General features: G+C 38.5%; 1 protein-coding gene and 1 pseudogene across 2 annotated transcripts; one reads left to right on the top strand and one right to left on the bottom strand.

Moving 5' to 3' along the window:
• Nucleotides 1–44,169: 44,169 nt before the first annotated feature.
• LOC119539563 (zinc finger protein 596-like) lies at nucleotides 44,170–107,928 on the bottom strand. 2 transcript variants are annotated; one of them, XM_037843263.1, is made up of 5 exons: nucleotides 107,797–107,928; nucleotides 51,075–51,160; nucleotides 49,330–49,456; nucleotides 48,722–48,813; nucleotides 44,170–48,273 (listed from the first exon to the last, which is right to left on the bottom strand). In XM_037843263.1, exons 2-5 carry the CDS (start codon nucleotides 51,084–51,086, stop codon nucleotides 46,996–46,998), a joined length of 1,509 nt encoding a protein of 502 aa, XP_037699191.1. In that variant the 5' UTR covers nucleotides 51,087–51,160; nucleotides 107,797–107,928; the 3' UTR covers nucleotides 44,170–46,995. The 2 variants fall into 2 exon arrangements, with proteins under 2 accessions (XP_037699191.1, XP_037699190.1); XM_037843262.1 differs by having other exon boundaries at nucleotides 44,170–48,276.
• Nucleotides 90,186–93,049, top strand: LOC119539567 (annotated as a pseudogene).
• Nucleotides 107,929–144,179: the final 36,251 nt, after the last annotated feature.

Below are 144,179 nucleotides of genomic sequence, written 5' to 3' on the forward strand. Positions count from 1 at the left end.
ATGTATATTTATTTTTAAGTTTCAAGGGTACTAGAATAGCTAGAAGGAAATAACTGATGTGGTGGAACTGTAACATAACATGCTATAGCTACTTGTTAAATTATACTTTGAAAGTTATCACATTTCTGTATATATATTATATTTCACAGTAGGGAAATAACTGAAATTCTGGAACTGTAACCGATAACATTGTTTGAAATTTACTCTATATCATACTTCAGAAGTTATCACTTTTCTGTATATATGTTATACTTCACAAGAAGGAAGTAACTGAAATGGTGAAACTGCAACCCACTACATTCTTTAAAATTTGCTCTCTACTTGTTCAATCACACTTTGAAAGTTATCACTTTTCTGTATATATATTTCACAATAAAGAAATGTAAAAAAAAAAAAATAAAACTCAACCATTTTATTCCTTGGAGTTGGGTTCTAATCTCTCCTACCACGGAAGCTATGAATAAAGTCATGCATACCTGTTTCACACTCCCCAATTCAGAAAGCGTATTTAGAGCTTCAGTTTTTTCATTAGCAATGTTTACAGGAATATATGTACCCCCTGCTTTTCTATACTGCAATCAAAGCCCTCCCTGCATATGCAATGTTTTTCTACATATTTATCTGAAGCTATCTCTTGTTCTTCAGCCTCTTAACAACAAAATTCCAACTTAGAGAACAACCCACTGCCTGATTCTGAGTTCTGGAAAATTATCTTGCCCAGGGACCCATAATACTGCAAGACCGACACCACTGTTTTTCTTTTAAAATTAGATTTTTAATTTCTTCTAAATTATCACAGCAATATAAAATGACATTTTAAAGCATAATGTATACACCATCCACCTTTATTTAAATGCTTGCCTTTGTCTACATTAGCATTCATCCTTGCCGTGAACATGTACAATTTAACACTAATAGTTGGCACCTCATTTTGTGCTCTATAGCTTTTGGTTAACATTCAAAGTTATTATCTGATTAACTCAAGCTTTTGTAATCATGTTTAGAGCTGCATTAAGAAAATAGAACCTGACTGATCAACAATAATGTTCAAGCCCATCACTGAGGATGCTAAACCTCACCGTTTATACAAAAGTATTTATAAGGATTTTGAAGTCTGTACTGAGAATCAGACATGATCTTCAAGTCGAGAAGGCTACAGAGGAGGAACAAGGTGAGCATTTAAGTTCAACCAGGTAAGAGCACCTTGAAAATGAAAACATTGACAGTCCTTCACCAGAATAGGAAGAACGTGGTGAAATAGAGCCCAAGACAGTGAAGGCCTCTTTCTGCAAATGCGTACAATAAAGCTCCAAAACAGTGTGAAAGATCCTTGGTATTGTCAACCAGGGAGTACTTACATGATCTCCCAGTGGCGTGAACCTGCACTAGATTATTCTGACTTCTATATAGAAAGGGATAATATCTGTTATGTTTAGAACTGTGATCTCAAATCACAGGACCATATCTATAGTAGGAGTCAGTAAATATTTAATCCATTTATTCATTCATTAAACTAGTATTCATTGAGCTCCTATACAGTACTAGGTTTTGGATATTAAATAGTAAGAAAGATATAAAACTGATCAGGAAATCTACAGACTTGTGGAGTGAAAAAATAAATGTAAGTGAATAAATAAATTGTCTGGTAGTTGTAAGTGCTACGAAACAGGTCAGTGATATGGGGAAAATATTTGGATGCTCACTGAGCAAATAAGTAAATGTTCACTGACTTGCCCACACAGACCAGATGATTAATGTTCTCCAGCTTCACATGTCTATACAGCTTTCTCTGAGATATGTGCAGCAGAGCAGTCTTTCTGGGTGAAGTCCACAGCTAAGTCCTTGAAAACCCTGATCCGTAAATTACTGTGAATCTCCTGTTCAGGTAGGGCCACCTGTAACAATGACCATCAAAGGATGATCAAGGATGATAGCACTGAAGAAGGATGTTTTGTATATAGAAATTTCAAACTGTTTCTAGTCAGGTAATTCTTAGTACTGACCTGTAACTTGAATTTCAAATGTGTCTTAGTTTTCCATAGTTGCTGTGCCAGTTTGGAACTGTTACGGAACCCAGGAGAGCCATGATCTTTTAACCCATTCTTGTTGGGTGGAAATGTTTGATTGAATGTTTCCATGGAGATGTGACCCACTCAACTGTGGGGGAGAACTATGACTAAATTATTTCCATGGAAGTTTTGCCCTGTCTATTCAGGGTGGGTCTTGATTAGTTCACTGAAGTACTAAAGAGAAGCTAAGAGCTGACACAGATGCCAATGCCTGAAGATGCTTGGAGATGGGGACAGAAAGATATTTGGAGATGCTAAGCTAAGAGATGAAGCCCAGACTTTGCCCTGGAGAAGCTACGAGAGGACCTGAAGATGCTTAGAGGAAAATGCCCTTGGAGAAAGAGGCAAGGATGCACAGGAGCTGAGAGAAAGGAGCAAAGACAGAAGCCCAGAGACATTTTGGAGAAACCCATTTTGAAACACAACCCAGGACCAGCAGATGCCAGCCACATGCCTTCCCAGCTGACAGAAGTATTCCAGACCCCATCAGCCTTCCTTCAGTGAAGGTATCCTCTTGTTGATGCCTTAGTTTGGAAACTTCTATGGCCTTAGAACTGTAAATTTGTAACCTAATAAATCCCCTTTATAAAAACCAATCCATTTCTGGTATTTTGCATAATGGCAGCATTAGCAAACCAGAACAATTGCTATAATAAATACCGTAGACTGATTTAAGAACAGTATTTTATCATCTCACAGTTTTGAAAGCTACAAGTCAAAAATCAAGGATTCAGAAGGATCATAATTTCTCTGAAGTTATGTGTTCTGGTGTGGATTGCCAACATCCATAACTCAATCTCTGCCCCATTACATAGCCCTGTGTCTCACCATCTGTCTCCTACTGACTGTGTCCACATTTCCTCCACTTACAAGTACTCTAGTCATATTGGATTAAGGCCTACTCTGATTCAATTTGGCCTTACTTAAATTAATAACATCTTCAGTGATGCTACTTGTATGTGGGTTCCCATCCACAGGACTGGAAATTAGGACTTGAGCATGTCTTTGTGGGGGTACGATTCAATCCATAACAAACTTTGTTCAGCAATATGGACACTGTGTCATGATAACTCCATCAAAAAGTTATGTCATATATGGTGTGGTGTGAAATAAAGTGGTGATTTACCAATTAACTGTTAATTCTCACTTTTAGGCTGGTAATTTTAATTTCTGAACTTGAGGATATATTACTACACACTACTGCCCACCAATTTCAAGTTAATCAACACACTCGTCATACCAAGGTAAACGATAGCCATGATTTGTGACAAATCAAGTATGACTATTCACACACTGATATTCATAGCAACATTATGCACATTTGCCAAAAGACAGAAGGAACCCAAATGCCATCAACCAATGAATGAATAAATAAAATGAGGTATATATACTAAATGGAGTATTATTCAGCTGTAAATAGGAATGAAGTCCTAAAAATACAACATAGATGAATCTTGAAAATATCTTGTTGAGTGAAATAAGCCAGACAGAAAAGGACAAAGATTGCATGACTTCACTGATATGAAATAATTAGGATAAGCAAACTCAGAGTCAGAATCTAGAATATAGTTTACCAGAGAATGAGGAGTTAATCCTTGAATTGTATAGTGTTTCCATTTGGGTTGATTGTAAAGTTTTGATAATGGATAGTGATGATGGTAGCACAACATTGTGAATTTAGTTAACAGCACTGAATTATATATGTAATTGTGGTTAAAAGGGGAAATTTTATATTACTAGAATAAAAATTAAAAAAACATAGGACTAAAAACAACATAGGACTGTAGAACAAACAGTAAACCTTATTGCAAATAATGTTTCATAGTTAATATTAGAGTTATAAAAATGTTCTCTCTTGATTTGTAATAAATGTAACCACACTAATGCAGGGTGTTAATAATAGGGTGATATATGGAAATGCTGTATTTTATACATTCTTTTTCTGTATATCTATAATTTCTTTAACAAAAAAATTAATCCTCAGCCTCCCTACTGGACTGTGAATTTCTGCTCTTACTCATCTCTATCACCCTGTTCACCACAACCCTAAGCCTGTTAAAGCCAATAACATGATTAATGAGTGAGCTATTTCCCTAATGAGAAGAGAGAAAAATCTTACATCTCTTCCATAAGTAAACAGCCTTTATGGAGGCTAGAACACATTAGTGTCAGTACTGGGAAAGAGATTATTTCTTGAGCAATCCTTGAACCACTTAGTTGTCCATGAGCACTGGGGAAACTTAACTGGAGTTTAGATCCTTGAACATCTCCTGACTGCACTTAGAACACCCAAGGCAATAGGAGAAACCAGCTGTTGAAAACAAAGGTGTTATTTTACTGCAAAGAGTAATTACCTACTCACTTGTGGTTGCATTGTCCATAGCTCAGCCATCATTTGTCTTTCCCTGGGTTTTCACTCACAGATGGGTAAGCATCAAGCAGGTAAAGTTGAGGATGGAGAAAGAGGCCATGAAACTCCAGTCTTGTCTAAAATTCACAGACCCGCTGTCACAAAGGCCCAAATCTTCATCTGGGAATAACCCTCAGTCCAACAAATAGGACCTTGCAATTTGCTTCCAGAGTAACAGGGAGAGGACTCTCCTCTCCCAGGATCAAAAGTAAGGTTTCAGCTACTCAGAAGATATGATACTTTCATTTTACAAATAAGAACATGAAAATCATTGAGTTATATATGTTAATAGCCCACTGTGTTCAGTGTTTCTTTTCTACCCTTGATTGCAAAACAGAAGAATCCCTGATTCATGTCACTTGTTGATTTTGGCCTCCACTTCCAGGGAAACCACTCAAGAACTTCTCAGACTTCACTTTTTTTGTGTTATGCACTAAGAGCTGTTCTACAGCATCCATTTCAGCCCTCTTGAGACCCCTCCATTCCCCCTCTTCTCTTCTCCTCCGGATACATTGCCCTCTGTCACCTTGACTTTTTAATAGAGTTTCTAGTAATATCAATCCCCCAACCCTTAGTTCTACATCTGATCACCATGGACTTGTTTATCAACCGAAAAACTTAACAATTCTATGATGCAGTTGATCAACTTAAGGACTTATATTCTTTGGAGACATAAATGCCATACATGTTGCAAATCTAGCCCAGAAAATCTCCTGTCCCAGAAAGAAGCAGGAATATAAGGGTCATAATGTTACTTTAATGTTCCAAAATCTCCAAAGGGAAAGGAGTTTCACAAAATAGAGAATTAAGTAATTTGGGAAGAAATCTTGTTGTTCCATCTAATATTTTAGTAATCAATGAAGTCCTACCCTATATTAATCATCATCAGATGCAATACCCCTGCATTTCACAATTCATATATGTGAAAGCATTTACAAACTGAAACTATCCCCTGAAATATTGTTAATAATTAAACATATTTCATGAGTAAATGATGACAATAAGTCAAAAGAAATAGTATTGACTGGATCCTTCATATGTGAGGCCCAGCAAAAAATAAAAGCAAAAGAATAAAAGTGATAAAAGTTACATTAAATGTGACTCTGTTCTTGGAGGTTTACAAACATTCTCTTATTTAATCCACATAATAACTCTGATGTTATGGTTTACTTATTCATTTAACAAATGACCTTAACAGAGGTTCAGGATCTTTAGTAATTTAACAAAATTACATTGGTAAAAAATGACACAGCTAGAATTTGAATTTTGTTCTACCTGTCTCCCAAGCTCACATTTCTTGTGTTTTACCTGAAATATCACTTCTCATATCACTAATTAGAGACACCACCCTGTGATCAAAACCTCTTTCCTTCTACCCTTTTCACAAAATGAATCCTCATACTCAGGTTCTCTTACATTGAGATTTCCAATGCATTGACCTTTCTTTCCAAACATTATCCCTCACTTATCTTCATTTTTACTGCCCACTTTATTGTCCTTACTATGTAAGATCGAGGAACCTTTTTTGGGGTGCTGCTTGGGCATGCTTTCACGAGAAGGGTAGTCTCATCAAGCAAGAGACTTTCCAGAGAGTGGTGTGACATGACCACTCAGAAGGGGGAAAGGCAAAGTGAATTTTCAGAGAAAAAGTGGTACTTTGGAGAGGGGTCTTATCTGTGTAGGTGATATTGCTCAGCTGCAAGGTAGAGAGTCAAGGAAACAAAGAAGTAGGAAAGGCAGCAGCAGTTTATGGTTTTAATAGCTACAGAGTTTGCCTTTTCTATGGTTAGCAGTTGGGTGCAATTTCATGGAGTATGCAAAGTACACAGGCTCTAAATGGCTATAATTATGCTCATTTTGGGCTAAATTTAAAACAACTGAGTAAATAAGTATTTGAATTTCGTGATGGATGGCTTTGGGCTAATGGTCTCAGCCTGCTGTGAAAAAGTAAAAATTATAGGCACCAACATATAGATGCCATCTTTTGGCCCATTTATAAAATACCCTACTTACTCATTTCAACATATAGTTACCAAGACCAACATTTCTTGTGTCCCTCTGACTATTCACCACATCTGCAATTCAAGACACCAATAAGAGGTGACTCCAGTACCTGCATTTTTCTATGCCTGCATCTGGCAGAACATATGATCAGAATATTGTTCCTGGTTGCAATATGAATTCACAACTAGCATATTTTGAAAATATCTGGCAATCCATCCTACTATATCTTGCTAATTCAATATTTCTTCCATTCTTCATAAATATTTCAAACCATCTCCATATCTTTTGAATCTCACATTCCACATCTCCCCTCTCTTTTTTATTGTGAACTTTAACATGCATATATAACAGTGATAACTTCAAAGCACAATTTAACAAGCAGTTAGCAATTTTCAAAGAATATCATAGGTCAGTTCCACAACTTCAGCTATTTCCATTATTGTAAAATATAACATGCATCAAGAAAGGTGTTAACTCTTGATGTAGAGCTCAACAAGCAGTTATATAGGTAAATTTCAAAAATTGTTATGGGTTACAGTTCCACAGTTTCAGTTCTTTCCATATTATGAAATATAGTGTATATACAGAAATGTGAAGACTTTCAACGTAAAATTCAATGAATAAATATAGAGCAAATTTCAAAGGATGGTGTAGGTTACAGTTCCACCATGTCATTTACCTCTTTTCAGCTATTCCAATATCCCAGAATCTAAAATATACATAAATATTTATATAAAGTTTCAGGATTCATAGACCTTTGTAAAATCTTATCTTATTTGTTGCTACCTCTTCCTCTCACTTAGTTTCTTTCTCCAAATTCAGGGGTGCATTGGCAGTGAGCACCCTAACTTGTTCATATTGAAAGGAGGTGTCCACAGTATGGGGAAGGGGGCTGCATCTGACTGTTGTTCTTAAAGAAGCTGTTGCCTCTGGGTTTCAGGACTTGTCTGGCATAGGAACACTGGTGGATTTAAGCTTCTGAGAGATAAAACTTAGTAAGTGAAGCTTTTATAGACTCTCAGATAGGGCCTTAGGTCTTTGGGGACTAATTTTGGTAAGGGCATGGCATACTGTGGCCATTTGGGATGTCTAGCTGAAGCTTGCTTAAGAGAAACCTCCATATACCCTCTCAACTCTATTTGGGATCTCTCAGCCACTGTGACCTCAGCTTGTTACCTTTCATTCCACCCCACTTTTCTTCAAGTAGGCATTTCAATCCCTCACTGCCAGGGCCCAGCTCATTCCTAGGCATCATATCCCACATCACCAGGGAGATTTATTCCCCTGGAAGTCATGTCCATCATGGGGGGGAAGGTAAATGAACTTATAATTTCAACAAATTATAGGTGAAACAAATTATTTCATTTTCAATAGATGGGATTCCTGCCAAAGAAACAGATGAATTATATACTTTGACAAATTACCTCACATTAGTGCCATAATCACTATAAATATTCATGCATCCATAGCTTTGGGTTACTCCTTTCCTATTAAATTGAAGAGTCATCTTATCTCTGGCTAGGTCCAACATCTCCAATTGAATCTCTTTCTCTCCTGTTTCATCAGGAACTTTATATTATTAATTAGAAATTAAATTTCCTTTATCAGCAACCTCCCTCTTTCTTCAAAGTTCACCCCCTCATATTACAATTCATTATATTTCTATTATCTTGAAACAAAAATCTACTCTTAACTTATTATTTCTCTAGTTTCTGCCCTCCTGTTCCCATTTCACAAAATGAAAGCTGAAACTGCAGTTACAACTTTCTCACATCCCCCTTATCCTTTGACTTACTAAAAACAGTCTTCTTCATAATTTTGCTAGCATCACCAATTGTATCTCCTTAAATAAATTCAGTGAATGTGTCTCATTCTTTTACATTGGACCAAAGAATTAGATCATAACCAATTGGGAGAACAACAACAACAACAAACAACTACTCTGGCATTTCAGTCTCCTCAGTCTTCATACTTCATATGATATATGGAATTCCTAGGGCCTTCAACAAGAAACTTGTACAGAAACGATCAGAAGGACCCTATGCTTTGGCCTGGAGCTAGTCTCCAAGCTCATTTTATGATAAACACTGATGGGGAACACTTGCATATGCCAATCTGCAAAGACTGGTAAAGATGTTTTCTTTTTCTCCTTCTTAGTTTTCTATCTTTTTGTTTGTTAGATTCTGGCATTCAAGGAAACTCTGTCATAACAATAGCTGGAAACAAACTTAAGGAACAGAAACTTCAGACTCTAAACACTAGTGATAACATGCTAAAATATCAAAATGTCTAGGTTTCAATAAAAGATTGCAAACATAAAAAGAAACAGGAAGAGAAGGCACAGGCAAAGGGAAATTTAAGACAGAAACCATCAAATGAGAAAGATCAGAATTGGGACATTTCAGAAAAAGACCTTTAAAAAATGCTCCTAAATATCTTCAAAGTGGTAATGGGAAACATGGACAAAGAAATAAGAGGAATCAGGAAAAAAATAGATTAACAAAAAAATACTTTCCATAGAGAGATGGGAGTTATGGACAGGTAACAAACAGAGCTGAGGACCACAGTAAAAGAAATTAAAAAAACTCCCTTGGGGAGTTAAAAAGCATATTGGAACAACAAGGTACTATGAACAACAATATTCTAATAAACTGGACAACTTACATGAAATGGACAACTTCCTAGAAAAGCATAAACAACCAACATTGACCCAAGAAAAAATACACAATCTCAAACAAATCACAAGTAAAGAGATTGAGTCGCTCATAAAAAAGCTCCCCCAAAAGAAAAGCCCAGGACCACACGGCTTCACATGTGAATTTTACCAAGCATTCAAGAAAGAATTCACATCAATTCCTGATCAAATTCTTCAAAAATTTGAAGAGAAGGGAAAACCACCTAACTCACTCTATGAAGCCATCACACTAATACCAAAATCAAAGATACTACTACTACTACTACTACAAAAAAAGAAAATTATAGACCAATCTCTTTAATGAATATAGATGCAAAAAAATCCTCAAAAAAATACTTGCAAATTGAATCCAGTAGCACATTAAAAGAATTATACACTATGACCAAGTGGGGTTAATTCTAGGTATGCAAGGCTGGTTCAACACAAGAAAATCAATTAATGTAATACACCACATCAATAAATCAAAGCAAAAAAACCACATGATCATCTCAATTGATGCAGAAAAGGCATTTGACAAAATTCAACATAATTTCTTGATGAAAACACTTCAAAGGTTAGGAATAGAAGAGAATTTTCTCAATATGATAAAGGCAATATATGAAAAACCCACAACTAACATCATACTCAATGGGGAGAGACTGAAATCTTCCCTTGAAGATCAGGATCAAAACAGGGATGCCCACTGTCACCATTGCTCCTCAACATTGTGCTAGCAGTTCTAGCTAGAGCAACTAGGCAAGAAAAAGAAATAAAAGGCATCCAAATTGGAGAGGAAGAAATTAAACTTTCACTGTTTACAGATGACATGATTCTATAAATAGAAAATCCAGAAAAATCTACCACAAAACTATTAGAGCAAAGTGGCAGGCTACAAGATCAACATGCAAAAATCTGTAGTGTTCTTATACATAAGTAATGCACAAAAAGAGGAAGAAATAAAAAAAATTCCATTTACAAGAGCAACCAAAAGAATCAAGTATTTAGGAATAAACTCAATGAAGGCCATAAAAGACCTATTTAAAGAAAACTCCAAGAAACTGCTAAAAAAAAATCAAACAGAACCTAAAAAAATGGAAGAACCTACCATGTTCATGGATTGGAAGACTAAATATAATTAAGATGTCAACTCTACATAAACTGATTATAGATTCAAAGCAATACAATTAAAATCCCAGCAACTTACTTTGCAGAAATGGCGAAACCAATAACCAAATTTATTTGTAAGGCAAGATGCCCCAAATAGCCAAAAATATCTTGAGAAAGAGGAAGGAAGTGGGAGGTCTCACACTACCTGACTTGAAGCATATTACAAAGCTACAGTGCTCAAAACAGCATGGTACTGGCATAAGGGCAGAGATACCAACCAATGGAATCAAACTGAGTCTTCAGAAATAGACTCTTGCATCTACAGACAATTCATCTTTGATAAGGCAGTCAAGCTAAAGCAACTAAGACAGAGCAGCTTCTTCAATAAATGGTGTTTGGAGAACTGCATATCCATTTCCAAAAGAATGAAAGAGGGCTCTTATCTCACACTTTATACAAAAATTAACTCCAATTGGATCAAAGACCTAAACATAAGTGCTAAGACCATAAGACTCATAGAAGAAAGTGTAGGGTAATATCTTAAAGATCTTGTGATAGGAGGTGGTTTCCTAGACCTTACATTCAAAGCATGAGCAACCACAGAACAAGCAGACAAATGGGATCTCCTCAAAACTAAACACTTTTGTACATCAAAGGACTTTGTTAGAAAAGTAAAAAGGTAGCCTATGCAATGGGAGACAATATTTGGAAACCACGTGTCAGATAAGGGTTTAATACACCAAATATATAAAGCAATCCCACAACTCAACAACAGAAGGACAAACGACCCAATTAAAAAAATGGCCAAAAGACATGGACAGACATTTTTCTGAAGAGGAAACACAAATGGCTCAAAAACATGTGAAAAAATGCTCAACTTCACTGGCTATTAGGGAAATGCAAATCAAAATCACAATGAGATATCATCTCACACCTACCAGAATAGCCATTATCCAAAAAACAGAAAATTACAATTGCTGGAGAGGATGTGGAGAAAGAGCCATGCTTAATCATTGTTGGTGAGGATATACAATGGTGCAAACATTCTGGGAGACAGTGTGGAGGTTCCTAAGGAAGCTAAGTATAGATTTGCCTTATGACCCAGCTATTCCATTGCTAGATATATACTCAAAGGAACTGAAAGTTAGGACATAAATTGACATTTGTAAACTGATGTTTATTGTGGCATTATTCATGATTGCCAAGAGATGGAAGCAGCCCAAATATCCATCAATGGATGAATGGATAAACAAACTGTGGTACACACATGATGGAATATTATGCAGCTGCAAGAGAGAACAAAGACATGGAACATATACTAACATGGATGAACCTTGGAGACATTATGTTGAGTGAAGTTAGCCAGAAACAAAAGGGCAAATAATGTATGGTCTCACTAATAAGAAGTAATGATAATAAGCAAACTTTGAGAGTTAAAAGCTTATAACACAGGCTACCAGTAGATAGAAAGAGGGTAGAGATCAGGCATCAGATGCTGAAGGACTACAGAAAGTTCAGCAGAATTCATTGTATAGACCCAGAAATAGATAGCATAAAACTGTGTGATGGTACCACAATATTGTAAGTACACTGAACAAAGATGTATGTGAGTAAAGCTGAAAGAGGTGGGATGGGGAATGTATGACACTAGAGGTAAAGATTGATGACAAAGACTGGAACTGTATAACTTGGCAAAAACTGGAGTGGCCAATGACTGTTGCTAAATTTACAAATATAAAAATATTTTTACATGTGAGAGAAAAAATAAACATCAACCATGCAGAGTGTTGAAAAAGGGATGGTATTTGAGAAAAAGCATAATCAAAGCAAATGAGTCTATGGTCAACAGTAATGTTGTAATATGCTTCCATTAAATGTAACAAAGGCAATATACCAAAGTTAAATGTGTATGCAAGGGGGATATAAGGGAGGGATATGGGATTCTTGGTAGTGGTGTTGTTTTCTGTCCTTGCTATTATGTTGTATGGCATTTTATTTTTCTTTTTATTACCTTTTTTATTATTCACCAAAAACACAATTTTTCATAGTAATCAATATGTTCAATTGTGACTGTGGTGATAAATGTACAACTATATGATGATCCCATGAACAACAGACTACAGTGTGGATAATTATATGGTATGTTAACATATATCTATAAAATTGTAGGAAAAATATCAATACAGGTAAAAGTGCTGGATAAAATTTGGAGAAAGGGATGTACCCATTTACTGTTGATGAACAGTATGGTTTAGCCTTTCTGGAGGTTGGTGTGGTGGTTCCATAAGAAGCTAAGTATGTGCAGTCTAAGTATGTCCTGCAACCTCATTATGGAGTGTGTACTTGGAAGAACTGAGAGTAGAGACATGAATGGACATTTGCACACTGGTGTTTATGGAGGCAGTATTCATGATTTGCAATGGGCAGAGGTGGCTTAAGGGTACCTCAACTGAGGAACAGAACGGTGACCTGTGGTGTATGCATACAATGGAATATTGAGCAACTACAAGGAGTGAAGCTCTGAGACATGCCACGAGGTGAATGGATCCTGTAGACAGCATTTTAAGTGAAGTACACCAGAAACCAAGGCAAACACTATAATGCCTCACCAATATGGACTAACTACAATGTGTAAACTCAGAATTGAGTCTTAGAGCACAGCCTAACATGGAAATGATTACTGCAATGGTTCCTAGATTGTAAGCTCTTACAGCAGTCAAACCTATTCCTGAATTGTAATGGCTATCCCCAAACTCTGCAATGCAGATCCCTTTGCGTATAACCTGATTGGTCTCTGGAACGTTGGGTACCTGTGTGACACCTGAAACTCAGAGCTAGAGCTCAGCAGATATGAATATCCATATTAAAGCATATAGCAACTGTTTAAAAAAAGCTGAAAAAGTGTCCAGACATCAATTAGAGATATGATTGAAGCAGACCTGGTTAAGACTAAGGCAAATCAGGCCAAAGGGTAAAGCTTGAAACTGTGTGTTAAAACTTCAACTTCCATGTGAGACCAAGGGAAGAGATATTTATTTGGTGTAGGATCTATATTTTCTAAACAATATAACTTCTACACTGTTCAAACACCACAATTACATGGAACTTTGAATAGGAAGTGAGATATGGTAGGTTTGTATAGGTTAGAGTGAAAGAGCAACACATCCCAAAGTAATTTGGGCAGAGAATAAAAATATATATGCAGAGCCCCCTTGAGAAGCTGGGGAAAATGTGGAAGTGTTGGGTTTCCTCACCTGGATTACTGCTGATGTTCTCACAACATTGAGGACTGATGGCTTGGTATGCCAAGCCCTCGGTCTTGGGGCTTGCCCTTACGAAGCTTGTTATTGCAAAGGAGAGGCTAAACCTGATTATAATTGTGCCTAAGGGTGTCCCCCTGAGTATTTCTTTGTTGCTCAGATGTGGACCCCTCTCTCTCTAACTAAGCCACCTCCACAGGTGATCCCACTGCCCTCCCCCCTATGTGGGTCATAACTCCCAAGGGTGTAAATCTCCCTGGCAATGTGGGATATGACTCCCAGGGATGAATCTGGATCCAGCATCACGGGATTGAGAACATCTTCTTGACCAAAAGTGGGGTGCAAAATGAAATGAAATAAAGCTTCAGTGGCTGAGAGATTTCAAATGGGGTCGAGAGGTCACTCTGGTGGACACTCTTATGCACTATATAGATAACACTTTTTACATGTTAATGTATTGGAATAGCTAAAAGTAAATATCTGAAATTATCAAACTCCAACCCAGTAGTCTTGACTCTTGAAGATGATTGTATAACAGTGTAGCTTACAAGGGGTGACAGTGTGATTGTGAAAACCTTGTGGATCACACTCCCTTTATCCAGTGTATGGATGGATGAGTAGAAGAATGGGGACAAAGACTGAATGAAAAATATGGTGGGATGATTTGGGTGTTCTTTTAAACTTTGATTTCTTATTCTTATTCTGATTCTTTCTGGTGTAAGGAAAGTGGTCAAAAATAGGGGTAATGAAGACATAACTATATGATGGTATTGTGAACAGTTGATTGTACACCATAGATGAATGTATGGTGTGTGAATATATCTCAATAAAACTGAATTTAATTAAAAAAAAGCATATTGGAGCTGTCTGAAGAAAGAATCAGTGAATTTGAAGACAAGATGATTGAAGTCATCCAATTTGGGGAGCAGAGGAAAGAATAAAGGAGTCAACCAAGTCCAAGGAACCTGTAGTATGTCATCAAACATGCAAATATATTGTGGGAGTTCTAGAAGGAGAAGGAGTGAAAGTGGTAGAAAGAATACTCAAAGGAATAATAGATGGAAACTTCCAAAATTTAACAGAAGACATGAATATACAATCCAAGGTGCTTAATGAATTCCAAAGAGGATAAACAGAATCACATTGCACCAGGTTATAATCAAACTATCAAATGCCAAAGATAAGTAAAGAATTCTGAAAGCTGCAAGAGAGAAGCAACATGTCTCATACAAGGGAATCTCAAAAAGATTAAGTGCCTATTTCTCAGAAACCAGGGAGGAAAAAGGCAGTGAGAAGACAGAAGTACTGAAAGCAACAAAATGTCAACCATGAATTTTGTAACTGGCAAAACTGTCTTTCAATAATGAAGCAGGGAGGATGCAGGGCAAGATAGTGGTGTATGGAGGTATGGATTTTAGATTGTCCTGTAGGGAAGCTAGTAAATAGCCAAGAACTGTCCAGAACAACTGCTTTTGGGACTTCTATGACAAGACACACATCGTACACAGTCTGGAAGAGATGGAATGGCCAAGATTGCAGCACAGAACTGTAAGTAAGTCTCCCATGCTTGGAGGCTGGTGCCCTTTCCCCACTGGCATGGCAGGCTGTTTTGGAGTCACTTCCCCAGGGAAAAAGAAGCAGTCTCTACTAAGAGTAAGGGAACTAGAGCTTGAGTAACCTCCAACTGTGGATTTAATTAACACATTTGAACTGCTGAATACAAACTACAGATACAGATAAACCCAGAGCAAGCAAAAAAGGAACCCAGAAGTAGCTCCTCTGCAGAGAGAAGGTGAGGCTGACAGAAAAAAAAGAAAAAACAGGTGCTTTTGGAGTAGAATGAATTCAGAATACTGGAAAAGGGCTGTGCCACAAGAAAAGAGGCACATAGTGCAGGGTACCAACTCCAGTTCTTGACTGGTGAACCCTGGGGCTGTGGACTGGGTCTGAAGAGAAATATTTTTTAACTTTTAAGCATAAGAAAAGAAGCAGGATTTTTCAGTAGTTGGGTTAAAGAGATACTTCCCTGAAGGGCATATCTAATCCAAGCAAGGGGGTGAGACAGGGCCCAGCATAAGTGGTGCCTTCATGCAAAGAAGGGGCTTGAAGACAGAAACAGATTAAGACTGCCCTCTACCTCAGTCTCTGTCTCAACCACACCCCAGCAGGAACAGGACCTGCTGATAATTAAAGGCACCACATCATTACATACCAGTTGAGAGCTGTGGGCTGACAAGCATCACCTGCTGGGCAGGATAAGAAAAGCATAGTATCAAGAGGTCTCACAGGAAAGACTGGCATCCTGCAGGGTCTCTTCCCCAGCAAAGCTTGATACTAATTACACCCTCTTTCTGAGTCCTGGGACTGTATTGTCTCAGAAAATCTGACTGAGATTGGGTAGATCTTATCTGGGGAGACCCTCCTCAAATAAAAAACCTCCATATAGGCAGGGCAAGAACCAGAAAAGCAAGAGATAAGAAATTCTGATCAGTTAAACAGAAGCTGTGCTAGAGGTCTACAATAAGTTGAACTGAATGTGAAAGAACAGATAGAGAAGAAAGTCAACCAACAAGAAAATCCTAGGTAAAAGAGAGAAAATGACCTCCAGAATAAACTAATCAAGGAAACCAGATGCCTAGACTCCAGCAAAAAAAATATCACAACTCATACCAGGAAGCATGAAGGTATGGCCCAGTCAAAGGAACAAAGTAACACTTCAAATGAGATAAAGAAGTTGAAACAACTAATTAAAGGTTTTCAAACAAATCATCTAAATCAATTCAATGAGTTGAAGAAATATGGCAAAAGAGATGCAAGATATAAAGAAGACACTGGGTGTCCATACAGAAGAATGCAAAAGATTGGAAAAAAAGGAAGAACTTATGGGAATGAAAGGCACAATAGAAGAGATGAATAACACAATGGAGGAATACAACAGTAGATTTGAAGAGTCAGAAGAAAGGATCAGTGACCTAGAAGACAGAGCATCTGAAAACCTACACATAAAGGAACAGATAGGGAATATAATGGAAGAATATAAGCAGGGTCTCAAGAGCAGAATAACAACAAGAAATGCCTGGATATATGAGTTATAGGTGTCAAAGAAGGAGAAAAGAAGGGAAAGGGGGAGAAAGAATTATGGAGGAAATAGTAACTGGAAATTTCCCAACTCTTATGAAAGACAAAATTACAGAACCAAGGAGCACAGCATACTCCAAACAGAATAGATACAAATAGACCTACACCTAGACATTTGTTAATCAGATTGACAATGTCAAAGACAAAGAGAGAATTCTGAAAACAGCAAGAGAAAAGCAATCCATTAGATGCAAGGGAAGCTAAATGAGACTATGTGGCACTTTGTCAGCAGAAACCATGGAGGTCAGAAGGCAGTGGTATGATATATTTAAGACACTGAAAGAGAAAAACTGCCAACAAAGAATTCTATATCCAGCAAAAGTGTCCTTCAAAATGAGGGAGAGCTTAAAATATTTTCAGAGAAACAGACACTGAGAGAGTTTGTGTACAAGATACGTGCTCTACAAGAAATATAAAAGGGAACCCTGCAAGTTGAAAGGAAAAGACAGGAGAGAGATTTGGAGAAGAGTGTAGAAGTGAAGACTATCAGCAAGGGTAAAAACAGAAAAATAAGATGTGACATATAAAATCCAAAAGACAAAAATGGCAGAGTAAAGTACTGCCTTTAAATGCAATAACATTAAATGTTAATGGATTAAACTCCCCAATCAAAAGACACAGACTGGGAGAATGGATTAAAAAACAGGACCTATCTATATGCTGTCTACAATAGACTTACTTTAGACCCAAAGAACAAAATAGGTTGAAGGTGAAAGCTTGGAAAAAGATATTTCACACAAACAACAACCAGAAAAGAGCAGGGGAAGCTATACTAATATCAGACAAATAAGACTTCAAATGTTAAAGAATTAAAAGACAAAAAAGGACACTATGTATTAATAAAAGTGACAATGTATAAGAGGACATAACAATCATAAATATTTATGCACCAGGCCAGAGTGCCCCCAAAATACATGAAGCAAACACTGACAACATTAAAGGGAGAAATAGACACCTCTACAATAATAGTGGAGACTTCAATACAATACTCTCATCAATGAATAGAACATCTAGACAGAGGATCAATAAGGAAACAGAGATTTTGAATAGCATGACAAATGAACTGGACTTAACAGACACTGACAGAACATTGCACCCCACAACAGAAGGATACACATTTTTCTCAAGTGCTTATGGATCATTCTCCAGGATAGATCACATGTTGGGTCACAAAGCAAGTTTCAATAAATTTAAAAAGTTCAAAATTACACAAAATACTTTCTCCATTCATAATGGAATTAAGTTGGAAATCAATAACAGGCAGAAGGCAGGAAACTTCACAAATACATGGAGGCTAAACAACACACTCTTAACCAGTAGATCAAGGAAAAAATTACAAGAGAAATCAGTACGTATCTTGAGACAAATAAAAATGAGACCACAACACATCAAAATCTGTCGAATGCAGCTAAGGCGGTGCTAAGAGGGAAATTTATTGCCCTAAATGCCTATATTAAAAAAGAATAAAGAGGAAAAATTGAGGAATTAACTGCTCACCTGGATGAAACAGAGAAATAACAGCAAATAAACCCAAAGCAAATGGAAAGTAATAACAAACGTTAGAGCAGAAATAAATGAAATTGAGAACATGAAAAAAGTGAGCATTAAGAAAATCAGAATTTGGTTCTTTGAGAAAATCAATAAAATAGATGGACCCTTAGCTATGCTGACAATTAAAAAGAGAATGGATGCAAATAAAACCAGAAATGGGAGGGAGGACAAAACTACTGACCCAAAGAAATACAGGAGATAATGAGAGGATACTATGAGCAACTATGCACTAACAAACTAGACAACTTAGATAAAATGGAAAACTTCCTAGAAGAGCATGAACAACCAACACTGACTAGAGAAGAAATAGATCTCAACAAAGCAATCACAAGTAAAGAGATTGAATCAGTCATCAAAAAACATCCCCCAAAAGAAAAGTCCATCACCAGATGGCTTCACATGTGAATCCTACCATGCATTCAAGAATTAGAACCAATCCTGCTCAAACTCTTCAAAAAAAATCAAAGAGCAGGGAAAGTTACCTAACTAATTTTATGAAGCCAACATCACCCTAATACTAAAACCAGACAAATACCAAAACCAGACAAGAAAAGAAAATTACAGACCAATCTCTTTAATGAATATAGATGCAAAAATCCTCAACAAAATACTTTTGAATCAATTCCAGCTGCCCATTAAAAGAATTATAAACTATGACCAAATGGGTTTTATCCCAGGTATTCAAAGGTGGTTCAAAACAAGAAAATCAAATAATGTAATACATATCAATAAATCAAATGGGAAAAACCACATGATCATCTCAATTGATGAAGAAAAGGCATTTGACATAATTCAATATCCTTTCTTGATGAAAGCACTTCAAAGGGTAGGAATAGAAGGAAACTTCCACAACACGATAAAAGGGAATATATGAAAAAAACACAGCTAATATCTACTCAATGGGGAAAAACTGAAAGCTTTCCCTCTAAGATTAGGAACAACACAAGGATGCCCACTGTCACCCCTGTTACTCTACATTGTGCTGGAAGTTCTAGTTAGAGCATTTAGGCAAGAAAAATAAATAATAGCATTCAAATTGGAAAGGAAGAAGTAAAATTTTCAGTGTTGGCAGATGACTTGATCTTATAAGTAGAAAATCCAGAGAAATCCACAGAAAAGCTAATGGAGCTTATAAATGAGAAAAATAATGTGGTAGGATACAAGATCAACAAGCAAAAATCAGTAGTGTTCCTACAAAATAGTAAAGAGCAATCTGAGAAGGAAATCAAGAACAAAATTCCATTTATAATATCAACCAAAAGAACAAATATTTAGGATAAATTTAACCAAAGACATAAAAGAACCTAAACACAGAAAACTACAAAAATTGCTAAAAGAAATCAAAGAAGACCTAAATAAATGGAAGGGCATTCCATATTCATGGATTGGAAGACTAAATTCAGATAAGGTATCATTCCTACCCAAAAATGATTTATAGATTTGATGCAATACCAATTCAAATCCCAACAACTCACTTTGAAGAAATAGAAAACCTAACAATCAAATATATTTGGAAGGTCAGGGTGCCTGGAACAGCTAAAAATATTTTGAGAAACAGAAATGAAGTGGGAGTTATCATACTACATGACTTTAAAGGATATTACAAAGTGACGGTGGTGAAAACAGCACAGTACAGGGATAAAGATAGATATACTGATCAATGGAATTGAATTTAGTTTTCAGAAATAGACCCTCTCATCTATGGACAATTGATCTTTGATAAGGTGGTAAAGTCGACTCAACTGTGACAGAGCAGCATCTTCAACAAATGGTGCTTGAAGAACTGGATATCCATAATCAAAAGAATGAAAGAGGACCCTATCTCACACCTTATACAAAAATTAACTCAAAGTGGTTCAAAGACCTAAACATCAGAGCTAAGAACATAAAACTATTAGAAGAAAACTTAGGGAAATATCCTAAAGTTTGTGATAGCATGTGATTTCTTAGACCTTAAACTCAAAGTGAGAGCAATGAAAGAAGAATTAGACAAATGGGATCTCCTCCAAACTGAAGACTTTTGCACATCAGAAGACTTTGTCAGGAAAGTAAAAAGGCAACCTACACAATGGGAGAAAATATTTGGAAACCATATATCATGTAAGGGTTTAATATCCAGAATATATAAAAAATCATAACTCAACATCAAAATGACAACGTAATTAAAAATGGGCAAAACACATAGATAGACACTTTTTTGAAGAGGAAATACAAATGGCTCAAAAACATATGAAAAGGTGCTCAACTTGCAATAGGGACATTCAAATCAAAATTAAAATACCATCTTATACCTACTAGAATGGCCATTATAAAAAAAGCAGAAAACTAAAAGTGCTGGAGAGGACATGGAGAAAGAGGTATACTTACTCACTGTTGGTGGGAATGTAGAATAGTGCAACTGCTCTGGAAGGCAGTTTGGTGGTTCCTCAGGAAACTAAGTATAGAAATGCTGTATGATCCAGCAATCCAATTACTAGGTATATACTCAGACGAACTGAAGGCAGGGACATGAATGGACATCTGTACACTGATGTTTATAGTGACATTATTCATGATTGCTAAGAGATGGAAACTGCCCAATGTCTATCAACAGAAAAATGAATAAAAAAATTGTGTTACATACATAACAATGGAATATCAAACAGCTGTAAGATGGAATGAAATCATGACACATATAACAACATGAATTAATGTTGAGGACATCATGTTGAGCAAAATTAGCCAGAAATAAAAGACAAATATTGTGTGGTCTCACTAATATGAACTAAACTATAATGAGCAAACTCTGAGAGATAAAGTTAAGAACCCAGGCTATCAGGAAGTAGAAAGAGGGTAGAGACTGGGCATTTGATGTTGATGGAGTACAGAATTTTAAACAGGATTGATTGTAAAGATCCAGAAATGGATAGCATACTACTATCTGATGGTAGAATACTGTAAGCTGAATTTCAGTATATTTGAAAGAGGAAGGCTAGGGACATGAATGACACCAGAAGAACAGAGGATAAACACTGGGACTGTATAACGAAGCAAAACCTGGAGTGGACAATGATGGTGATTAAATGTACAAATACAAGAAAGTTTTTACATGAGGGAGAAAAAGTGAATGTCAACATTGCAATGTGTTGAAAATGGGATGGTATATGGAAAAATACAATCAATGCAAATGGGTCTATAGTTAACAGTAACAGTTAAATATGCTTCCATTAATTTTTTAAATTAAATTCAGTTTTATTGAAATATATTCACATACCATACAATCATCCATGGTGTACAATCAACTGTTCACAGTACCATCATATAGTTATGCATTCATCACCCCAATCTATTTTTGAACATTTTCCTTATATCAGAAAGAATCAGAATCAGAATCAGAATAAAAAATAAAAGTGAAAAAGAATACCCAAATCATTCCCCCGCCCCAGGTTATCCAATAAGGGATCAGCATGTCAAAGTCTGGAGATAGCCATTACAATTGAGGAAAAGATTTGACTGCTATAAGAACTTACAATCTGGGGACCACTAAAATAATCATTCCCCTCTTAGGCTGTGTACTAAGATTTAATTCTGAGTTTACATATTGTAGTTAGTCCATATTGGTGAGGCATTATAGTGCTTGCTTTTGTTTCTGGCGTACTTCACTCAAAATGCTGTGTACAGGAACCATTCACCTCATTGCGTGTCTCAGTTTCACTCCTTCTCATAGTTGCTCAGTATTCCATTGTATGCACACACTACAGTTCACCAGTCTGTTCCTCAGTCTGTGTACCCTTAGGCCACCTCCACCCATTGCAAATCATGAATACTGCTTCCATAAACACCAGTGTGCAAATGTCCATTCATGTTTCTGCTCTCAGATCTTCCAATTACATACCACATAATGAGGTTGCAGGACCTTATGGCCTCCACATACTTAGCTTTTTGTAGAACCACCACACTGACCTCCAGAAACGCCACACCATTCTGCCTGCTCATCAACAGTAGATAGGTACTCCATGTTTTCTCCAACATTTTTACTTCTATTTATATTGTTTCCTACAATTTTATAGTTATATTCACATACCATACATTTATCCACAGTGTACAGTCAAGTTTTTCATGGTATCATCATAAAGTTGTACATTTTTCACCACAACCAGCACTTGAACATATTGATTACTACAAAAAAGTTTCTTTTAGCCAATAATAAAAATTGATAAAAGAGAAATAACAAGTCATACAATATAATAGTAAGGACAGAAAACAACACCACTACCAAGAATCCCATATCCTTCCTTTATATCCCCCTCTCATACACATTTAGGTCTGGTATATTGCCTTTGTTATGTTTAATGGAAGACTCCAGTTTGCTTTGATTATGTTTTTTCCCAAATACTATCCTTTTTTTCAACACTCTGCATGGTTGACATTCATTTGTTCTCCCACATGTAAAAACATTTTATTATTTGTACATTTAGTAACAGTCATTGGCCACTCGTTTTTGACAAGTTATACAGTCCCAGTCTTTATCATCTATCTTTACCTCTGGTGCTATACATTCCCCTATCTCACCTCTTTCAGCTTTACTCACATACATCTTTGTTCAGTGTACTTACAATATTGTGCTACCATCACACAGTATTATGCTACATATTTCTGGGTCTATACAATCAATCCTGCTGAACCTTCTGTAGTCCATCAAATGCCCAGTCTCTATCCTCTTTCTATCTTGTTAGCCTGTGTTGTCAGTTTTTAACCCTCCAAGTTTGTTCATTAATGTTTGTTCATATTAGTGAGACCATACAGTATCTGTCCTTTTGTTTCTGACTAACTTCACTCAACATAATGTCTTCAAGGTTCATCCACCTTATTATATATTCCATGTCTTTGTTCTGTCTTACAGCTGCATAATATTCTATCATGTGTATATACAGTTTGTTTAACCACTCATCCATTGATGGACATTTGGGCTGTCTCCATCTATAGGCAATTGTGAATAATGCTGCAATAAACATTGGTTTACAAATGCCCATGGTATTGTTCTTCCATTTTTTCAGGTCCTATTCACTTTCTTTTAGCAGTTTCTTATAGTTTTCTGTGTAAGGGTCTTTTGTGTCCTTGGTTAAGTTCATTCCTAAATACTTGATTCTTTTGGTTGCTAATGTAAATGGATTTTTTTCTTGCTTTCCTTCTCTTGTTCCACATCCCTTGTGTATAGGAACACTAGATTTTTGCATGTTGATGTTGTAACCTGCCAGTTTGCTGTATTCATTTACTAGTTCTAGTAGCTTTGCTGTAGATTTTTCTGGACTTTCTACATACAGAATCATGTCATCTGCAAATGGTGAAAGTTTTACTTCTTCCTCTCCAATTTGGAAGACTTTTATTTCTTTTTCTTGCCTAATTACTCTAGCTAGCACTTCCAGCACAATGTTGAATAACAATGGTGACAGTGGGCATCCGTATCTTGTTCCTGATTTCAGAGGGAAAGCTTTCAGTCTCTCCCCATTGAGTATGTTAGCTGTGGGTTTTTCATATATTGCCTTTATCATATTGAGAAAATTCCCTTCTATTCCTATCCTTTGAATTGTTTTCATTAAGAAAGGATGTTGAATTTTGTCAAATGCCTTTTCTGCATCAATCAAGATGATCATGTGGTTCTTCTGCTTTGATTTATTGATGTGGTGTATTACATTAATTGATTTTTTTGGTTTGAACCAGTCTTGCTTACCTGGAATAAATCCCACCTTTCATGGTGTATAGTTCTCTTAATGTGCTGCTGGATTTGATTTGCAAGTTTTTTGTTGAGGATTTTTTGCATCTATATTCATTAAAGAGATTGGTCTATAATTTTCTTTTTTTTGTAGTATATTTGTCTGATTTTTGGTATTAGGGTGATGTTGGCTTCGTAGAATGAGTTAGGTAGCTTTTCCTCTTATTCAATTTTTTTGAAGATTTTTGAGGATTGGTACTAATTCTTTCTTGAATGCTTGGTAGAATTCACATGTGAAGCCATTTGGTCCTGGGCTTTTCCTTTTTGGGAGCTTTTTGATGACTGATTTGATCTCTTTACTTGTGATTGGTTTGTTGAGGTCATCTATTTCTTCTTGAGTCAAGGTTGGTTATTTATGCTTTTCTAGGAAGTCGTCCATTTTGTCTAACTTGTATAGTTTATTAGCATATAGTTGCTCAAAGTATCTTCTCATTATTTCCTTAATTTCTGCAGGGCCAGTAGTTATGTCTCCTTTCCCATTTCTGATTGCATTTATTTGCATCTGCTCTCTCTCTCTGTTAGCCTACTAATGGTCCATTAATTTTATTGATTTTCTCAAAGAACCACCTTCTGGTTTCATTGATTCTCTCTATTGTCTTCCTGTTCTCAGATTCATTTATTTCTGCTCTAATCTTTTTTATTTTCTGTTCTGTTTGGTTTGGGGTTAGTTTGCTATTCTTTCTCTAATTCCTCCAGGTGAACAGCTGTTCAATTTTTTGAACAGTTGTTCAATTCATTGAACAGTTGCTCAATGTTCAACAGTTTTTCAATTTTTGTTCTCTCTTCTCTTTTAATATAGGCATTTAGGGCAATAAATTTCCCTCTCAGCACTGCCTTTGCTGCATCCCATAAGTTTTGATATGTTGTGTTTTCATTGTCATTTGCCTTGAGGTATTTACTAATTTCACTTTTAATTTCTTCCTTTACCCCTGGTTTTCTAAGAGGGTGTTGTTTAGCCTCCATATATTTGTGAATTTTATGACATTCTGCCTGTTATTTCCAACCTCATTCCACTGTGGTCCGAGAAAGTGTTTTGTATATCAATATTTTTAAATTTGTGGAAACTTGCTTTGTGACCCAACAAGTGGTCTATCCTAGAGAATGTTCCATGAGCAATTGAGAAACAAGTGTATCCTGCTATTGTTGGACGTAGTGTTCTATAAGTGTGTCAAATCTAGTTCATTTTCATACAATTCAAGATCTCCATTTCTTTATTGATTATCTGTCTAGATGTTCTATCCATTAATGAGAGTGGTGTATCAAAGCCTCCAACTATTATTGTAGAGGTGTCTACGTCTCCTCTCTGTGAGCTCAGTGTTTCCCTCATGAATTTTGGGGCATTCTGGCTTGGTGCATAAATATGATTTATGTTTTCTTGATGAATTGACCCTTTTATTAATATATATAGTATCCTTCTTTGTCTCCGTTAATTGTTTTAATTTTGAAGCCTAATTTGATATTAATATAGCTACTCCTGCTTTTTTCTGGTTGTTTTTTGCATGAAATGTCTTTTTCCAAGTGTTCACTTTCAGTCTATTTTTGTCCTTGTGTCTAAAGTGAGTCTTTTGTAGACAGCATATAGATGTGTCCTGTTTTTTAATCCATTCTGCCAGTCTATGTCTTTTTATTGGGGAGTTTAATCCATTAACATGTAGGGTTATTACCATATGGGCAGTACTTTCTTCTACCACTTTGCCTTTGGATTTTATACATCATATATTATTTTTTCCTCTCCCTCCTTTCACCTTTCCTGATAATCTTCAATTCTGCACTCTTCTCCAACTCGCTCTCCTGTCTTTCCCTATAAGCCTGTAGCACTCCCTTTAGTATCACTGGCCTCTTTTTCACAAACTCTCTCAGTGTCTTTTTGTCTGTAAAATTTTAAATCTCTCCCTCATTTTTGAAGGACAGTTTTGCCAGATATAGAATTCTTGATTGGCAGATTTTGTCTTTTGGTATCTTAAAAATATCATGCCACTGTCTTCTTGCCTCCAGGGTTTCTGCAGAGAAATCTGCACATAGTCTTATGAAGCTTCCCTTGCATGTGATAGATTGCTTTTCTCTTGCTGCTTTCAGAATTCTCTTTACTTTGACATCAATCTGATTAGTAAGTGTCTTGGAGTAGTCTATTGGGATCTATTCTGTTTGGGTATGCTGTACTTCTTGAATCTCTGATTTTCCATCTTTCATAAGAGTTGAGAAATTTTCAGTGAATATTTCTTCCATTATTCTTTCTGCCCCTTTCCCCCTCTCTTCTCCTTCTGGGATACCCATAACACATATATTCATGCATTTCATATTGTCACTCAGCTTCCTAAGACCCTGCTCATATTTTTCACCATCTGTTCTTTTGTGTGTATGAATTCAAATGTCTTGTCTTCCAGTTCGCTGATCCTTTCTTCTGCCTGTTCAAATCTACTGTTGTGTCCCTCCATTGTTTTTCATCTTCTCCATTTTGGCCTTCATTCCCATAAGTTCTGCCATTTGTTTTTTCAAGTTTACAAATTCTTCTTTACAGTCATCCAGTGTCTCCTTTATATCCTAATCTCTTTTGCCATATCTCCCTTCAGTTCATTGAATTGATTTAGCATTAGTTGCCTCAACTCTTTATCTTGGTTAAGCTAATAGTTTATTCCTTTGGCTGATCCATATTTCCATGTTTCTAGTATGGCTTGTTTTCTTAAGTTGTTCTAGGCATACGATTTTCTTGATTAGTTTATTCTGGAGCTTGTTTTCACTCTTTAACCTAGTGGTTTCTTGTTGATTGGCTTTGTTCTCTGACCTCTGTTGTTCAGTTCAACTTATTCTATACCTCTTAGGTTCTATTTACTTGATCAGAATTTTTCACCTCTTGTTTTCCTGTTTCTTGCCCTGCCTCTATGTAGCCTTTTTGTGAGAGGGTCTCCTCAGATATTCTCAACCCCAGTCAGATTTTCCCAGTCTAGTAAGGCCCAAGTCTCATGAAGAGGATATGGAGTTTCTCTGAGAATGAGATCCTCCTGTGATGCCTCTAGAATCAGTGCTTTTCCTCTCCTGTCTGGCAGGTGGTGCTTGCCATCCTGCAGCTCCCCCACCAGTGTAAGGAGGTATGGAGCCTTCACTTCTGGAGACTCTGACCCTGTCAAGGGCATGGCTGACCGAAGGTGGAATCCAAATTCCAGCCCCTGGGGTCTGAGTTCCCAGAGGGAGGCTGCCAGTTGAGCTGGACATCCCTCCACTCTCCCAATCTTAGGAAATCCAGTTGTCTCCCAGGGGCATTATTCCCTTCTCCCCTCTCCTCTTTGGGGCAACTCCAGCTTAATTCCTTGGTCAGCCTGAGTTGCCAATTAAAATGGGGGTGGAGACCTTCTTCAGAAGTGAATCTGGAATTCAAAGAAGTTCTGGGTACTCTTGTCTTCCCCCAAGACAAGCCTAGTCCTTCAACTTGGGCTTTTTGATAGAAAGTAACCACATATGTTACTTTTAGATTTAAAAATAGAAAAGAAAAACAAGAAAAAAAATTAAGGAATCCCTTTTAAAAGGCTTTCCCCAGCCTGGCTGTTTTGTCAGTGTCAGCATAGAACATTTAAAGATGTACTTTGGGCTATTGTCTGATAATTACCATCCAACAGCTTCAATTCTGCCCCTGCCAGGGGCTATTGAACTGCAAAAAGATAGTGAGAAGGGAAAAAGGACAAAATGTGTGTGTGTGTGTGTGTGGGAGCTTTTTTGGAGCCTGGGAATGGGTGCCTGCTTTTATGTGCCCCCCTCTTCTTGGAGCCCAGAACTTGTTTGGCACCCCCAGCTCCAAAAATTAGTTAATTTGTTCATTAACTCTGCAGTTGAGGCTGGGTTGAGCCCCCCTTCTTGCCCTCAGTAGATTTTTTTTTCTTTTTTGTTTTTTACCTTTCAGGGAGCCAGCTGTAAGACAGTCCATGGGTTCTGGGTGGGGAGGAGTGCCAGACCCCTCATCAGGGGAACTTAAAATGTTTGCTGCAATCTCAGCTTTTCTTCCAACTCCAAACTTGTGTCCAATGTGTGGCTGGTCACTGGGGGCCCTGAAAACACTGTTTCATATAGTTCTTGGGTAACTGCCAGATGCTCTAGAGGAGAGACTAAATTCCTCGCCTCACTACTCCACCATCTTGCTCCCACCTGCTTTCATTAATTATAACAAGGCAATATACCAAAGCTAAATGGCAATAAGAGTGGGATATAAGGGAGGGGTATGGGATTCTTGTTGTGGTTGTCTCTCCTTTTTTATTATTAAGAAATTTTTCTTCTTTCTTTTTGGAAGAAATGGAAATGTTCTCATATAGACCATGGTGGTGAATGCATATCTATGTGATTATACCTGGAGCCACTGATATTTCACGTAGGATGGATTGTATGGTGTGTGAATAAAACTGTTTAAAAAATAAACAGAAAGGTACAAGTTCTGGAGAAGAGACAGATACACCTATTCACTGTTAGTAGGGAAGTAGAATGGTGCAGCCCTTCTAGAGGGCAGTGTGGTGGTTCCATAGGAGGCTGAAGGCAAGGCTGTCATACGATCCTGCAATCCTGTTATGTGGTGTATACTTAGAAGAACTGAAAGCAGGGACATGGATAGACATTTTCACACTGATGTTTATGGTGGCATTATTCATGATTTGCAATGACTGGAGGTGGCCTAAGTGTACATTGATGGAGGAATGGAAGGATGAACTGTGGGGTATACATTCAATGGAATATTGAGCAGCTGCTAGAAGGACTGAAATCATGAGGCATGTAATTAAGTGAATGAAGCTTGAGGACATTACATTGAGTGAAATAAGCCAAAAATGAAGGGAAAAGTTTGTGAGCCCTCACTAATACAAACTAACTATAATGAGCAAATGGTGAGAATTGAATTCAAGAACATATGTTATCTGGGGATAGTTTGGGAGCAGAGATCCAGCAATTGATAATTAGAGTACAGAATTCTATAAGGCTCATTGTGAAGGTTTGTAGATTGTAAACTCTTACAGCAGTCACATCTATTCCTGAGTTTTAACTGTTATTTCTAACTTCTGAGATGCTGAGCTCTTTGTGTATAATCTGGTAGTTTCCTGGAAATTTGAGTATCTGTGTGACACATGATGCTTAAGAGTTAGATTTCTGTAGCTCTGAAAGTCAGTACAGTAACTCCCTACAGTAACTGTTAAAGAAGCTGAAAAAGATGTAAGACTGCAATTAGAGATATGCATGAAATGGACTTGGTTAGGACCAAGGTAAATTAGAATACAGGGCAAAGGATGACAATGACTGTATTTTAAAACTCCACCTTCTGTGTGAGACAAAAGGAAGAGAGATATACCTATTCATGTATAAGAAAAATTGCATTTTCTGTAGCACACTAATTTAATCTGTCTTGTGAGTTTATTTAAACAAAATAATTACATGTAATTTAGAATAGGGAATGAAATCTTATTATTCTGTATGCTAATGTAATACCCCAATACATTCAAGAATATTTTGGGCAGAAAATAAAAAAGTATTTGCAAAGTCCCCTTGAGGGTCAGGGGAAAAATATGAAACTATTAAACTTCCCTACCTGCAGTAGTAGTATCTTAAGAAATAAGGCCTCCCAATTTAATAAGCCAAGCCCTTGATCTAGAGACTTGCCCTTATGAAACTTATCCCTCCAATAGCAAAGCTAAGCCTATTTATAACTATGCCTAAGAGTCACCTCCAGAGAACCTCTTTTGTTTCTCAGATGTGGTCTCTCTCTAAGCCAACTCTGCAAATTAACTCACTACCCTCCGCCTATGTGGGACATGACTCCCAGCAGTGTAAGTCTCCCTGGCAACATCAGACATGACTTCCAGGGATTAGCTTGGTCCTGGCATCATGGGATTGACAGTGCCTTCTTGAAAAAAAAGAGGAAAAGAAATGAAACAAAATAAAGTTTCAGTGGCTAAGTTATTTCAAATAGAGTCGAGAGGACATTCTGGAGGTTATTCTTATGCACTACATAGATATTCCTTTATGTTTCTGGTGTATAAGAATAGCTAAAAGGAAATACCTGAAACTGTTAAACTGTATAGCAGTAGCCTTGATTCCTGATGACTGAATAACTACATAGCTTTTATCATGTGATCATGTGATTATGAAAACCTTATGACTGACACTCCCTAGATTCAGTGTATGGGCAGATGCGTAATAAAATAAAGACAAAAAATAAATAAATAATAGGGGGGATAAGGGGTATGGGATGTTTTGGGTGTTCTTTTTAATTTATTCGTTTTTCTTTCTTTTGGCATGATGAGTGTTCTAAAATTGTGGTGATGAATGCACAAATATGTGATGATACTGTGAGCCACTTATTGTATACTTTGGCTAGATTATATGGTGTGTGAATACATCTCAATAAAATTGCATTAAAAATGAATGAATTAAGACATTCTCCTACAAAATCTTAGGGACTTCAACAGCATTATCCCAGCCTTACAAAAAATGCTAAAGTGAGTTCTTCAGGTTGATAAAAGGTCACTAGACAATTTACTGAAGCCATATGAAGAAATAAAGATCTCCAGTAAAAATGATACAAGTAAATATAAATACCACTATTATTGTATTCTTGATTTATAAAACCACTTTTTACTTCTTGCAAGATTTAAAGGCAAATGCATAAAATATGATAAATCAATGATTTTGGACTCAATGTATAAATACATAATTTGTGATAAGAACTACATAAATATAGGAGGACAAAGGGGTATAGAAACATGATTTAGATATATTGTTGAAGTTAAGTTGGTATCAAAGCAAATGAGATTATGGATTTTGGATGTTCAATTTAAGCCCCATAGTAATCACAAAGAAAATAACAGAGAATATGAAAGTTCATAGAGACAGAGAGTACAAGTTACCATGTGTGGGGGAGAGGGGCAATAGGGAATTAAAGCAAAATGAGTATAGGATTTCTGTTTGGGTGGAGAGGAAATTATAGCAATGATGGTAAGGAGACTGCAACATTTTATGTTTAATTCCACTGAATGCTATACTTGGGAGGGGTTGGGAAGGGAAAACTTATAAAAAAGAGATTATGACAATTAAATCCCTGACAATACATGATACTGGATGGAATCTAAGAATGAAAGAAGAAAAGTCCAAAAGGACATTATTGAGATGGAAGAAAATATTAGAATATAGAATTAAAGCTTTATATCAATGTTAAATTTCTTGAACTTGATAATTACAGAAGTGAATCTCCTTGTTCAAAGGAAATCCGCATGGAAGTAGTATGTGCTCAAGAAGTCTGATGTGTGCAACCTCCTTTTAAATGTTAAGAAAATAGATACATAGATGATAAATTTAAACAGATGATAGATATTTAAATTGGTGGATGAGGATATCTGGGGATGGGTGGGGTTATCTTGGATTTCTCTGTGTGGGGTTTGTATTATTTTTGAAACTCTCCTGTATATTTAAAATTATTAAAAATAAAAATCTAAAAATAGTCTTAATCCTAGCACCTCTTTTCTCCCATTTCTGTATAATTTCCTTGCAATTTCACATTTATTCAATTGTTTCAATGTCTTCCAGTGCTATTTCTAAAATGACAATAACAAAACTACTGTTTAGGTTCAATTCTGATCTTCTTTACTTGCATGATTACAGGTAGTTGACATGAAATATGTATCAGGACATTACCTCCCTCCAAAAAGCTGAATTACTTCTGCTGTTCCCAATCTTACCATCAGGCATTCATGGTGAAATCCCCCCTCAGAACTACCCCAACACAATTAAACATTGTTAGTATATCTACACTGAGCAATATTATCATCTTTAATTTCTACTACTATCCCCTTAAGCACTTTCCTACCCTATATTCATATTCCTTCATTCTCAATTTAAATATCAATTTCTTAGACATTCCTACCCTGACCCCAAAATTATTTGCCTTTCCCTTTCCAGTCCTGCTGTTTTAATTACACTGAAACTATTATTATTACTTCAGATCACTTACCTAATTTGTCATTTTACTTTTTATTGGTTGATTGTCTCCCCCAGTGGTCTAACTGCAGAAAATTGTTACCATTACCAATAAATTATAAACCTAGAGAAAAGCCATGTTTATAACCTACCCTGCTCTCAGATGTCCTGACCCCAAATGCCTCCAGTCATCTTAAATAATTATCTTCTGAATATAACTTCATTTATAAAAGAATTTACCTCTTGGGTAAAATTCTCTCTGGTACTTACCAGAACCCAAATAGAAGGAAAAGTCAATGAACTCAAGTCTTTATCTAGGATGCTGCCACCACTCTCTGGAGTTTGGAGCTTCTTTCTGACATAGACCTTTTTTCTTTGTCTTGACCAAGCTGCCAGCCTTACTCCTTGCACATGCAAACCCACAGCTTCCCCATTCTGACTACCTTGAAACCAATCTTGAAGCTGTGGGACTGCTGAGAAAAACAACTAGGGCTATGGAAGAAACAAAAAAAAAAAAAAAAAAAAAAAGGGAAAAAAAGACAACTTCAAGCCCTAACTGTTCTATGTATCAAAGTTGTCCATGACCGCCCCCTCCTCTCTCACTCTGCCTAGGCAATCCAGGCACCTGAGAGACCTTAAATGGGTAGTTCCTTATCTCCCTCCTGTTCTCTCCCAGCCCTTACAGACTTCAGATGGCCTAATTACCACAAAGGAAAACACCCAGAGGCAAGTGATCCCAATCACAACCTCAGTAAATCACTCACCCACCCTGTGTTCAATTCCCCTTCCTATCATCCATGGTTTTTCCTCCAACCTACTCTCAGACCTTAATAAGCTGGCTGTCCTTTATTTCAGTGGAGTTGAGTTCTACCCTCTCTCCCTTGCTATAGCAGTCCTTGAATGAAGGCATCCTTCTGTGTTTACCCATCAGTCTTTTCTTCAAGTTACTGATGCCATGACTTGTATAGGAGCAGACCATCCCCTGGACCCCAGACATTCCAACTGGACTGACCCATCTGCACTGCAGGCCTATTATCCTCTGCCCACTTGGCTGTCTGAAGCCTGGTGTCTGTGTCCTGACCAGGTGCTGTGGGCAGTTTGTTGAAGCATGGTTAAGGATTTGACTTTGATTCTCTGAGAGTACTCTTTTTGCATGTTAAGATCTCTTTGAGTAGGAATCTTTTGATTTGAGTGAGAAGCTTCCTGGACTAGCCTTCTCGGCTCTTTTTATGGGGATTTCATCTCCCTCCATTGAGCAGGATTCTTCCTGGATCCCACTTCCTACCCCTTTCTCTTGAGAGGGATTCTTCCTGGCTACTCTCTGACTCTATACTTTGAGCCAGACTCTTCTTGTACGAGGCCTCTGTCTTTTCTGTCTTGTTTATTGCAATCTCATATGAATTGTGATCTTTTGTTGGAATCTTAAATTTTATTGTTTTGATGCCCTCCATCACTTTAGGAATTCCCAATCTTCTGGTACTTTGCATCTAAAGAACCCTGTTGATCATATGCTTTGCCACTATAGTGCTAACTGTCCAACTTGTTTCTTCAGGGCATAATTTTAATTAAGGACTATCCAGAATTCCAAAGGGGGAAATTTGCAATCTCCCCAAAGTTGCTCATCTAAGACCTCTCCCTTCTCTTACATCCCTCCTCCCACATTCTTTTTTTTACCACCTCCAACCTTCCTTTAACTTCTTTGAATCCATCCCTTTCCCACTCCAGCCCCTCAACCCCCTATAGTCACTGGAACTTCTGCCCCCTATCCTCTCTGGGAGCTTTTCAGGGGCTCAGGGATGCCAAAAGCAACCACCTTGGGCTAAAAAAGAAAATTGAAACTAGACTGGATATTTTATCCACTCAGATGGACTTTGGAGATGCCAAGATGTCTGCTTGGTCTCTTCTCAGTCCCTTGCCTAAAATTTGGTCCACAGCCTCCATCAAACTACATATCAAGACAAAGAAAACCTTAAAATCGTCCTTCACAAATATTGGTGGGGATCTTTAGTCCTCAGCTTAAGTAACCCCAACTTGTCCCATTTGCCAGGAACAATCTTACTGATAAAAAGCATAAAATGGAGCAAAGACAAAAGCCAGCTTTTTATATAAACTACTGAGTTTTGTATTTCTGTATTTTCATCTGACACATGACTGAAATATTGGAATTGAATTTCTAAGCTATTTGTGTCTGTCCATGTATCATGTTATATGAAAGATATTTTCTTACCTCCAGATGTTAATTCACAAAATTCCTTAAAGCAACTCTATTCTAATTGGCTTAAAGATAATTAAGTGCTTATACAAATTCTCTTAAAATCCCAGGAATTAAAAAAAAACTAAAATTTTAGTACTTTCAATGTTTTTAGAAAACATATTCTTATAATAAACCAATGTTAAAAAAATTAACTTCACATCTTTTAACTCTTTGGTAAATGAGACTATATTGGTTTAATACAAACAGCCAGGTCATTAGTGTTACATACAAATATACATTTTTATTCTACTTGGGAATATTTTTCCTAAATTTTTCCTAAATCTAAACTAGAATTACATCTAAACTAGATGTTTGAGATGACAATAAACATAAATTTAACCAAATTTAGTCATTGTTCTGACAAACTTTAACAGTAATTGTTTTGTAGGATGTCAGCTTGAAGAAAGATTTCAAGATATTTTAATAACTTAAAACTTTAGGTTTATGCTATTTCATGTATGCAAGGTATGCAGGATGTGGTTTTATGAAGGAAAAAGAGTAGCTCTGCCCTAAGGTAAGAATGACTGGTTCTTGCAGATAAGAAAGAGTCAAGTATAGGATAAAACAAATGGATATGATAAACTGTAAGAGATTTATGGAAAAGGAATTTTTTTTCTTGTGGCCAAAGCTGGGGAGATTTAATGCACTCATTTTATTAAAAAGAGGTTTAGTGTCAAAAAATACACTTATGCAAAATAAGAATTTTTCTTCTCTATTACAATGCCAAATTTTCTTGGATTATTGATTTGTTTTTAATTATAGATTGTTAAAAGTTTTCTTTACCTTTTCAGTAATTGACCAATTCTCTGTCTTATCAAAATAATTTATTATACTTTATGTCCTTGATTGTTTAAGAAAACCAAGTCTTCTTTAGGAGAACTAAGGTTTTTATGATGTTACCTCCTATGTTTAATTTAAAAATCTTTTATTATCTCTTTGGTTAAGTAAGAAATCAAGTACTGTTTCACAGTGGCAGATGATACTTTTTAACAAAGTGCTTAAACCTCCAGACAACTTTTGACATTTTGCCTACCTCCAGACAACTTTTGACATTTTGCCTTCCCCCAATCAAATCCTAAATAATGACTTTTTGATCTCAAACTCTCTTTGGAATTTTCTAAAGGGCTCCTGGAAAATCACAAAGGAGTTGTTCTTTCATCTTGTAAAGAGAGAAGTACTAGAAATATAAGTTTGAAATGTGAATTGCATGGGAAGTACTGTCAAATTAAAAGAGATGCTTAATCTTTCCTAGGTAAAATTTGTATGGGTAAGATATTACTTCAAATGTTTCCAAAACTGTGTAAAGTTCCTAGAGATTTGTCAATGCCCTCACTATCCATGATAAGTGCTGGTACTACTTTTCCTAACTTTAGATAATGACAGCATAATGTTGCTAGTCATAATTTCAGTTATTCTTTAAAAATGTTACATGCCACAGAAACAAGCAAATTTCTCCTTCAGTTGCTTTATTTTATAATGAACTCTCATCAGACCTTGTAATAAGTTAACCACAGCAACTTTAATCATTTGTCATCTACTTATAGTCTTGTTTGCTGGTTGGTTTGTCTATGATACTTCCCTGAAGGTGCTTGCAATCACCTTAAAAGGGACTGTCTCAAACACACATGGAAAGGACTATGCCAGGTACTTTGGGGTACAGGCTTCTACTTACTTTAGTAGACTAAGCTTTTGCAAACAAAAATGAATCACCTACATTTTTCTCTCTTCCTGATCCCTCCAGATTTTGGAAACTCTTGAGTATTCATGGTAATATAATTTTCATAGATTCAATAAGAATCTTCCCTCCTTTATTAACAGGATATAATTTGAATATTGGCTATAACCAAGGCTTTTTTATTTAGTTATTTATTATTTTTATTTTGAAATAAATTCAAAGTTATAGGAACAGTTGCAAAAACAATACTAACCCCATACACAGAATTCTGTCGTATCCTGACCCCCCTCCCCCGATAGCTCAATCCACCAATTTTAACCTGCTGTCACATTGCTATTTCTTTCCCTCCCTCCCTGCCTATCATCCATCATCTATTGCTCTGTTTTCCGAACATGAGAGCTAGCTGCACACATCCTTGAATATACCATATAATTCACATATACATTTTCCATGAACAAGAACATTCTTTTATGCAATCCCATTAAGCCCAGCTAAGAAGTACAAGAGATTCAACAATGATACGAAGCTTACTTTCTATATTTCCTTTTCCTTATGTCTCAACTGTGTCCCTTTGAGCCTCCTGTCCTCTATCCTCCAATCCCATCCAGATTCATCCTTGGCATTCAATTGTCATCTATTTAGTCTTTTATTTTTTTTTTTAATTGTGTAAACATATATACAGCCTAAATCTTCCCATTCCACCCCCTCCCTAGCCTTCCATTAGTGGGATTAATCACATTTAGAATATTGTAATGCTCTTTCCCCCCATCCATTACTAGAAATTTCCCTTCACCTCAAACAGCAACCCTACACTCCTTTCTTAACTCCCCATTGCCCCTTCCCCCATTTCTCTTAACCCAAACTCTACTTTCATCTCTATGGTTATATTCTCTGATAATTTCTTTGTGTTTACTGTGGGGCTTAAAATTAACCTCTTAAATCCATATCAATCTTGTTTTTCTTTGATACCACCTTCACTTCAATAGGACACATAAACTATGTTCCTATACTCCTCCATTCCCCCACCTTTATATAGTTGTCTAAAATTACATATTTTATGTTGCATTCAAAACCTCTGATTTCTCAATAGTTTGTGTATTTTATATCATGTAGGAAGTAAATAGTGGAGTTACAATTCACAAATTATTGACTTCTATTTGTATTCCATTGTGGTTGGAGAATGTGCTTTGAGTATATTCAATTTTTTTTTTTTTTTTTTAAATTTCTTGAGGCTTGTTTTATGTCCCAGCTTATGTTCCCTTCTGGAGAAAGATACGTGATCACTGGAGAAAAATGAGTGTCCTGGTGATTTGGGATGTAAGGTACTAATTATGTCTCTTAAAATTCTCTGTATCTCTTTCTCCTTTCTTTGTTTTTCTATTGGTAGGGGTCCCTCTAGTATCTGAAGTAGGGCAGGTCTTTTATTGGCAAACTCTCTCAGCATTTGTTTGTCTGTGAAAAATTTAAGCTCTCCCTCAAATCTGAAGGAGAGTTTTGCTGGATAAAGTATTCTTGGTTGGAAATTTTTCTCTCTCAGAATTTTAAATATGTCATGCCACTGCCTTCTTGCCTCCATGGTGGCCACTGAGTAGTCACAACTTAGTCTTATGTTGTTTCCTTTGTATGTGGTGAATTGCTTTTCTCTTGTTGCTTTCAGAACTTGCTCCTTCTCTTCAGTATTTGACAGTCTGATCAGAATATGTCTTGGAGTGGGTTTATTTGGATTTATTCTATTTGGAGTTCGCTGGGCATTTATGCTTTGTGCATTTATATTGTGTGTAAGGTTTGGGAAGTTTTCCCCAACAATTTCTTTGAATACTCTTTCTAGACTTTTACCCTTCTCTTCCCCTTCTGGGACACCAATGAGTCTTAAGTTTGGACATTTTATTTTATCTATTGTATCCCTGAGATCCATTTCGATTTTTTTTATTTTTTTCTCCATTCTTTCTTTTGTTCTTTCATTTTCTGTTCCGTGGACTTCTAGGACACTGAGATGTTGTTCAGCTTCCTCCAGTCTTGTATTGTGAATATCCAGAGTCTTTTTAATTTGGCCAACAGTTTCATTTCCACAAGATCTTCTATTTTTTTATTTACTCTTGTAATGTCTTCTTTATGCTCTTCTAGGGTCTTCTTTATGTCGCTTATATCCTGGGCCATAGTCTTCTTGATGTCCTTTAAATCCTTTCCTGTGTTTTTGTTCCTCAATTGTAGTTCTTTGATTAATTGTGCTAGGTATAGTGTTTCTTCTTCTATCTTGATTTCCGTGTCTGGAGTTGGATTCTCCATATCATCTGGTTTTATCATATGCATTAAGATTTTCTGTTGTTTTTGGCCTCTTGGCACTTGCTCAAGTTGAAAAAAAAAATGCCTATCTAATTTTTCAGAAACAGTTTGGTGGCATACACTTTCTCTCACCAGCAGATGGCATCTGTGGGTAACCTATACCCAAGTCAGTTCTCCACCTTGTCCCCATGGTGTGTGGGGAAATGATTCTTGTAAGGTTTAGCTGGAGAACTCAGCTTGGGTGTGTTGCTGGAGCCATCCACCCTGAATGTGGGGCATGTGTACAGGTGGTCAGGGAGGAAGGACAGTTTTAATATTCAAATCTCCCAGGTTCCTGGAGATTCAAGGCTGCCACAAGAGTCTAAGCCTTCATTTCATTTCAGCCCGACCCTCTCTCTCCCTGTCCCACAAACCACCAGACTTGGCGTAGTGTCTCTGGGTTCTCTGAGCAGGTCCCCCCACCCAGCCATGATCCTCTAGGACCTCTGCCAAGGGAATGCCATGCTACGTCACCAGTGCGCGCCATCCCTCAAGGGAAGCCCCAGGCTGCCAGGCTCACTTTCAGCCTGATGCAAATATGGCTGAAAGGGGCATCTCCACACTCCCCTCCTTCCCAGCTCTGGGACAACTGGTGGGGCTCTGGGCTATGGGGACGGCTCCGGGCAGGATTTATCCAGCCCTCCCAGGAGCGAGCTGCTAGCCGCGGGGTTTCTCTCAGCTTCCGGCTCTCCCCTCCATTCCCCCGGCCCCAGGGGTATCTGCAGTGGGCTATCTTCCAGGCCAGACACCGAGAGGCCGGCCCAGCCCCCTCTTGCTGTGTTTTACTGTGTGGTTCCCACTATCACTGCTGCAACTGCTCCGGGTTTTTTCCCTTTTTTAAAAAGAGCCCGTCGGTCTCCAAATGCCAAACCCTGGCTTCCCCAGACCGCCACATGGCTGCAGGTCTTCCAGCCAGCTCACTCACTCGTTTCAGAATGCAGATTCCCGGTTTCACCAAGTATACAGCCCCTTTGGAACGAGAAGATCTCGTCCAGCTGGCGCATCACTGTAACCGGTATTTTGGATCACCCTCTGGTTTTTATCTAGTGTTTTTCATGGAGGTGTTTTCTCGCCCTGCCCCACCGAGCCGCCATCTTAGTTTTTCCTAACCAAGGCCTTTTAGGAACTCCAACACCTTTAAGGAACTAAAGTTGACTTTATGGAGCCACTGCTCATAAACCCCATTGAAAAAACTAGCCTGATACCTGGAACCCAGTGTTCCTAGCCTTACAGGTGATAAGGTCACTTCCTGGTGGGTCCTGGAACTGTATGACTTTTTCACCCATTTCTTAGGTACTGGAAGTGAAATCTGGAGGTGAGTCCTTAGTTTGGCTTCTTAGACTGGAGAAACTTTTCAAAGTTCAATCTGAGGTTCCTTAGAAAAGCTTCCAACAAAGCAAATTTAAAAAGGCATATATGCAATTACTATTCTTGATGTACCTTGTAAATAATTGGGCCAAACCTAATAAAACTGGTCTAATTTTATATTCAAAAACATTCTTTCTTTGGGATTATCTTTGATCAAAAAGTGGGTGAATATAGAGCTAAATTTTAAGTTCCAATAGAAAACTAGAACACACTCCTGTGGATTGATTCCTATTCTTTGTCTTTGAGGTATTTTATACATCTGTTGTAAAATGCACTTAAGTGCATGGTTTTGTCACTTACCTGTAAATTGGACTGGATCCTGTCATCTTGCATATATTGTCAACCTTCACCAAGTTCTTTTGTCCTTAGTTTCCTAAAATATCTGGCTACAACTCTCCAATTCCCTCCCACCCTCCTGAATTGGTGTTACAGAAAACTAAAACATGACTGTCCACATCCTTGAGGCTCTAGGTTGTCTTGTGGTTGGCCATTTTCACCAGGTTCCAGAGGAGCACTGGGAACTAAAGACGGATGAGGTGATACAAAACTCAAAGGGCTCATCACTGCAGCAGACCATGGATTGGCTGGATTTCTCCCCAGACAAGCTGCTTCTGGGATACTAAAGAAGTCTGGCAAAATCTTCAAGTCATACATACCATTATATGAGAAATAAGCATGACTGTGCACATCACCAAGAGCATGTGCATCTTAGTTCAAGAAACTCAAGGAGCAGTGCTACATAATAGAAAGATTTTAATTCACCAACCTCTTAGATTTTAGTGCACTTTTATATTAATATTTCTTTTTCCTTTAGAAATCCATCTCTTTTAAGATGTGCGACCTGAAAGCTGACCTTTTGCCATCACCTCTCAACACTGGTTCAACTTATCCTCCACCAACAAAAAACAACTAAACAAGAACCAAGTTGTCCAATGAAAACTTTGATGTTTTACTTGAACAAGTGGAGGGACTGACAAAGACTCTTTTTCTTTCTCTTGACCAAGCTGCCAGCCTCACTGTTCTAGTGCCCCTAACTGCTCCCTCCTCCATCCTGACTGCCTTGAAACCAATCTTGAAGCTCTGGGACTGCAGAGAAAAACTCAGGCTGCAGAAAACGGGGGAAAAAAAGACAACTTCAAACTATTCTATTTATCAAACTCACCCCAGACCTCCCCCTTGCTTCCTCTCAACCCACCTAGACTACACAGGTGCCCAAGAAGCCCTAAATGGGTAGCTCTTTATCTCCCTCCTCTCTCCCAGCACTTACAAACATCAGGTGGTCCAATTACCATGAAGGAAAATATTCAGAACCAAGTGGTCCTGATCACAACCCTCAGTAAATCCCTCACCAAACACTGTGGAACCAAATTGTCCTAAGTGCAACTCACTCACCTACTTCAGTGTTCAAGAATTTTCAGGGATATTCCTTAAACCCACTTGCAGCTCTTACAAAACTTACTGTCCTTTGTTTCAAAGGAGTTCAATTCCACTCTCTCTCCACTGCTATGGAAGTCCTTGGGCGATTAGTTCCTTGACATTTTCTCTCTAGAAAACGTTCTGTTTGGATGCTGGGTACCCTTTTTGTGTAGTGGATAACCTCAGTCCTATAGTCTCAAAGACACATTATTAGCATGGATGCAAGTAAGTTCAGTTTAATCAAAGTATGCCTCTTGAACAAACTTTCCCTCTAAGAAAAAAAGTCTTTGAATATATTTTCAGACATAAAATATATAGATAAATAAATAATTTCTGAAGCAAAATCAAGAAACATATTTTCATTTTTGGCACAGTCACTTGTTTACACAAAGGAATATTTGCTTTTTGATTTTTAAAATTTGCTCTCCTGAAATAAAAAAAAATGTAGCCCATATTATTTTATAGCATGCACTTTAGGCAATCTAGTATTTTATGTCCAAGCTTCTCTATATGTACCTATTTCTTTTCAGCATATGCATATTGCAACATTCTTGAAGAAGTAATGAAGAAGTAATGATCCAAATTTATATTGTAGGTCAACTCTGATAGGCTTGTTCCAGGGAATGGGGTTATTTCAGCAAATAAAATGTACAGATTGTCTGGCCCCATGAAGTTTAAAAGCTATTTTTGAAAAGATAATTTAAGAAAATAAATGCAAGGGTACTTGGCATATATTATCAAGAAGGAATTCATTTGTGCAGATGAGAAAGCATTTTTAGAAAATACACATTTAAGTCTCATAAAATTTTAGCTGTTCTAAGTTTTAGAAATACTGGAGGATATACCAATAGGTTTAAATTTTTTTTCAGGATGCGATAACATGAATAATATCTCTGAGACATCACAGAAACTGCAGTGTCCCAGGAAACTGAAACCCACTGGATGATAGTGAGTGGAACAAAAGCAATATAAAGAGGAGAAACAGGGACATGGGAGCACAGAACATGTATGCCATTGAAGCTAAGTTGTTATCTTTTCAAATCAGGAGGCTATAGATGTATGTTGTGTAATATAAATCCCAGGTTAACCACAAAGTATTTTAAAAATATAAACAACGAGAAAGGGATCAGTTACACACATCACAAAAGATCAACTCTACAGAAAAGGAGGTTGCAATAAAGGAAAAGAGACAAAAAAAGATAGCACATTTGAAAACCAAAGGAGAAAATGCCTCAAGTAAGTACTGCCTTTACAATAATAATACTGAATGGTAATGGATTAAACTCCCCAATCAAAAGACAGATTGGCCTAATGGATTTTAAAAAGTATGATCCAATTATATGCTTTCTACAAGAGACTCACCTTAGACCCAAAGACACAATAGGTTGAAAGTGAAAGGTTAAAAAAAGACATAACATGAAAACAGCAAACCAAAGGAGCTGGGGTAGGTATAATAGCAGACAAAATAGGCTTTAATTGCAAAACTATTATGAGACAAATAAGGACATTATATATTAACGAAAGGGGAGCTAGCCACCAAGAAGATGTAAAGGACTTATACACAGAAAAGTATAAAACACTGCTAAAAGGAATTAAAGAAGACCTAAATAAATGGAACGACATTCCATGTTCATGGATAGGAAGACTAAATATAGTTAAGCTGTCAATTCCACCCAAATTGATTTACATATTCAATGAAATCCCAATAAAAATTCCCACAGCTTACTTTGCAGAAATGGAAAAGCCAATTATCAAATTTATTTGGAAGTATAAGGGGCCCCAAATTGCCAAAAACATCTCAAAAAAGAAGAATGAAGTTGAAGGACTCACACGTCCCGATTTTAAAACATATAATAAAGCTACAGTGGTCAAAACAGCATAGTACTGGCAATAGAATAGATATACTGACCAATGAAATCAAATTAAAGTTCAGAAATATACCCTCACATCTATGGTCAATTGATTTTTGACAATGCTGCCAAGTCTACTCACACCACATTCAGAAATAAACTCAAAATGGATCAAAGACCTAAGTTTAAGAACAAAAATATAAAATTACTAGAAGAAAACATAGGGAAATGTCTTCAGGGTCTTGTGTTAGGCAATGGTTTCTCGGACTTTACATCCAAAGCACAAAACAAAAACAAAAACAAAAAAAGAGAAAATAGGAAAAAAGGGACCTTATCAATAAAAAACTTATCTGCAAAGAACTTTATCACAAAAGTGAGGACAACTGACTTACTGGGAGAAAATATTTGGAAACCACATATCAGATAAGTGTTTAATATCTAGAACATATAAAGAAATCTTACAACTCAACAATAAAAAACACACAAAAAAATTAAAAATGGGCAGAAGACTTGAATAGACATTTCTCCAAAGAGGATACACAAATGGATAAAAAGAACATAAAAAGATGTTCAACATCATTAACTATTAAAGCAACAGAAATCAAAACCATGAGATACCATTTCACACCCAATAGAATAGCTACTATTTTAAAAAACAGAAAATTCAAGGGTTGTAAAGAATTTGGGAAAATAGGAAAAGTCATTCATTGCAGGTGGGGATGTAAAATGGTGCAGATGCTGTGGAAGACAGTTTGGAACTTCCTCAGAAAGCTATGTATAGAACTACCATATGACCTGAAAATCCCTCTGTTAGGTATATACCCCAAAGAAATGAAAGCAGTGACTCAAACAGGTATTTGCACACAAATGTTAATGGCAGCATTATTCACAATTGCCAAAAGATGGAAGTAACCCAAGTGTCCATCAACCAATGAACGGATAAACAAAATGTGGTATATACATACAAAAGAATATTATTCAGCATTAAAAAGAAATTACATTCTGGTTCATGCTTACAACATTGTTGAGTTTTGAAGAAATTACATTGAGTCTAATAAGCCAGACACTAAATAAGAAACACTGTGTGATCTCACTGATATGAAATAATTATAATAAGCAAACTCATAGAGTTAGAATCCAGAATATAGGTTATCAGGGAATGGTGCGAATAGGGAGTTAATGCTTAATTTGTAAAGAACTTCTATTTGGGCTGATTGTAACATTTTGGGAACATATGGTTGAAATGGTAGAACAATATTGTGAGTGTAATTAACAGCAATGAGTTATATACATGAATGTGGTTAATAGGGAAAACTTTAGGTTGTATGTCACTAGAATAAAAATTAAAAAAACAGGATTATACAACACAGTGACCCATATTGTAAATGATGGGCTATAGGTAATAATACAATTATAAAATGTTCTGTCATGAATTATAACAAATGTGCCATACTAATGCAAGGTGTTAATAATAAGGTGATATATAGGAAAAAAATGCACCCTAATGTTAACCATGGATTATAGCAAATAAAACAATTATAATATTGTTTCTTCAATTGCAAAAAGGTGCCACACTAATGCAAAGTATTAATAATGGGGGGAGTATACAGGAAGCCTATATTTTTTTACATGATTTTTTCTGGAAATCTATAACTTCTTTAATTACAAAAACATACAAACCTTCATGGTCTCTTAGATATAGATGCCCAAGTGACAGAAACCCCATGCCTCTGCAGAGACATCAATATAGTGGACAACAAAAGAGGTTTCTACTGATTCACATAAGGTACAGAATAACAAAGCTGGTGAGTTTTACTATAGACAAAAACTATTTTAGATACACACTCTGTATAAGTGACAGCAATTCTCATGCAAAATGTGGCAGCCAGAACCTCTGTGGTAGCTGTGGAGAAACATCTCTAGCAAAATATTCATATAGCCAACTGCACTCCAATCAGATATAGCCACCTCATTCACATCACAAATGACACAATAGGTTTACCTACCTGGCATATCATGGACACCTCACGCTCCCTATCACCTACTTGCAGTGGGGTAAGAGGGCACTGGAACAATTGGCTCCAATAACTACATAAAGGCTATGAGGAAGAACAACTTACTGGGTGGTGACCCCATTTAAAGGTATTTAGGCACTGCAGTGTAAGGGAAACAAGGCACTCTAATGCATGTTGGGAAATACTAACCTTTGGGTGGTGTAGGAACAGGGAGATGCCTGATGAGGCTACAACTGCAAAATTGCAATCTCAATTTTTCCTTTTCCCCACTGGAAGTTCCTTCCCAAGGGTGGTTTGTGGTCTGGGAGTAGTGGTATTACCAGAAAGGCCCCCTTATTCTAAATTGGAAGTGATGCACAGGCATACCTCCTGACAATGGGACACTCTCCAAACCTTCAAGTACTTCAATATACTTCATGTCCTTGTTTGCTGTGATCTCTATGTTCCTGTTTGATAAAGCCTATTTGCAATAACATTCTAATGTATGGAATGACAAACAGATTCTGGAATCTGGGGACTTTCTAGCTAATCATCCCACAATTCTCCAGGACTGACATGTTTTATTGTATTTAAATAGTTTTATCTTTAGTTCCTTTCTAAATTTGATGGTAGTATTCAATGGTATTTTAGAAGAGGAGTATTTATGTACCATCAGACTCTACTCTTAAAGTGTGTTAATTTATTCATATTTGTTTTCACCTTTGCCAAGAACAATATATAACACTAAGGTAATAGTTAGGAATCATAATATGGTATTCTAAATGCTTGCATTAGCATTCAGTTATTTCCAGAGTGCTGTAAGACTTTTTTTAAGAGCAGCATAAAACAACTAAAATGTCTAAAATCTAACACTAGATTTTCAGCAACCTTTGTTGCTTACATATATGTAAGTATTCATCTTAGTTAATATCATTTTATATTACTTTCCACAAAATTCACCATTCAGTACACCCAGGTCACTTCATGACCCTACATTATTATCCCATGTATTTTCAATAGTAAGACTTGTTTAATATTCTTGATTTTTTGCTGAATTGTGTGCTCAAGTGTTCATATATTTTATTTTACACTACAAGTTTTCAGATTTGACATCCACTGAAGCTTTTCCAAAATTGACTTTAAGATTGTCTTTTCAGCAATGCTAAGGAATGAACGATCACTGAATATATTCTTTCATACATGACACATATAAGAGTTTCATACAGTTTAAATTATCACTTGCCCTACAAGTGCTGCTGTATGAAATGATTTTGTGTGATTTTTCATTGAATAACTTCTCCAGCACTAATTACCTGGCACTTACCCAAAAGGCTCCATCCTCCTGGTAAAGACTTTTCTCTCGTATTTTACTAGTCATTGCTATGCTGAGTGTTTTACTGCACACCAAGGCTAGTGCTTGGTTGAAGGCAGAACCAGCATTTCTCTCCTATGGAGTTCACTCATTTTTTAAAGGACAAATATTAAATTAAAGCATTGGCAAATTGACTACAGACACAGAATTTCCCTCATGATTTCTGTGGTTAGTCTATCATAGAAGGGGATGAAGACTTCCATGTCCCTTGCATTGATATTATGAGTTTTCTTGTGTTGTATATCATCAGACCATCTACTAATGGCTTTGCTACAAAGATGATATATCAATTCTCTCCAACATGAATTGGCTTAGATTGAAGCAGTTAGGATGACTAAAGGCTCTATGAGAACTGATTACAGTGTTTCTTCAGTGTGTAAGTTTTCCAGTATGTTTAAAAGATAACTCAAGAGCTAAAGTCTCATCTATGTTCAAAATATATGTGGTATGCGTTCTCTCATGTTGTCTAAGGTCAAAAGAGTGTCTGAAGCCTTTCATATGTATGGAATTCACAGGGTTTCTCTCCAGTTTGAGTTCTCTCATGTTGTCTAAGGTTAAAAATAAATTAAGGTTTCCACACATGGATATTCTTATGGTTTCTCTCCAGTATGAGTTTTCTCATGTTGTCTAAGAATTACAATATGAAGGCTTTCCTACATAAATGACATTCATAATTTCTTTCCAGTGTGACTTCAAATGTTGTCTAAGGCCAGAACATTGAATGAAGGCTCTCCTGCATAGATGACATTCATAGGGTTTTTCTCCAGTGTGTTTTCTTATGTCATCTAAGGCCAGAACACTGCATGAAGGCTTTCCCGCAGAGATGACATTCACAGGGTGTCTATCCAGTGTGAATTCTCTCATGTCGTCTAAGGGCAGAACACTGAATGAAGGCTTTCCCACACAGATGACATTCATAATGTTTCTCTCCAGTGTGAGTTTTCTCATGTCGTCTAAGACCAGAAGTCTGAGTGAAGGCTTTCCCACATAGATGACATTCATAGGGTTTCTCTCCAGTATGAGTTCTTTCATGTTGTCTCAGGGAAGAACATACAGTGAAGGCTTTCCCACATAGATGGCATTCATATGGTTTCTCTCCAGTGTGAGTTCTCTCATGTTGTCTCAGGGAAGAACATACACTGAAGGCTTTCCCACATAGATGGCATTCATATGGTTTCTCTCCAGTATGAATTCGTTCATGTTGTCTAAGTTGGGAAATATTACTGAAAGTTTTCTCACACAGATGACATTCATATGGTTTCTCTCCAGTGTGAGTTCTCTTGTGTTGTCTAAGGCCAGAACACTGAATGAAGGCTTTCCCACATAGATGACATTCATAGGGTGTCTCTCCAGTGTGAATTCTCTCATGTCGTCTAAGGGCAGAACATTGAGCAAAGGCTTTCCTACAAAAATGACATTCATATGGTTTCTCTCCAGTATGAATTCTCTCATGTTGTCTAACTTGGGAAGTTTTACTGAAGGTTTTCTCACATAGATGACATTCATATGGTTTCTCTCCAGTGTGAGTTCTCTCATGTTGTCTCAGGGAAGAGCATTCAGTGAAGGCTTTCCCACACAGATGACATTCATAGGGTTTCTCTCCAGTATGAATTCTCTCATGTATCCTAAGTTTAGACATTCTGTTGAAAGCTTTACCACATAGATGACATTCATAGGGTTTCTCTCCAGTGTGAGTTCTTGCATGGTATCTCAGGGAAGAACATTCAGTGAAGGCTTTCCCACATAAATGACATTCATAGGGTTTCTCTCCAGTATGAATCCTCTCATGTATCCTAAGTTTAGACATTATACTGAAGGTTTTCTCACATACGTGGCATTCATATGGTTTCTCTCCAATAGGAGTTCTATTGTAATGTGTAAGGCCAGAGCTTTGAATAAAGGCTTTACCAATGAGGTCACATTCATATGATTTATTTCTTGTGCAAATATGCTTTGGTTGATTAAAAAATGACTGTTCACTGAGGGCTTTTCCAAATAGATGGCTGAAATAGGGTTTCTTTCCCATGTGAGTTAATGTATGTTGCATCACTCTGGATCTGTGAGTAAAATCTTCTGGCAATTCACTACATGTAAAGCCATTCTTTTGCGTATGAGATCTCTGCTTTGGGGAAGTAGATGAGAGAGTGTAAAAGGTTTGTCCATATACATCCATTTATTCATTTCTCTACATATAATTCTAAACTTATCATTTAGTGAGCTTCTATTTAATATCTTTCCCATTTTAGTAACATATACATGTTATTCTGCATGCAGAGAAATATTCTCTTGTGTGCAGTGCTATCTCATAAATTTTCAAGACAATATAATATTTCAAAGATTAGGTATATGAGTCATGTTTATGCAATTATCTCTTTTTTTTTTTTAACAAAAACTCAGGTTATTTTTTTGTTCAGGTAATTTTTCCCTAAATTCAAACATTGCAGACATTTTCTGGATTAGCACTTAAACACAACTTACTTAAAATTAGTCAACTGTACTGAATTCATAATTTGTTCCATTACAGGGTATCTATTTGGAAGACTAGGGTTCACCCACATGAAACTTACCAATGACATGATGGTAGATATGTTCTTCCTGCAGATATGTAGCATGGATATCATTTCTTGCTTTTTAAGACCACTTTCCCCACTTGAAACAACTACCAAAACAAACAAACAAAAATAATAAATTGCAAGACTAATGTCAGGGAAATGAAAAGCTTCAAAAGTCCCAAATGGCCCTATAATTATGTTTCAAATATGACACTCATCTGGGAAAGAATATCAAATTAAGGAATACTCCAGGCTGCAGAAAACACTACATGATACTGACAATTAGAAAACTTCTTAGAGTAGAATAAATATTTAGAAAATATTTAATCCACCACTTATCCTTTCAGAAAATATTCATTGAATTCCCAGCACTCTTCCTGAGTGTTAGACATTGAGTACCAAAAAAGACATTAACCTGTGGCCAAGAAGATTACATTCTAGGGGGGTGATAAACTAGATATAAGTAGTGAGTGGAGGACCAAATTTATTTTAGGGCATTGTACATGTTATAAAGTAACATTTATACATAAAGAATAAAAATAAAACATATACTATGGACACACCGTTCTAGACACTTCCCAAAAAATAAATATTAGATAGATAGATAAATTTGAGAAACTCACCCACTGAGACAAGATGACTGATACTCTCCAGCATCACATCTCTGAACAGTTTTTTCTGGGATGTGTCCAGCAGGGCCCACTCCTCTTTGGTGAAGTCTATAGCTACATCTTTCAAAGTCACTGACTCCTAAAACAGCACACGTAATGGGATTCAAAGAGGGCCAACTCTACTAATGGCCAGAGTAGGATGTCTGAGAGGACAGCACTGAGGAAGTGCTTACAGAAAGTTCAAACTCTGTTTTGAGTATCAAGTTAGATTATTCTTAGTAGTGAATGCTTATCTGCCTTTCACACACATAGACACAGAAGTGAATATATAAACCAACATTATAAAGGAATATCACAAGATGTGGTATGCTATAACCTGGAAATTTCCTAATAAACTGGTAATTATGATTTTCAGGTGTGATTATACAACTTGAATTTCAGCACTCATAACTAAAATACTCATTTCCACCAATTTCAAGTAAATCTACAGACTCTACACAAGGCAAGCAATATCCATGATTCAACACTTCTATATCACAACTATGGTTAGATTATTGCCCTAGAGGACCTCAGTTTACATTCATCTATGAAATCATTTCACAACCTATCACAAACTTGAAAGACCCAATGAGCTAACGCGTAAAACACTTCCTATCTAAACATAAACAAAGGTCTATTATTCATTACAATGGCAGAGAACCTTACAGCTAAGTCCAACATTCTGTTGAACTAAACAGATATCATACAGAAATTTGGATCAGTAGATGCTGCCTCAAGCAACTCTACATAACTCAGGTGTTCACCGAAACATTAAGTACAGACGGTTCAGCAGCACACACCTCAGACCTGAGACCACTATACTGAAGGACGGCCCTAGCCTGGATCATTCCACTTGCATGAGACCTTCCAAACTCAACTTTCCTCTGGACCTCCAAATACCCATGCTCATTGTCTCTTGTATCTTCCTCTTCTTTATCTGTTCAAGAGTAGAAGAAGCTTCATAATCCATTCGGGTCTCTAATTCAAAAATTTTCATGGGGCCATAAATGTTTCTCTATCTGCTACACTACCACTCCTAAACTGCACACCAAAATTAAAGAAAGAATACTTCTTATCATTGTTTCCATTTATAAAATTTGAGTAAGTTTTATATACAAAAATGGAAACTGGGCAATTGGAAACAAGTGGGCAAGGAGAATTTTAGTTATCTTTTTCAAAGTTTTCAAAATGTGCACATAGATAATAGCAAAACTTTATAAATTTGAAGTAGGGGAAAATAGATTCCTCATTTTCTTCTATTACCAAACTCTCACTTGTGTGCCTCTAAACACTGCACAGCCCTCCAGCCTAGCATCTATAACACTGCACTGCTGAAATATCAGCTTCCCTACTTTACTGTAAACTTCTGTGCTTCCTCCTATCACCTATGTTCACTGCATGACTAAACGACTTGCAGGCATTAATATGAACAATGAGCACAATAAGGACATGGGATGGATGAGAAAAAACCTCTCTCATCTCTCCAGTGAATAGTAGAGCCTTAATGGAGACTGGAACAAGTTAGCGTAACATTGGAAAGGTGATTAACTATTGATGAACCCCTAATCTACCTTAACCATCCCAGAGGCCTGGATAAAATTAACTGGATCTCAGAGTCTTGGATATATTCCAAATGAACTTAGACTAACCATGCCAGTAGGAGAAACCTGCCCATCTGAAAACTCCTGTAATTTCAGTAGAAAGAATTCCCCACTCACCAGTGATTGCATTGTCAGTAACTCAGTTGCCAATTGTCTTCCTCTGGGTTTTCACTCACAACCAGATAGGCACTAGCTTAGCAAAGCTGAGAATGGAGAAAGAATCCATAAGTCTCTGGTCTTAAGCCAAAATTTCCAGACCCACCATTCTGAATCCCTACCCTTCACCTAGGAGTAACCCCAGTCCAATCAATAAGACGTGACGTATGCTCCAAGAGAAAAAGGAGGAGTAGCTTCCTCTCCCAAGGTCAAGATTAAGGTCTTGGCTACTATGGCTAATAAAAAAGATATGAATACATTCATTTATGATAAGGACATGCAAGTCACTGAGTTATTTTCATGCATGTCTTTATGTTATTACTCGTCAACCCATATACTGGATAAAGTTAGTGTAAGCCATAAGGTTTTTACAATCACATGGCCACATGATAAAATTTTATAGTTACACAATCATTATCAAAGATCAAGTTTACTGGATTACAGTTCAACAATGTTAGGTATTTCCTTCTGGCTATTCTAATACACTAGAAACTAAAATGAAATATCCATATAATGAATCAGTAGTCATAACCATTTGTTAAATCCTAATTATCCAGTTACACCTCCTCCCTTTCATTTGATCATTCTCTTAATCTTCAGGGATATCTGGGCAATGACCATTTTAGGTTCTTCATACTGGAAAGGGGTGTAGGCCTTATGGGGAAAAGGAATGAAATTGGTTTATAGTCTTGGAGAGACTGGTACATCTGTGTTTCAGGGCTTGTTTGGCATAGGAACCTGGAGACCTTCAGTTTCTGGAAAAATAAACTTACTAAGTAAAACTTTCATAGAGTCTTAGTTAGAACCCAGGGTATACTTTAGGGTTTTCAGGAATAATGTTGGTTGGGGCTTGGCATACTGTGGCAATTTGCAATAACTGCCTGAAGATTGCATAAGAGTAACCTCCAAAATGACCTCTTGACTCTATTTGAAATCTCTTAGCCACTGAAACTTCATTTTATTTCATTTCTTTTCCCCCTTTTGGCAAAAAGGCATTCTCAATCCCACGATGCCATGGTCAGGCTCAACAATGGGAATTATCCCTAGGAGTCAAGTCTCACATTGCAGGGATACTTACACCTGGGAGTCATGTCCCATATAGAGGTGAGGGTAGTGAGTTTATTTGCAGCTGGCTGAGAGAAAGAGGCCACATCTGAGCAAGGAAAGAGGCTCTCTGGGGGTGACTCAGGCATAATTATAAGCTTAGCTTCTCCTTTGCGGGAATAAGTTTCATAAGAGCAAGCCCCAAGATTGAGTGCTTGAATTATTAAATTGGGATTCCCTAATGCTTGTGGGAATATCAGGAATTCCATAGGTGAGGAATTTTAATATTTTCACATTTGTCCCCAGTCCCTCAAGGGTTCCTTGCAAATACATTTTTTATTTTCTGCTCCATATACTCTGGGGTGCATCGGGGTATCATATTAACTTATACATAATAGCAAGAACTCATTACCCATTCTAGATTCCATGCAACCATATTGTTTAAATAAACTGACCATACAGGTTATATTAGAAAGTGTGCCACAGGAAATATAAATATTTTATCAAACAAACAACTCTTTAATAACAGTCAAAACTCAGGAACACATGTGATTGCTGTTAAGAGCTTACAATCTATGAACCTTTACAACAAACTTCATTGAATAAGCCACACTGCTGAATTGTTGATTGCCCAATTTGTGTCCACATTCTATCTCAATACCTATGCTCTCAAATTCTATTCTCAGCATTTGCTCATTGTAGTTATATTAGTGAGGCCTTACAGTATTTGTCCTTTCATTTATGGCTTGTTTTGATCAACAATGTCCTCACAATTCATTTGCCTGTGTGCTGGTTTGGATAAATTATGTCTCCCAGAAAAGCCATATTCTTTAATGCAATCTTGTGGGTGCAGGCTGATTTGTGTGTTGATTAGGGTGGAAATATTTGATTAAATTATTTCCATGGAGATATGGACCTTGTCCATTCAGGGTGGGTCTTAATTAAATCACTGGAGTACTGTAAGAGAGCACACAGATGGAGCTCTGAGCAGCAGAGAGACTTTTAGAGAGATGCTTGGGAGCTGACATTTAAGAGATGCTTAGAGATGTTTGGAGATGCTAGGCCAGAGATATTTTGGAGAAAGCCATTTTGAAACCAGAACCCTGCAGCAATGGATCAGAAGACACCAGCCACATGCCCTCCCAGCTAACAGAGGTTTTCTGGAAGCCATTGGCCATTGCTTCAGTGCAAGTGTCCTCTTGTTCATGCCCTAGTTTGGACACTTTTATGGCCACAGAATTGTAAATCTGTAACATAATAAATCTCCTTTTATAAGGGTAGATCCATTACAGGTATTTTGCATAATGGCAGCTTTGGCAAACTGGAACGTATTTTTGGTACCAGGAGTGGGGTGCTGCTGAGTTTGCAAATACCAAACATGTTGGAACAGCTTTTTTAAATGGCTAAGGGAAAGAATCCTGAAGAATTGTGTGGTGCTTGATAGAAAAGGACTAGATTGTTCTGAAGAGGCTGTTGGTAGAAATATGGATTCTAAAGATACTTCTGATGAGGGCTTACACAGAAATGATGAATGTATCATTGCAAACTGGAAGAAAGGTGATCCTTATTTTAAAGTGGCAGAGAATTTGATAAAATTGAGGCCTGGTGGCAGATGGAAGATAGAATTTGAAAGTGTTAAGCTCAGATACTTACCTGAAGAGATTTCAAAACTAAATGTCAAAAATGCAGCTTGGCTTCTCCTTGCAGCTTACAGTAAAACGTGATAGGAAAGAGATAAGCTGAGAACTGAACTCCTGGGTACAAAGAAAGCAGAAACTGATGGTCTGGAAAACTCTGGGCTTCCAGAAAGTGAAACCCCAGAGGCTACAGCCCCACAGGAGGATTTAACAAAACCTGGAACCTGACTTCCATTTCAGTACAAGCCAGGATTGGAGACGGAGTTACCCAGAAACGACTTGTGGAAAATCCCATTGTTTGAGTGGTTTGATGCTTGTATGCTGCATGCCAAGCCAACATTTTTTTTTTTTGTGTGTGTGTGTGTGTGTGTGTGAGATCTGTATAGATGGAACTACTGCCAGTCTGTACTAAAGTGACAGAAAAGAGGCAGACGGAAAGAAAAATTTCTTCAGAGAAGGCAGAACCATGGAAGCCAAAGCCTGGAGCCAAGAAATCTTGAGCAAGGATAGCAGAGCAACCCATGCACATTGAAAGGGTGCATTTGCCCTGGAAGCAGAGGGGAGGCCTTCTTCCTCAATGCTCAGGAAGAGTGCTGCCACCCCAAGCCTCAGAGAGGGTGGAGCACATTCCCTATAGATTGGGGAGAGCCTGGCCACCACTCCACTATTCTGAAGGGGTTGAGTATGTGCCTCAGAGTTGGAAGAGTCTGGGTGCCGCCCCAATGTTTGAGGATGGTTGGGCCAAGGAGAAGATAGTCTCCTATGTTGGAGCACTCACTCCAGCATTTGGAGAGAAAAAGGCCTCTGCATAAGCCTGTGCTGCTCTCTCAAGCCCTGAGGATAAAATATCATTCTATAAATGACTCTCTGACTTTGAAATCTAATGAGAAGTTTGTCCGGTGGGTTTTAGGAATTGTTTTGGTCCTGAGAAACCTGTTTTCCTTTCAATTTCCTCCTATGGCAATGGGAACATTTATCCTATGACTGTCCCTCTTTGTATATTGGAAATGGATAACTTGTTCTGAGTTTCACAGGTCTGCAGCAAGAGGAGAATGTTAGGATTTTGTATTGGTGTATATTTTGGTGGAATGAATGTATTTTTGCATTGAAAAGAACATGACTTTTTGGAGTTCAGTGGTGGAATGTGCCAGTTTGGATATATTATGCCCCCCAGAAAAGCCATATTCTTTAATACAACCTTGTGGGGGCAGACTGATTAGTCTGTTGATTAGGGTGGAAACACTGATTAAATTATTTCCATAGTGATGTGGACCCTGCCCATTCAGGGCAGGTCTTACTTAAATCACTGGAGTCCCATAAGAGCTCACAAAAAGAAATAGCTCAGAGCGGCTGAGAGAGACATTTTGGAGAAAGCCATTTTGAAACACAACCTGGGAATAAGGGACCAGGAGACACCAGCCACGTGCCTTCCCAGCTGACAGAGGTGTTCTGAACACCATTGGCTGTTTTTCAGTGAAGGTATCCTCTTGCTGTTGCCTTAGTTTGGACAATTTTATGGCCACAGAACTATAAATCTGTAACTTATTAAGTCCTCTTTATAAAAGTCAATCCATTTGTGGAATTTTGCATAATGGCAGCATTGGCAAACCTGAACAGCCTGGTTGCATGCTTCATGACTTCATTCCTTCTTGCAGCTGTTCAATATTCTATTGTATTTATACACCACAGCTCACCCTTCTATTCACCCATCGATGTACCCTTAGGCCACTTCCCATTTTCATGTTCAATACTATTGCAAATAGTATTCTCTGCTGCCATAAGCACAGGTGTGCAAATGTCTGTTTATGTCCCTGTTTTCAGTTCTTTCAAGTATATACCAAATAACAGGATTACAGGATCACATGGCAACCTTATACTTAGCCTCCTCTGGAACCACCACACTGTCCTCCAGAGGAGCTGCACCATTCTACTTCCCTACCAACAGTGAATAGGTATATATCTCTCTCTCTCCACATATTTTCCAGCACTTGAATCTTTCTGTTTATTTTTAAACAGTTTTACTTGTACAGCATGCAATCCATCCTAAGTGAACAACCAATAGCTCCTGGTATAATCACATAGTTATGCTTTCACTACCACAGTCTATATGAGAACATCTCCATTTCTTCCACAAAAAAAAGAAGAAGAAGAAAATAATGGAAAAAAAGAAAAGAATAAAAATAAAATATAAAATAAAATAGGAGAAACAACAACAAGGTCGAGAATCCCATACCCCTCCCTTATATCTCCCTCTGTTGACATTGGCTTTGGTGTGTTGCCTTTGTTATATCAATGGAAAAACAGTACAGTATTATTGTAAACTATAGACCCTAGTTTGCACTGATTGTATTTTTTCACACATTCCATCCCATTTACAACACCTTGCAATGCTGACTTTCACTTGTTCTCTCTCACGTAAAAACTTTCTTATATCTGTTCATAATGTGTATCATTGTCCACTCTAGTTTTTGCTAAGTTACACAGTCCCAGTTTTATCCTCTATCTTTTCTTCTGGTGTCATACATGCCCCTAGCTGTGGTATATAAGCACAAGGAATTGAACATGAAAATAAGAAGCAAAGAGCCAGACATTGAACCCAGAGAGGAGAGAGAAATCACCATGTGACAGAAGACTGTCATCACTCGAATGCTACTGAAAAAGCATGGCCTTGCCAACACCTTGACTTTGGACTTCTAGCCTTCATAACTGTGAGATAATAAATGCTTGTTGCTTAAGCCAACCCATTGTGTGGTACTTGTCATAGCAGCTCTTGCAAACTAAGTATGAATGAATTTTTGGTATTCAACTCCTCTTTTTTTTCCAATATGATTTAAAAACAATTACCTAAAACAATAATCATAAAATTATGTTAATGAGCACATGATGTATAAAGACGCAAACATGACAATAAAAACATAAGGAAGGATTGCTGGTGCTGTATAAGACTGGAGATATTTTATACTATTCTCCTTTGTTAATATTAATTCTCTGTTAATATTAATTCAATAGAGATTGTTATAATGTTAAAGATTATTGTAATCACTAGGTATTTTAGTTTGCTAAAGCTAATGAAATGCAATATACAAGAAATGGGTTGGCTTTTACAATGCAGATTTATTAACTTACAAGTTTGCAGTTCTGAGGCCATGAAAATGTCCAAATCAAGGCATCAACAGGCAATGTTTTCTCCCTGAAGAACACCTACCAGCAATCTGAGACTCCTCTGTCACTTGGCAAGGCACAAGGCCAACATCTGCTAGTCCTTCTCTCCTGGGTTTCACTGCTTTCAGCCTCTGGCTTCAGTGGCTTCCTCTCTCAGCTTTGGCTGTGTCCTTGTCTCTCAGCTTCTCTCCATATTCATCCCATTTATAAAGGACTCCAGTAAGAGGATTAAGACTCATCCTGGATGAGGTGGGTCACATGTGAACTTAAGATCCTACTCACCAAAGATCCTTCATAATTAGTCCATACCCACAGGGAAGGATTAGCTTAAGAACATGATTTTCCGGGGCATATAAAGCCTTCAAGCCATCAAACTAGGGTAAACACTAAGAAAATAAATTAAAGGGTCCAAAAAAAGAAATGAGAGAGAAATAAAAATTGTATACTACAAAAAAATTAATTAGCCCTCAAAGAAGGAGTAATGTAAGCCATAAGAAACAAATATATATATATATGATATACAGAAAGCAAAGAAATAACAGAAATAATTGTTTCACATATATGTGAAAGTATTTCACATATAATGGATTAACCACTCCAACTAAAGACCAAGGATTGGCAGAATGAATGGTAAAAATGACCCAACTACATTCTGTCTGCAGGAGATTCACTTTAATGCAAAACAAAAACAGGCTGAAACAGACAGGATGGAATATATTTCATGCAAACAGTAACCAAAAGAGAGCTGGGTGAATACAATAATATAAGAAAAAATAAGTAAAAAATTGTGAGGAGTCACAGAAGGATATTATGTACTGATAAAATACTCAAATCAGTGAAAACACAAAAATTACAAACATATAGAAACCTAACAACAGCTCCAAAATTATGAAGCAAAAAGGAAAAGTAAACTACATATTTATACAATAATAATTGGACATGTCAATACTCCAATTCCAAGAATACACAGAACAACCAGACACATGATCAATAAGCAAACAGAGGACTTAATCAACACTAAAAACCACTTAGACCTAACAGACATATACGAACACTCCACACAACAGCAGGAGAATATGTATTATTCTCAAGTGCACACGGAACATGTCCCAAGGCAGACCACATGTCTGGTCAAAAAACAAGTCTAAAAATTTTTAAAAGACTAAAATCACACAAAGTATCTTCTCCAACCATAATGGAATGAAACAAAAAATCAAGAACAAAAGGAAAACTAGAAAACTCAGAACCATGGAAATTAAACAATACCCATTTAAACAAGTATTGAGTAAAAAAAATGAATCACAAGGGAAATTAGAAAATAACACAACATACCTAAATTTACGGGATAAAGGGGCAAGCAGTGTTTAGATCAAATAGATACCTTTAAACAGCCAGTTTAATAAAGAATAATCTCAAATCAAGAAACTAACTTTACATTTTAAGGAGCTACTAAAAAATAGCAAACTAAACCCAAAGTTACGAAAAAGAAGGGAGTAATAAAGATTAAAGTAGGCATAAGTGGAATTCAGAAGGGAAAAAACAATAGACAAAACTCAACAAAATCAAATTTGGCTCTTTGAAAACAGCAATAAAATTGACAAACCTTTAACTAGACTGACAAAGAAAAAAAAGAGAAAACACCAATAACGAAAATGAGAAATAAAGTGGGACATTACTACTGACTTTAGAGAAATAGAAAGGATTGTTAGAGGATACTATGAACAATTGTAAACCAACAAATTAGAAAACATGCAGTTGGGACAAGTTCTTAGAAAGAGACAAATTACAAAAACTGATTCAAGAAGCAGTAGAATATCTTAGCAGAACAATAATAAGCAAAGCATTTGAGTCAGAAATCAGAGACCTCCGAATAAAGAAAAAGGCAAGACAAGACGGTTTCATTGTCGAAATCTATAAAACATTTAAGGAAGAATTAACACTGATACTTCTCAAGCTCTTCCAAAAAATAGAAGAGATAACCAAAATGGGATACATTCATACAGTGGAATACTGTTCAGCCCAAAATAGGAAAGAAGTAATGGTATGTGCTACAACAACGGAAGAAGTTCAAAAACATGTTAAGTAAAAGACAGACACAAAAGTTCACCTTTTTTTATAATTCCATTTACATGCAATATCCAGAATAGATAAATCTATGGAGACTAGAGAATGAGATTAATGGTTGACAGGGTTTGGTAGGAGTGAGGAATGGGGAGTGGCTATGTAGGTGTGGGTCTTCCTTTGGGGATGATAGAATATCTGGCATCAGATAAAGCTGAAGCACAATACTGTGAATATACTAAATGCCACAGATTGCTCACTTTAAAATGGTTAATTTTATGCTACATGAAATTCACCTCAATAAAAAAAAGTGTAGATAATCAAAATCACAAATATTGCATGATATTTTATTGAATGAAATCCAATTTACTTTGGAACATAAAGTAAATTATTTAATGAACATTTGTTTCTAATTTTTTTCATGCAAAATTGACACCATATTCATAGAAAAATTAAATCGAAAAATGGCAAATTACCTGGGATTCCTTTCAAATGTAAAATTCCCATTGTGAATGAAATGACAATAAAATAATATCCTACACTGTACTATGCACTAGAATATTACTTAATTTCTCCTTGTCAAAAACAGGTATAAAACTGTCTTCCCATTTTCCTTAGGATAGCATTCTAAACTTATTCTAAGGAGTATTATGGCCTCTACCCTACTACTCCCATCCTCCATTCTTCACCCAAGTAACTAGTTTTATTTTTCTCACATCATAAGCATTTATTTATTGAAATCTTCCTATTTATTCATCTTCCATATATTAAATTTCCAATTTTATTTGAGAATTCCAGCCTTTTGCTTATAGGGACCCAGTGTTTTTGGCTCCCCCTTCTTGATCTCCAGTAGATAGAATGATTCTTTCCACATATAAAAAAGTCAGAAGTATTTATGAAAGAATAAAGGAATGAATGAATCATCCTACCTGCCATTCAAAATGACCTTAACTCTTCACTGTCCAACAGCATGAGGGTTATAATTTTGTAATTGTCTGGAAAATCCAATAAAAATGAACAGTGTGTACCAAAGAATGAAGCCCAGTCTTGGTTTATTATCTGTGTAATCAGGGCCTGACCCCTGGAATATAGCCCTTCTTAGATTTATTAACTGCTTTAAAGAGAATGCAAAATAGAGGGTGTGTGTGCTTTGAGAAGTAGGAAGTGCAGGAATTTGACAGAGGAGCAAAGTACTGCTTTCCTCTGGAATCTATTAAAGAAACTGGTTGACCTCAGTATATCTTAAAATGTTGGAGATCTGCTGAGTCCTCCAACTAAGCTGTGAGCAGGCCTGCTTCACCTATGCTTTTATAATCCTATTCATATTCAGAGATTTATTGTATTAAAGCAATATGTTAAATTTTATTGCATGAAATTCTGCCTCATTATTCTTTTTCCCTATCTTTGACTCTTCATATTCTTTTACTATTTTTGTCTTGAATCTATTTCATTCATTTTCACTGCCTCTACCAACATTATAGGTCTCTGCTATGCAAATCTGTAAGTACTAGCCATATGTGGTTATTAAAACTACATTGAATTAAAATCAAATGAAACTAAAAGTTCAGTTCCTCAGTAGCACCAGCCAAATTTCAAAAGCTCCATAGCCACATGTGGACTGTGCAGAGATAGAACAGTGTGCTGGTTTGTATATACATGTCACCAAGAAAAAGCCATATTCTTTAATGCAATCTTGTGGGGGCAGAAGTATTAGTGCTGATTAGGTTGGAATCTGCTGATTGTTTCCATGGAGATATGACCCATCCAACTGTCAGAGACACCTTTGATTAGGGTGTGACCTCTTGATTGAATGTTTCCATGGAAATGTGACCCCACCCATTCAGGGTGGGTCTTGATTAGTTCACTGGAGTCCTATATAAAAAGAGCTCAGAGGGACCTCAGAGCAACTGAAGAGTGACACTTTTAAGAGGAGCTGCAGCTTATAGAAGACAAAATGCCCCAAGAGCAACAATAGGAGAACGCCATTTTGAAATGCAACCTGGGAGCAAGCAGATGCCAACCACGTGCCTTTCAAGCTAACAGAGGTTTTCCAGATGCCAATGGCCTTTCTCCAGTGAAGGTACCCGATTGCTGATGTGTTACCTTGGACACTTTATGTTCTTAAGACTAACTCTGTAACCAAATAAACCCCTTTTATAAAAGCCAATCCATTTCTGGTGTTTTGCAAAATGGCAGTACTAGCAAACTAGAACAAACAGTATCTTCACTGCATACAGTACTAGTCGACCTGTGGTTCAGCATCTTGGGCACTTCACTGCTCTTTCTGTTTTATATTCTTTTTTGCTCCTCTCTACTAATTCCCTTATGTTCCTTTCCTTAAGTGATGCTGCCATTGTATTTCTTTTAACTCCTTAAAACAAGTGCTAATATCTTTTAAGTGATTAGTATTTTCCACAATATAAAGTAAAGAATTTTCCTATGAATAATGGCTTAGCTTTTTTTTTCTCATTCAGGATGTGGTGCTTTCATATATATATATATATATATATATATATATATCTTAGATAATTGGGGAATCCATTCTACCTTCAACATTACTGAATTTCTTTGGATATATTGGATGTTGAACATCAAGAAAGGTTGGGTTTTGATATATGATCCAATTTAAGAGGGTAGGTATGTCAGTTTGTATATATTATGTCCCCCAGAAAAAGCCATGTTCTTTGATGCAATCTTTTTGGGGGCAGACATATTAGTAGAGATTAAGTTGGAACATTTGGATTAGGTTGTTTCCATGGAAATGCACCCCACCCAACCGTGGGTGATAACTCTAGATAGTTTCCATGGAGGTGTGGCCCTGCCCATTCAGTGTAGGCCTTGATTACTGGAGCACTATATAAGTTCAGACAGAAGGAGTGAGCTTGCTACAGCCAAGAGGGACACTTTGAAGAATGCACAGAAGCTGAGAGTAGCTGCAGATGAGAGACAGTTTGAAGACAGCCGTTGAAAGCAGATTTTTACTCTGGAGAAGCTAAGAAAGGACAAATGCCCCAAGAGCAACTGAGAGTGACACTGTGGAGAGAAGCTGCAGCCTAGAGAGGAACATCCTGGGAGAAAGCCATTTTGAAACCACAACTTTGGAGCAGATGCCAGCCACATGCTTTCCCAGCTAACAGAGGTTTTCCAGATGACATTGGCCATCCTCTGGTGAAGGTACCTGATTGCTGATGTGTTACCCTGGAAACTTTATGGTCTTAAGACTGTAACTGTGTAACCAAATAAACCCCCTTTTATAAAAGCCAATCCATTTCTGGTGTTTCGCATTCTGGCAGCATTAGTAAACTATAACAGATTTTGGTACCAGGAGGGGAGTGCTGGTGCTGCTAAGTTTGCAAATACCAAACATGTTGGAAAGGCTTTTTAAATGGATAAGGGGAAGATTCTGGAAGAATTGTGAGGAACTTGATGGAAAAGATCTAAACTGCTTTGAAGAAACTGTGGAAATATGGACTCTAAAGATACTTCTGATGAGGCCTTGAGCAGAAATGATGGAAGTGTCATTGCAAACTGGAAGGAAGGCGATCCTTGTTTTAAAGTGGCAGAGAATTTGGCAAAATTGAGTCCTGGTGTTGGATGGAAGGCAGAATTTGAAAATGACGACCTGGAATATTTAGCTGATGAGATCTCCAAGCAAAATATAGAAGTAGCCTGGCTTCTTCTTGCAGCTTATAGTAAAATGTGAAATTACTATAGTTTATAGAAAAACCTCAAGCTCCATGGCTCTGTCTTTGAAGAAATTTTTCCTTCAATTGGTTCCCTATCTCCTCCAGTCCCGACTGGCAGGGGCTCCCTCTGTAAAGAGCTCACAAAAGTTCTGTTGGCTTTGCATGAAGCACACAGTGGTCAAAGCCATCAGACAATAGGACTTTCCACAAATCCTTTGTGCTTATTTCACCCCCTGGAAGTCCAGAGTTTTTGAAACCAGAACTCCAGAGCAGACGCCAGCCACGTGCCTTCCCAGCTAACAGAGGTTTTCTGGATGCCATTGGCCATCCTTCAGTGATGGTACCCAATTGTTGATGTGTTACCTTGGACACTTTATGGCCTTAAGACTAACTGTGTAACCAAATAAACCCCCTTTTATAAAAGCCAATCCAATTTTGGTGTTTTGCATTCCAGCAGCATTAGCAAACTAGAACAGAAGGCTTATGATTTACAGTATTAATTGGCAGACATATTTGAGTTTAATACTTTCTTCATATTAAAGCTTATTTTGTTTTACATTGTGATTGGTCTTTGCTTTTCTGTGTATTGCTAGAATGTAAGAGGCAAGGACACAAGAATATTTATTTTTGTTTAACTTCCATTTATGTCCATAACACTTGGACTAGTGCCTAGCCCATTATTATTGCTGGGATTTGAGAGAGTCTGCTTAATATCTCTTTAACCCATTGAATTACTGAACTACAAGGAAGATAAGGGTTAGATGAATGAGATCAGATTTTTTTATTGACAGAGATGTATCACATGGTTTTGCTGAGTGCAAAGAAACATGCCTAACAATGAGCCACAGTACTAAGCAAATCTATCCACACAGACCAGGAAGGGCCAGGCAACAACAAGCGTGCTTCTACATGCCAATGAACGCTTTTCTGTATTAAGGCAACATTGCAAGATTTATATGAATGGAACCACTGCCAGCCAAGACTAAAAGGGACAGAAAAGGGAAAGATTGAAGGCAAAATGACTTCAAGAGGCAGAACCATGGAAGTTGAGGTCTGCAGCAAAGACACCTTGGGCTGACAGAGAGGACCCATCCATGTATGTGGAAAGGGTGAATCTGCCCTGGAGCTTGCAAAGGGCAGGCCTTCCACCCAGTTGTTCAGGAAGTGTTACCACTCAAGTGCTCCCAGATGCCTGGGGGACTGTGAAGAGCTTGGGTGCCCTGATGTTTAGGAAGAATGCTGCTGCTCCAGCCTTCAGACAGGGTGGAGCACATTCCTGGCAATTGGGGAGAGTCTGGTCACCACCCCATTGTTCTGAGGGGGTTGAGACTGTGCTCTGGAGATTGTGGAGAGTCCACCTGCCACCCCAATGCTTGAGTAGGGTGATCCTAGAGTTTGGCCACCACCCCAGTGCTGCTTGAAGGGCGTGGAGCTGAGAGTATGACAGTCAATCCAAGTTTGGGGATGTTGGGAGTTTTCACCTCAGTGTTTGGAGAGAATAGGACCACTGTGCAAGGCCTTGGAAAGGATGAGGCTGCCGATCTGTCAAGCCTCAATGCAAAACATCCTTCTGTAGATGATTTTCAGACCTTGAAATCTAATGGAGTTTGCCCTGTAGGTTTTTGGAACTGTTTGGGAATGGTGACCCCTGTTTTGTTTTCAGTTTCTCCCTATGGAATTGGGAATATTTATCTATGACTGTTCCTCCTTTGTATATTGAAAGCAGATAACTTGTTCTAAGTTTCACAGGTCCACAGCCAGAGAGGAATTGTGCCACACCTAAAACTGATTTTGATTAGACTTTGTACTTAATATTGCTACTGAAAGGATTGAAGGCTCTTAAAATACATATTGTGATGGAAAGAATTATTTTGCATGTGGGAACATGTTTTTTTTGGGGTCCAGAGGGTGAAGTGTGGAAGTCTGAAACTGTATGTACCCCAGAAAAGCATGTTCTTAAAGCTAATCCATTACTGTGGGTGTAGACCCATTGTAAATAGGATCTTTTGGTGAGTAGGATCTTAACTTGAGACGTGACCCACCTCATTCAGGGTGGCTCTTAATCCTCTTACTAGACTCCTTTATAGAGGATAAAAAGACAGAAGAAGCCACAGAGAAGCTGAGAGAAAAAAGGCAAAGAAGCTAAGAAGTCAGAAGCTGAAAGCAACAAAACCCAGGAGAGAACAACTGGCAGACACTGCCATGTGCCTTCCCATGTTACAGTCAAGAGTACCAGATCACCAGTGGCCTTTCTTCAGGAAGAAGGTATCATCCTGTTGATGCCTGATTTGGAAATTTTCATAGCCTCAGAACTGTAAACTTGCATGCTAATAAATGCCCATTGTTGAAAGCCAGTCTATTTCTGGTATATTGCATTTCATCAGCTTTAGCAAACCAAAACAGTAGGTGTGATTTTGTAATACATTTAATCTCCATTTCATTACATAGTTCCTGTTGACTCTATACTGGAGTCCATTATGAAATGAGTTTGCTTTGACTTCTTTCACTTAATATATGCCCTTGTCACAGTCTGCATTTGACCATGTAAATTATTCTTAGCTCATCTATGGGTAACACTTACAAACAGGAATTCTCCAAGTCCATCTCTTGCTGTGATATTGGTGAAAGAATTTACAGGTTCATAATATAAGGGTCATAACTGGTTTCCCTGAAGGCTTTGTAGATACTCTCCAGTATCTCATCTAGTTGGTAAACTTGTCCTCATATTTGACTTCTGTTTCATTTTTTTTGTCCTGATGTTAAATATTTATCTTTGAATTACAATGTGTGGGGAATTTGTTAATTTTTATTGTTTTATACTTCTTTATCCACATATAGGGTGGGCATCCCAATGCTCTAAAATTAAGTATCTTTTAATGTCTTAGTGAATTAAATCATGAAATTCTTTGTCATAACATTCACTTTGGTATCTTTACTCATAATATTGACTTTATTAGTTTTGGATCTGTCTTCCATAGCTTTTAGTTACTCTCTACTCATTTAATAAGTCTTATTTTTCATTTTCCCCTTTCTCAAGTGTGATTTTTTTAGAAATGTCTGTTTTCCTTTCTTTTATATCTAAATAATTCCATTATTTTATACCTCATCTGAGATGGCTCTTTTCTGCTTTTTCATTAAGTCTTTTAACTCTGCTAATTTTCCTTTTTCTCTTACCTTAATATCTCCTACTTCTATGCTTGTAACTCTATTTTGAAGTCCTACTTATTAACATATTTATGGTTTTTCCATCAACACATTCTTATTATTACATGAATGCATGGTGGAAATTAGTGCCATCTCATGACAACATGAATGGCTGACAAGAAACTTCGTTTTGTGGTCTTGTTGGGGAGCAGGAACAATGAAGTCAAAGGCTTATGACAGCGGTATGGTAGTCACATGGCTCCCTGAAAAACAACAACAAAAGCCCCTGGATTTATAGCGTTTTCTGATTTCCACTGGGCATGTACATACACTATGGCCAATCTCAAGTGACCAAGGTTTAACAACTGTCTCACAAATGTGAATATTTAGTAACGAGCTCTTAAAAGCCAATACATGGAATAGCTAGAAGTAAATACCTGAAAATACCAAACTCCCAGTAGCCTTGACTCTTGAAGACGATTGTATAACAATGTAGATTACAAGGGTTGACAGTGTGATTGTGAAAACCCTGTGGATCGCACTCCCTTTATCTAGTGTATGGATGGATGAGTAGAAAAATGGGGACAAAAACTAAATGAAAAAATGGGTGGGATGGGGGGTATGATTTGGGTGTTCTTTTTCATTTTTATTTTTTATTCTTATTCTGATTCTTTCTGGTATAAGGAAAAGGTCAAAAATAGATTGGGGTGACGAATGCACAACTGTATGATGGTACTGTGAATAGCTGATTGTACACCTTGGATGACTGTATGGTATGTGAATATATCTCAATAAAACTGAATTAAAAAACAAACAAACAAAAAACAAAAAAACAAAACAAAACAAAAAGCCAATATATGCCAGCTCAAGCTTACTTCTAGGTGAGGAGTTGAAGGACTGTATTGAAAGAAAGTAGTAACCCTGCTCTGCTGCCCCAGGGCAGGAATGTACTGGCAGATTGGAGACAGCCAAATTTCACCAGTGATACCAGGTTCCCTTTTAAGAAAGTTAATTAGGGTAGATCCTCCCATCTCTGACTCAGTGACTCCTTGAGTGGTTCTTACTTTTAATGGCCAGAAGTTGCAGAGAAAACTAACATGGCTCCTTTCTCCTGTGACCCCTCCTTACTCGTAATGGTTTCCTCTGCCCAAGGAGGGAAAAATCACAGGGTTTCACTGCTGCCCAAGATGAATATCAGAGAGAGTGAATGAAGCTCAATGACTGTGAACACTCAATACTGAGAAGAAGCCCTTGGTCACAAAGGATTTCTTGCACAGTTTTAGCATCAACTCTCTTTAGTGTTGAATGGGATCTAGCATTGATTCACATATTCAAATGTGTTCTGGGGGCCTTTCAAGGATTGAAGCCCCAGGGTAGCTATCCAGGAACCAGGTGGTACAGCCTCATCAGCCCTAATCAGTTTCTGAAAAGAGTTATGGACAAATAAGACATTGGATCTCCTTTTCTAGGGTTTCTAACAAAGACTGAAATGGATAACTAAATTAGAAGATCTGGAAGGTTGAGACTTCTTTCACATATCTTAGGGCCATGAGATTGAATACTGGAAATTGTCATGATCCACATAAAAATATTAAGGATGGGGTGAATGGTAGTGTAAATTACATTTTCAGTTTAAGTATGAGTGGAACCTCAGGTAACATACAGATGACCCAGACATTTCTGTCTTAATTACAGAGTTATTTCTGTCAGCACTAGGAATGGAAATTCCCTGAACTCAGAAAATGTCAGTAACTCATCTAAAAAAAAAAAAAAAAAAAAAAAAAAAGGAATAATGAGGACCAGTACCATATCATTGCAGAATCAGCATTTTAGGATAGTTCAAAATGGGAACTAACAGAAGTATATGCCATGAAGTCACAAATACTAAAAGAGAGTTGAGAGTCTGGGCACTTACCCTCAAAGCCTTTTTATTGCAAACTAGTAAGAGAGGATGTTCTAGTTTGCTAATGCTGCCAGAATGCAAAATACCAGAAATGGATTGGCTTTTATAAAAGGGGGTTTATTTGGTTACAAAGTTAAGTCTTAAGGCCATGAAGTGTCCATCAACAAAGGGTACCTGCACTGGAGGATGGCCAATGATGTCTGGAAAACCTCTGTTAGCTGGAAAGGCACGAGGCTGGTGTCTGCTCCAAGTTCTGGTTTCAAAATGGTTTTCTCCCAGGATGTTCCTCACTAGGCTGCAGTTCCTTTTCAAAATGTCCAGTGAAAGATCACATCCACATTTGAGTGATCATATCTCCATGGAAACATCCAATCAAAAGTCTCCAACCCAATTAACACCAATATGTTTCCTGCCCACACAAGACTGCATCAAAGATAATGGCATTTTGGGGGACATAATACATCCAAACCAGCACAGAGGACCTACCTATTATTTGAGCCTGAAGATGCTGATTCTCTGAGTATCAAAAATGGTGAGATGTGGAAATTTCTTAACATGATTGTGCCAGTCTGAATTATGTCTCCCTAAACACCATTATCTTTGATGCAGTCTTGTGTGGGTAGACCTTTTAGTGTTGATTAGATTGTAATTCATTGATTGTTTCCATGGAGATGTGACCCACCAACTGTGGTAATAACTCTGATTAGATAATTTCCATGGAGGTGTGGCCCCACCCACTCAGTGTGAGCCTTGATTAGTTCACAGGAGCCCTATAAAACCTCAGGCAGAAGGAGCGAACTTGCTACAGCCAAGAGGGATGAAGAGTGCACAGGAGCTGAGAGAGGAGCTTCAGCTTACAGAGACATTTTGGAGATGGCCTCTGAAAACAGACTTTTGCTCTGGAGAAGTTGAGAGGACAAACGCCCCAAGAACAACTAAGAGTGACACTTTTGAGGAGCTGAAGCCTAGGGAGGAAAGTCCTGGGAGAAAGCCATTTTGAAACCAGAACTGCGGAGCAGATGCCAGCCACATGCCTTCCCAGCTAACAGTAGTTTTCTGGACACCACTGGCTATCCTCCAGTGAAGGTACCCGATTGCTGATGTGTTACCTTGGACAGTCCTTAAGACTGTAACTGTGTAACCAAATAAACTCCCTTTTATAAAAGCCAATCCATTTCTGGTATTTTGCATTCTGACAGCATTAGCAGACTAGAACAATGATAAAGGCCCCCAAATACCTTAACTTCATGCCTAATGGTGAAATACTTAAAGCATTCCCCCTAATATCAGGAACAAGACAAGACACTTTCATCACTATTTTTCAGAATTATACTAGAAGTTTGAAACAACACGATTAAGCAAGAAAAGAAATAAAATTTATCCAAATTGGAAAGGAAGAGGTAAACTATCTCTATTTGTAGACAAATTGATCTTACATTTAGAAAATCCAAAGGGATAAATCGAAGAAAACTATTATATCTAATAAACAATTTCAGCAAAGTGGCAGTAAACAAGACCAACATGCAAAAAAATCAATTGTTTTAATATTGTTAGCAATTAACAATCCAAAGGAAATTAAGAAAACAATTCCATTTACAGTACAACCTGGAAGGTAAAAAATCTAAAAGTAAATTTAACAAAGTATGTTAAAGACTTGTACACTGAAAACTAAAAAACACGACTGAGGGAAATTTCAGAAGCCCTAAATAAATGGCAAGATAGTCCTTGTGCCATTCTGGACGTATTATGTCCCCTCAAATGCCATGTTCTTTGACACAATCTTGTGGGGGCAGACATATTAGTGTTGATTAGGTTGGAATCCTTTGATTGAGTGTTTCCATGGAGATGTGACTCAATCAAATATGGGCAAAATCTTTGAATAATTTCCATGGAGGTGTTATCCCACCCATTCAGGGTGGGTCTTAATTGAATCACTGGAGTCCTATAAAAGTGTTCACACACAGAAGGAGGTGCTGCAGCCAAGAGAGACACTTTGAAGAATGCACAGGAGCTGAGGGTGGAGCTGGAAAACAACCTGGGATTAGCAGATGCCAGCCATGTGCCTTCCCAGCTAACACAGGATTTCCAGATGCCATTGGCCTTCCTTCAGTGAAGGTATGCTTGCGTTGATGCCCTCATTTGGACATTTTCATGCCCTTTAGACTGTAAATTTGTAACCAAATAAATCCCCTTTATAAATGCCAATCCATTTCTGGTGTTTTGCATAATGGCAACTTTAACAAACCGGAACAGATTTTGGTACCAAGAGTGGGGTGCTGCTGAGTTTGCAAATACCAAACATGTTGGAACAGCTTTTTAAGTGGATAAGGGGAAGATTCTGGAAACATTGTGAGGAGCTTGAAGGAAAAGGCATAGACTGCTTGGAAGAGACAGTAGAATTATGGACTCTAAAGATACTTCCGATGAGGCTTTGAACATAAATATTGAATGTGTTGTTGCAAATTGGCAGAAACATGATTGTTGTTTAAAGTGGTGGAGAATATGGCAAAATTGAATCCTGGTGTCAGAAGGAAGGCAGAATTTGAAAGCGACAAGCTGGGATACTTAGTTGAGGTTATCTCAGACTATGTGTAGAGGATGTTGCCTGGCTTCTCCTCACAGGTTATAGTTAAATGCAACAGGACACATATAAGCTAAGAAATGAACTCTTGGGTACGGAGAAACCAGAAATTGATGGTTTGGAAGATTCTGAGCTTCCAGGAAGTGAGACCCCAGAGAATAGTGCCCCACATGAGTATTTAATGAAAACTAGAACCAGCCAGCCATTTCAGTACAAGCCAGGATTGGAGATGGAGTTATCCATAAAGGATTTGTGGAAAGTCCTGTTGTCTAATGGTTTTGACCCCTCTATGCTTTATGCCAAGCCAAAGAATTTTTTGTGAGAGCTATGTAAACAGAACCACTGCCAGTCTAGACTGGAGGGGATGAAGAAGGAACAAATTGAAGGAAAGACTTCTTCAAAGACAGAGCCATGGAGACTGAGGTCTGGAGTCAAGAGGTTTGTGGCAGGGAGAGTGGAGCAGCCCACACATGTAGAAAGGGTGAATTTGTCCTGGAGGCAGAGGGCAGGCCTTCCGCCTTGATGCTCAGGAAGAGTGCTGCCACCCAAGGCCTCAGAGAGGGTGGAGCACATTCCCCAGGGACTGAGGAGAACCTGGATGTCACCCCATTGTTTGGAGAGGGTAGAGCCTTTGCCCCAGAGAGGCAGAGTCCAGGTGGCACCCAATGTTTGAAGAGGGTGGGGCTGAGAAGGAAGTGGCCTCCCCAGTGTGTGGGTAAGCTGGAGCACTCACCCCAGAGTTCGGAGAGAAAAGGGCTGTCGCGAAAGCCCTTGGAAAGGGTTGGACTCCTGCTCTCTCAAGTCCCAAGGATAAAACATCATTCTCTAAATAACTCTCAGACTTTGAAATCTAATGAAGTATGCCCTGAAGGTTTTAGGAACTCTTTTGGTCCTGTTAATCCTGTTTTCCTTTCAGTTTCTCCTTATGGCAATGGGAATGTTTATCCTATGACTTCCTCTCCTTTGTATACTAGATGCAGATAACTTGTTCTAAGTTTCAGAGGTCTACAGCTAGAGGGGAATTTAGCTTTAGGAAAAACCATGCTGGTAACCGATTTTGATGAGATCTTGTACTTACCTATTGTTACTGAAATGATTTAAGCTTTTGTGATATTGTATGGGGATAAATGTATATTGTATATGGAAAGATCATGTCATTTTGGGGTCCATGGGGTGGAAGGTGCCACTTTGGATTATGTCCCCGAAAATGCCATGTTCTTTGATGCAATCTTGCGGGGCAGATGTATTAGTGTTGATTAGGTTGGAATCCTTTGAGTGTTTCCATGGAGATGTGACTCAATCAACTGTGAGCGGGACCTTTGATTGGATAATTTCCATGGAGGTGTTAACCCACCCATTCAGGGTGGGTCTTAATTGAATCACTGGAGTCCTGCAGCCAAGAGAGATGCTTTGAAGAATGCACAGGAGCTGAGAGTAGAGCTGGAACACAACCTGGGATAAGCAGATGCCAGCCACATGCTTTCCCAGCTAACAGAGGTTTTCTGGATGCCATTGGCCTTCATTTGGTGAAGGTATACTTGTGTTGATGTCTTCATTTGGACATTTTCATGGCCTTCAGACTGTAACTTTGTAACCAAATAAACCCCCTTTATTCCGTAACCAAATAAACCCAATCCATTTCTGGTGTTTTGCATAACAGCAGCATTAGCAAACCAGAACAGTCCTTGTTCATGGAATGGAAGGGATAATATTAAGATATCATTATTAGCCAAAGTGATCTACAGATCCAATGTAATCCCTATCAAAATTCCAGCAAGCTCTTTAGCAAAAATGGAAAAAATTAATCATCAACTTCATATGGAAGTGCAAGGCTCTGAATGGCCAAAGCAATTTTGAAAAAGAATAACAAAAATGGAGGACTCAAGCTTGCTGATTTCAAATTGCACTACAAAGTGGCATTAATCAAAATAATGTGATGCACCATAGAGGCAAACAAAGAGACCAATGGAGCAAAACTGAAAGTCCAGAAATAGACCTGCATATCTAAGGTCAATTAATTTTTGAAAGGGTGATAAGTACATAAAACGAGGAAAGAGTTTCTTCACTAAATGGAACTGCGAAAACTCAACATCAAGCTAAAGAATTACCTTGGACCCCTGCCTCACAACATATTCAAAAGTCAACTCAAAATGGATAAAAGAGCTAAATATAAGAGCTAAAAATATAAAACCCATAGAAGATACAATAGGGGCAAATACACAAGACCAGAGATTTGACAATGGATTCTTACATGATACTAAAAGCATGAGCAACAAAGGAAACAATAGATAAATTTGATCTTGTCAAAATAAAAAATTTTTGTGCATCACATGAAATTATCAAGAAAATGAGAAGACATTCTACAGAATAGGAAAAAATAGTTACAAAACATGTTTATTTGATAAGGCCTAATTATTCAGAATATATAAAAATGTTTACAATGCAATGAAACAAAGAAAAACAATCCAGTTAAAGAATAGGCAAGGGATCAGAATAGACATTTCTCCAAAGATATACAAATGAAAATAAAAAGCATATGAAATGATGCTCCACATCATCAGCTTCAGGGAAATGAAACTCAAAACCACAACGAGATACCACCTCACACCCACAAGGATGACTATTATTTCAAAAACAGAAAATAACAAGGGTTGGAGAGGATGGAGAGAAATCAGAACAGTATTGCTGGTGGGAATGTAAAATGGTGCAGCCACTGTGGAAAGCAATATGGCAGGTCTTCAAAAAGTCGCACAGGGGAACCTAAGATGGCAGCTAGGTGAGACAGGGCAAAAAAACACCTCCATGAAAAATACTAGATAAAAACCAGAAGGTGACCCAGAATACCAGTTTCAGTGATGCACCAGCTGGACAAGGTCTGCTAGAACCACAGGGGCCGTACACTTGGTGAAACCGGGAGTCTGCATTCTGAAACAAGTGAGTAAGCCGGCTTAAAGACCCACAGCCATGCTGCAGTGTGGGGAAGCCAGGGGTTGGCGTTTGGAGACGGACTGGTTCTTTAAAAAAAAAAAAAAAAAAAAGGGGGGAAAACCCAAGAGCGGTTGCAGTTGTGACAGTGGGAACCCCGCAGTGAAGCATGGCAGGAGTGGGCTGAGCCGGCCTCTCGTCTGGCATGGAGGATAGCCCACTGCAGATTCCCTCAGGGCTAGGGGAGCAGAGGGGAGAGCCAGAAGGAGAAAGAAACCCCGCTGCTTGCAGCTGACTCCCCGGTGGGCTGGAGACACTCCTGCCTGGAGCCGTGCCCACAGCCCAGAGCTGCGCCAGTTGTCCCGGAGCTGGGAAGGAGGAACTGTGCAAGGAGGGGGGTGGTTGAGATGCCCCGTTCAGCCATCTTTGCATCAGGCTGAGAGCGCCCCTGCACAGCCCGGCAGCCTGGGGCTTCCCTTGAGGGACGGCACACACTTGTGATGTAGCACAGCATTCCCTCAGCAGAGGTCCTGGAAGATCACAGCTGAGAAGGGGAGTTTGCTCAGAAAACACAGGGACACTACATCAAGGCCAGTAGTTTGTGGGTCAGCAACAGAGAGGGTCTGGGGCAGAACTGAAATGAAGGCTTAGACTCTTGCAGTGGCCGTGAATCTCCGGGAACACCTGGGGAGTTTGAATATTAAAGCTTCCCTACCTCCCTAGCCACCTGGACACACGCCCCACATTCAGGGCGGACGGCTCCAGCAACACACCCAAACTGAGTTCACCAACTGAACCCCACAAGAATCACTTCCCCACACACCACAAGGACAAAGTTGAGGAGAGCTGACTTGAGGGGTATAGGTGACTCACAGACGCCATCTGCTGGTTAGTTAGAGAAAGTGTATGCCACCAACTTGTATTTCTGAAAAATTAGATTGGTATTTCTTTTTTTCTTACAACTTGAAAGAACCCTGTCAAGCAAAGCAAATGCCAAGAGGCCAAAAACAACAGAAAATATTAATGCATATGATAAAACCAGGCGATATGGAGAACCCAATTCCAAACACCCAAATCAAAATATCAGAAGAGACACAGTATTTGGCACAATTAATCAAAGATCTACCATCGAGGAATGAAAACATGGCAAAGGATATAAAGGATATAAAGAAGACCATGGCACAGGATATAAGAGACATAAACAAGACCCTAGAAGAGCATAAAGAAGACACTGCAAGAGTAAATAAAAATATAGAAGATCTTACAGAAATAAAAGAAACTGTTGGCCAAATTAAAAAGACTCTGGATACTCATAATACAAGATTAGAGGAAGTTGAACAATGACTCAGTGTCCTAAAAGTCCACAGAACAGAAAATGAAAGAACAAAAGAAAGAATGGAGAAAAAAATCGAAAAAATCGAAATGGATCTCAGGGATACAAAAGATAAAATAAAACGTCCAAACTGAAGACTCATTGGTGTCCCAGAAGGGGAAGAGAAGGTTAAAGGTCTAGAAAGAGTATTCAAAGAAATTTCTGGGGAAAAAAATTCTTTGTTTTTTTTCTACACAATATAAATACACAAAGCATAAATGCCCAGTGAACTCCAAATACAATAAATCCAAATAAACCCACTCTGAGACATATTCTGATCAGACTCTCAAATACTGAAGAGAAGGAGCAAGTTCTGAAAGCAGCGAGAGAAGCAATTCACCACATACAAAGGAAACAACATAAGATTAAGTTGTGACTACTCAGTGGCCAACTTGGCGGCGAGAAGGCAGTGGCATGACATATTTAAAATTCTGAGAGAGAAAAATTTCCAACCAAGAATACTTTATCCAGCAAAACTCTCAAACAAATGCTGAGAGAGTTTGCCAATAAAAGACCTGCCCTACTTCAGATTCTAAAGGGAGCCCTACCGACAGAGAAACAAAGAAAGGAGAAAGAGATATAGAGAATTTTAACAGACATATATAGAACCTTACATCCCAAATCACCAGGACAGTCATCTTTCTCTAGTGATCACGGATCTTTCTCCAGAATGGACCACATGCTGAGACATAAAACAAGCCTCAATAAATTAAAAAAAAAATTGAATATATTCAAAGCACATTCTCCGACCACAATGGAATACAAATAGAAGTCAATAATTTTTTTATTGTAACTCCACTATTTACTTCCTACATGATATAAAATACACAAACTCTAAAGACAAATCAGTGATTTTGAACTCAGTGCAAAATATGTAATTTTTGACAAGAACTACATAAAGGTGGGGGAATGGAGGAGTCTAGGAACATGGTTTATGTGTCCTATTGAAGTTAAGTTGATATCAAAGAAAAACAAGATTGTTATGGATTTAAGAGTTTAATTTTAAGCCCCACAGTAAACACAAAGACATTATCAGAGAATATGACCATAGAGATGGAAAGTAGAGTATGGGTTAAGAGAAATGGGGGAAGGGGCAATGGGGAGTTAAGAAATGAGTGTAGGGATGCTGTTTGAGGTGAAGGGAAATTTCTAGTAATGGATGGTGGGAAAGAGATAGCATTACAACATTCTAAATGTGATTAATCCCACAAATGGAATACTAGGGAGGGGGTGGAATGGGAAGATTTAGGCTATATATATGGTTCCACAATTAAGAAAAAAAAAAAAAGACAGTCTAAATAGGTGACAATTGAATGCCAAGGATGACCCTGGATGGGATCTGAGGATGGAGGACAGGAGGCTCAAAGGGACACAGTTGAGACATAAGGAAAAAACAAAACCAAACAAAAAAAGGAAATATAGAATGTAAGCTTTGTATCATTGTTGAATCTCTTGTACTTCTTAGCTGCACTTAATGGGATTGCATAAAAGCATGTTCTTGTTCATGGGAATTGTATATGTGAATTACAGTGTTTGTTCAAGGATGTGTGCAGCTAGCTCTCATATGTTCAGAAGACAGAGCAATAGATGATGGATGACAGATAGGGAGGGAGAGGGAAGGAGGGAGGGAGGAAAAGAAATAGTGGTGTGACAGCATGTTAAAGTCGGTGGATTGGGGTATCAGGGGAGGGGGGTCAGAGTATGCTGGAATTCTGTGTATGGGGTTTGTATTGTTTTTGCAACTGTTCCTGTAACTTTGAATTTATTTCAAAATAAAATAAAATAAAATAAAATAAAATAAAAAAAATAAAAAAAAGTCACATATAGCCTTACCAAGAGTTGGCAATTCTTCTGGATATATACTCAGATACTTAAACATCAGTGTTTATGGCAGCATTATTCACAAGACCCAAAAGGTAGAAACAACCCAAATGTCCATCAACAGATGAACAGCTAAACAACATGTGGTACATACACACAATGAAGTATATTCAGCCCTGAGAAATAAGGAAATAATGAGACATGCCATAACATGGAAATACCTTAAAAACATGCTGGGTAATATAAAAAAACCCACAAAAGGACAAATAATATATGATAGTTATAAGAGATGACTAGAAATAGCACATCTGCAGATTGAAATTGGAGGTTACTAGGGAATGAGGGGGAAAGAGGAAAGGAGGATGTTAGTTTGGAAAGTTAAAACAACAAAAATGATGGGGTGTGAATCTACTATTACTTCAAATTATAAAATTGGAGGGGGAAAAAAAACATGTAGAGAACATAAATAGAAAAAAAAAAAAAACAAGTGATATGGTCTCCAGGCCCTTGGGGTTGGCCAATAAAATGCCTCATGTCACCAAATTCCCCCCAACATCCACCCATCACACAAAATTCCCAAGCATGTGCTGCCCCTTTTCTGAGTGGAACCCAGTATAGTACTGACCGTGAGTCCTCAGTGCATAAGTATTGAATGAGGTTCCACTTTTACCCACTGCAGTCCAGTAATGGGAGCCTCAAGATAGAAAGGAGAAAAGAGAATAGATAGTTCTGGGAAGATGGTGGATTAGGAGAGGCAGAGCAAAATTCTCCACTGTGAAAAACACTAGATATAGGACAGAAAGCACTCCAGAACAGTAGTTCCAGGACTCCACTGGCTGGACAGGGACTTCTACACCCATAGTGAGTATGCTTGGAGAAGCCAAGAGACTGCATTTAAAACCAGTGAATGTTCAGCCCAGAATGCTGCCGGGTAATGTGTGGTTGGAGCCAGCAGACAAGCATGGAGGGGAGTAGCCTTCCAGGCCCCAGTCACCCTCCTCAGCACTTAGCTTGGGTGGTAACCTTCACAGACCTGCAGGGTCTGGCAGTTGGAGCAGGCAGACAAGCATGGAAGGGGGCAGCTTTCCACACTGTACAGTAATCTTTACAGATGGCTGGGGAGATGACCCTTCACAGCCCTGGGGCCAAGAGCTTCCTTGAGGGAATTTGGGATTCAGGAGGCATGTGACAACATCCACTCTTCAACCATGGAAGCCCATGGTATGCACAGTCTAGAAGCAGGGGTGCTGCACAGAAGTACCAGGAGGCCTCCTCAATCCCAGGGATTTGTGGGTGCATGGCAGACAGGGACTGGGGAGCATCTGAACTGGAAGGTGAGAAGAGCAGCTGTATAGCCTCAGAGTACTCCACCAGCAGCACTGGGAATGGCCAGGAGCACTGTGTTCTGGAGCAGACTCCCTGCCAAACTGCACAGGACATGACTCCCAACCACAGGCTGGCAGTCGCCAGTGCACATGAAAAATTGATGCACTGAAAGGACTTCCACATGGCTTGGACCCCACTCAGTGCATAAATGAAGCTGGGGAGAACTGGCTTGAGGGTAAGAGGGGGCTCAAGAATGCCATCTGCTTATAGGTCAGGGGAAGTGCACTCCACCAAGCTGTAGCTCTACCAAATTATAGATAAATGTTCAATTAATCCTGCATATCCTAAAAGAACCCTATCAAAACAAGCAAATGCCAAGAGGCCAAAAACAATAGAAAAGTATAAAGCAAATGAAGAACCAGAAGATATGGATAACCCAAATGTCCAAATTAATAAGTCAGAGGAGACACAGAACTTGGACCAATTAATCAAAGAAGTACACATAAAATCAATGTCATGGCTCAGGATATAAATGACATGAAGGAGACCCTAGAAAAGCATAAAGAAGAACTTGGAAGTGTAAATTAAAAAACAGCAGATCTTATGGAAATAAAAGATAATATTGATCAAATTACAAATATTCTTGAGACACATAATACCAGGAATGAATTAGTGAACTTGAAGACAGGATGAAGGAATCTGAAAGCACAAAAGAATGAATGGTGAAAAAACAAAAAAAACTGAAATGGATCTGTTCTAGTTTGCTAATGCTTCTGGAATGCAAAACACCAGAGATGGATTGGCTTTTACAAAAGGGGGTTTATTTGGTTACACAGTTACAGTCTTAGGGCCATAAAGTGTCCAAGGTAAAGCATTAGCAATCGGGTACCTTCACTGGAGGATGGCCAATGGTGTCTGGAAAACCTCTGTTAGCTGGGAAGGCACGTGGCTGGTGTCTGCTCCAAAGTTCTGGTTTCAAAATGGCTTTCTCCCAGGATGTTCCTCTCTAGGCTGCAGTTCCTCAAAAATGTCACTCTTAGTTGCACTTGGGATATCTGTCCTCTCTCAGCTTCTCTGGAGCAAGAGTCTGCTTTCAATGGCCGTTTTCAAACTGTCTCTCATCTGCAGCTCCTGTGCTTTCTTCAAAGTGTCCCTTTTGGCTGTAGCTCCTCTTCAAAATGTTACTCACAGCTGCAATGAGTACCTTCTGCTTGTCAGCTCATTTATATGGCTCCACTGATCAAGGCCCACCCTAAATGGATGGGGTCATGCCTCCATGGAAATACCCAACCAGAGTCATCATCCACAGCTGGGTGGGGCGCATCTCCAACAAAACTCGCAAAGAAATCTAATAAAAACTGATAATGTCTGCCCACACAAGATTACATCAAAGATAATGGCATTTGGGGGACACAATACATTCAAACTGGCACAGATTTCAGCGAAATGATGGATAACTTGAAGTGCACAAATATAAGAATCATTGGTGTTCCAGAAGAAGAGAAGAGTAAAGGGCTCAGAAATGTATTCAAAGACATTGTTGGAGAAAACTTCCCAACCATTCTAAATGACATAAATATGCAAATCAAAGATGCCCAATGAACTCCAAATAGAATAAATCCAAATAAACCCATTCCAAGACATTCTGATCAGATTGCCGAATGCTGAAGAGAAGGAGAAAGTTCTGAAAGCAACAAGGGAGAAGCAATTCACCACAAACAAGGGAAACAACATAAGACTAAGTAGTGACTACTCAGCGGGCACCATGGAGGCAAGCAGGCAGTGATATGATGTATTTAAAATTCTGAAAGAGATAAATTGCCAGCCAAAAATTCTTTATCCAGAAAAGCTCTCCTTCAAAATGAGGGAAAACTTAAAATTTTCACAAACAAATGCTAAGAGAATTTGTTAACAAGAGACCAACCCTACAAGAAATACTAAAGAGGGCTCTACCAGCTGAGAAAAAAAGACAGGAGAGAGAGTACTGGAGAAGTGCAAAGAATTGAAGAGTATTAGTAACGGTAACTTAAAGGAAATAGAGAGAGGGAAAAATAATAGATCTGACAAATAAAAACCAAAGAATAAGATGGCTGATTCAAGAACTGCCTTCACAGTGATAACATTGAATATAAGTGGATTAAACTCCCCAATTAAGAGATACAGAGGCAAAGGATCAAAAATATATGAACCATCAATACGCTGTTTACAAGAGACTTATCTTAGACCCAGCCACACAAAGACATTGAAAGTGAAAGGATAGAAAAAAATATTCCATGCAAGCTACAGCCAAAAGAAAGCAGGGGTAGTAATATTAATACCAGATAAAATAGACTTTAAACGTGAAAATGTCATAAGAGACAAAGAAGTACACTATATACTAATAAAAGAGACAATTAACCAAGAAGAAATAACAATCATAAATGTTTATGCACCCAGTCAAGGTGCCCCAAAGTACATGAGACAACATTGGCAAAACTTAAGGAAGCAATAGATGTTTCCACAACTGTGGGAGACTTCAATACACCACTGCTCTCCTATAGATAGATCAACCAGACAGAGGACCAATAAGGAAACTGAGAATCTACACAATGTGATAAATGAATTAGACTTAACAGACATATATAGCATTACATCCCAAATTAACAGGATATATATTCTTCTCTAGTGCTCATGGCACTTTCTCCAAGATACATCATATACTGGGATATAAAACAAGCCTTGATAAATTTAAAAAGATTGAAATTATTCAAAGCACATTCTCTAATCACAATGGAATGCAACTAGAAGCCAATAACCATCAAAGATCTAGAACATTCAAAGGTATCTGGAGGTTAAAAAACACACTCCTAAATGATCAGTGGGTCAAAAAAGAAATTGCAAGAGAAATTGCTAAATATCTAGAGACAATTAAAAACAAGAACACAACATATCAAAACTTATGAGATGCAGCAAAGGCGATACTGCGGAGGAAGTTTATAGGTCTAAATGCATACATTAAAAAGGAAGAAAGAGATAAAATCAAAGAACTAATGGAACAAGTGAAGTAGCTATAAAACTAACCCTGAAGCAAGAAGAAGAAAAGAAATAGTAAGGATTAAAACAGAAATAAATGATATGGCAAAAAAAATAGAGAAAATAAATAAAACCAAAAGTTGGTTCTTTGAGAAGATCAACAAGATTGACAAACCTTAGCTAGATAGAAAAAGTCAAAAAGAGAAGACCCAAATAGACAAATAATAAATGAGAGCAGGGATATTACTGCGGATAATGAAGAAATTTAAAAAATCATAAAAGGATACTAAGAACAACCGTAAGCCAACAAATTAGACAATTTAGAGGAAATGGATAATTTCCTGGAAAAATGAACAGCCTAAACTGACCCAAGAAGAAATAGAAGACCTCAACAAGCCAATCACAAGTAAACAGATCCAGTCCGTCATCAAAAAGCTTCCTACAAATAAAAGCCCAGGGCCAGATGGCTTCACAGTGGAATTCTATTGAACTTTCCAAAAAGAACTAGCACCATTCCTACTCAAACTCTTTCAAAAAAATTGAAGAAAATGGAACACTACATAACTCATTTCATGAAGCCAACATCACTCTAATATTAAAACCAGATAAAAATGTTACAAGAAAGGAAAACTACAGGCCAATATCCCTAATGAATATAGATGCAAAAATTCTCAAGAAAATACTTGCAAATCAAATCCAAAGCATATTAAAAAAATCAAATGCCATAACCAAATATGGTTCATCCCAAGCATGCAAGGGCGTTTCAACATACGAAAATCAATGTAATACAACACATTAACAAATCAAAAGAGAAAAATCAAATGATCATCTCAATAGATGTTGAAAAAGCAGTTGACAAAATTCTGCATCCTTTTCTGATAAAAATATTTCAAATGGTTGGAATTGAAGGAAACTTCCTTCATATAATAAAAGGGCATATATGAAAAACCCATAGCTAGCATAGTACCCAGTGGTTAGAGACTGAAAGCCTTCCCTCTAAGATCAGGAACGAGACAAGGATGCCCACTGTGACCACTATTTTTCAACACTGTGCTAGAAGTTCTAGCCAGAGCAATCCAGCAAGACAAAGACATAAAGGGCATCTATTCCAGTTTGGATGTATTATGTCCCCCAAAATGCCATGTTCTTTAAAGGAATCTTGTGGGGGCAGACATATTAGTGTTGATTAGGTTGGAATCCTTTGAGTGTTTCCTTGGTGATGTGACTCACTCAACTGTAGCAGAGACCTTTGATTGCATGATTCCACGGAGGTGTTACTCCAACTATTCAGGGTGGTTCTTAATTGAATCACTGGAGTCTTATCTATAAAAGTGTTCATAGACAGAAGGAAGTGCTGCAGCCAAGAGAGACACTTTGAAGAATGCACCAGAGCTGAGTGGAGCTGGAACACAATCTGGGATCAGCAGACACCAGCCACGTGCCTTCCCAGCTAACAGAGGTTTTCTGGATGCCACTGGCCTTCCTTCAGTGAAGGTATACTTGTGTTGATGCCTTCATCTGGAAATCTTCATGGTCTTCAGACTGTAACTTTGTAACCAAATAAACCCCTTTTATAAAAGCCAATCCATTTCTGGTATTTTGCAAAATGGAATACTAGCAAACAGGAACAGCATCCAAATTGGAAAGGAAGAAGTAAAACTGTCATTGTTTGCAGATGATAGGATCTTATATTTGGAAACTCCTGAGAAATCAATGACACAGCTACTTGAGCTAACAAATTCAGCAAAGTGGTGGGATACAAGATTAGTCCACATAAGTCAGTAATGTTTTCATATCCTAGAAATGAACAATGGAAGAGACACTCAAGAAAAAGGCTCCATTCATAATAGCAACTAAAAAAATCAAGTACCTAGGAATAAACTTAATGAAGGATGTAAAAGACCTCTACACAGAAAATTACATAACTTTACCAAAAGAAATAAAAGAGGACCTAAAGAGATGGAAAGATATTCCATATTCATGGATAGGAAGGCTAAACATCATTAAGATGTCACTCCTACCCAAATTGATCAACAGATTCAATGCAACTCCAATCAAAATTCCAACAACCTACTTTGCAGACTTGGAATAGAATACATATTAAGTGAAATTAGGAACCTACTACTTAATAAATCAAGACCTTGACTTGAGGCTTGCTCTAGTGAAACTTAGGGCTGTAAATGGGAGGCTGAGCCCTCCCATAATTATGCCTAAAAGGCACCTCCAGGGAACCTCTTTTGTTGCTCTGATGTGACCTTTCTCTCTCTAAGCCCAACTTGGCAAATAAATTCATTAACTTCCCCCCAAGGGACATGACTCCCAGGGGAATGAATCTCCCTGGCAACATGGGACATGACACCCAGGAATGAGCTAGGCCCTGCCAGTGAGGGATTGAAAATGTCTACTTGACCAAAAGGAGGGAAAAATAAAAAGAGAAAGGTAATAAGCTGAAGTCACAGTGGCTAAGAGATCCCAAATAGAGTCAAGAGGCTAACCTAGAGGTTTCTCTTTTGCAAGCTCCAGCTAGACATCCCAAATGGCCACAGTATGCAATGCCTTTACCAAAAGTAGTCCCCAAATACCTAGGCCCCTACCTGAGATTCTATAAAATATTCACTCACTATGTTTTATCTCTCAGAAACTTACATCCACCAGAGTGTTCCTATGCCAGACAAATCCTAAAAACCTAGAGGCAACAGCCTCTTTAAGATCAACTATCAGATGCAGCCCCCTTCCCCATCCTGTCAACACCCCCTTTTAGTATGAACAAGTTAGGGTGTTCACTGCCTAGACACCCCTGAAGATGGAGAAAGAGATTAAGTGAGAGGAAGGGGTAGCAACAAACAAGATAAGATTTAACAAAGGTCTATGAATACTGAAACTTTGAGCTGCTGGGGTGTTGGAATAGCTGGAAGGAGGTAAATGACATGGTGGAACTCTAACCTATAACATCCTTTGAAATTTGCTCTATAGCTATTCATTGAATTGTGCTTTGAAAATCTTCACCTTTCCATATATACCCTATATTGCATAATAAGGAAAGAATTTAAACTGTGGAACTGTAACCCATAACAATTTTTGAAATTACCTATTTAACTGCTTGTTGAGCTGCACATCAAAAATTAATACCTTTCTGTATGCATGTTATATTTTACAATAATGGAAATAGCTGAAGTTGTGGAACTGTGACTCATTATATTCCTTGAAATTTGCTCTCAAACTACTTGTTACATCGTACTTTGAAGGTTATCGCTATTATGTACACATGTTAAAATACACAATAAAAATGAATTAAAAAAAGAAAAAAGATCAAATGGAAAGGGGAGCAGAGACAAAGTTTGGGCAAGAGGTCTTGCTGTTTCTCTTGGCACAGAGACAAGGTATGATCAGAGACATACTGGGCTACCGAGTCCAGAGATCTGATTCCGGTTCCTGATGCACAAAAACCAAGTCTGGAAACAATACCACTGGGTGGGAACAAGTCCCCCATTTGTGATCACATAGTGACAGCTTTGTCCCTTCTCTTACCCACTCTCTCACCCTCTGTGTATGAGGCAAAAGATGATAGCCACTTTGATAATCAGTGTGAGAACTACTTATGAGTATATGAAAATAAATGTAGTCTCACTTGGTCTGGATGAGGTTAGACAACAAGGACCTTTGCTTTTCCTCCGGCGTTACAAGACCACACACAGCATGAGGAGATAAGTAGGACAGAAAGGGGCTGGGGCTCAGACCCCTTTCTTAGAGGGAAAAAGTGGTCTTCCTTTGACCCTTGTTGTCCACCTACACCTCAAAGATATCTCAGAAGTGAAGCATGAATGGGATGGGGTTTTGAAGAAGCAGCTACATCGGGGCCTTAGGTTGGGCAAGTGGATTTGTCTTGCAGCTGTGTTGACAAGACAGCCACACTTCTCTCACTCAGATTGTGTGTTTATGAGGGCGCAAGGCATAATCCTGGGCATGAAACTTCTCCAAGCCACCCCTGCAATGCGACTACTTAAGAGAAAGAAGATCCTCTTGTAGTGAGATTCCTAGCTGAAGGTTAGTGTGTTTTACGTCAGAGAATACTAGGGCAGCCAGGAAGGATCAGGTGTGGAGCTGTCTGACATTACTGAGTGCCAGAGGGCTACAACAGAAACAACCAGGAAGCAGGCCTGGCACTTCCATGTCCAGGCTTCTAGTAGGATTAGCAGGTGGCTAAGAAGTGGGATACCTGGGTTTTAAGGAATAGAATGAGGGGGAGGTATAGACTGGGAAGTCTGTAATTGGAAGTACACTCCTTCTGTGTATGAGAGGCAAAAGATGATAGCCACTTTGATAATCAGTGTGAGAACTACTTATGAGTATATGAAAATAAATGCAGTCTCACTTGGTCTGGATGAGGTTAGACAATGAGGACCTTTGCTTTTCTATAAAACTGCAAACCACTGAGATTAGGCTCACCTGTCACTCAATGATTCAATGAAGAAACCTAGGAGCAATGTCTGGCACAAATCTCTTCCTGTTCCATGTGGTAACTGCTCCTATTAATCAGGGATCTAATTGTTTTATCAGTAAATGCTGTGCCCTCTATGTGGAAAGTTCTTCCCTATTCTCTGTCTTCTCTTCAATCGCCTTGCACCCATTTCTAGATTAATTCCTCATGATCATCACTCTGGTAATTTTTAAATAACGCTTCCCCAGATAGGATTTTTCTACACTATCCTCCAACAAATGTTAGTTCAGTTCTTTTCTAAAACACCATATTCTAGGTGAACATACTAACACAATTTGTAATTTAATAGTAATTTACTTAGATTTTAAATACATTAAGGGGAAAATGCCATTTTTTTCAAAACTGCGTATTACAATCTAGCACAATGCCTGGCACATTATCTACGCTCAATAATAGCTGATAAAAAATAATCAAAGTTTGTTAATTCTGTCTTCTCATCTGTCTTATCCATATATTTCTTCCCCTCAGTTTCACCATGAACACCCTATGCCAGAGAACCATCACATAGTTCTGAAACTTCAACAATGTTCTTAATTTCATGACTCCATTCTAGGAAGACTTGTATGCAAATATAAATAAATCATCTCTCTCTCCAGTTTTAAATTCTTCAGCGGGTTTCCATTTCTCCACCCGGCTTTGCCTAAGGAGCTTGTACCTACCATGGCCTGTAGGCCCCCAAATCTACTAGCCTGCCACCCTGTCCTGTCCAGTCCACCTCACTCAACTGCTGTCCTCTCTGCTCTCATTTTCTGAAGCTTGGCGGGTTCTGTGGTGTCTCAGAAACATTACACATGATTCTTTACCCTGAAAGAAAAAGCTCTAAAACTATTCCTATCTCCACCAGTATTTTAAGCCTTTGCCCAACTATATTTTGAAGCTATTGGCTATAATATCTATACTTTCTGAGAGCTTCCACATCCCAACCAATGAAGTTCTTCAGGATTATGTATGCAAATTATCCTTGCAGTTATTTCCCTAAATGGTCTCTTCTAAACTAGGCTTTACCCTCCAATGGAACTGACAAATTGTTTTATTTGCCAGTATAATTCTACTCCTTAGACAGGTCTGGCTCAGAGCAGACAGGCAATATATATTCATTTCTAACCAAAATAGATCATCACTTGTCTCACGAATTTGGCAGTGTAGTTAGCTGGAAAAAACATGGGAAAGTATAAGAGAATCTTGAAAACTGAGTATTTGATTACCTAAAATATTTGCTACAATATAGACTGTACCTTTTTTTTCCAGAAGAGTATATATTTTAAAAAGAAAAAGGCAAAATATTTTAGTTAGAAAATGTCTGTACTTTAAATGAAAATATATTGTTTGATTTTGCTTCAGAAATAATTTGTTCTTCTATGTCTCAAGATATAACCTAAAATTTCAAGCTTTCAGTATTATTTTAAAGTAGTTAAAATACAGCCTATTCATAGTAAAATCAATAATGAATGAAGATTCTTCCAGGAATCCAAACTATTTTGAATTGTTAAGATTTTACAGTCCTTAGGCTATCAGCTAATTCTGACCTGAAAAGACTGATGTTGGGTGGCCTTCCCTGGCACGGTGGCAATATATATGCACTAAAGTACCCTAAAAATAATCAATTTCCTTGAATATATATATATCCAGAAATGTTTATACTTATAAAGTTGCACTGATTCTCACAGCTCGAGAGCATGTTCTTAGATTACAAGTTCTCTTACAAATAAAAGCAATAAGGATAATCTTGCCATAGATTCTCTAAAGTACTGACAATTACAACAAAAATCTGCCACAGGGAGGTCTCTAAGACAAAAAGGTTGCTTTTGAGACTTGGAGAAAAATTACAGAATTAAAGGACATAATCTGTTTTGCTTAACTGCATCTACATGATTTACCCAATTAGAGGGAAAATACTTTGTTAAATAAGTCACACCTTGATTACATTTTTCTTGATTGGCATCCAAGTTAATCAGGGTGCATCCTTTCTATTATTTGTGTAAGCAAGGTATCATCTGCACAGAAAGATGGTCTCCCAACAAGTAGTGTCTTGTAAGAAACAGAAAGAAGCCCTGAGCTTCAGATTGTGGTGATTAAAAAAAAGTCTTCACTTTCACTGGCTTTTCCAATCTATTTGGGTTATGGAGAAGACTGGAGAAAATTTTCATCAGGAGGTGTTTCAGTTTGCTAAAGATGCCAGAATGCAATATACCAGAAATGGGTTGGCTTTTTCAACAGGGATTTATTAGTTTATAAATTTACAGTTCTAAGGCCATGAAAATGTCCAAATTAAAGCAGCAACTGGATGATACCTTCTCTGAAGAAACACCACTGGCATCTGGGGTTCCTCTGTCAAAGAGCAAGGCCCATGACTGGTGTCTGCTGGTCCCCTGCTCCTGGGTTTCACTGCTTTCAGCTGCTGGCTTCAGTGGCTCTCTCAGCTCCTCCAGAGGCCTTCCTTTAAGCTTCTCTGGGTGTTCCTCTCTGAGCTCTCTCAGCCTTTTCCTGTCTTTTATCATCATAAAGGACTCTAATAAAGGATTAAGACCCACCTTGAATGGGTCACATCTCAACTGAAATAACCTAATTAAAAGGTTCTACCCACAAAAGGTCTGCACCCACAAGAATGGATTAAAAGAACATGGCCTTTTCTAGGGTACATAATAGCTTCAAACCAGTACAGGAGGTAGACTTAACTTGTGTTATAAATTAAAGTTTAATCCGAGGTAATTGTTTAATCTGACTGCAGGCATTTGGAAGGAGGTCATCTAAAAGCAGGTTAGGTTATTATGAACATGGGAAAGAAGGACCAGCAGACACTGGCTATATTCCTTCCCATGTGACAGAGGAGTCCCAGATGCCAGTAGCCTTCCTTCAAAGTCCAGGTATCATCCCGTTGATGCCTTGAGTTGGACATTTTCATGGTCTAAGAGCTATAAATTGTAAGTTAATTAATCCCCATTGTAAAATCCAATCCATTTCTGGTATATTACATTCCAGCTGCTTTAGCAAACTGAAGCAAGGAGGCCCAAATAGAAAAAACCATCTTGAAAAAGAAAAACAAAGAAGACTCAAACTTCCTGATTTTTAAACTTATTACAAAGCTACAGAATCAAAATGTTGTGCTGGCATAAGGGCAAACATATACAAAATAGAACAGAATTGAGAGCACAGAAGTAAACCCACACAGCTATGGTCAACTGAATTTTGACAAAGGAGCCAATTCACTCAATGGAAAAAAAACAGTCTCTTCAAAAAACAATGCTGAGAAAACTGCATATCCACATGCAAAAGATGAAGTGGACCCTTACCTACACCATATATAAAAATTAATTCAGCATAGATCAATGACCTAAACTGAAGAGATAAAACCATAAAACTCTTATAATTAATCAAAAAATACCAAGATGACAGATTTGGTATTGGATTATAAGATGACACCAAAAGTCTGAGCAACAAAAGAAAAACATACATATTAACTGGACTTCATCAATCCTAAAAACTTTTGTATATTAAAGGTCATCATGAAGAGAGAGAAAAGACTGAAAGACAATCTACAGAATGAGAGAAAATATTTGAAAACCACATATCTGAAAAGGGTTAATATCCAGAAAACAAATAAAAACTAGAACCCTGCAACAAAAAGTCAAACAACCCAGTTATAAAGTGGACAAATGACTTGAATACACATTTCTCCAAAGAAGATATACATATGGCAAACAGGCACATGAAAAATGTTCAACTTTCTTAGCCATTAGGGAAATTAAATCAGAACCACAATGAGATATGACTTCACACTGACAAACATACCTATTTAAAAATGGAAATAACAAGTACTGGGAAGGATGCTGAGAAATAGGAGCACTCATACATTGTTGGTGGGAATGTAAAATGGTGGAGCTGCTAAAGAAAACAGCAGTTTCTCAAAAAGTTAAACATAGAACTACCATATCTCCTGGCAATCCTACTTCTAGATATATACCCCAAAGAATTAAAAGCAGGGACTCAGACAGATATTTGTACATGAATGTTCACAGTAGCATTATGAACTCAATGATCAAATGATGGAAGCAATCTAAATGTCCATCAATAGGTGAATGGATATATTGTATATAGATATACATATCTCCATGTATATCTCCCTATATATATACACACACACACACAATGGAATATTACAAAGCCTTAAGAAGGAATGAAGTTCTAATATATGACACTACACTGATGAAAGCATCATGCTGAATAAAGTAAGTCAGGCACAAAGAAATAAGTTAAGACATGATTCCATTTATATAAAATAGCTAAAATATGCAAATTCAAAGAGTATAGGTTGCCAGGGGTGGAGGTGTAGGGCAATGGGTGGATAACACATAATGTATGTATGGTTTCTGTTTTGGGTGATAGGGAAATTTGGGTAATGGATGGTGGTGAGAGTACCAGAACATTGTGAATATGATTAATTCCACTGAATTGTATGCTTGGGTGTGGTTGGATGAGAAAGTTTATAGTATATACATGTTTTCACAATTTTTTTTTTAAAAGGGGGCATCTAAAGATCATGCAATACATGTTCCTAGATGGGATCTAACAATGGAGGAGAAAAGACTCAAAAATACATTAGTGGGGCCCTCACAACGCAGCACAGGAGTCTGAGGACTGCCCCCGCAATGTGGCACATCACCTGGTCAGTGGCGAAGCTCATGGTTGGCGCCTCTCCCAGACCCTGCTGGGTAAAAAAAATGTCACATTTCAGCATTTGTACCTGAAATCACCATGCAAATTTCAGGCCATGTGGATGAGTTCCAACTTCTACATTTCCTCTGTGTATCCTGTGGCTATTTTGTTTGGGAAAATCCTTTAAAGAGTTCATACATCTTATGCAGGACACCTGACCTTCTGAAGCTTCATAATTCACATCTAGATGCCACCAGTCTTTCGCAGGTTAACGGTTTGGACTATATTTTATTATATATAACTTTGGCGCCAAGCCAGGACAGCTACAAGAGGAGAAAATGATGAACAGCCATAGAACTATAGAATCAAACAGGTGAACTTCCTCTCTCAGTGCAGAGGTGGTCCAGCATGCCAAAGAAGCAGTGGATTTCAGTTCCTATTATGCCAGTGAGAATATGTCCTACACCATGTGGAATCTGGCAGGTGTACCAAATGTTTCCCCAAGTTCTGGGGATTTTATCCAGGCAGCTGTGTTTTGAACATATGGAACATGGTGGGATCAGTACCCTAGTGCTTCCTTGCCATTCAAGAGGATGCCGCCTAATTTTTCAGAGCCAGGACTATGTAGAACTTACTTTTGAACAACAGGTGTGTTCTAGTTAGCTAATGCTGTGTGATGGTTGGGTTCATGTGTCAACTTGGCTAGGTGGCCTAGCTGTCTGGTCAAGCGGGCACTGGCCTGACGATTGCTGTGAGGCTGTTTGAGGCTGGTTAATAAACCAACGGGCTGGTTTGTCGGATCATCAGTCAGTTGACTGCAGCTGACTGATGACTCATCAAGGGGCGTGCTTCCACAGTGAGAGAGTGCAATTGGCTGGATTTGGTCCAGGTGATCAGTTGGAGGCTTATAAGCCGGACGGTTAGAGAAACCTTCACTTCTTCTTCAGCTGCTCAGTGAAGCTTTTCCTGGGGAGCTCGTCAAAGTTGCCAGTTCGTTTCCTGAAGAGTTCGTCAAAGTTGTCGGTTCGTTTCCTGAGGAGTTCGTCAAAGTTGCCGGTTCGTTTCCTGAGGAGTTCGTCAAAGTTGTCGGTTCATTTCCCGAGGAGTTCATCGGACGTCTTCCTTGGAGTTGACAGCTTGTTGACGGCTCTGCAGAATTTGGACTCGTGTGCTCCCGCAGTTGCGTGAGTCACTTTTACAACTTGATAATAAGAGACATCTCTCATTGATTCTGTTTCCAAGGAGAGCCCTAACTAATACATGCTGCCAGAATGTAGAACACCAGAAATGGATTGGCTTTTATAAAGGGGGTTTATTTGGTTACACAGTTACAGACTTCAGGCCACAAAGTGTCCATCAACAAAGGATAACTTCACTGGAGAAAGGCCATTGTTATCTGGAAAACCTGTTAGCTGGGAAGGCACGTGGCTGGTGTCTGCTTGCTCCCAAGTTGTGTTTCAAAATTGCGTTCTCCAAAATGTCTAAATCAACTTCCAAAAGCCGTCTTCAAAATATCTGTCTCAGCCCCAGCTTGCTATGAGTTCCTTCTGTCTGAGCTTAAATAGCGCTCCAGTAAACTAAACAAGGCTCATGATGAATGGGCGGGGCCATGCCTCCATGGAAATTATCCAAGCAGAGTTATCACCTAAAGTTGGGTGGGTCATATCTTCATGGACACTGAACCAATAGATTCCAACCCAGTCCACACTAATACATCTGTCCCCACAAGAATACATTAAAGAATATGGCTTTTTCTGGGGGACGTAAATATACAAACCAGCACAAGGTGTATCCTACAGCTGTTCATGTTCTGGAAACCTATCGCCCTGGAGCAGTCATTAGAATTCTGGCTTATTCTGTAAACCCTTATTCCACAAGTCCATCAGCTGAAGTAAGATGCATTGTGCTATATGGTATGAAGGACAAGCCACTGCTTTCTCTCAAGACTTCACTTATTGACATAGAAGATCTAGAAGAAGATGACTGTGAATAAAATGATTGTCTAATGGATAATCTTAACAAAAAGTTTACCAATGCTACCCTCAGAGAAGGGCCAAATAATGGATATTTTGATAAATCTTCATTTATCAAAATGGATACCTTATTTGAACTCATTCAACTAATTCTGAATCATCTTACACTTCCAGACCTGTGTAGATTAGCACAGACTTCCAAACTACTGAACCAGCATTGCTGTTATCCTCTACAATACATCCACCTCAATCTGCAACCATACTAGGCAAAACTAAATGACACTTCTCTGAAATTTCTACAGGCTGCTGTACTCTTGTTCAGCAGCTTAATTTATCTTTGACTGGCAATAGAGGCTTCATCTCTGTTGCAGGATTTAGCAGATTCCTCAAGATTTGTGAATCTGAGCTAGTATGCCTTGAAATATTTTGCAGTCACTTCCTTAATGAAACTTGCCTGGAGGTTATATCTGAAATGTTTCCAGATCTACAGGACTCAAATCTCATCCTGTGATAAACTACCACTTCAAGCTGTCAACCACACTGCCAAATTACATGGCCTTAAACGACTAGTTCTATTGAACAAAAGTAGAGCAAACAGCACTGCTCAGCATTTTGAACTTCTGTGCAGAGCTTCAGCACTCAGTTTGAGTAGTGGTATAATGATTGAAAACTATGATGTGATAGCTAGCATGATAGGAGCCAAGTATAAAAAACTCCAGACCCTGGATCTGTGGAGAGGTAAGAATATTACTGAGAATGAGATAGCAGAACTGGCTTCTGGGTGTCAGCTTCTACAGCAGCTCGTCCTTGGCTGGTGCCCCACTCTGCACAGCAGCACTGGATGCTTCACCATACTTGCATGCCAGCTTCCAAATGTGCAGAAACCCTTTCTTACAGCTAACAGGTCTATGTGTGAGACAGACATTGAAGAACTGGCATGCAATTGTACCAGATTACGGCAACTGGACATATTAGGAATAAGAATGGTAAGTCCTGCATCTTTAAGAAAACTCTGGAATCTGGTAAAGCTCCTTCCTTACTTGATGTGTCCTTCTGTTCATATATTGGTAACAGAGCTGTGCTAGAACTGAATGCTAGCTTTCCAAAAGTGTTCATAAAGAAGAGTTTTACTCAATGAGTTAATTTATGTCGTATGATAAAATTAATGTGCTTTTGTGGGGTTTTGTTTCTTGATATGTTTAGTTTTCATAATGTTAGGGATTAAGACATTTCTAGATTTTAAAGAAAAAATATGGAATTGTCTATTAAATAAAGTAAAAATGTAAATACATGTTTTCACAAAATATGGCAATCACTTGTATTCAAGAATATGTGAGGAGATTTTATTATTTTTACCTTATATTAACCAATGACATTAGTCTTTAGTAAATAATTACATATTTAATAAAAGAGTAACATGGAAACATTATAACTTATTTTTAAAGGAATGCTTTGAACAATAGAGCACCATGATATTTATACAAAAATAAAGTTAGTTTTTCAAATTTCCATTTAAGGAAAAAAAAACAGATTAGTGGGACATATGGAAAAATTAGAATATAGACTGTAAGCTTTACATCAAAATTAAATTTCTTGAACTTCATAACTATACTTAAGGTGGTTACATAAGTGAATGTCCTTGTTTGTAGGAAATATTGCTTGAGTAGCATGATGTATACAACCTACTTTCAAATATTTAGAAAATGACAGATAAGTGAATATATAGAATGATACAGCTCATGTGGGAAAATGTTAAAATTGTTCTATCTGGGTATGATAGGAGGGGTGTACGCTGGAGTTCTCCATAAGAATATTATTTTTGCAATTGTCTTGTAAGCTTGAAATTATTTCAAAATAAAAATTTGGAAGAAATGAAAGGAAATGAGAGAGGAATTAAAATGGTACAGTATAAAAAAATCAATTTAACACAAATGAAGGTAGTAATGGAGAAATTAAGTAACCCAAAATACATATAGAAACAACTGGCAAAATGGAAGATGTCAGCTCTTCTTTACAAGTAATTACTTTAAATGAAAATGGATTAAACTCTAATTAGCACAAAGTGACATAATGGGTTCATTGATGATACAACCATATATTGTCTGTGGAGACCCACTTTAGATACAAAGGCACAAATAGGTTGAAAGTGAAAGAACAAGAAATGATGTTACAATAGTGCATACAACTAGTAACCAAAAGAGAGCTGGGCTCACTACAGCAATATCAGACAAAATTAAGTTAGATACTGTTAAAAGAGACAAAGAAGTGCATGATATATTGTTCCAGTTTGCTAAAGTTGCCATTATGCAAAATACCAGAAATGGATTGACTTTTATACATGGGATTTATTAGGTTACAAATTTACAGTTCTAAGGCTATAAAAGTGCCCAAACTAAGGCATCAACAAGAGGATACCTTCACTGAAGGCATCTGGAACACCTCTGTCAGCTGGGAAGGCAAGTGCCTGGCATCTGCGGGTCCTTTGCTCCCCGAGTCTGGTTTCAAAATGGCTTTCTCCCAAATGTCTCTGAGGTTCTGTCTCTCTTAGCTTCTTCAGTTCTTGTGCATCTAAGCATCTGGGGGTCCTCTCTTAGCTTCTCCGGGGCAAACTATGGGCTTCATCTCTTAGTTTAGCATCTCCAAGTGTCTGGGTCTGTGTCAGCTCTTAGCTTCTCCTGGGGTGAAAACTCTTGATTACATATCTTAGATTCTCTCTAAAATGTCTCTCTCAGCTTCTCTGAGTTCCTTCTCTCTGTGATTTAAAGAATTAAAGGACTCCAGTGATCTAATTAAGACCCACCCTGAATGGGCAGGGTCACACCTTCACGGAAATGATCTAAACAAAAAATCTTACCTCAGTGGGTGGGTCACATCTCCATGGAAACAACCTAACCAAAAGACTAATACGTCTGCTCCCACCAGATTGCATTAAAAAACATGGCTTCTCTGGGGGACATAACAGATTCAAACTAGCATACATATCTATAAGAAGGTCAATCCATCAAGAAGATATAATAACTATAAATGTATATGCACAGAACACAGAACACCAAAATATATGGAGGAAAAAAACTGATTGTGTTGAATAGAGAAATAGTTCTACAATAATAATTGAAGACATTAATTAACCAGTTTCATAAATGGGGAGAGAAACTAGACAGGTCAATATGGATATTGAGAACTTTAACAGAATTATAAAACAACTAGACCCAGCATAATCCTCAAGTACCTACAGAACCCTCAAATACTGTCAAGTACATATGAAACATTCCCTAGACAATATGTAACTTCACAACATTTGTAAAAACACTGAAATCATAAGTATCTTCTTTGCCCAAATGGAATGAAACTAGAAATCAATAATGAAGGAGGAAATTCACAAGTGTGTGGAAACTAAACCACACACTCTCAAACAACCAATGCGCTACAGAAGAAATCATAAAAGAAAATTAAAAAACACTTTGAGGTAAACAGAAATGAATACACAATATATAAAAAAATGATAAGTCCACCTAAACTAAATGAGGAACTGTAAGTAAGAAAGGCAGGAGGAAAGTCACTTTAAATAATTATATTCAAAATGTATTAACAGGACAAAAGTAGGAGCAAGAATGTTTATCACACCATTATTTATAATATCAAGGATCTGTGAAGAATCTAAATACAAGTCAATAAACATAGTCAAATATTATGGAATAAACCAGTAAAATTAAAAATAGCCTGCTGTCATTACAAATGAAAGATATTTAGACTACCTTGTTAGACGAGCAAATAAAAGGCAAATTATAAAATAGTAAAAAAAAAAATTAGAAAAACGAGCAAACCACAGACACAATGAAAACATTGCCTATAGAGAAATTTATAAAGAAATTTATAGCCATAAGCACCTACATTAAAAAAGAACTGTCCCAAATCCATAACTTAATTTTATACCTTAAGGAAATGAAAAAAAAAAAAACCAAACTAAACACAAAACTAACAGAAGGAAGGAAATCTTAAACATTAGAGTGAAGAAGAATGAAATAGAGAACAGAAAAGCAATAGAGTCAACAAAACTAAAGGTTGGTTCTTTGAAAAGATCAACAAAATTGAAACACCTATAGCTAGACTAAGAATAAAAGAGAAAAGACTCAGTTTACTAAAATCAATACAAAAGTTGTGACATTACTAACAAGCTTACAGAAATAAAGAGGATCATTAGAGAATACTATAATAAACATTATAAGACGACAGATTAGATAACTTAGATGAAGTGGATAAGTTCTTAGAAACATACCTTGTCTTCTTTAATACTATTAAAAATTCTCTGCTCTGAAAAAAAAGTAAAGTTGTAGTGTGTATTTTTAAAATGGTAGATCTTTTAGGTAATCATGTGTTATATTTCATTACTCTTATGTAACTCGTATTATTATGTTACCTTTGCTTTTTATTCTGCCTTTTTTTAAAAATTAAGATTCATTCTATTTTGTCTTTTATACAACATTCTTGAGGGGAGTGATGATCATTTTCAACGAGGCCTGTACCAAGGAGTGGGCTTATACTAGCAAATAAAAAACTCAATCATTTGCCAGTGCAGTTTAAGTTTGGTTTGGAAGAGATAATTTAAAGTAAAATGACAAGGTTAATTTGTGCAATTGGGGGAAAGCTGGCTTAAGGGTAGGAGGTGGTTCAAGAATGCCATCTGCTGGGAAGCCAAGGAAAGTGCACTCTAGCAAGCTGTGGCTCAGTCAAAAAAAATAAATAAATAAATGTTCAAATAATCCTGCAGATCCCAAAATAACATTATCAAGATAAGCAAATTTCCCAAAGTCAGTAGAAAATCACAAAGCACATGAAGACCCAAGAAGATATGGACAAGTCAAATGACCAAATTAAAAAGCCGGAGGAGACACAGAACTTGGAGCAATTAAACAAACAAGTACATACAAATCTCCAAAAACAACTTCAGTAGTCTGGTTAAAGACATAAAGAACAGCCAGAAGACTCTAGAAGAACATAAAGAAGAATTAGAAGGAGTAAATAAAAAAACAGCAGATCTTATGGAAATAAAAGTAACAAAGATCAAATTAAAAATATACTAGCGACACACAATAGCAGATATGAAGAGGCAGAAGAAAGAATAAGCAAATCAGAGGACAGAGAATGCAAACACACAAAAAAACAAATGGTGAAAAAAATAAAAAAATTTGAAATGAATCTCAGGGAAATGAAAGATGACATGAGGCACACAAATATGAGAATCACTGGTGTCCCAGAAGGAGAAGAGAAAAGGGGTAGGAAGAGTATTTAAGGATATAGTGTGGAAACCTTCCCACCCTTAGAAATGGCATAAATATGCAAATCAAAGAAGCCCAATGAACTCCAAATAGAATAAACAAAAACAGACCCACCCCGAGACACACATTAGTCAGATTGTCAAATGCTGATGAGCAGGAGAAAGTTCTGAAAGCAGCAAGAGAGAAGCAATTCACCATATACAAGGGAAACCACATAAGTTTCTGACTACTCAGTGGGAATCACGCAGGTGAGAAGACAGTGGTATGACATATTTAAGAATCTGAAAAAGAAAAACTGCCAGCCAAGAATTCTTTGTCCAGCAAAGCTCTCCTTCAAAAGTGAGGAAGAGTTTAAAATTTTCAAAGACAAACAAATGCTGAGAGAATTTGTTAACAACAGACCTGCACTGCAAGAAATACTAAAGGGAGTTCTACCAGCTGAGAAAAAAAGAAAGGAGAGAGAAGTCTGGAGAAGGGCACAGAACTGAAGAGTATTAGTAAGGGTAACTTACAAGGAAAAAAGAGAGAGGCAAGAGCCACAGTTGTCAAAACAGCATGGTACTGGCACAAAGATAAACATATAGATCAATGGAATTGAATTGAGAATTCGGAGATAGACCCCCAGATCTATGGCCGACTGATCTTTGATAAGGCCCCCAAAGTCACTGAACTGGGTCATAATGGTCTTTTCAACAAATGGGGCTGGGAGAGTTGGATATCCATATCCAAAAGAATGAAAGACAACCCCTACCTCACACCCTACACAAAAATTAACTCAAAATGGACCAAAGATCGCAATGTAAAAGAAAGTACCATAAAACTCCTAGAAGATAATGTAGGAAAACATCTTCAAGACCTTGTGTTAGGCGGCCACTTCCTAGACTTTACACCCAAAGCACAAGCAACAAAAGAAAAAATAGATAAATGGGAACTCCTCAAGCTTAGAAGTTTCTGTACCTCAAAGGAATTTCTCAAAAAGGTAAAGAGGCAGCCAACTCAATGGGAAAAAATTTTCAGAAACCATGTATCTGACAAAAGACTGATATCTTGCATATAGAAAGAAATCCTACAACTCAATGATGATAGTACAGACAGGCCCATAATAAAATGGGCAAAAGATATGAAAAGACAGTTCTCTGAAGAGGAAATACAAATGGCCAAGAAACACATGAAAAAATGTTCAGCTTCACTAGCTATTAGAGAGATGCAAATTAAGACCACAATGAGATACCATGTCACACCAATTAGAATGGCTGCCATTAAACAAACAGGAAACTACAAATGCTGGAGGGGATGTGGAGAAATTGGAACTCTTATTCATTGTTGGTGGGACTGTATAATGGTTCAGCCACTCTGGAAGTCAGTCTGGCAGTTCCTTAGAAAACTAGATATAGAGTTACCCTTTGATCCAGCTATTGCACTTCTTGGTATACACCCAGAAGGTCGGAAAGCAGTGACATGAACAGATATCTGCATGCCAATGTTCATAGCAGCATTATTCAGAATTGCCAAAAGATGGAAACAACCCAAATGTCCTTTAACAGATGAGTGGATAAAGAAAGTATGGTATATACACATGATGGAATACCACACGGCAGTAAGAAGAACGATGTCGTGAAACATATGACAACATGGATGAACCTTGAAGACATAATGCTGAGCGAAATAAGCCAGGCACAAAAAGACAAATATTATATGCTACCACTAATGTGAACTTTGAAAAATGTAAAAGAAATGGTTTATAATGTAGAATGTAGGGGAACTAGTGATAGAGAGCAATTAAGGAAGGGGGAACAATAATCCAAGAAGAACAGATAAGCTATCATGGGCAAACTTAATGTTCTGGGAATGCCCAGGAATGACTATGGTCTGTTAATTTCTGATGGGTATAGTAGGAACAAGCTCACAGAAATGTTGCTATATTAGGTTACTTTCTTGGGGTAGAGTAGGAACATGTTGGAAGTAAAGCAGTTATCTTAGGTTAGTTGTCTTTTTCTTACTCCCTTGTTATGGTCTCTTTGAAATGTTCTTTTATTGTATGTTTTAAAAAATTTTTTTTTAATTTTTTTAGTTTTCATACAGTTGATTTAGGAAAAAAAAAGTTTTAAAAAAAACAAGGAAAAAATATGCAGAGCCTCAAGGAGCTGGTGGAGAATGCAGGGATATTGGCCTGCCCTACCTCGATGGTTGCTAACATGCCCACAGACATAGGGGACTGGTGGTTTGATGGACTGAGCCCTCTACCATGGGATTTGCCCTTGGGAAGACTGCTGCTGCAAAGGAGAAGCTAGGCCTCCCTATAATTGTGCCTAAGAGCCTCCTCCCGAGTGCCTCTTTGTTGCTCAGATGTGGCCCTCTCTCTCTAGCTAAGCCAACTTGAAAGGTGAAATCACTGCCCTCCCCGCTACGTGGGATCAGACACCCAGGGGAGTGAATCTCCCTGGCAACGTGGAATACGAGTCCCGGGGAGGAATGTAGACCCGGCATCGTGGGATGGGGAACATCTTCTTGACCAAAAGGGGGATGTGAAAGGAAATGAAATAAGTTTCAGTGGCAGAGAGATACCAAAAGGAGCCGAGAGGTCACTCTGGTGGGCACTCTTACGCACAATTTAGACAACCCTTTTTAGGTTCTAATGAATTGGGGTAGCTGGTGGTGGATACCTGAAACTATCAAACTACAACCCAGAACCCATGAATCTTGAAGACAATTGTATAAAAATGTGGCTTATGAGGGGGGACAGTGGGATTGGGGGGGCCATGGGGATCACACTCCCCTTTGTCTAGTTTGTGGATGGATGAATGGAAAGGTAGGGGAAGGAAACAAACAAACAAACAAACAGACAAGGGCACCCAGTGTTCTTTTTTACTTTAGTTGCTATTTTTCACTTTAGTTATTATTCTGGTTATTTTTGTGTGTGTGGTAATAAGGGTGTCGGGGATTGATTTTGGTGATGAATGTACAACTATGTAATGGTACTGTGAACAATCGAATGTACGATTTGTTTTGTATGACTGTGTGGTATGTGAATATATCTCAATAAAATGAATATTAAAAAAATGAAAAAAAAAGACAATTTGGCGACATCTATCAGAATTACAAAATTACATGCCTTTTGATTCAGCAAATTCAATTTCTGAGGAATTTATGCTTACACAAATGATATACAGATAAGGACATTAATTGCAGCATTGCTTGTAATAGTAAGAGACTGGAAACAACATAAGTGCCCATCAATAGAGGAACAGTTAAATAAATTATGTGACCTTGCTATGAAGGAATATTACGTAATTGTAAAAAGAGAATAAGGAAGCTGTTTATGTCCTGATATGGAATGATCCTCATTCAGGGATAACTAATTTTAGACTATATCCCTCCAGTACTTTTTCTATGCAAAATTAGGATTGTTTTATATATGCATATACAGCTTTATTTTCTGTTTATTTAAAACTAACACTCACAGATCAGTTACTATGCTTAAATGCTTTTTGATTATTGTATACTATCTCTTCATATGAATATGCTAAAATTTAATCATTTTTATCACACATTTTGATTGTTTCCAAATTTTCATTATCATAAATAGCACAATGAACTTGCTTTTAGATAGATCTTTGACCAGTGTCCTTTTCTAAGGATCAAAAGTCAGAAAATATTTATGATTTTTGGTAAATATTATCAATTTGCTTTCTAGACATTCCTTCAGGGTTGCCTCATATAAGCACACAGGTTGTGCCTTTCAGAAATCAGGTGGAATCATTATTCACTTATACTTTAATGAAAAGCACCTCTGGAATTGATCAGTGCACAACATGGACCACTGTCCTAGAATGCTTGTACCAGGAAAACGTGGATGCACCCTCAACAGCACTGAGTATAAATCAGAGATGTGCTGAAGCAGGCTTGTCCCAGTTTGAAAGAACCACCTGCACATTTCTTATAATATCCCTATTGCTGATGTCCCCTTAGTAGCTTGAAAATTGGCTGTGGGGGAGTATTTACACCATATAAATCAGGACATGCTACAGATCAGACCCTCCTTCTTGAGTGATGGTGGATCAACTTTCTGAAATCTCTGCCAATTTGATAGGTTGAAGGTGCTTTATTGCTTTAAATTGTAATTTTCAAAATGATGAATGAGATAGAACATTTTTCATAGATGTATTAGCTAGAATTTTGTTTGTAATTTTTCAATTGGGGGATTGGTGGTTTTGTTTTTTTATTACTGATTTGTAAGAGGTCATATCTTAAAGAATTAATCCTTTTTCATAATTGTAAGAAATGTTATCCCCATTTGACTTGCCTTTTAATATTGTTTTTACATTTTTTTATATAATAAAGTGTTAACTTACACAGGGCCAAATCTGAAAATCATTTGTAATGTCTTCCGTTATTTTGGTGCTCTGCCACCCTCCAGAACCATTCTATAATCTGGAATTTATTTTGATGTATGTGGGGTGAGATGGGTATCTGTTTTTTCTTAAATAGCCAATTTTTCCTACCCTATTTATTGATTAGTTTCTTGTCTATTTTGGTTTGTGATGCTACTTTTAATCAAAACTTTTATGTAAGTAACTGTAAATTCATAGGGTGTTGTGATTTTTTAATCAAATAATAATAATGATATATTATAATTATAACAATAGCTAACTTTACATTTATGGAGCAGAATGACATAGAATGACAGTATCAGATTTGTACACTTTGGCCATGGATGGTCTGGAAGAAGATGAAACAGGAGACAGACTGGCTGGCTCTGAGGTTTGGTGAAATGCAGGTGAGAAATGACAAGGGCTTTCCTGAGGACCACAGCAGTGGAAAAAACAAGATCTGGGTTGATCTGAGGAAATGAAGGGGGGCGCTGGCAGGCTCGGCATCTGGTCCTCCTCATGGCAACTGCTGCAGCTTCACACAGGAGTAACCTGAGAGCACCCTGCTTCCGTGGCACCGCACGTCCCTTGCTTTCTGTTCTGAGTGAGATGCTCAGAGGAGCCCACCTGGCCTTCGGATAGGTGTGTGCAGCCCCAGAATGTGAGGGAGGTAACGCTTCCTGGGCAAACTTGAGCCAGAGAGGAGGGGAGCCGCTGTAAACATGCTCCCTCTTTCTTTCCTCAGGCAGGAAAATTCTGGGGTGAATTCTGCAGGGTCCTCAGAGAGTCCAGGGGGGCTTGAGCCTCGTTGGCTGCTGTAGTGACCCCCTTGAGGATGCATCCTTGTAATCCTTGTACTTGCCTTCCCTCCATCCCCATTTCTCTCTGTCTGTCCCTCATTCCTGTTCCCTGGGATATACTGTCCAAATGGTATCAACCATCACACAAACCCTTGCCACAGGTTCTGCATATGGGGTCAGGGGTGAGCAGAGACAGCAGGGCATCTGAACAGATGGTGAAAATGAATCCAGGAGGAGAAGGGGCTCACGGATATGGGAGAGGCAGGAAGAAGGAAGCTATATGCATGTTGCCCAGCGCACTGTAGATATTCAAAATATGCTGAAGTTGCACGTGCAGGTGGGGAAGGAGGCAAAAACTGTTGGTCCTCCTTACACACTTGTATCTGCTGTTAAGTAAGAACCGAAGGTTGGGTGCCCCCAGGGGGCTGTGATGGTTGCTAGGGTGAAAAAAGGAGATCATCTCCCTATTGTCTGAGAAGGTTACATTTTAATTAAAAATATAAGACATAGACAAGCATGAAACAATCTGACAGATTTAATAAGTGTGTTAGTTTGGAGCTATTATGTACCCCAGAAAAAGCCAAACTCGGTTAATCCATCCCTGTGGGTGCGGACCTATTGCGGGTGGGACCTTTTAATTAGGTTGTTTCAATTGAGATGTGACTCAATCCATTCAAGATACGTCTTAATCCTTTACTGGAATCCTTTGTGATAGTATAAAGGACAGAAAAAGCCAGAGAGCTCAGAGAGAGAAATACCCAGAGGTTAGAGGAAAGTCTCTGGAGGAGCTGAGAGAGCCACTGAAGACAGGAGCTGAAAGCAACGCAACCCAGGAGAGAAGGACCAGCAGAAAGCAGCCATGTCCCTTGCTCTCTGACAGAGGAACCCTGGATGCCACTGGCCTTTCTTCAGAAAAAGTATCTTTCTCTTGATGCCTTAATTGGGACATTTTTCATGGTCTTAGAACTGTAAAATTGTAAGCTAATAAACCCCCTTTGTAAAAGCCACACACACACACACACACAAAAAAAAGAGGCAGGAAAAATAGATCTGACAAATAAAAACCAAAGGATAAGATGGTTGGTTCAAGAACTGCAGTTAAAGTAATAACTTTGAACGTGAATGGATTAAATTCCCCAAGTAGAAGATACAGACTGGCAGAATGGATTAAAATGTATGATCCATCAATAGCTGTTTACAAGAGACTTGTCTTAGACTCAGCAACACAAAAAGTTTGAGAGTGAAAGGACAGAAAAAAATATTCCACGTCTGCTGCAGCCAAAAGAAAGCAGGGGTAGTAACACTAATATCAGACTAAATAGACTTCAAATGCAAAGATGTCATAAAAGAAAATGAACAGTATATTTAATAAAAGGGACAATTTAACAAGAAGAACTATAAATGTTTATGCACCTAACCAAGGAGCTCCAAAGTACATGAGACAAACACTGGCAAAACTGAAGGGAGAAACAGACATTTCTACAATAATTGTGGGAGACTTTAATTAACCACTCTCTTCTGTAGATAAAACAACTAGACCAAGAAGGAAATTGACAACCTAAACAATGTGATAAATGAATTAGACTTAAGACACATACAGATTGTTACATCACAAATTACCAGGATAAATTCTTCTGTTGTGTTCATGGAATGTTCTCCAGGATAGGTCATATACTGGGGCACAAAACAAGTCTCAATAAATTTAAAAAGACTGAAAATATTCAAAGCACATTCTCTGACCATAATGGAACGCAACCAGAAATCAATAACCATCAAAGAATCGGAACATTCACAAATATGTGGAGGTTAAACAATACACACCTAAACAATCGGTGGGTCAAAGAAGAAATTGTAAGAGAAATTGCTAAATATCTAGAGACAAATGAAAATGAGAACACAACATATGAAAACCCGTGGGATGCAGCGAAGGTAGCGGTGAGGGGGAAATTTACAACTTTAAATGCATACATTGAAAAGAAAGAAACAAAATCAAAACTAAAGGAACAACTGAAGAAGCTAGAGAATGCAGCAAACTAATCCTAAAGGTAAAAGAAAAGAAATAACAAGGATTAAAGCCAAAATAAATGATATGGAGAACAAAAAGCCAACAGAAAGAATAAATAAAACCAAAAGTTGGTTCTTTGAGAAGATCAACAGGATTGACAACCCCCTAGCTAGACTGACAAAGTTATAAAAGAGAGAAAATACAAATAAACAAAGTCAGAAAGGAGGGGGGGACATTACTGCCGATTCCAAATAAACTTTAAAAAATCATAAGAGGATACTATGAACAATTGTACCCCAACAAACTAGACAACTTAGAAGAAATGGATAATTTCCTGGAACACATCAACTACCTAGACTGACCTGAGAAGAAATAGAAGACCTCATCATACCAATCACAAGTAAACAGATCCAATCATTCATCAAAATTTTTCCTACAAATAAAAGCCAAGGGCCAGATGGCTTCACAGGGGAATTTTACCTAACTTTCCAAAAAGAACAGACACCATTCATACTCAAACTCTTGCAAAAAAAGAAGAAAAAAGAACACAACCTAACTCATTTTATGAAGCTAACATCACTCTAATACCAAATGAATACAGATGCACAAAATATCAACAAAATACTTGCAAACTGAATCCAAAGGCACATTAAAAGAATCATACACCATGACCAAGTGGGGTTCATTTCAGGCATGCAAGGGTGGTTCAACAGAAGAAAATCAGTATAATACAACACATTAACAAATCAAAAGGGAAAAATCAAATGATCATCTCGATAGATGCTGGAAAAGCATTTGACAAAATTCAGGACCCTTTTTTGACAAAAACACTTGAAAAGGTAGGAACTGAAGGAAATTTCCTCAGTATGATAGAGGTCATATATAAAAAACCCACAGCCAGCACAGTACTCGATGATGAGAGACTGGAAGCCTTCCCGTTAAGATCAATAATGAGACAAGGATGCCCACTATCAGCACTATAATTCATCATTGTGCTAGAAGTTCTAGCCAGAGGAATTTGGCAAGACAAAGAAATAAAAGGCATCCAAATTAGAAAGGAAGACATAAAACTGTCATTATTTGTAAATGATACGATCTTATATTCGGAAAATACTGAGAAATAGATAACAAAGCTACTTGAGCTAATAAACAAATTCAGCAAAGTGGCGGGATACAAGATGAATGCCCCCAAATCAGTAATGTTCCTATACACTAGTAATGACCTTGGAGTCACATGCAGAGAACCTCTTGTTGCTCAGATGTGTCCTTTCTCTCTCTAAGTCCAACTCTGCAAATAATTCATTAACCTTCCCCTGCATGTGGGGCATGACTCCCAGAGGGTGGGGGGTGGTGACTCACCCTGGCGACATGGGACACGGCTACCAGGAGTGAGCCTGGCTCTGGCATTGAGGGATTGAAATGCCTTCTAGACCAAAAGGGGGAAAGGAAAGGTAACAATATAAAGTTTCAGTGGGTAAGAGATTTCAAATAGAGTCAAGAGTCTATGCTGGAGGTTACTCCTATGCAAGCTCCCACTAGATATTCCAATGGCCACAGTATGCCAAGCCCTAATCAACAGTAGTCCCCAAAATACTAAAGAATACCTAGGTCCCTATCTGAGACTCTATAAAGTTTCACTCACCAAGTTTATTCGTCAGAAACTTACATCCTCCAGAGTGTTCCTCTGTCAGCTAAGTCCCTAAACCCAGAGGCAAAAGCCTTTTCAAGAACATCAACCAGATGCATCCCCCTTCCCCATAATGCCAACACTCCTTTTCAATATGAACAAGTTAGGGTGATCACTGCCCAGATATCCCTGAAGATTGAGAAAGTGATCAAATGAGATGGGTAGCAACAAACAAGATAGGATTTAACAAGGATGACGAATACTGAATCTTTATATAATTTTTCTTTTTTTTTTAGTTTCTAGGGTACTAGAATAGCCAGAAAGAACTAACTGACATGGTAGAACAATAACCTACAACATGCTTTGAAATGTGTTCTATTGCTATTGTTAAATCATATTTTGAATGTTATCACCTGTCTTTATATATGTTATATTTCACAATAAAGAAATGACAAAAACTGTGGAACTGTAACCCATAACATTCTTGGAAATTTGCTAACTACTTGTTAAATTGTACTTTGAAAGTTATCACTTTTCTGTATGTATGTCATATTTCACAATAAAAAATATAAAAATGGTTATTAGATGGTTATACTTACTACAAGGGAGAAAAAATAACTTGGAAAGTATATTTGATTACTGTAAAATTTAACAAGACATGAATATATTTTCAAATTTGAAAGCACACAAAAAAAGTAAAGAATCTGGGCATGATTCATCATCAGATGAAAATATGATTATTATGGGAAAGAGACATATAAAAATTGAGATTATGGATGTCCTAATTTCATCTTTCAAATGAAGAAATAAAAAATTAAACTAAGTCCTTTCATATTTAGATTTTGTAACATGAAAAATTTAATTTCAATGAATACATATGCTTTACAAAAAGCCGTCACTGACTTGGGTCTTAAATATACTAAACAATTTAAGTCCTCAAGAAATTTCATCTTAAGCTTCAAAATTAGCCACTTTAAAGTGTACAATTCAGTAGCATTTAGTACATTCTCATGCAGAGCAAGTGTCACCTCTCTCTATCCATCTCTCTATATATTTGTTATACAGTGTCAGTCACAGAGAAACAAAAGACATTTCAGTAAACTGAGCTTAAAAAAAAAATGATTTAAGAGCATCACTGGGTCATGAGAAATTGTCCAAAGTGGCAATGTTCTCAGTTAAAATCAAGTTACATTAAGTACATTCCAAAAGTTTTATTGACAAGTTTGCTTCTATTAAAGCCAGGCATAATAATTTTTGGTTTTGCAAGTAAATAACATTTAAAATTAAAATAAAGTTGGGAGTTGTAATACCCATACTTGCAGATTTTTCAACATTTTCTCAGCCATGTTAGCAATGCAGGAAAAATTAACTAATAAAATTAATAAAAGTGCACACATAGGGACACCACTTGCCCTTTCCCCTCCCGCTCTTATATGGTTCAGCCAGGATTGGCCTGTCCCCAAATTATCCGACTGGAAGGTTTCCATATTTTCCATTTTCATTTCAGTATTGCAGATGCCTTTCCGCTTTCTCTGAATCTCTATCAACATTGTCTCCAGGAACAACCCTAAATCCACAGAAAATCCGACAGCATGCCAGGATTTCGAGTAGGCAAACCCCTTAATGAACGGAAACTCTGATTAAGTAAGTTTTGCTACAGAATTACCCGAGAAACTACAAACTACGTGGGAACAATGCAGAGAATGAAAGGGTCTGGGCTCGCCATTTCAGAGAAACCTTCTGGGAGCAGCGCCGCGGCCGCGGTCCCGCCTCCACAGCAGGCGAGAAGAGGAAGCTTCGTACTCACTGTGGACGCGGCCGGAGGTGTCCCAGCGCCGCGGGCGCCTCCCGGGTGGGCCCGGGAGACCGAGCCGCGTCCTCCCTGTGGGGACAGCCCCAGGCTCAGGGAACCGAACCCCGAGACGTTTGAGGACGAGACTGTCCCCGCTTTTCGCCCTCTGGCCGAATCACTGAGATTTTGCTCAGATTCCTCAATACCAGCGACCCGGCTGCGTGAAGTGGACTCCCCGGCACGGCCAACAGGGAAGGCCGCGGGAAAGAACGACCCGCAGACGGAGCAGGAGCGCGGGCGTCCCCGCGGGGTTCCCAGACTCCTCCGTCCGCGTCAGGCCCGGGACGCGCCTCTTAGCCCCACCCCCAGCCTCCTAGCCAATCCCGGCGTGACGCTCAGGCCGCGTCACAGCGGGTTTCTCCGCGCACTAATGTGGTTCCCCCTGCAGCCCCGCCTGCCGGGCTCCTCCCTCCTCCTTCCCACCGCAGCGCCTCCCTGCGCGGTCAGGCATGTGCGCAGTGTGTGGGTGAACTGATTGGGGCTCCAAGAGGGTGGCCTGTCCGGTTCACTCCACTCCACAGGCTGAAAGCGGCGCGGGCCCAACCCAGGGTTCCCAGCCCGGCGCGCGGAGAGCTGCGGGGGTCGCAGAAGCCCGGCAGAGGGCTGCTTAAGCTCAAGGGGTCTCAGGCGCCTCTTCCAACTGCCTGCTCCGTGAAACCTGCCCCAAGGAATCCCTGCCCGGTGCTCACCGTGGGGGGTTTCCTTGGCATCAGTGTTTTCATTCTTGTGAATTTCTCACATTGGTTCCTACTATAAGTGAACATTGTCCCCAGGAAGTGAAAAATTAACAACTTAATTAGAATTGCAAGGCTTGCTTTCCACTGAGAAACTGAACGATGTTCCCGTAAGGCTTTCTATCCTGGGATCTGATCCATCACCCGGCACCTTGGAGTCCATAATATCCACCCCACAAGGTGTAATCAAGTGTCTTAGGAGCTGGGCTGCCTAAGCATTGCTCTCCACCTGTCACGGGGTCTGGAGTGCGCTTTAAGTTCTCTGCCTTTCTGTCACCATCTATATATAAAGAGAAGGAAAATGGACCCTGACTCTGAGGGCTACTAAGAGGTTCCTAGAGAACAAATTAAAAAGCTCAGAATAATACCTGTGCTCCCTTTTAGCTCTTTTATGCTCTATTCTGATTTTTTAAAAACCCTGTGAGCAAGTTTCAAAGTAACAGTACCATATGACAGTCCCTGCTCTATTCAGTTTGCCACAATTCCTACTTTGGAGGTGCCATTTGTGGGGTTCATTCATGTTTTTCCACCTTCCTCTTTGTGGTAGTCACAAGGCAAATGAAATCACCTGACCACGTTACTGCTATAGGAATATGAAAGTAGACCGAGGATATCCAGTGGGAAGCAGCTGGGAGCGTGCGAATGTATCATTTAACTTGAAGATTAAATATAAAAGCCTGCATATACAGCAGGAGAGTTGTAGAGGGAGTATGTTGGGCCCATAACCCAGAGCTGAGAAGTCAAAACAGTATTCTGCTAGGCATTGGAACCTAATCTCTCCACTCCTGAATTTTAACTATGAGCTCTAACTATGGCTTGGCCACTTCCAAGGAAAACATCTCCCTCTATTTCAGTGATTCTCAAATGTCATAGAGGCATATTCTAGCTTAGGATAATTGAGGGACTGTTTTTGCCCCACTGTTCAGTGTTCTCAGGTACGCTTTAGTTTTTTACTTGCAGCCTAGGGATGGGGTAATTGAAGAAAGCCCTTTAATGGAGAAGAGTCTGCAGCTACAAGATCCAACACAAGACCCAACTTGAGTATTTCTACATTGGTAAAGTGATTAAAACCAGCTATTGGGTTTGGGAAGAAGGCAAGGCATGCCATCTTAAAGGGTGAACTGGGCCCCCTTTCCACAGCAGAGCATCTTCTAGAAATAGAAGAACTAGGTTAGAGCCCATTCAGGAACCTGCAGTAAACTGCCTTGTCAACCTCCCATCTGAGCTCAGAAGCTTCCTAGAGAATATAAAATGCAATACTATAAACTGGTCTCTGCAGGTAAATAATCCATATGTGGCCTCAGGAAAGGAAAGCCTGATGTATCCATCTTCACAGCTGTGTTCCGTTTATCAGGACACACGGACATCTGCCTCCACCAGAAATCTCCCCACAGGAGGAGAAGGGAGGCTCTCATTCTTTCCTGCAAAGTAGGAGCATACAGGGCCTCCACCCAGAACATGCCTATAAAGACCTATTAAAGGCTGAAACATTTGGGGACTGAAATTCACTTGTTGTTTCAGGCAAAGTGGCCTTGATGGTGAAATATTTGGAATTGATATTTATTCTAGGAAGGACTTCCCATATATTTCTACTTACAGAGTTCGCACTGTGACTTTGAGAGAAAGCTCAGGGGAGGTTAGAGAGGGAGGTGGGGGATTGAGAGGTAAGGGGGATATGGAGCTCCCAGCACCTGGACCCTGGGAGCCTGTATGTTCTCCCAAAGAACCCAGAGAGGAGGCTGCAAAACTATGGTCTCCACAGGTTCCCTGGACAGAGGAAAGGGAGGATGGGAGGCCAGCTATGGTTTTATATGCACAAATGTCAAGGTTTTTGTTGAAAGAGGAAAAATAAAATAAAGAAAAGCAATTATTACAAAGATATTTGTATGCTCCATAATAGTATCAGCTACATGTACCATAACGTACAGGGTACATTGCACAATATGTAAACCCCACCACTACTCTCAGAGCTGTGCAACTTGGGGGAAAAGCTAACCACAAGGTGAGGCAGTGTGCACTATAACACAGAGACTGGCTCTGTGCTTTTTCTGTGTTATGAAGTTTTGGGATGGTTCTTGAGAATTACACTTCATGGCCACTTTAGAGGGCATTGAGTAGAGCTGGTACAGAAATTGAAAAAAATTAATATATATGTTTATGTATATATAGAATATATATGAATATATGCATATATGTAGTGTCTTGTGTGTATAAATAAATAAACAAATGTATATAGGCATGTATATAAGTATGTATTTTGGATCCAAAGAACGTGAATCATTTTTATAACAGGAGTGTTTACCTCTTTAAGATGAGGAGTATAAAAGAGGTCATTTCCATTGGTGAAAGGACAGGATTTGAGATTTTCACCCTCCAAGGAGGAAGATAGCTAGACCACCCAAGTCATGCTTGGAACTTTCTCTCCCAAGGGTCTTTCTGACTGGACTACAAAGGAAGAAGCTGGGAGGCTTTTCCTGGTATAGTGTTAAATACTCAGTGTTTGCAGCTGCATTGCCTGGTTTCAACCCTAGGTTTGTCACTTCTTAGATGAGCCACTTTGGGCAAGTTACTTATTCTCTCTGTTCCTCCATTTGCTCTTCAGAAAGTGGGATTGATGGTAACAGTGTCTAACTCAGACAGTTTATGAGAATATTCATTTTGTAACATGCTTTGAACAAGTTCTGGCACATTGCACTTAACTTAATGTTAGATTATGACTATTACCTTCTTTAATTCTGAGATGAATCTTGACAGATCATAGATCATGACTTTACAGATTAATGAAGGACCATCTCGATGAGGTCTCATTGCATTCACTTTGGGAGCATTCCTTACTCCTAAGGCACCAGTTGCCACCTTTACAAATGCCTGTCTCTCTACCTATGATTTAAATTTTCTGTCCTCTTCCTTGTTTCCTTGGTAAATGGACTGACCACACCCTCCTTTATTACCAGACTATTTGTACAAATACCTGCAAGTAAGTGTTATTTCAACTTACCCAGGCCCACAGTTCATTCATCCCATCCCTTCTCTCTGAAGTAAACAAACACCCTCCTACAAATTCCCAACAAACAAAAGCACAACTAGTCTTCTATGTCATCCTCTTTAGATAGTTGCTGTCTTATAAATACTTTAAACTCCCTGACTGCTCTCTCCTTTCTCTGGAAAAATTCCATCAGCAGATGAACCCCACTGTTCATCTTATATTCACACAATTCTGCCACACAGCTGCGTACTGCTGGAGAAAATATCAAAAATTGATATTGTTTATAGTTGAGAGTGATCATGATTGTACAACTAAGTGAAGATAATGTAAGAAACTGACCGTTTATCTTGGGATAGAATATAGATTAAATGAAGTTAGGGACTCACTGCTTAATAAATCAAGCCCTTGACTTGAGGCTTGCTCTTATGAAATTTAGGGTTGTAAATAGGAGGCTGAGCCCTCCTATAATTATGCCTAAGAGGCATCTCCAGGGAACCTCTTTTGTTGCTCAGATGTGGCCATTGTCTCTCTAAGCCCAACTTGGCAAATAACCCACCCACCCATGAGGGACATGACTCCAAGGGGAAATGAATCTCCCTGGTGACATGGAACATGCCTCCCAGGAGTGAACCTGTCCATGGCAGTGAGGGATTGGAAATGCCTACTTTACCAAAAGGGGGGGGGGGGAAGAAAGGTAATAAGCTGCAGTTACAGTGACTGAGAGATTCCAAATAGAGTCGAGAGGCTATCCTGGAGGTTTCTCTTATGCAAGCTCCAGTTAGACATCCCAAATGGCACAGCACGCCACGCCCTTACCAAAAGTAATCCCCAAATACCTAGGTCCCTATCTGAGATTCTATAAAAGATTCACTCACAAAGTTTTGTCTTTCAGAAACTTAAACCCACCAGAGTGCTCCTATACCAGACAAGTCCTAAAACTCAGAGGCAACAGCCTCTTTAAGATCAACAATCAGATGTAGCCCCCTTCACCATACTGTCATCACCCCCTTTAATATGAACAAGTTAGACACCCCTGAAGATGGAGAAAGAGATTAAATGAGAGGAAGGGGTAGTAACAAACAAGATAAGACTTAACAAATGTCTATGAATATTGAAACTTTATGTAATTATATATAGTGTTTTGGATGCTGGGTTGTTAGAATGGCTAGAAGGTGGTAAATGACATGGTGGAACTGTAGCCTATAGCATCCTTTGGGGTTTGCTCTACAGCTGCTTGTTGGATTGTGCCTTGAAGGTCTTCACCTTTCTGTATATATCTTTTATTGCATAATAGGGAAGGGACTGAGACTGTGGAACTGTAACCCATAACAGATTTTGAAATTGCCTATATAACTGCTTGTTGAGCTGTACATCGAGAGTTGACATCTTTCGGTATGCATGCCATATTTTACAATAACAGAAATGGATGAAGTTTTGGAACTGTGACCCATGATATATTCTTTGAAATTTGCTCTCTAACAACTTGTGAAATCGTACGTTGAAAGTTATCACTGTCACTGTTATGTATACATGTTAAAGTTCACTATATGTATATATATATACACACACACACATATATGTATGAACATGGCCTTTTCTGTGTTCCATAACAGCTTCAAAACTGCAAAAATGGCTATATAAGTCTCTTGCACATTTCACCACACAAGGTCTCCTCAAGGTGGAAGCTGTTTCATTGAAATTTAGTCAAAGAAAATATCTCACATGTTCCTACTTGTAACTGAGAAGTTAGGATTTAACAAACGATTATGATTACTGAATCATTATATAAATATTACTTTTTTCTTTCTAATATATTTCAATAGCTAGAAGGAAATACTTGAAATTACTGAACTGTAATCTAGCTGCCTTGGTCTTTGATAATAATTGTATAACTATTTAGCCTTTATCTTGTGATTGTAAAAACCTTGTGACCGACCCTCATATGTACCCCCCTTATCCTGTTTTTCAGTGTTAGAGTCTTATCATCACTAAAGATAGTCCCTAATATTTATTAAAGAAGTGCCAAGAGTCAGCCCAGAATGAGCTTCATCATCTCAAGCTATTGTACTCATTATCCTAAAACATGCCCATCTTTTGACACTATAAAACTATCAGTGTCACTGCAGTTCACGGAGATAAATTTTTAGGCCATCTGATCTTTTGCTGCCTGTTAAGCAATAACTCTTCCTCTCTTTGAAATCCTGGTGTCTCAGGAATTTGTCATTTGAGTGCATCATGCAAAGAACCCATTGCTTTTGATCATATCACTGGTATGAAATGAATGTAATTTCTGGACATGGGGGTGGAGGTGGGATGTTCCTGGCACCAAATTGTAAACCTATCTCTGGTCCTGAAGATAACAGAAATATCTTGAGAATGTGTATGTAATGGTTTGTAGCTGCTTAGCCACATAAAAAGCATTAGATTTCTTTCTGTCTTTACAATCTATGCAGATTTTGTGTGATATATCACATTCTGGTTTAATGCTTATTCAATAATAAAATTATTTTTCTTTCTCTTCTATCTTTGTGGAGAGGCTTTGAAAGTTGAAAGATGATTTTCTTTTTATTTATATTTCCCATCAGTTAGAGGTAACTATGTTAAAATATATCTCAAATTGAAGCCATTTCCTTCCCCCAAACAAGTGAAAATTATATCTCCTGTCATTTACAAATTTAATTAATGGCTCCGTCAGGCATTCAGGAATGAACTTTTGAAACTCCTTGTCAGCATCACACAAACACAATGTTACAATGTTGTAACTGAGAAGTTAGGATTTAGGGGATGATTATGATTACTGAATCACTATATAGATATTCCTTTTTACTTTCTGATAGAGTAGACAGAGAGAAATACCTGAACTCTCTGAACTGTAATCCAGCTGCCTTGATCTCTGATAATGATTGTACAGCCTTTATCTTGTGCCTTTGTGATTGTAAAAAAAAAAAAAAAAACCTTGTGGCTGACTCACTTGTACCCCTTTTATTCAGTTTTTCGACTTTAGAGTCTTATGATACCCCCTAATGTTGATTAATGAAGGGCCTTGAGTCAGCCCAGAACTAACTTGCCCCACTTCCAAGGCTATCTTGATAAATGAAGTTGGATCTACACAAAATGGGCCTGCCTGACATGTGCAGTAGCTTAAACTGTAACCTGTAAGTGACCTATACCTCATTATAATACTAAAAATCACACCCATCATCATATTAAGGCTGCTATTTTCTTATATGCATTCTGTGACTAAGCATGTAATCGATATGCACATGCTCAACAAATAGATCACCTCTAATTATATCATCTAGATCCATTGTGCTCATTATCCTAAAATCTGGCCATCTTTTGATACTATAAAACTATCAGAATTACTGCAGTTCAGGGAGACAGAGTTTTAGGCCAACAGGCCACTTGATATCCTGCTTTGTGCATAGCAATAAACTTTCTCTCTTTGAAATCCCAATGTCATAGATTGGCTGTTATGTGCATTGGGCAGAGAACCCCACTTTTGCTTGTTAACACAAGAACAGTCCTCTCTTCTGATAGTTTGGCATGGGGAGGATCCAATTCCAAGTTCACTCACCTGGTGGTTGACAGCATTTAATTTCTCATCTGCTCTTGAGTAAAGACCTTGGTTCCTCCATGGCTGTAGGCTGGAGGGTGCTCTCAGTTCCTTGACACCTTTACAACATGGAATTTTGCTTCATCCATGGTTAAAAATTGAAAAGACAATATAGAGTCTGCTAGCAAGTTGGAATTCACTGTCTTCTGCAACCTAATCAGAGAAATGATTAATCACCACTTTTGTTTATTCTATTCATTAGAAGCTAGTCACTTGGTCCAGCCTTCACTTAAAACACAGGGATTACACTAGCTTGTGAATCTCAGGTGTATCCCTTTTATAACTCTGCCTACCACCCTGACTTTCACAAGCTTTGATTTAAATGGGGTTGGCCAGTGTCTTCATTTACTAAAGCTGATGAAATGCAACATACCAAAAATGGACTCACTTTAAACAATGAAGATTTGTTAGCTTAGAAGTTTACAGTTCTAAGGCCTTGACAATGTCCAAATTAAGTCATAAACAAGTTGATACCTTCTCCCTCAAAACTGGTTACCAGCAATCCTCAAGGCATCATCAGACAATATTTGGACTCTCTATCACATATCAAGGAACTGGTGATATCTGCTCATCCTTCTCTCATGGGTTATTTTTTGCTGTCAGCTTCTGGCTGCTTCATGTATTGCTTTCTTTCTGTGTGACTCTTTCTCTCTTTTCTTCTGTCTCTCTTAGCTTCTCTATGGCTTTTTTTTCTTGCATCTTTTACCCTCTTATAAAGGACTCCAGTAAGAGGATTAAGACCTCTCTGAATGGGGTGATCACATCTCAACGTAGGTTAAGCTCCTACATACAATAGGTCTATATCCATAGTTATGGGTTAGCTTTAAGAACATGCTTTTCAGGGGTACATACAGATTCAAACCGTCACAGCCAGTAACCAGACTTTCTGCACATCAGTTGCTAGATCAAATATCAGACTTTGATTCTTGTTTCTCTCATCTTTAGTTTCACAGTACTTTTACTTATACAAAATTTCTTTCATTAGCTTATTCCATAGATACTTTTTGAGAGTGTAATGAGTGACTTGCATTGTGCTTAGGGCAAAATATTGAACAGTAGCCAAGGTGTGTCCCCTGGTTTTCCAAAGTTCCTGAGGGGGAGTAGGGTGCTCCTACCCACTCCAAGTGTCTCTCTGGAGGCTCTGGCAACTCTAGGATTCTGATGAAAGTCCATATGGGGAGATCAGGAAAATTAAGTGGTTCCAAGGCTCCAAGAACCTCTTTGCCAAATTAAAAATTATCTTGCCTTGCTCAGGAGTCAGAACTTTGTTCTGAGTTTCCTTCAGTTTACTTTCTCCATTTTATTTGTTGCCCAGGGATGGTACAATCCCATACCCTGGTGTGTTTAGGTGTATGAGAAAATTGGAGGTTGTCTCCTCTACGAACATTAATTTAATGTTTTAGTTTTGCTCAATGCATACAGAAAGGATGATTCTGATAAGAACCTCCTCAGCCTTATGCTTATGTGATCTTGATCCCTATACCCAACCCCAGATCATAACCACTGTCTACCATCCTCACTCTGAAAGCATTCCTATTTACCTATGTTTCCTTCCAGAGTGTTGCCTGGAGGAAAAAGTAGCACATGGTGGAATCAACTTGGGGCTGGAAGGGGCAGAGGAAAATTAGTGAATGAATGACAGTGAGGGACAGATAGATAAATTAAAAGTGAGGCACAGGCTTTCTGAGGAAAGATCTCCCATCCTAAGCACCATTGTGCAGATAGATAGGACTGTTCTCCTCCCCTAGCCCATTCCCCTCTCCCCAGTCTGGCCTGGTTCAGTCTGTCTGACCCTGCTCTTGCTCTAGGTGGTGGTTCTTTGTCAACAAAACTATATGGTGACAATAGCATAGCTCTCCTTGCCCAGTCCCTGCCATTCCCCTGTCCCCTTCACAATACTTTGCCAAACACTCTCTTGTGGTTTGGAGCTGTATGTATCCCAGCTAACCATACTCTTTAAACTTAATCCATTCTTGTGGGTGTGAGCCCATTGTAAGTAGGGCCTTTTGATGAGGTTACTTCAGTTAAAGTGTGGCCCACCTCAATCAGGATGAGTATTAATCCTATTACTGGAGTCTTTTATAAGTGGAATGAAATTAAGACACAGAGAGAAAGCCGCAGAGGGAGCATTCAGAAGCTGAACATCAACAGAACCTGAAAGGTAATGGAGAGACCAGGAGAGGCCACCGTATACCTTGCCATGTGACAAGCTAAGGATCAAGAATTGCCAGCAACCAGCCCTAAAACACTACAGTCTTCAGGAAGAAAGCACTGCTTTGATGATCTCTTGATTTGGACTCTCTCTTAGCCTCAAAACTGTGATCAAGTAAATCCCCCTTGTTTAAGCTGAACCATTGCATGATATTTGCTTGAGCAGCCAAGGAAACTAAACACACTGAAAGAGCTCTTGTTCTCTGCTCAACTCCAACACACATCCCTTTTTCAAATTGATGGATTTCAGAAGTACACCCAAATGCTTAATCCTGGTGTGGCCCAGTGTCCATGAGCTATCATTATGAAAGTCTGCATTGGGAAGCAGAAGAGTGTCCAGTAGGTATTTCACATCCCAGACATCTTAATCTGTACCTGGAGGAATTCCCTTCTCTTCAATTTATTCCTTAGATAGAGTTATCTGATCTCCTAACCACCCATCAATCCTGACAGAATCCTAGATAGGGAAAGTCCTGGCCTGCATCCTGGTAGCTTCTGATAGCAGCCATTTATCTCCACAAGAGAATCTGGGACTGATTAAAGTTCAGACAGTACCCACTCTCTCCCTGTCAGATTCTCCAGTATTTTCTGAGGTTAAACATACTTTCCTTTAGCCAGGATGCTGGTCACCAGAACATTTTCAGATTCTTAAACAGTTACAGACAAGGTGTGGCTTGGAGAAGGCTTTCATGCCCATCATTATGCCTGATGCTCTCCAAAACACAAAATCTGAGTAAGAGCAGTGTGTCTGCTTTATAAACATGAGAGCAAATGCACCACACCCTCCCAGCCATAGTGCCCCAATGTAGTCTATTTTCCATTCACAGTTTCCTTTGATTATTTTTTAGCAATGTTTTGTAGTTTTCTCTGTCCAAGTCCTTTACATTTTTGGTTAGATTTATTCCTAGATATTTGATTCCTTTTGTTGCTATTGGAAATGGTTTTCAATCTTGATTTCTTCTTCTGATTGTGCATTGCTTGTGAATACAAATACTATTGATTTGGGGGTATTGATTTTGTACCCTGCCACTGTACTGAAATCATTTATTAGCTTTAGGAGGTTTGTCATGGTTTTTCAGGATTTTCTGTATATAGGATCATGTTATCTACAAATAGGGAAGGTTTTTCTCTTTCTTTCTAATTGGATGCCATTTCTTTCTTTTTCTTGACTAACTGCTCTAGCAAGAACTTCTAGTACCATGTTGAATAACAGTTCATGTTGAGGAAGTTCCCTTCTATTCATAGTTTTCTAAGAGTTTTAACAAGAAGAGGTGCTGGATTTGTCAAATGCCTTTTCCACATCAATTGAAATCATCATATTTTCCTTCATTCTGTTAATGTGGTTGTGCTGGTTTGGATGTATTATGACCCCCAAAATGCCTTATCTCTGATGCAATCTTGTGGGGGCAGATCGATTAATCTTTTTGATTAGGGTGTGACCTTTTGATTGGATGTTTCCATGGAGATATGACCCACCCAGCTGTGGGTGATGACTTTGATTGGATAATTTCCATGGAGGTGTTACCCTGCCCATTCAGGGTGGGTCTGAATTAAGTCACTAGAGCCATATAAATGATCTGACGAACAGAATGAATGCAGTGCAGCTGTGAGTGACATTTTGGAGAGCAACTCAGACAGACATTTTGAAGATGGCTATTGAAAGCTCACACTTTGGAGAATGCCTTTTTGATACACAACCTGAAAGCAGCTAAGAGTGACATTTTGGAGAACTGCTACAGCCTAGAGAGGAGTGTCCTGGGAGAAAGCCGTTTTGAAACCAGAGCTCTAGAGCAGATGCCAGCCATGTGCCTTCCCAGCTAACAGAGGTTTTCTGGGTTCCATTGGCCATCCTCCAGTGAAGGTACCTGATTGTTGATGTTTTACCTTGGACACTTTATGGCCTTAAGACTATAAATGTGTAACCAAATAAACCCCCTTTGTAAAAGCCAATCCTTTTCTGGTGTTTTGCATTCTGGCAGCATTAGCAAACCAGAACAGTGGTGTATTAAATTAAAAACATTAATTGCTTTCATTATGTTAAACCACCTTTCAATTCCAGGTATAAGTCTCACTTTTTCATGGTGTATATTCCTTAAAGTTCCATTCAGCTTTGTTTGCTAGTATTCTGTTGAGGACTTTTGCAACTATTTTCATAATAGATAGTGGTCTGCAGTTTTCTTTTCTTGTGGTATCTTTATTTGGCTTTGGTATAAGGGTGATGCTGGCATCATAGAATAAATTAGAGAGTGTTCCTTTCTCTTCAAATATTTGGAAGAGTTTGAGCAGAATTGTTGTTAAATCTTTTTGGAATATTTAGTAAAATTGCCTAGTGAACCCATCTGGTCCTGGGCTTTTCTTTCTTGGGAGTTTTTTGATTACTTATTCAGCCTCTTTACTAGTTATTGTTATGTTGAGATTTTCTATTTCTTTTTGAGCCAGTGTAGGTAGTTTTTGTTTCTAAGAATTTGTCCATTTCATCTAGGTTATCTAATTTATTGGAAACAATTGCTCATGGTATTTTCTTATAGCCTTTTTATTTCAATGGGGTTAGTATTTATTTCCCATTTTAATTTTTGATTTTAGATTTTTATGTCCTCCCTCTTCTTTTCTTCCTCAGTCTAGCTAAACATTTGTCAATTTTATTGATCTTTTCAAAGAACCACTCTTGGTTTTATTGATTCCCTCTATTTTTTGTTTTCAATTTTGTTTACCTTCATTCTAATCTTGTTATTTACTTCCATCTGATTGCTTTGGGTTTAGTTTGTTCTTCTTTTCCTATTTCTTCCAGTTTTGAGGTTAGGTATCCAATTTGAAATCTTTCTTCTTTTTTAATGAAAACATTTAGAGTTATAATATTGTGCCTATTAGCCTTTACTATATCCCATAAGTTTTGGTATGTTCTATTTTTATTTTCATCACCTCAAGATGTTTCCTAATTTCCTTTGTGATTTCCTCTTTAACCCATTGGTTGTTCAAGAGTATGTTGTTGCATTTCCACATAATTGTGAATTTTCCATTTCTCCCTCTGTTAGTGATTTCTAGCTTCATTCTGTTGCAGTTGGAGAAAATATATTTATGATTTCAATATTTTTGAATTTATTCAAACTTGTTTTAAGATTTAAGGTACAGTCTATCCTGGAGAATGATCCATGTATGCTTAAGAAGAATGTGTATTCTGATGTTGTGGGTATAGCTCCATAAATGACTATTAGGTCTACTTGGTTTAGGGTATTGTTCAAGTCATATATTTCTTTAGTGATTTTCTGTCTAGATGCTCTATCCATTATTGTAAGTAGTGTATTAAGGTCTCCTACTACTAATATAGAGACCATCAGTTTCTACCTTCAGATCTGTCAGTACTTGTTTCATATACTTTGGGGACTCTGCTCTTGGGGGAAAATATATTTACAGTTTAATTGTTTAATTGACCCCTTTATGAGTATATAATGACTATCTTTGTCCCTGACAACTGTTTTTCACTTAAAATCTATTTTATCTGATATTGGTATAACTACCCCAGCTCTCTTTTGTTACTTCTTGCATGGTATATTTTTTCTATCCTTTCACTTGCAACCTATTTGTGCCTTTGAATTTAAGGTAATCTCTTAAAAGACAGCATACACTTGTGACAGGCATTTTATCCATTCTGCCACTCTGTATTTTGACTGGGAATCTTAATCTAATTATGTATAATGTATCTACTGATAATGCAAGACTTTTTTCTGCCATTTTACTATTAGCCTTTGTAAGTCTTATACATTTTTTTGTCCCTTAATTCTTCTATTAATGCCTAGTTTTATATTTATTTGATATTTTGTGGCTGCTTGTTTCTATCTGGATATATTTTTCATCTGTTTTCCTTATGGTTACTGTTCTAGTTTGCTAATGCTGCTGGAATGCAAAACACCAGAAATGGATTGGCTTTTATAAAAAGGGTTTTATTTGATTACACAGTTACAGTCTTAAGGCCAGAAAGTGTCCATCAACAAAGGGTACCTTCACTGGAGGATGGCCAATGGCATCTGGAAAACCTCTGTTAGCTGGGAAGGCATGTGGCTGGTGTCTGCTTGATCCCAGGTAGCATTTCAAAATGGCGTTCTCCAAAATGTCTGCATCAACTTCCAATGGCCATTTTCAAAATGTCTGTCTCAGCATTTCAAAAATGTCTTTTTATTGGGGAGTTTAATCCAGTAACATTTAGTATTATTACTGTAAGGGCAATATTTTCTTCTACCATTTTATGTTTTGGATTTTATATGTCATACTTATCTTTTTTATCTCTCTCCTTTTATCCTCCTGATTGTCTTCATGTCCACACTCTTCTCCAAACTCTCTCTCCTGGCTTTTCCTATCAGCCTGTAGCACTCTCTTTAGTATTTCTTGTAGCACCAGTATCTTATATACAAACTCTCTGCCTCTTTTTTTTCTGAAAATATTTTAATCTCCCCCTCATTCTTGAAGGACAGTTTTGCTGGATATATAATTCTTGGTTGGCAATCTTCTCTTTCAGTATCTTAAATATATCATTCCACTGCCTTCTTGCCTCCATGGTTTCTGTGGAGAAATCTGTACAGTCTTATCGAACTTCCCTTGTATGTGATGGACTGTTTTTCTCTTGCTGTTTTCAGAATTCTCTCTTTGTCTTTGACGTTGAGCAATCTAATCAGTAAGTGTTTTTTGAGTAGGTCTATTGGGGTCTATTCTGTTTTGGGTATGCTGTACTTCTTGAATCTGTGATTTTATGTCTTTCATAAGAGTTGGGAAATTTTCAGTGAATATTTCTTCTATTTTTATTTCTGTTTCTTTTCCCTTCTCTTCTCCTTCTGTGACACCCATAACACATATTCATGGGCTTCATGTTGTCATTCTGCTCCCTAGTGCCCTACTCGTATTTTTCCATTCATTTCCCTATCTGGTTTTTTTGTGTGTATGAATTCAAATGTCTTGTCTTCCAGTTCACTGATCCTTTCTTCTGCCTGTTCAAATCTACTGTTGTATCCCTCCATTGTCTTTTTCATCTCTTTTATCATGCCTTTCACTCCCATAAGTTCTGCCATTTGTTTTTTCAAGCTTTCAAATTCTTTGTCATCCAGTGTCTTCCTTTATATCCTTCATCTCTTTTGCCACATCTTCCCTCAGTTCAATGAATTGATTAAGGAGATTTGTTTGAACATGTTTAATCAATTGTCTCAACTCCTATATCTCACTTGAACTTTTAGTTTTTTCCTTTGGCTGATCCATATTTTTTTATGGCTCATTATGTTAAGCTGTCTAAGCATCTGATTTTCTTGATTAGTTTATTCTGGATCTTGTTTTCACTTTTACCTAGGCTTTTCTTGTTGGTTGACTTTGTTCTCGCTCCTTTGGTGTTCTGTTCAACTTATTCTAGACCTGTAACTTAGCATCCATTTCGTTGAACAGAATTTTTCACTTCTTGTTTTTCTGTAATATTTCAGTGAGAGGGTCTCATTAGATATTGCTGATCCTTATCAGGTTTTCCCAGTCCAGAGAGGCCCAGGTCTCAGGAGGAGGATATGGAGATTCCCTGAGAAAGAAACCTTATTATGTGGCCTCTAGACTCTGTGCTTTTCCTATCCTCTCAAGCATGTTGTGCTTGTCAGCCCACAGCTCCCCACCAGTGTAAAGAAGTTTGGTGCTTTTAGTTCTCCACAGACTCTCTCCCTGTTGGGGTTGTGGCTGACTGAAGCTGGTTTCTCTTTTCCAGCCCCTGGTGTGAGTTCCTTCAAGGAAATCTGCTCCATGAGCTGGACCATGCCCCCCTTTTCTTGGGGAAGTTATGCCCTTTAGGGAGTTGTCTTCCCCACTAAGTTCATTGCTTTGTCTGTCAGACCTATCTGAGCTCTCTGTTGCCTGCGTCCAAAGGTCAATTGCAAATATCTGGCTTTCTGTAAGGAGCTACTTAGAATAGTTATTTTAAAAAGCCAAAAGAAAAAAAAAGAAAAAGGAATCCTTTTTTATGGCCTTTCCCCTGCCCCCAAGTTTTGTTGGTCTCAGTATAGAATATTTAAAATTATGCACTTTAGGCTATTATCTATTTCCCCTGATAGTTACTCTCCAACACCTTTAATTCATCCCTTGCAAGGGGGCTATTGAATTGTAAAAAGATAAGGTGTCAGAGAGCAAGAAAAGAAAAGTTACACATGTAACAACAACAAAAGCAACAACCAAGCCAAGCCTTTTTGGAGCCACTGAATGAGGGTCGATTGGGTACCTGTTTCTATGTGCACCTCCTTCCTGGAGCCCAGCCCTTCTCCAGGACTCCAAACACCCTAACTCCAAAAGTTAATTAATTTGTTAATTAATTCTGCAGTTGAGGCTGGGTTTAGCTCCCCTTCTTGCTTCCAGCACAAATTGTTTCTTTTTCCCCCTCAGGAAGCCAGCACTAAGACAGTCTGTGGGGCCTGTGGGGGAGGGGCACCAGGATGCCAGCCCCTGGCCAGGAAAACTTACAGGTTCACTGCAATCTCAGCTGTTCCAAAGTAGTATACAATGCATGACTGGTCACTGGAGACCCCCAAAATGCTGTTTCATACAGTTCCTAGCTATTTACCAGCTGCCCTAGAGGAGTAACTAAAGTCTACACCTCAGCACTCTGCCATCTTGCCCCACCCCCTCTTTCTTCCTTTTTAATGTGTACACTTAGAGCTATAAATTTTCCTCTCACCACCACCTTCACTGCATTCCATAGATTTTGATATGTTGTGTTCTCATTTTCATTCATGTCTAGATATTTACCAATTGCTCTTGCAGTTTCTTCTTTGACCCACTGATTGTTTAGGAGTGGGTTGTTTAATCTCTACATACTTATGAATGTTCTAGTTTTTTGGTGGTTATTGATTTCTAGTTGCATTCCATTATGATCAGAAAATGTGTCTGAATTATTTCAATCTTTTAAAATTTATTGAGGCTTGTTTTGTGCCCCAGCATATGATCTATCCTGGAGAAAATTCCATGAGCATTAGAGAAGAATGTGTATCCTTGTAATTTGGGATGTAATGCTCTATATTTGTCTATTAAGTCTAATTCATTTATCACATTGTTTAGGTTCTCAATTCCCTTATTGGTTCTCTGTCTGGTTGTTCTATCTATTGATGAGAGTGGTGCACTGGAGTCTCCCAGAAATACTGTAGAAATATCTACTACTCCCTTCAGTTTTGCCAATGTTTGTCTCATGTACTTTGGAGCATAAACATTTATAATTGCTATTTCTTCTTGGAGAATTTTTCTTTTTCTTAATATATAGTGTCCTTTTTTAGTCTCTTAGGACATCTTTGCATTTAAAGTCTATGTTCTAGTTTGCTAATGCTGCCAGAATGCAAAACACCGGAGATGCATTAGCTTTTATAAAAGGGGGTTTATTTGGTTACACAGTTACAGTCTTAAGGCCATAAAGTGTCCAAGATAACACAACAGCAACTGGGTACCTTAAATGGAGGATGGCCAATGGTGTCTGGAAAACCTCTGTTAGTTGGGAAGGCATGTGGCTGGCATCTGCTCCAAAGTTCTGGTTTCAAAATGGCTTTCTCCCAGGATGTGCCTCTCTGGGCTGCAGTTCCTCAAAAATGTCACTATTAGTTGCTCTTGGAGTGTTTGTCCTCTCTTAGTTTCTCTGGAGCAGGAGTTTACTTTCAACAGCCATTTTCAAACTGTCTCTCATCTGCAGCTACTCTCTCAGCTTCTGTGCATTCTTCAAAAATCTCTGTTGGCTGTAGCAATCTTGCTCCTTTTGTCTGAGATTATATAGTGCTTCAGTAAATTAATCAAGGCTCATGCTGAATGGGTGGGGCCACAACTCCATGGAAATTATCCAATGAAATATCTCACCCTCAATACAGTGATCACATCTCCATGGAAACATCCAATCAAAAGTCTCCAGTCAGATCAACACCAATATGTTTCCTGCCCACACAAGACTGCAACAAAGATAATGGCATTTTGGGGGACATAATACATCCAAACCAGCACATTCCACCCACTGGACCCCAAAATGACATGATCTTTCCATATGCAAAATACATTCATCCCATCACAATATCACAGAAACTTAAATCATTTCAGTAACAATAGGTAAGTACAAGATCCAATCAAAATCATTTATAGGTGTGGTCTGTCCAAAAGCAAAATTCCCCTTTGACTGTGGACTTGTAAACTTAGAGCAAGTTATGTGCTTCCAATATACAAAGGAGGGACATTCATAGAATAAACATTCCCATTGCCATAAGGAGAAACTGAAAGGAAAACAGGGTTCACAGGACCAAAACAGTTCCTAAAACCCACAGGGCAAACTCCATTAGATTTCAAAGTCTGAGAGTCATTTACAGAATGATGTTGCATTCTTGGGGCACATATTGGGGAGACCACCTTCTTGGCCCTACCCTCCTCAAACATTGGGGCAGCACCTGGATTCTCTTTTACCTCCAGGGCCCATGCTCAACCCTTCAGAACAGTGAGGTGGTGGCCAGGCTCTCCCCAGTATCCTGGGAATGTGCTCCACCCTCTTTGAGGCCTGCTGTGGTAACATCTTTCCTGAACATCGAGGTGGAAGGCCCACCCTTGACTTCTGGGGCAAACTCACCCTTTCCATGCATGTGGGCCACTCCACTCTCCCAGCCCCAGACCTCTTGACTCCAGAATTCAACTTCCATGGCTCTGTCTTTGAAGAAATGTTTCCTTCAATATGTTCCTTGTCTGTCTCATCCAGTCCAGACAAGCAGTGGCTCCATCTATAAAGATCTCACAAAAATTCTGTTGGCTTCACATGAAGCACACAGGGGTCAAAGCCATCAGACAATAGGACTTTCCAGAAATCCTTTCTGGGTAACTCCATCTCCAATTTTTGCTTGTACTGGAATAGCAGTTGGGTTCCATGTTTGGTTAAATTCTCATATTGGGCTGAGCTTCTGGAGTTCCACCCCCTGGAAGCCCAGAATTTACCAAACCATCAGTTTCTGGTTTATTTGTACCCAAGAGTTTAGTTCTAAGTTTATCTCTCTCTGCTCACATTTTACTATAAGCTGCAGGGAGAAGCCATGTTATATCTATAACTTCTTTCAAAATCTCATCAGCCACATATACCAGCTCATCACTTTCAAATTCTGTCTTCCATCCTACAACAGGATACAATTTTGCCAAATTCTCTGCCACTTCAAAACAAGTATTGCCTTTCTTCCAGTTGACAATGACACATTCATCATTTCTACTCAAGGCCTCATCAGAAGTATCTTTAGAGTCCATATTTCCACAGTCTCTTCAAAGCAGTTTAGGCCTTTTCTACCAAGTTCCTCACAATTCTTCCAGAATCCTCTCCTTATCCATTTAAAAATCCATTCCAACATATTTGGTATTTGCAATCTCAGAAGCACCCCACTTCTCTGATACCAAAATCTGTTCCAGTTTGCTAATGCTGCTGGAATGCAAAACACCAGAGATGGATTGGCTTTTATAAAATGGGGTTTATTTGGTTACACATTTGCTGTCTTAAGGTCACATAAGACTACATCAAAGATAGTGGTGTTTTGGGGGCATAATACATCCAAACCAGCACAGTCTATTTTATCTTTTATTAGTATTTTTACCCCTGCTTCCTTTTGGCTGCAGCTTGTGTGGAATATTTTTTCCCATCCTTTCACTTTCAATCTCTGTGTTTCTGGGTCTAAGATGAGTCTCTTGTAAACAGCATATCAATGGATCATACTATCTAATTCTTTCTGCCAATCTGTATCTTTTAATTGGAGAGTTTAATCCATTCACATTCAATATTGGTACTGTAAAGGCAGTTCGTGAACCAACCATGTTATCCTTTGGTTTTTATTTGTCAGATCTATTTCTCCCCTCTCTTTTATTTTTCTTTAAGTTACCCTTAATACTCTTCAGTTCTGTGCCCTTCTCCAGATCTCTCTGTCCTTTCTTTTTTTCTCAGCCAGTAGAACTCCCTTTAACATTTATTGCAAGGGAGTCCTCTTGTTAACAAATTCTCTCAGCATTTGTTTGTCTGTGAATATTTTAAATTCTCCCTTAATTTTGAAGGAGAGCTCTGCTGGATAAAGTATTCTTGGTTGGCAATTTTTCTCTTTCAGAATCTTAAATATGTCATACCACTGCCTTCTCACCTCCATGGTGCCCACTGTGTAGATTCCGTCATGGGAGCTCCCAGCCATATGGCTGTGGGGGTTATCTCCCAAGTTGATTGCTGAGATGCATGCACGGGAACAGAGACCTGGTCACCCCCTGCTTGGCAGCTGTCTTGCTGATGCCAACACCTGGCAGTTGTTCCAGCTGAATAAACTTGCCCTGTCCTTTGAGATGCAATTTCTCCACTTTTTCATCCAAGTCCCCACCATGAATTATAGATGTCCCTCTATGGCCACTAACATTCTGAAACAGCTGTCCTGGGAAGCCCCAGTCGTTCTCTAGTTTCTTTCACAGAGGGGAAGTTTGTTCACCTCACCTATTCTGCTAACTTCCTGGAAGTTCCTGCTAGGTCTTTTTTCATTTAAAACCAATAAGGAGACAGTATCTAATTTTAGTGGGTCCAATGAAATGGAATTATTCATACAACCATACGAAACAAATAGATATTTGTAAAATACTTAGAAATTACAGTAATATCAAAGCTCAATACAAACAATAATTGTAGCATCAGTTAAATGACCGCAGTTAAGCTAAAATGAAAACAATCAAAATTAATTTTAAAGAGTGAAAACACAGTCCAATGTTTTACTGTAGTTTTGGATGGTCAGATGTCAGTGGCTGTGATATATATTAGACCTTTGTGTCCCTGAACACCAGGAGCAAAAGGGCCACCTGGGAATAAACGGGGCTTCAACTCTACCTTTACCAACATTACCCTGTTGTAATCATTTTCCTTTCTTAACTCACTGAGATTTCTCTCAGTGGTTAGTGTTTCCAGGTCCCTTTCTTGATATTTCCTCTCATAGTATTTAATCTGGTTGTGATAGAAGGTAGTGGTTCTTTCCAATTCTTTGCATCTTGAGACACCTTCTTGTAGAGGTAAGCTTCTGATATGTGAAATTCATGTTTGTATACACTTCACAAAATTTCTTCTCTATTTTTGAATAGGAATATTCTTTTTCAATAGAATTTCTTGTCAAGTTGCATCACATGTTTTTGATGAACCTCAGGAAATATTTGAAGTAACATCTTAAGCTCTCAATCTCATTTTCCAGCTTTGAAATTGAACTGCAATGATGCTTGCTCATTTTTTAGACCTTTTATTTGCCCTCTAATGTCTTCACTCATGTGCTTTACTTCACATATTTTCTTGACTATTTCTTTAATATTTCTCCTTCCAGCCTTATGGAGGAAATATTTAAGTTCACAATATCAATGAGTTTGTTCAGATAAACTGCCAATTGATAGATGAGGGGATCTCCATTTTCTGATTCCCTTTTTGACTTATACCAAGTTGCCATCATGCATGTAAGCATCTCTAAATTCATCATACAAATTTATGATCTTCTGCATGGTTTCATACAGAGAGTGTATCTGGTCCTCTTTATTCTGCACAACTTGTTTCAATCTTGCATTGGAGTGTTCAAGCAATTTTATTCATTCCTTTGATTCCTGCATGCTTTTCTTTCACCTCACAGATTTTTGGGCAATCAGTTGAAGATTTTCCTGAAAGTGTTTTTATTCACAACATATGTTATTTTCTTTTGAAATTGTTATCCATTCATCTGAGATGCTGTTGAGATGTTTCTTGCAACAGCCACATGAGATTGGAGGAAGTCTCCTGCCATTTAGGGTAACTGAGTCTGTTCTTGAAGGCAAGCCATTAGCATTTCATGAAATAAAATTTTAGGGGGCTCACATTTCTGTTCTTTATCAGAAGGTCTAATGTATCCTCAAATGAAGAGGTGTTCAGATTTGTATTGAGTGCTGCCAAACAGAATCTGTAATGTCAAATGACTGGCCTTCACCATGGAGGATTCATGGGCATTGTAGGCCGGTGTCATCAGGCCAGTCTTCTCATGTTCTGTTTGATGTTCTTCAACAAGGCATTAATGATTTTGGGTAGCTCTTTTTGCCTTCTTACAGTATTTCAACACTTTGCTATAAGAACAACCATAGCAGTACATATCAGGATCTCCCAGGGAGATCCAATGGCCCCTGAGAGTTGTCTCAGGCTTTTAGACATCAACAAAACACCTGAAAGCTGGTCCAGGACCACCTGAAGAGACAGTTTAGTGGCTGTCAGCAGGCCCTTCCTTGCTCTAGAGCTCACTGCAGCTCTGCCTCTGAGTACCAGTTTCCTGTTAGGCACAACTGACTCTACAGAAACCTGTGGACAGTTCTGTCTCCAACACAAACAAATGCCTGGCAACCAAGACTCACTGTCAGTTGGGCAGGAGAAGGGAGGCAAGCAAGGTTCTATAAAACAAGGCTCTCTAACTTTGCTCCTCCTTCTGTACAAATAGAAACTGTTTTTAACTATACTGTGCATCAAGGAAAGGGAAAATGGCTAATGGCAGTCAAGAGACACTAGCCTATGAACTATAGCCTCTCTGTGCCCCTCTCTGACCTATAGCAAACCTAGAGGGTTAGGCAGTGTGATGTCATCACCCCTTCCTTGCACAGGAGCATGTGAGGGTATCATGGTGGGACACATGGCAGTACAGAACTCCTGTGCCCTCATCCCTGGGTGGTCTTATTCTCCAGACTTGAGTTTATTTCTGCCCTTGGAAAACATGATCCTGCCTATAAGCATCATGGGGATTTCCCTCCACTGAAGATTTTCTTTTGCTTGGTGTTATTCAAGGGTCAAAGGGCTGTGGAGTCTTGCCCAAACCATCAATTAACAGACCTGGATCTCAATTATTAGATCTCAGGAGAAATCCATTGGATCTGGCAAAGCATTAATATTTCATGGATTTTCTGAGAACCCACTTGTTTCCCCTCCAATCCACATCTTCCTAGATGGGGGATTCTCTCCTTTGGGATGATTTGGTGACCCAGCCTCCTTCCCTCCCATGGCCATGTCATCCTCAGCACAGGTCTCCCAAGGGTACCTGCAGAAGTAACCTCTGCAGTAGGAGTGGTACTTTTTTGCAACTGAATATGCCACCTTTTATTTTACTAAATGACATATCACTCTCCTAGGATCTATCTGGCATACTGATGGTTCAAAATTGTTTCTAGTGACTCATCTCTTTATATTCTTTCAAGGTAGTTTAAAATATTACCATTGTAAACACTGGGTTGTTTCCCCAAATGAGTTCCCTAATCTATTACCTTCATTCATTTATTCATTTACTCAGCATAAATTATTGAGTGTCTACCATAGTCCAGGGATTGTGTTAGGCAGTGGGGATGTATTGTTTACCAAAACAGTAATGATTCTGACAAAGTCTGTTGTTCTTTCTCTTGATCGAACTGTTAGCCTTACTCCTCTGGTCTCATTACCTGCTCCCTACCTTGTCTTATCTTCAAGCCAGTCTTCAATCTGTGGGACTGCAGAGAAAACAAACCAAGATTTAGGGGAAAAAAAGAAAATAGACAACTTAAGACACTATTCTAAATATCAAACTCCCCCAATCTTCCTCTCCTCTCTCCATCTCACCCTGGCTACCCAGTCACATGAGAGGCTCTAATATGGGTAGTTCCTTATCTCCCTCATTTCTCCTACCCTAATATTCTAGGACTGTTTTTTTTCCCAACAAACCAGTTGTTTGAATATGTTCAACAATGATGTGAAATATGTTCCTTGATATCTGAATCTTGTGCCTGTTCTATAATGACCAGATTTTAGTGAGTGACACATCTGACACAGCTAAACCAGAAAAATATAAAAAAGACCCGATTATAATGTAACATATAATAAATAATTATACACATATGCATTGATACTCAAACATAAAATATTCATATTTTATTTGATAATATATATTACCCTGGATTATTTATTTTCTGTGACATAAATACTATTTTTATAAAACAATAGGACTAACTAGTTAGAGGAAATAATAAGAATTATTAAACAAAAGTTATGTTAGGAAAAACATAAGAATGTTTAATAATTTTTATCTTAGAGTAGTGTAGGATTTACAGAAAAAGTATGCAGATAGTACAGAGATTTTTCATGTAGTCAAGATCCAGTTTTCTGTCTTATCATTTTATATTAGTATGCTCCATTTGTTACCATTTGTTACAATTAATAACAATATAATTACATTATCCAGATTTCTTTAGTTTTGTGTTTTTGTATTTCACATCCCATTACAGAATACCACACTGCATTTAGTCCATGTCTGCTTAGGCTTGCCTTGGCTGTGAGAATCTCTCAGACATTTTTGTTTACGATGACCTTGACAATATTCAGGAGTATCTGTGGAATGTCCTCCCATTGCATTTCACCTTATGTTTTTCTCATGATTATTCTGTGACGTTTTTTGTGAGAAAGATCACAGTGATAAAGTGCCTTTCACATCACTCCATATCAAGGGTTTATACATTCAAGATGACTTATCACTGTTGATGTTTACTTTCATCACCTGCCTTAAATATTATTTGTCACATTTCTCTAAGTAAAATTACTCTTTTTCCCTGACCAAACTGTATGCACTTTCTGGAAAGAAGTCACTATACATAGCCCAAGCTCAGGGAGTTGTGAGTTATGTACCACCTCCTTGATGAATGAGTATCTATATAAATAAATTGAACTTTTTTGTATGGTATGGTGGTTTGAAGCTTTGTGTACCCCAGAAAAGCCTGTTCTTAAACTTGCGGGTGTGGACCCATTGTAAGTCAGACCTTTTGATGAAGCTACTTCAGTTAAGTTGTGACCCACCTCATTCAGGGTGGGTTGAATCCTCCTCCTGGGGTCCTTTATAAATGGAATGAATACATGGAGAGAGAGCGAATGTCATGCAAGTCAAAAACTGAAATCAACAAAACTCGAAACATGAGGGAGAGACAAGCAGATCCTGTCATTTGTCTTGCCATGTCATGGAGGAGCAAAGGATCCTGGTGTTTGGTCTTTGGAAAGAAACCTTCACCTTGATGACATCTTAATTTGGAAATTTTTAGCCTCAAAACTGTAAGCTGACAAATTCCCATTGCTTAAACCAATTCATTTCATGGAATCTGCTTGGAGTAGTCTAGGAAACTGAAACAAATGGGATATTTCTATTCTTTCCTTTTTATTTGCCAATTTAATCAATAAATCAGTCTAGTTACTGTGTTTTTCACTTGTATTTTGGGTTATGATGCAATTAATCATGATTTATTTTGTTGCTTAATTGTTCTAGCTTTGGCTACTGGGAGTCCTTCCAGATGGCTCTTCTTTTACATATATTTGTGAACATGTGTATGTGAGTGTGTGCATATTTTGTTGTGGTTGTTGCTTTCTTAATTCCTTTCTTTTTGGGGTTAGAAGATTCTCCAGGACTGTCTTGTATATTTCCTTTCTCAGACCTAGAATCAGCCATTTCTGGAGGAAGAACTGGCTCCTTTTTTTGGAGAATAGCATTAAAAACTTAGATCTGTGAGCTTGCCAGTGGTTTCGTTGCGCCTCTACTCTCTCAGCTGATAGTACCAGAAATTCATGTGGTTATACTAAGCTGTATATATACACCTAACTACTATATGTATTTCCATATGGAACAATTTGTTTTAAGCTAATCATGAGTTCAAACCCATTGTGCTGGTTTGAATCTGTTATGTACCCCATAAAAGACTACGATTTTGAATCCACTCTTGTGGAGGCAGATCTATTGTGGGTGGAATCTTTTGATTAGGTTGTTGCCATGGAGATGTGACCCACCAAACTGTGGGTAGGACCTTTTAATTAGATTATTTCCATGGATATGTGACCTCCTCCCCATTCAAGGTGAGTCTTAATTAGTTTATTGGAATCCTTAAGAGAGCTCAGGGAGAGAGAGAGAGTGAGAGAGCTCAGAGCTGACACAGACCAAGACACTTAGAGATGCAGAAAGAAAGATGTTTGCAGAGAAGCTGAGATATAATCCAGATTTCTCTCTTAAAATGCTAAGAGAGAAGCTTAGACAGAAATGCCCCAGGAGGAACAAACAAGGACACAGAGAAGCCTAGAGACATTTTGGAGAGAAGGGCCAGCAGATGTTTCCATATGCCTTCCTATGTGACAGAACTACAGATGTCATTGGCCTTTCTTCATAGTCAAGGCATCTTTCTCTGAATGCCCCCTCTTGCTGTGTTTTTCTGCGTGGTTCCCACAATTGCTACTGGAGCTGCTCCTTTTTTTTTTTTTTTTCAAAACAGCCAGCTGGTCTCCATATGCTGAACCCTGGCTTCCCCAGCCCGCCGTGTGGCTGTGGGTCTTCCAGCCAGCTTACTCACTCTTTTCAGAATGCTGACTCCCAGTTTCACCAAGTATACGGCCCCTCTGGAGCTAGGATCCCTCATCCAGTTGGTGCATCGCTGTAACCGGTATTCTAGGTCACTTTCTGGTTTTTAGCTGGTGTTTTTCATGGAGGCGTTTTTTTCACACTGTCTCAGCTAGCCGCCATCTTAGTTCTCCCCATTTGTTACTCTTGAAAGAATATTAAGATGTTGTTAACTATAGTCCACAGTTTGTAATAGGTACATTTCCCCCATATACCCATTATTAACTCCTTATTATAGTGTTGTACATTTGTTCTAGTGCATGTAATAACTTTTTAGTATTTGTACTGTTAATCATAGTCATCATCTACCACAGGATTCATTGTGTTTTACATTCCCATGTTTTAACCTATGGCTTTCCTTCTGGTGACATACGTGACTCTAAACTTCCCCTTCCACCGCATTCACACACAATTCAGCACTGTAAATTATTCTCACAATAACATGCTATCATGACCTCTATCCATTTCCAAACATTTAAATTCAACCTAGTTAAAAATCAAAAATTCTGCACATATTAAGCAACTACTCCCCATTCTCTAGCCTCATTTTATCTCCTGGTAACCTATATTCTAGATTCTATGTCTACAAATACACATATAATTAAATCATATTAGTGAAACCATACAATATTTGTCCTTTTGTGTCTGACTTATTTAACTTAGCTTATTGTCCTCAAGGTTCATCCATGTTGTCGCATGCTTCAGAACTACATTCCTTCTTACTGCTGAATAATATTACTCTTTTGTCCCATTTTTCTACTCATCTGTCCATACACTGGATAAATGGAGTGTAAGTGACAAGGTTTTCACAATCACCCAGTCACACCATAGAAGCTATTTGTTGTCAAGAATCAAGGACACTGGATTGCCGTTCAACAGTTTCAGGTATTTTCTTCTAGCTATTCTAATACACTGAAAACTAAAAGAGATATTTATATAATGCATAAAAATAACTTCCAGAATGACCTCTTGACTCCATTTGAAACCTCTCAGCCACTGAACTTTGTTTCATTTTTCTTCTACCTTTTGGCCCAGAAGGCATTTTTGATCCCACAAATCCAGGGCCAGGCTCATTCCCAGGAGTCATGACCCACATTGCCAGGGAGATTTACATCCCACATAAGGGGAAAGGCAACAAAAGCTTTATAATGGCAAGCCCCAAGATTGAGGACTCAGCCTACTAAACTGGTAGTACTTAATGCTTGTGAGAACATCAGGAATTCCCTAGGTGGGGAAGTTTAATATTTCCACATTTTTCCACAGTCCCTCAAGGGAGCTTTGCAAATACTTTTTATTCTCTATCCAAATTACTCCGGGATATATCGGGGCTTCATGCTGACTTGTACAAACCAACCAGATCTCACTCCCTATTCACAGCTCCATGTAATTATGGTGTTTGAATAAACTGACCATACAGGTTAAATTATATAGTGTGCTACAGAAAATATAGATTTTGCACTGAATAAATATCTCTTCCTTTGGTCTCACACAGAAGTTGATGTTTTAAAACCTAGTCAATATCATCCTTTACCCTTTAGTTTGATTTACCTTAGTCCTAACCAAGTCCATTTTGTTCATATCTCTAATTGAAGTCTGATCTCTTTTTCAGCTTCTTTAACAGTTGCTGTTTGGGTGAAGCTGACATTCTTAGCTGCTGAACTCTGGCTCTGAGTCTCAGACATCACACAGATACCTGAGGTTCCAGGGACTGACCAGGTTATATACAAACAGCTTATCATCTCAAAATTTAGAAATAACCATTACAAGTCATGAATAGATGTGACAGCTGTAAGAGCTTACAATCTAGGAACCTTTATGATAAGCCTTCCCCCGATAACCTGTGCTCTCAGATTCAGTCCTCAGAGTTTGCACATAATAGTCCATATTAGTGAGGTGTTATAATATTTGTCTTTTCATTTCTGGCTTATTTCACTCAACATACTGTTCTCAAGGTCCACTTGCCTAGTAGCGTACCTCACAAATTCATTCCTTCTTGCCACAGTTCAATATTCCATTGTATGTATACTCCACAGGTCAGCATTCCATTTATCAGTCAATGTGCTTTTAGGCTATCTCCATCCATTGAAAACTGTGAATACTGCTGCCATGAACACCAGTGTGCAAATGTCCCTTTGTGTCTCTCTGTCAGTTCTTCCAAGTATATACCTAATGACAGGGTTGCCAGACCATAATGGCAACCCCATTCTTAGCTTCCTGTGGAACCACCACGTTGCCCTCCAGATGGGCTGCACCATTCTACTTCCACACCAACAGTGAATAGGTACATCCCTCTCTCCACATTTTCTCAGCACTTGTATCCCTATGTTTACTTTTTAACAGTTTTATTCACATACCATACAATCCATCCTAATTAAATAATCATTTATTCCTGGTATAATCACACAGTTATGCATTTACCACCACAGTCGGTATGAGAACATTTCCATTTCATACGAAAAGAGGAAGAGGAGAAAAGTAAATGAATAACAAAAAAATAAAAGATGGAAGAAAAAATAACATAAAATACAATGAACAGTTCAGACAAGAATAACACTACCAAGAATCCCATACTCCTCCCTTATATCCCCCTCTTATAGACATTTAGCTTTGGTATATTGTCTTTGTTACAATTAATGGAAGCCTATTGCAATGTTACTGTTAACTATAGACTCTAGTTTGCATTGATTTTTTTCCCCTATACCATCCAGTTTTCAACACCTTGCAATGTTGACATTCATTTGTTCTCCTTTTAAAAACATTCTTATATTTAATCACCATCACTGACCACTCTAGGTTTCGGTAAGTTACAGAATCCAAGTCTTTCTCTTCTATCTTTCCGTCTGGTGTCATTCATTCTCCAGCCTTCCTCTTTCAACGGTACTCCCACTCATCTTTGTTTAACATACTTACAATATTGTACTAGCATCATGCAGTATTTTGCTATCCATTTTTGATCTATATGTTCAGTACGGTTGAACATTCTGTACTCCTTCTGCATCAGATGCCCAATCTCTACCTTCTTTCTTTCTCCTGATAACCTGTGTTCTCAACTTTAACTCTCGAAGTTTGCTCATCAATATTAGTTCATATTAGTAACACCTTACAGTTTTCCTCCTTTTGCTTTTTTCTAATTTCAAATCAACACACTGTCTACTCTCTACCATTTTGTCTTCTGGATTTTATATGTCCTATCTTATTTTATTTTTATTTTGTTCCTCTCTCTCTCTTTTTACCCTTACTTATAGCCTTCATGTCCACACTCTTCTCCAAACCTCTCTCTTCTCTCTTCTGTGTTTTCCTATCTGTAGTGCTCCCTTTAGTATTTCTTACAGAGCAGGTATCTTGTTCACAAAGTCTCTCAGTGTCTGTTTGTCTGCAAATATTTTAAACTCTCCCTCATTTTTGAAGGACAGTTTTTCCAGATATAGAATTCTTGGGTGGAAGTTTTTCTCATTTAGTATCTTAAATATATCATACCACTGCCTTCTCACCTCCATGGTTTCTACTGGGAGATCTGCACATAGTCTTATCGAGCTTCCCTCGTATATGATGGATCACTTTTCTCTTGCTGCTTTCAGAATTCTCTCCTTGTCTTTGACATTTGATAATCTGATTATTAAGTGTCTTGGAGTAGGTCTATTCAGATCTGTTCTGTTTGGAGTTAGCTGTGCTTCTTGGATCTGTAATTTTATGTATTTCATAAGAGATGGGAAATTTTCAGAGATTATTTCCTCATTATTCTTTCTGATCCTTCTCTCTTCTTTTCTTCTGGGACACCCACGGCACATATATTCATGCACCTCATGTTGTAGTTGAATTATCTGAGACCCTGTTCACATTTTTCAATTCTTTCCCCTATCTGTTCTTTTGTGTGTAGGATTTCAGATATCTTGTCCTCTAGTTCATGAATCCTTTCTTCTCCTTCTTCAAATCTGCTGTTGTATGTCTCTATTGTGTTTTTCATCTCTTCTATTGTGCCTTTCATTCCCATAAGTTCTGCCAATTGTTTTTACAAACTTTTGAGTTCTTCCTTACATTCGCCCAATATCTTCTTTATATCCTGCATCTCTTTTGCCATATGTTCCCTCAACTCATTGATGTGATTTTTTTAAATTGATTTACTATATTGTTTGAACATCTTAAATTAGTGTTTCAACTCCTGTATCTCATTTGAAGTGTAAGTTTGTTCCTTTGACTCGGCCATAAATTCATTTTCCCTTGTGTGAATCATAATTTTTTGATGTCTAGGCATATGGTTTCCTATCAGATTTTCCCAGACCGGACAGACGTAGGTCTCAGGAGGAGGTTGTAATCAGTATCATGTTTCCCTGAGGATGAGACCCAGCAGGTTGTCAGACTTTCCTGTGAGGCCTCTATCCTCAGTGCTTTTCCTATCCTGCCCAGCAGGGGGCATTTGTCAGCCTGCAGCTCCCCACTAGTGTAAAGAGGTGCTGTGCCTTTGATTCTCAGCAGATCCTGTCCCTGCCAGCATCTAAGGGTGAGTCAGAAGCCACACTTAAGCTGTTTCTGTTTTTTTTTACCCCAAAAAGGTTGACCTCAGCGAACTTTACTTCACATGGCCCTGTGGTGGCCCAGCAGCAGGCCACGCACCCCCACCCCGTGCCAGGCCAGGGACTTTCTCTTACCTCCTCTTCCTCTTTGAACCTCATCAAAGGTGGCTGTGGACTTCCAGGCCCCTGGTCCTGCCCCCTTGTCATCTTCTGTGCTGTTGCCAGGGTGATCTGTCTCTCCCTCAAATCAGATCGTATAGCTCTGAGGTGTAGACCTTCCTCTTGAGAGAAAGTTCGAACTCCACAGCATGCTGTGCGAGGCTCTTTGCCCCCTGGATCCTGCCCACTTCTCTTTCTTCACTCTCGGGAACCTTCCCGGACCTCCTCCCGGGCCGGGTGGGAGGCCCTCCCCCGAGCTGGCCCAGCGCCCTCTGCTGGCCTCCCCGGGCACATCCCCGCCCACCCCTCACCATCAGACGGCAGACGGGTGCCTTCGAGGTGCCTGGCACACAGCCGACGTGGAAAACACCAAACAAGTAGATGGCCTTCAGTCTTCTTCTGATAAGAAAGGTAATACAGATGAAAATTTTTTAGATGAACTAAGGGCATTTACACAGGAGAGGCACATTTATTGACCTCCAGCTTTGAAGATGGCCTTCTATCTTTCTAACCAAATCCAGTTTCTTTCTTTCTTCTTCTTTTTCTTTTGTTAATTTTAATTATGGAGATTTTTGCACACAGACAGAAGAGGGCCTTTTATTTTTCTCACCAAATCCAGTTTATGCTTTCTCTTTTCTTTTTCTCTCCTAGAAATTGCTTTAACAAGATGTATGTTAGGACTTTTCATGCCACTGCACCTAACAGAAAACCCAGCTCATGGTAGTTTAAACTTGGGCATCCACCTCTCCTCCCAGGACATCTGGGGGTGGCAGAGGCCTGGGCTGAAGGGGCGCTTGGGGGACCCCCTTGGAAACCAGGCCACCCCCAGCAGGTGGCTCTCTTCCTCCCGGCCACCGAGGGTTCAGACGTGGACCTGCAGTGCAGGCAGGAGGAAGGGGGTGGACCAAGGGCGGAGAGAAAAGCCTTTCCTTGTGTGTTGGTCACTGTATTCAGAAGGGGAAGCCTTCCTTCTCTACTGCTTCCTGTGGCTCCCGCTACAGATGGGGAGGGGAGGACTCCATCCTGCTTTCTGCCCGTACAGTGGAGAAGGACAAAGGACAAACGGGGGCAGTGAATGTTGAGAACCAGCCTGTGGGTAGAGCGGCCTCAAAGGGCAGATTTTGAATTGCTAGGAATTTGCATGATGAAACTTGTCTACACTATTCCATATTTAGTGAATCACTCAGTTTCTAAGATTGGGATCCTTTGGCCCCTAAGGTAAGGGTCAGCAAACTACAGTGCTCAAATCCCACCCTGGACTATTTTTTAAAATAAGGTTTTATTGGAATACAAGGTTTGTTTAAGGACACTTGGCCATGGGCTTTTCTACACACTAACAAGAGCGGAGTTGAGTGGTTGTGACAGAATTTTTGTGTGGTCCACAAAGCTGAAAACATTTACTATCTGAGCCTTTATAGAAAAAGTTTGCTGATCCTCCAGCGTGTTAGGAGGCAGTCAAAGAAGAGGAGGAGGTCATGGCTCCGGGTTAGTTCAGGGGAGCCCAACAAGGTAAAGACAAAAAGCTGAGTCAGATACATTTTTGGTTTGTTCCATTTAATACAAAATAATGTCATATACCAGAGAGGCTGGGGGCTATGAGGGGCCTTCGTCTGTGCCTGACAAAATGGGATTCAATAAGTTAGTAGCTGCTATTGTTAATTACATAAACTACAAAGGATTCAGGAATGCAGGAGGATTATTGAGTACAACACGGACATGGTTCTCAGAGCTTGCTTCCTGCCTGGCTGCGGAAGGCACTGGTGACAAATGCAGTACTTTTCTAGCAAGCCACTGTTTTACTTTCCTTGACTGCCAAAGCAAACACCCTACAATGGGTCAGGTTAAGCAATGGGAATTTATTAGCTCATGGTTTGAGGCTAGGAAAAAGTCTAAATCAAGGTGTCATCAAGGTGATGCTTTCTCCCTGAAGATTGTGGTGTTCTGGGGCTGGCTGCCGGCGAGCCTTGGTCTGTAGCTTGTCACATGGCAAGATACATAGTGGTGTCTTCTGGTCTCTCCCTTCTCTTCTGGTTTCCATTGATGTTCAGCTTCTGGCTGCTCCCTCTGTGGCTTTCTCTTTCTTTGTCTGAGTTTCATTCTGCTTATAAAGGGCTCCAGTAGTAGGATCAAGACCCATCATGACTGGACTGGGCCCCACTTTACCTGAAGCAGCCTCATCAAAAGGTCCTACTTACAATGGGTTCACACCCACAGGAATGGATTAAGTGTAACAACATATGTTTCTGGGTTATACACAGCTCCAAACCACTGCAGTCATGTTTGTTTTGCCTGGTCCTTTCAATATTCCTGTTCATTAGTCCATTCATTCATATATTTAAAAGATACTATTTGAGTGCCAAGTAGGCACCAGGCACTGTGCTAGGACTGTAGGCGCAGAGGACCAAACTGGAGGCTGCCCTGCCCTCGGGAAGCTCAGTGTTCCTTGGGGAGGGAGACAGCAGTGTGGATAAGAAATAGGCATGTCCCGGAGGGCAGAGGCGACGTGGAGACAGATACAAAGGAGAGGGGCTGGGCAGGTGGGGGAGCAATTTCAGGTGAGTCCTGCCCTCCCGGAAAGGTGGTATTCAAGTGAAGAGGTACGGCTTGGGGGGTGTGAGCTGCCAGGCAATGATGGGCCTGGGTCGCCATGGGTGGTGGTATAGATGAGATCACAGGGAAAGTGGGGGGCTGACTCTCGTAGCCATTTACAGGTTGTCTTCTGGATTTTCACCTTTGATCTGTGTGAGGTTGCGCCACTGAAGGGTAAGAGTGCTATGAGCTGACCTGTGTTTTACCAGGATCCCCCTGGCTGCTGTGCTGGGAATAATACGGGGAATAAAGGCAGGAACGGGGAGATCAGGTAGGAGTTTATTGCACTGATCAGGCCTGGGGTGAGAGCAGTGGAGGTAGAGTTTGGTCAGAAGTTAAAGGGAGAGCCAAGGTAATTTGATAATGAGTCAGATATGGGAGGTGAGAGAAAGACAGGAGTCAGGGGTGATCTCAAGGTTTTTGATGACTGGAAGGATGGAGAGGAGTGTAGATAGAGTGGGTTTGAAGGGAGCACCAGGAGCTCAGCGTTACACATTACTTTGCAGGTTTCTTGTATATGACCAAGCGCAGATGTCCAGGTGGCTGTAAAATATATGAGTCTGGAGTACAGAGTCCAGGCTAGAGATTATATTTAAAGTCATGAGACCAGATAAGGTCATCAGGAGAAAATAAATTTAATGACTGAGCCCTGGGCACCCCATTGTTTGGAGATTGAAGTAATGAAGACAAGCCAGAAAAGAAAGAAGCCAGTGTGTTCTGGAAGCCAAAGGAAGAAAGTATTTCCAGGAGTGGAGTGGCCAACTCTGTTGAATGTCCCATGTGTCACCTGGATCATGTTTCAACTTAATGTTTATGTTTCCTTTATAGAATGAGAAGAAACCTGTGCAAATGATGTCTATGGAATCTAGGTTTCAAATAACCTATATAAGAGAAATATCCACGCAAATTCTGTTGCTTCCCTATGTCGGAAAGTGGCTAAACATGATCATCATGCTTCCAGATAGAGACACCGATTTGAAAACGGTAATGGGTGTTAAGCAACTGCTAATCTTTGGGGGTAGCATTGTGCTATGGTGGTGAAAGAATTATGTTTGAATTTCTGCTTTGGTAATTCTCCCCATTACCCAGTTAATTAATTTTAGTGCTAGCACAACTTCCAATCACTTGTATTAACTTTCTGAAATTCAGAGATAAGTTGAGGATCTGGGCAAGAACTCCTGAAGTGTGAGAAAACTTTGATGGTTGCCAAAGGAGACCTGGGTAGATGTTCTTAGGAGAAAGTGTCCCAGCCCAGTGCTGACTCGATCCTGACTTCTAAGTAAGATTCCTTTCCTCATTCATTGAACCCTAGTCACTCTGTACAGAATAGAGTCATTAAGAGAATATCAAACTGCTTCAAAGCTATTTGAAAACTCTCTAGATTTTGGTTTGGTTGCATTTTACTGCTTTTGCATAAGGGTGAAAACTCTCTCAAATCAATGCAGTACTGTGAAGAGGGTCCCTGAACGAACCACTGTTCGTGGGAGGTGAAAATGGCCTGTCTCACCTGGTCAGGGAGTAGAAATAAGGTGCAGCCCCAAAGAATGGACCATGTCATCAACAAAGGCCCTTCTGGATTGAAACAGATCACAAAGCCCCCCAGGTTTAGGGCAGAGAAGAGTTCTGAAAGCAAAGTTCCAGGCAAGAGGAGATGATTGATTTTACAAGGGCTGCCTAATGAAATCTTTCTGTATGGACTTTTACTTCCCCTTTAGGTTTTCTGTGCTCGATTCCCAGTGACCCCACCACACTTGTCCTCCCACTGCTCCCCAATTTCACATGGTTCAAGGACAGTTAAAGCCTTCCCTTCTCCATTCGTCTTTCCAAAGTTGAAATAGGCCAATGGTTTCAAAAGAACTTTCTAAAATGTAAGAGAAAACAAAAAACCAAAAAAGTTTAAATAGCATAAAAGTCAAGTTTCCAAATGATAGTCTTCTCATCCTGAGAGCCCCACTGAAAAGGCAGCGTGAGGCTTTATCAACCACTCCCCATGCCCCATCCCTCATCCTAAGTCATTTCACAACGTCTTCAAACCACCGTGATGGGCTTGCATAACTCCACAGAGTCTCTTCTCCCCCTTTTTCCACAGCACTGGATTCCCCAAACATTCTTCCCTATCCGGGGATAAATGACAACCCCTCTACATACAAAATCTTAATAGTTCAAGCTTCCTAGAAGTGCTGGGTCTCCCTTTTGATTCAATTTCTGGTCTGAGCCCCTTCCTTCCAGGCCTGGACAATCTCTTCCCACCCTGAAGCATCACGTACCCACTTCTGCTTGCTCACCACTTCCTGAGCATCTGTCTATCTTACACATCCTAATCATCTGACCATTATTTATTTGTTTTGATAAACATTCACGTGTGTGCTAAGTGCCAGGAGCTGTGCTAGAGGAAAGAGGAAGGCAAGGAATATTTCTAGAGTGCCTGCTGTACTTATCCTCATATGTGTTTTCTCATCTAATAAGATGTGGTGGGATACCCCCTACCAGATATCAAAGTGTACCCTGAATCTGCAGTGTATGAAGCAGTGTGGTATTTTAAAAAGAGACAAAGGCATCAGTGGAACACAATAATGACTTTTTAAAAACTCAGACATACATGAAAATTTATTGTATGATAAAAGTAGAATTTTTACAAAGCAAGGGAGTAATTTCTTTGCAAAAAGCTGACTGTCTATTTGGAAAAATGACTAAATTAGATCTGTATTTCCTGTCATAAATAAATTCCTGATGGATTAAAAATAGATGTAAAGACAAAACAGCAAAAAAAGCAAAAGTAACAAATACAGGAGAATACTTAAATAATATCGAGAGGTGGGAAAGGCTTTTCTAAGCATGATATAAAGCCAAAAAGAAATGTTTCAGACATTGTACTTAGACATTGAAAGTAAAATATCACCCTGACAAGTTAAAAGATGAGTGAGAGAGAGGAAATAATTGTATTGTGTATATAAACAGGTATACTTGTGTATATAAATAGTAAAGTACATCTACAAATAAATAAGGAAAAAGATCAAGTAGAAAAACAGTATGCAAGCAGAAAAAATATGCACAGATGTTCACCAGAAATACAGATGACCAGGAAACATATGAAAGTATAACCAACCTAAAAATGATTCCAATAAAACC

Source organism: Choloepus didactylus, chromosome 7, assembly GCF_015220235.1.
Source record: "Choloepus didactylus isolate mChoDid1 chromosome 7, mChoDid1.pri, whole genome shotgun sequence".
In the NCBI taxonomy this organism is placed as follows: Eukaryota; Metazoa; Chordata; class Mammalia; order Pilosa; family Megalonychidae; genus Choloepus; species Choloepus didactylus.

Bases quoted from the DNA above. Each gene is read 5' to 3' on its own strand.
- LOC119539563 (XM_037843262.1), bottom strand. The intron at 48,814-49,329 runs GTGAGTTTCTCA...TTGTTTTGGTAG, and splicing joins CAGTCATCTTGTCTCAGTGG to TTGTTTCAAGTGGGGAAAGT. The intron at 48,277-48,721 runs GTAAGTTTCATG...ACTTCCCCAAAG, and splicing joins TATCTACCATCATGTCATTG to CAGAGATCTCATACGCAAAA.